The sequence below is a fragment of the Dendropsophus ebraccatus genome, chromosome 3 (genome assembly GCF_027789765.1).
Source record: "Dendropsophus ebraccatus isolate aDenEbr1 chromosome 3, aDenEbr1.pat, whole genome shotgun sequence".
NCBI lineage: Eukaryota > Metazoa > Chordata > Amphibia > Anura > Hylidae > Dendropsophus > Dendropsophus ebraccatus.
This window is the reverse complement of record NC_091456.1, coordinates 61,966,958-62,082,321: the sequence shown is the minus strand read 5'-3', so window position 1 is coordinate 62,082,321 and position 115,364 is coordinate 61,966,958. Positions and strand designations below refer to the sequence as shown.

General features: G+C 41.6%; 2 protein-coding genes across 5 annotated transcripts; one reads left to right on the top strand and one right to left on the bottom strand.

Moving 5' to 3' along the window:
* Nucleotides 1–997: 997 nt before the first annotated feature.
* Nucleotides 998–105,754, bottom strand: DOCK8 (dedicator of cytokinesis 8). Of its 3 annotated transcripts, none has more exons than XM_069961889.1 (48): nt 105,675–105,754; nt 92,987–93,083; nt 89,705–89,880; nt 88,595–88,666; nt 87,064–87,184; nt 85,216–85,425; nt 84,424–84,509; nt 83,571–83,637; nt 80,758–80,907; nt 80,009–80,089; nt 77,821–77,980; nt 77,418–77,554; nt 75,900–75,987; nt 72,285–72,447; nt 49,872–49,989; nt 47,318–47,388; nt 45,524–45,662; nt 45,346–45,447; nt 43,452–43,547; nt 42,495–42,729; nt 41,925–42,089; nt 41,341–41,501; nt 40,431–40,526; nt 39,501–39,596; nt 35,804–35,953; nt 33,741–33,854; nt 31,697–31,852; nt 31,016–31,155; nt 30,632–30,801; nt 30,045–30,184; nt 29,224–29,406; nt 28,111–28,240; nt 27,541–27,631; nt 26,177–26,273; nt 22,700–22,834; nt 22,217–22,369; nt 21,869–22,027; nt 18,991–19,091; nt 17,634–17,826; nt 16,907–17,050; nt 15,794–15,925; nt 15,489–15,623; nt 13,789–13,878; nt 13,096–13,332; nt 10,791–10,934; nt 10,117–10,223; nt 7,922–8,092; nt 998–1,966 (listed from the first exon to the last, which is right to left on the bottom strand). In XM_069961889.1, exons 3-48 carry the CDS (start codon nt 89,830–89,832, stop codon nt 1,906–1,908), a joined length of 6,075 nt encoding a protein of 2,024 aa, XP_069817990.1. In that variant the 5' UTR covers nt 89,833–89,880; nt 92,987–93,083; nt 105,675–105,754; the 3' UTR covers nt 998–1,905. The 3 variants fall into 3 exon arrangements, with proteins under 3 accessions (XP_069817990.1, XP_069817988.1, XP_069817989.1); XM_069961887.1 differs by lacking the exon at nt 105,675–105,754 and adding an exon at nt 105,177–105,659; XM_069961888.1 differs by lacking the exon at nt 105,675–105,754 and adding an exon at nt 90,686–90,755 and having other exon boundaries at nt 92,987–93,074.
* On the top strand, nt 60,333–67,905 carry LOC138787128 (angiopoietin-related protein 3-like). Of its 2 annotated transcripts, XM_069964272.1 has the most exons (5): nt 60,333–60,420; nt 61,830–62,248; nt 62,611–62,721; nt 64,111–64,211; nt 64,512–67,905. In XM_069964272.1, exons 2-4 carry the CDS (start codon nt 62,099–62,101, stop codon nt 64,177–64,179), a joined length of 330 nt encoding a protein of 109 aa, XP_069820373.1. In that variant the 5' UTR covers nt 60,333–60,420; nt 61,830–62,098; the 3' UTR covers nt 64,180–64,211; nt 64,512–67,905. The 2 variants fall into 2 exon arrangements, with proteins under 2 accessions (XP_069820373.1, XP_069820372.1); XM_069964271.1 differs by lacking the exon at nt 60,333–60,420 and having other exon boundaries at nt 61,697–62,248.
* Nucleotides 105,755–115,364: the final 9,610 nt, after the last annotated feature.

Below are 115,364 nucleotides of genomic sequence, written 5' to 3'. Positions count from 1 at the left end.
AGTATTTACACTGTGGAGGCCAACAACACACAATAATACATGTAAGCTAGCTAAAGTCCAGAAAGGAAGTCCCTATAAGATAAACGTAAGCAAATATCGGGAGTAGCGGATAAAGTTGGGTCCACTTTAGCAAAGATACGGTACTAACATTACACAACTTTCACCACGTTTTCCTTACTGGAAAGAAAATAAAGTTATTATAATTGATAATATATTATATTATATATTTCATACAATTAAATGTATAGTATTTCAAAGCATACATATAGCTATGTTTCCATTTCAGGAAAATTTGGGGGAAGGCCATTAATAATAATCATAATCATCATTATTAGCAGCCATCTATTTAACAAGACAGCCGCTTCCGCCGATAGTATTACAGAGTGCGAACATAGTCCATAGCTGACTAATGTTAAAGGGGTAGTGTGGTGTAAAAGTTTTTTTTCACTAAATAACAAACATTACAAAGTTATACAACATTGTAATGTGTATTATTTAGGTAAATGGCCCCCTTTCCCATGTTTCAACCCCCCGCCGCTTGACCCGTAAGTGTAATTCTGCATACTAACAGAATTACTGTCGACCCCTTGAGTGACGGTCGCCATCTTGGGACGAGTACGTCACTCTTCAGGAGGCCGGCCTGACTGCTCCAGCCCTCCCTCATACCTCCCATGCTTCATCAGCTGTCATGAGATATCTTCTGTTATGCTCAGCCAATCACGACTGAGCAGCTGATGACGCATGAGAGGAGGGCCGGCATGGGGGAGGGCTGGAGCAGTCAGGCCGGCCTCCTGAAGATAATGTACTCGTCCCAAGATGGCGGCCGTCACTGAAAGGGTCCACAGTAATTCTCTGAGTATGCAGGATAAAATTTGTACAATTTCATCGGTCAAGTGAATTAGGCCTAATGTTATGTTCACACAATTTTTTTTTGTGGCCTTCTTTTTAGATGTCCATCTTTTGATAATGTGTGTGAACATAGACTGCTACAAATGACTTCGTATAAATACAAAACATTTAATAATACTGAAGACACTGTCCAATGCATTCAGAAGAAAAGGCTTTGTTTTATTTTTCACATTATGATTATGGCCTTGCAGGTTTTCCAACCAAAAACATTATTAAAGAAAAATGTTAGTATCAAAACATATGACTGCTGCTTTATTCACACACAGAGTAAAATAAAAGCAAACTACGGCTGCAATTCTGGCCTGTAGATTAAAAAATAACATCACGTGTATGTTCAACCTGATCATGTGAAATGCTTGGCTTTTATAGTACAATAAAATATATTGTATCTCTATTAATTGCATTGGAAAACTACAACAAATAACACTGTATGTCCAAAGCTGTTCAAATATATACAGGTATTGGATGATACACTTGACATCCTTACAAACACTGCAGTTGTGCAACACTTTACAATAATCTATACAATCATGTATATGAAAAGACTTAAAATACGATTTTTAATAAAATACATTGTAGCTTTTACTACAGCTAACCCTGTATACAAAATGTTTAACAAAAGCATAGTCTAAAGGAATATATTTACAACTCTATAGTCTACCTGGCAGTGATGATTTACCTATACTGGTTTGGATAGATCTTCATCTAGCCTGTTTTCTGGCGAGAAATCTGTAAGTTAAGCATCAAAGTAGTCTGTAGGTACAGTACCTAGGCACAAAAAGTAGTGCTCTGCTTGTACCTATTTTAACCATAAGCATGTTTAAACAAGTATATCATGATCGACAAGTCATATGGCTTTTGAGTTAACATGAAGCCCTTGGCATTGCAATCTCCTCTGACCGCACTTATATGTGCGGTTTCAGTAGGTGAAATATGCAAGGTGGATCAGTTTGTTCTTTGATCTTCTTTGATCAATGTTTTCTGACGCTGCATAGATCAGCTGCTCTGAAAGACCTGTGAGTCATATTTTCTGAAACTGGATCTATGGAGGATTCCCCTGCAAAAGAAAAAAAATCTTATATGTTTCACAAAGTGGTGGCTCATGTATCATGCATCTTAACCAATTCATATACAAACATCTCTCCTTTCAAAGGAAACTGTATTTCTAGTGCCCCTTGTTGGTGATTCCCTTGTAAGTAAATATCTGGCCCTTGCCTATAGGTGGCACTAATGAGTTTTCCTCTTTCTAGACTTATTTTCATTCTTTTTACTTAGGTCTTGCTCTAAAAACTCACAAGCATCTACAATTCTGCAAGGAAAATCAGAGAAGTAATATTCATATGTTTAAATAACAAAATAGAATTTTGACCTAAAGGTCAACTATCAGCAGGTTAGACAAATCTAACCTGCTGATATCCCCCTATTGTGCACGGGATGCCGAGGAGGAAGGTATGTGTCTTACCTTCCTCCTCGGGGCAGTTTTCAAGCAGTTAGTAGTTGAATACAGAGCACCGTTAGGAGCACTGATTATCATTAGGAGGAGCAGGCACTATCGGGGTGGGGCAGTGCTCCTAACGGTGCTCTGGGTACTGGATTCAACTACTAACTGTGAAAGAACAGATATAGATATTTCTATATCACCGGGGCTGTTTGTACTTTTCATCAATGTAGATAATACTGTTTGACTTTGCAGTCAACAAACGGATTTTCAGTTAATGAGACACCCCTTTCTATGGCATGAACAAAACACAGAACAAGCTCACTTGCAATTCCCTGCATGCCTTGAATACTTTCACCTAGCTCCAGCCATCTGTGAAGTGAAGGATGGTCCCTGCCCACAACTCTGAGAATCCTCAGTCTGTTTACAATCCACAGAAATAATGGCCCTATTGTCACCAAGCCATTTGTTAGCCGCAAACAAATTCAAAGCATCAACAAGTTTCCCACTGAACAAACAGAGTGTGACTCACTGGCAATGACATTGATAATGGACAGAAAGGAGACCCGGCAGTCACACAAGTGTTACAGGACACACACGAAGCATTACCAAGAAATACTTCTTCGACATTTGGCTGTGATTTATATAGCCTTTTTTTTTATCAAGAATAAGGAGTGTAAGGGCAAGATATTTCAAGTATTTGTAGTGGGGAGATAAGAATGTGAACTTTTGTATACAATCCAGGTGCCAAGTACATACCTCCGCTCATAAGGAAGATGTTAAGAGAGGTGTTAAAAGATTTGGAAAGCTGTACCTGAAATGAATAGATCTGCCCAAAGCTTGTATTTAGTTATATACCTAATAACTGTGCATCAGTTGTGATACAGTATGTCACTGCTATTCAAAATCACCTTAGAGGGCTGAGCATAACTGTGCTCAGCCAATCGCGGCTGAGCAGCTGATGACGCGGCAGAGGGCGGCCGGCACTAGGGGCGGTCGGAGCGGTTCGGCCGTCCGTCCAAAGATGACGCCATGGCACAAGATGGCGGACGGGGGTCGGCTAGAGGCAGGTATGTATAGAACACTACACTTCCGAGTCTGGTGGGGGGGGGAAGGGGGCGATTTACTAACATAACATACATTACAAAAATGTATAACTTTGTATTGTGTGTTATTTAGTGAATAATTGTTTAGCGCCGCACTACCCCTTTCAGCCAATTTTGCATTATGTGGATGGCTATTCATTTTTGTGGACCCTATGTAGTACTACCTTTCCTTTGCCATGGCTTTCCACGCCAAAATTAGATGACTGCTCTGGTGTAGGCCTCCCATGACACCAGCATAGCTCTGAGCCATTGAGGCATGGATTCCTTAGGATCTGTAAAGGTGAAGTGTGGCATCTGACACTATTAGGCTGGGTTCACACGCTGTAACTGTGCGGCTGTATTTTTTATGCGGCTGTAAATGTGCGGGTGAAACTCCGGCCGTGGGAAAAAATAGACATGCGGCTCAAAACATACGGTCATTTACTTGGAAATCTGGTTCAACTAAAAATAACAAATAAAATGTTAAGAAAGTGATGGAAACACCTCTGGATGCATCTGGGAAAGCAGGGAACACAGTTTACATGAATCGCTATTACCGGGGTTTGCGATCCTCTGCACTAATGCCGATGTCTCTCATGGTTAATATATTGAATTAATAAAACACATTTTCTGTCTAATAAAGTCCCTTTTATTGTTCAATAATTAAATGTAAACGATTCCATCATTTTGCAATTAAATATACTGTTAAAATAAATATATATATAAATAAATGTATATTTATATATATATTTATTTTTTGACAGTATATTTAATTGCACAATGATGGATTCGTTAGAATTAAATTATTGAACAAAGAAACTGTATTTATTTCAACGAAAATGTGTTTTATTAATTAAATATTAATTAGTACAGGAAGCTCTATAAGCCGTTAATTCATATGCCGGCAATAGAGCATTCTGTACTAATCATCACTTTACTTTAATGAAAACATCAAATGTTTCTTCTAATTATGTTATGACAATAGCATTATTAGAAGAAACCTTTAGAATTATATGTGCGCTCAGCTGATTGGCTGTTCGGCTGAGCGCACATATAATTAGCGGGTCCGCAGCACAGTGACTTCATTGTGCTGCGGACCAGCGAAGAGGACACATCAGGGTGAGTATAGAGCTCTCCCCACCCCCTCCCCGGCACTGCACCCCTCCCAGCAAGGAAGGGGGGGTCAGTTAACCCCTTCCTTGCTGGGATGGGTGCAGTCTGACATCAGTCTGGCCCCCAGGGGGTTAAGGGGGATGCAATACATCCTCCCTTAACCCCTTGGGGGTCAGACTGTAAGCAGCGATCTGTAAAGATGCTGCATACTGTAAGGTGCACAACACCGCTCACAATGATGGGTGTTGTGCTCCTGTTTGTGTGTTTTTTGTGTGTTTCTCCCTTTTTGTTTTTCAGATATCGGTATCCTGGGGATTACGTCGGATTCCATGGACTACGTCGATGACCAGCGGTTGTTCTTTGAATTTTTATAATAAAATGGTCAATGAGGGGTGTGGGGGTGTTTTTATTTGAATAAAAAAATATTTTAAACTTGTGTCTTGTCTTTATTTCTTTACTTTATAGACTTAGTAGTGGAAGCCGTCTAATAGACGGAATCCATTACTAAGTTGGGGCCCCCATTATTACCCCAGTACCCAATGCCACCAGGGGTACTGGGAAGAGCCGGGTGCTAGTGGTCCCGGAGCGTCAATATTGGCGCTCCTGAACCGGGCGGCAGCAGGCTGGTAAGATTTAGGCTGGGGAGGGCCTAAACCAATGGCTCTTCCCACCCTGGTGTTACCAGGCTGCTGTCGTTTGGTTTTTAACCCGGCTGGTTATAAAAATAGGGGGGACCCTATGCGGTTTTTTAAAATTATTTATTTATTTAAAAAAAAACGCATAGGGTCCCCCCTATTTTTATAACCAGCCGGGTTAAAAACCAAACGACAGCAGCCTGGTAACACCAGGGTGGGAAGAGCCATTGGTTTAGGCCCTCCCCAGCCTAAATCTTACCAGCCTGCTGCCGCCCGGTCCAGGAGCGCCAATATTGACGCTCCGGGACCACTGGCACCCGGCTCTTCCCAGTACCCCTGGTGGCATTGGGTACTGGTGTAATAATGGGGGGGTTAGTGTTAGCCATTTTATACCGGCTAACACTAGGCCCCGACTTAGTAATGGATTCCGTCTATTAGACGGCTTCCACTACTAAGTCTATAAAGTAAAGAAATAAAGACAAGACACAAGTTTAAAATATTTTTTTATTCAAATAAAAACACCCCCACACCCCTCATTGACCATTTTATTATAAAAATTCAAAGAACAACCGCTGGTCATCGACGTAGTCCATGGAATCCGACGTAATCCCCAGGATACCGATATCTGAAAAACAAAAAGGGAGAAACACACAAAAAACACACAAACAGGAGCACAACACCCATCATTGTGAGCGGTGTTGTGCACCTTACAGTATGCAGCATCTTTACAGATCGCTGCTTACAGTCTGGCCCCCAAGGGGTTAAGGGAGGATGTACTGCATCCCCCTTAACCCCTTGGGGGCCAGACTGATGTCAGACTGCACCCATCCCAGCAAGGAAGGGGTTAACTGACCCCCCCTTCCTTGCTGGGAGGGGGTGGGGAGAGCTCTATACTCACCATCCGATGTCCCGATGTTGTCTCTTCGCTGGTCCGCAGCACAATGAAGTCACTGTACTGCGGACCGGGTAATTATATGTGCGCTCAGCCGAACAGCCAATCAGCTGAGCGCACATATAATTCTAAATGTTTCTTCTAATAATGCTATTGTGATAACATAATTAGAAGAAACATTTGATGTTTTCATTAAAGTAAAGTGATGATTAGTACAGAATGCTCTATTGCCGGGAATATGAATTAACGGCTTATAGAGCTTCCTGTACTAATTAATATTTAATGAATAAAACACATTTTCGTGGAAATAAATTCTGTTTCGTTGGTCAATAATTTAATTCTAACGAATCCATCATTGTGCAATTCAATATACTGTCAAAAAATAAATATATAGATAAATATACATTTATTTATATATCTATTTATTTTAACAGTATATTTAATTGCAAAATGATGGATTCGTTAGAAATAAATTATTGACCAACGAAAGTGTCTTGATTACAAAGAAAATGTGTTTTAGTAATTTAATATATTAACTATTAGAGGCATCGGCATTCGGCATCATTGCCGGCTATTTTTGAAGTACTCCGTACGGACCGCCTGTCAATCCTCGGCCGCATGTTCAGCCGCAAACAATGGTCTTGTTCATTTTTTACGGGTCCGTTTACGATAGGGCCGTAGATTCAGACATAGTGTGCACTGTGCAGCCGCATATCCTATACTTCCAAGCATACACACGAACCACCAAAAATACCGTCGCACAATTACAGCCGCAAATACAGCTGCACTGTTACAACGTGTGAATAAAAGGTCAAGTTGACAGTAAATAAGCCATGTAAGCTGTAAGGTATGATTTCCATAGATTGGTCTCCCTATCCCAAAGATGTACCATAAGGAAGATCTGGGGAATTACTTTCTTTATAGATACACTTTTGTTGAGTGCCAGCATTAAGTGGTGACATGGGCCTCTGCTGCCACCAACATTTGCGTCAGGTACTGCAAGGCTGTCTTTATATATAAAGAAAAAAATATAAATTTAATTACACATTAATATAACTTTATTAAAGCAATCGATAAGTGTTAAAATATGTTTTGCATCTCCAGAGTACCCCTTTAACTTCACCTGTCAGTGTTTTTTATGTTATGTTTTATCAATATTATCAATGTATATTTTCCATATTCACTACTCATATAACACTGCTAAACAATGCCTAAATATTAAAGGCTTTAACATTTAAGTCCATGATGGTGCAGAGAAGTAAAGGGTTACATCAACTCGGGTTGCTCCTAAAGTCCAATCCTCGATGCCTCCAAAGAAAAAAGGCCCAGGGAAAGTGGCCAAGTGGCCATTGTGTTTTTTATCAGTGGCCATTGTGTTATCCTCTGATACTAGCTCTACTATGTAACAATAGGAAACTGATCATTATGACAAATACACAGCAATAAGGGACCTTTAGATGGAGTAATACTGGTAACAGCACTAAAGCATTTGCACTAATCTGAAAGTAGGTCTGCAAAAATTGCATTTCTCTATATTGATTTGGCAGGCATACAAGATCTCTAAAGTTTCCTTTAAATTCAATAAAGCAATTCTTTTTGATCGTATCACTAGCTCTGAGGCCTAGAAATGGAACTAAACTGAAGTTTATACCTTATATAATTTAATACACTCTCTATAATAATACAACTGCTATTTAATGGATTTGTTATTGAGTATACACTGTTATTTCCGGAGTATACAGGAACCATGAGAAAATTGATTATTGGGTATATAATAAAACTTTCTATGGCTGCATCCTGCCACATTAATACTTCCTGTATGCATGTCTGACCGCGCTGTAACATTTACCTTGTATCACTTGGAGTCTTTACCAATGGTTTGTACAAGTCAGGAATCTTGCGCTCAATCATGGGTCGGAGATTCTCCTTCAACCTACTGTAATTCTTCTTTAGCTCTTGCTGATATTCCTTCTGCTCAAAAGTTATCAGTCTCTTGTTTTTCTCTACTGCCTCTCCACACCTGCAGAAGGAATAAGGTATGTCTACGTATAAATAAATACATAAATGGTTGGAGACATTTTTTTGTAAAAGTCGTAGTAAATACTTAGGGTGAGTTGAGCATTGCAATCGTCTTCAGTAATTTAATGTAGTCCTGCTGTCCTGCTCTTACCCCAACCACTAAGGCCTCCAACTAAGTGACAGTCCCTTCATTGACCAAGTGCACTGGGCTTAAAGGGAACCTGTCACCCCCCGTGCCGGGGTGACAGGCTCCCGACCCCCCGTTAGAGCCCCCTATACTTACCTAATCCCGCCGGGTCCCGCTTCTGGAGGTGGTCGGGTGATGAAGATCTCAGCCGCTGCAGCCTGGCGCACACGCTGAGAGATGAGTCCAACACCCATAGAGAATGACAGGAGAGTCCAGCGCTCCGTCATTCTCTATGGGTGTTGGACTCATCTCTCAGCGCGCGCGCCGGGCTGCAGCGGCTGAGATCTTCATCACCCGACCACCTCCAGAAGCGGGACCTGGCGGGATTAGGTAAGTATAGGGGGCTCTAACGGGGGGTCGGGAGCCTGTCACCCCGGCACGGGGGGTGACAGGTTCCCTTTAAGGGCCTATTACATGGGCTGACATTGGCCAGGAGCATTGGTAAAAATGCTCCTTCCACCGATAATCGGCCCAAGTAAAACTGACAACGATCAACTGAGAACCGGAAAAACGTCCAACCCTCAGCTGATCGTATATTTTGAACTGCTTTATTGGCTGCATATTTTCCTGTGTAAACAGAGGATGTGCGGCCTATAGCAAAGGGAAACTGACAGCACAGCCATGCATATTCCCGTAATGCCAGTTTCCAGATCACACATGCAGGGCATACATACCTAGTGTGCTGCTGTGTGATCTGGCATCCTGCTCTCCCATCCTGCTCTTTGGCCGCCGGTAGAATCTTTAGGAATGATTGACAGGCAGAGGAGGTGGGGGAGTCAGCCACAGAGCAGAACGGAAGAGCTGGAGAGCGGGATTCCGGATTACACAGCAGCGCACTAAGTATGTATGTACTGCATGTGTGATCTGGAAACCGACACCATGGGTATATGCGCAGTTGTGCTTTAAGTTTTCATGGCCACACGAAAGATGCAATGATTGTTTGTACAGCCCATACTCTTGGTTATTGTGCCGTGTAAAGGCACTACAAACTAGTCCAAAGACAGAAGTCAGAAAACAAGGCAGACTATCAAAACCAGGAGACAGTAGTAGTAGTAGTAGTAAGTAGTAGTGCAAAATCAGAGTACAAAAGCAATGTTGGTAAACAGGCAACATGTCAAATCAGGCATGTACATTAGGTCAAATTCAGCAGGCAAAAGGTATGGTCAGAAAACAAGGCAGACAGTGGATCCAGGCAAAGTAGAATCAGAGGAATGCTATTGTAAAACCAACCATGGATGGACATAGGTGAGATCCAGCTGCTGCTAGTTTAAATAGAGTACTGGGATGAGGGCACTAAGCCTGACTGGCCCAGTGTCCCTGTACTCAGATTGGACAGTCTGCCCTGCCTCCTGCTCTGACGTCCAGCCCTACTGATGTCAGAGAGGGTTCAGGTGATGCTACACAGAAGTCAGTAATACTGCTGGTGGCAGATGAGTTCATCAACAATACAACATTATGTACTCCGTGGATGGATCAGTAAGGCATGATCAGGAAATCTAAGGTTATCCAAGTTATTGGAAGACTGTCACAGATAAATCAATTGAGAAATATTCAAGTGACTCCTAAAATACATTCCTACCAAACTAAACAATTTAGAGGACACTGACTCCTTTGCCTTGAAAAATAAACAGAGTAGGACATGCCCTCCATTTTCTTGGGAACTACTGTAAAGTTTGCCTATTCATTAAAGAAATATAATAAAGACAACACAGACAACAAATCATGGCAGGCTAACTTCATTTACGTCACAAGTCTCAATAAAGAAAGGCATGCATAAATAACATGCTATATAACACAGCAGGAAACCTAGGAGAGCTCAGACATAAGGAGACACATACCGCATAATGAATTCCTTGAAACACAGTCTGAGCTTGTTGTGATGTCGATATAGTTTAGGGTCAGCAGGGATTTCAGCCAGAAACACTTGAGCTACCTCTAGTGGCCCCTGGTATACATATATAGATGACAATAAAAAAAATAGTATTACTATCACTGCTAGTAGAAAATAATTGATAATGTGGACCAAATCTTAAGGCCCTATTCCATGGAACGATTATCGTCCGTATTCGGCCGATATCGGCCGCTACGGACGATAATCGTCCCGTGGAATAGAGTGCAATGATCAGCCGACATCGTTCATCTGCTGCCGTCGCTCCGTTGAATAGGAGCATTGGCAGCAGACGCTGCTGTATCCTATGGGCTGCCCGGACGATCAGCGATCACCCGGGCAGCCCCCCCGCAGCTCCCCGCCGCCCCTCCCGCACTCACCCGCTCGCTGCAGCCACGTTGAATAGCGGCGGCAGCGAGCGGGGAACGAGGAGCAAACGAGCGCTGAGAGCGCTCATTTGCTCCTCTAAACGACCCGTGAAATAGGGCCATTACAACAAGAATACAGGACAAAAGTCTGATGCCCTAGGCTAAGCAAAGCATATGTATAAATATGAAATACCAGCGGAAGGACGTGAGTCAATTTCTTGAAATAATTATTCTGTGCTTTGATTTGCACACACACCTGATTTACTGTCGCTCCTACAGAACCTTGCAGCACCATCTGGAGCATTTTTGCATCTGGAGGTTCCTGGCTGGTAGCAACAGCTAGTTCAAGAGTTTTCTTTTGCATGTCTTCTATGGCGACTTCAATAGGAGTCAATATAAACTAGAGAAAAACAACTTGTTATGTGTAATACACAAAGGAAATGTATACTTATACATACATATGTACATGCACATACAGCAGTTACATTGTTACTGTCATTTAAAAAAAAACACTTTCCTACATGTGAAAAGCTTTGAGTGTTTAGACCCCCACTAATCTGTAGATATTGTTTTGTACATCAAGACTGAGATTGCAGGGATCCAGGGAGAGAAGTGGATAGCCACAAGCTTACCCTGACTATATGTGCTTCTCCCAGCTTTATCTAGATCGGTGCAGGTCTGAACACTCCCCAATGTATAAAAACTTTTGGCTAGTGTAGTAAGGACAGATAGCTGTTATGTACACTTAACCTCCAAGCAGAGGACTGTACTATGGTAGGTCTGCTACTGTAACGCCTGGTGTAGTGGATCCTCTGTACCGTCACTAGCGATGGCATAAACCGCACCAGGGAGTCTAAGGGGCCGCTGGTTTTCACCAGAGCCCGCCGCAAGGCGGGATGGACTTGCTGCGGCAGGCGACCCCCAGGTCGCTACCCCTGGCTTGGTTGCTAGTGACGGCAGGCGAGGTGTGGCAGGAGCAGTAGGCAGGTGATAGTGCTGGCAGTGGTCGATAGGCATCACCGCGGATGACAGGCGGAGCACAGGAACAATGGACTAGGCAGCGGACAGGAACTAAGGACGGGCACAGCGGACAGGAACTAAGGACAGGGACAGCGGACAGGAACAACAGGGAGCTGGGCCAAACGCTATGGGAAGCATGTAGAGGCTCCAACACGAGGGACAGGGCATGCTGGGATTTATAGGGAGTGACTTAGTGCAACTTCCAATTAGGGGTGGACTGGCCCTTTAAATCTGAGACAGCCGGGGACGCGCGCGCGTCGGCCGGGACTGACGGTGACAGGAGCGGGGCGAGGTAAGGCGCCCCCCGGGGCCGAACTAGTAGCAGCGCCGGGTCCCTGCACATGGACCCCGGCGGCTGCATGGGGCAGAGGGAGGTTGCGGCGGCGGCCCGGAGCACGGGCCGCCGCCACAGCTGTGACAGCTACTGCATGAATATTCATACACATACCTCCATGTTTTGATAATAAGACGAGTACTTGATGATGTGTCAGGTGACAAATTTATCCCTGCTACTCCAACAGACTCAACCTGCTGCTACTGTATGCCAAGTCAGTGCTCCCATTATTCTTTAGTAGTTTCCAAACAGCATGCCCATTAGGCTATGACATGTATATTGAGTATGTGCAATTGTTAAAATTTTCACTATTCAATACAGCTGTCAGAGCTAAATATTCCATCTCTTTCCATTATAATAGTTCTCTATTGTTTACAAAATGTTTGTCGTCACACTCCTGCCATCATACAGCGTCTGTAAGTCAACATAAGTCTATTGTCTGCTGGCAGTCTATAGTTGCCAATGTATACACCATGGAGCACACAGTGACATTGTCAGGATCAGGACTGTTCTGTCTCATTACTTCAAAGGATAAGTTCTGGAAAATCCCTGGCTATAAAAGCAAGTCTCATTTACTCCCCTGCTCCTTGCCATCTTTGTCTTGCTGTAGACCTATAGAGACCAGTTACTAGAGCGAGCCAGAGATCGCAGCGAGCTGGGGAGTTAAGAGCATATCTAATTATTCGTGGGGGTCTGAACACCCAGGTCCCAACCGTTCAATACTTTTGAACTGTCTCTAGGAGAGGGACACTAAAGCCCCTATTACACAGAGCGTCGAGAGGGAGCAAGTGAGTGCAGACCTGTCAGGTCAGCCCTCGCTTGCCCCTCAATCCCTGCTCGCTGCCGGCGCTATTACATGCCTCAGCAGCAAGCGGGTAAGCAGGGGGGGGGGGCAGTCCGGGTAATCGCTGAATTGTCTGGGCAGCCCATAGAAAATAGTGGTGGCCTGCGTCCACCGCTTCTTTTACACAAAGTGATGGCAGCATATCGCTGCTATGCTCATCGTTGAACTTTCAACATGTTGAAAGACAACGATCAGCCGACGGCTGATCCTTGTCTTCTATTACACGGAACGATTATCTTCCGTAACAGTCGTATCGACCAAATACGGCCGATAATCTCTTTGTGTAATAGGGTCTTTAGGAATTATAAATCTTTTGCTTAAAATTTTGCTTCACAAGTTTTACTCTTTCATACAGCTTTTTACCTCTTCTTTCTGGATGACATTAATGCGGGTCTTGATGTAAGGAAAAGCATGCATTGTGGTCAGAATGGTCTTCCTTTTGTACTGCTCACTAAGGTCTCCTCGAGGACGTCCATCAAGAGTAAAAGGTGTGGTATACATAAATCGGCGTAGGTTGTAGTTCTTCTCAAAATAAGTCATCCTATATTTCATTTCATACTCCTCAAAGTATGGCTCCACAAATGTAATCTGGATGTAGGCCTGAAAACCATAGTCTGGTGTCAAGTAACATAGCATCACTGGTTTATAAGCACTCATGGTTTATTAATCATTATATTACTATATTTGTGGAAAAGCAAAAGGTAATCTGGAAAGAACTTTTACAAGCATTACATTCAGCCTAAACCTTGGAACATTGAGGCTTTTGTAATCTGAGTAGTTCCAATTGATGTGCTGATTAGTTGTAATAACCCTTAATTGCTATATAGGGGATGTGTAAAGGCCAAATGAAGCCATAACCCTTACAGAGTTGAATGTAAAACTTGTGACTAACGGTAAGGGGTTGTATAGTGCATATGGATGTATACAGCTTCCAACAATCCAAATATAATAAGATTATAGTAAGAACCTAAACTCACCATAGTGGTGGCTGCAGTAGATTATGCAACAGAAACATACAATTTCACACACACACACACACACACACACACGTGCTACCTTATTGGGATCCAGTTTTGACTTATCCACAGGAGCAGAGTCTTTAATCACTTCCACCATATTTTCTCCAAAGCAATTACCATAAAATCCCTACAGAGGTAATAAAAAGTAATAGTTTATAGTCATTTACTTTATAACATGTATTATTTTTAATTTAATTGTTAGATATTGGGATCTCAAGAAATAATAAAGGGGTATTCTGGTGAACTGGTGAACATTTATCTAAAAATCTGCACAGCCTAAAGAAAAATATATATAAAAACACATACTTACCTTTCTCTCTTACCTCACCCCTGCCACCTCTGTTCTCACCAAGCCAGTCCCACTGTACAGCACTTCCTGTATTTGGGGTTGGTATGTGGAACTGTCTGTCTAGCCAATCAGTGGCCTCAAACACAGAAAGTGCTGTGCGGCTTCCTGTGTGGTGGTGGGGAAGCAAGTAAACTGAGTATGTTTTCTACCAGTTTGAGCATAATTATTGATAAAAGTTCTTCCCTGGAAGACCCCTTTAATCCTCACTGAATATTTACTGAAATTAACATACAATATACTGTAAAGTAGTGGTTATAGATGTCACCTGCTCCAGTAACTCCATAATGGAGATAACCAGTCTACACTTCATAGTCAACCTCAGCCTTATCCTAATCCCATAATCAGATATAAAGCAGCATGCTGATGACTTTATACTTATTGTCATAATATTGGGGAGGAGAACCTTACATTGAATACCCATTTGAGGAATATGCACACTGTGGAATCCCTTCGGAATGCCCCTCGCGGATTGCGTGGCTCACACTAGCTTGCGGAACTTGTTCATTCTTTGGACGGATGGCGAAATCCACCCGTGCATAGAATGGAGTCTATGGCATGGGGTCCGAGAGCGGGTGCGAGCTGCGGAATCCGCAACTGATTTTCAGTTGTCATTCTGTAGTGTGCACATACCCCTAGAGGGGAGCTATCAGCCAGTTAGATCCTCGGTCCAGAGCACTGCCACACCCCCATAGTGCCAGCACTATTAACGGTGCTCTGGAAGGAGAAAAATTAGGGACATGCCTTCCTCCACGGTGTCCTGTGCGCAATAAGGGGTTATATTCGTCTAATCTGATAGTTCCCCTTTAAGCTCACTGTTTTTACAATAGAATGCACAGACCTAGAAAATTAGTATTAAATCTATGGGACCATGCAAGGATGGAAGGCATCGCCGATCAGCGAGATCAGAGTGTATTTGCAGTGCCTTTAGAGAGCACAATTAATCGCTCTGCCGGGCCAAACAAAAGATCACTGTATCGCTCATGTGGCCATTTAAATATATTGTTGTCGGTCGCACATTTACACGGAAGATGTGTGGCTGATCTATTTTGCCATGGCATAATAGGTGCGATCAACAGAGGATCAGGATTTTTCCCACTCCTTAGCTGATCGCTGACGCTTTTGCACTTTAATACGCTCCTTCAGGCAAAGGACCGTTTCCAGCAATGCTCATTGCCAATAATCAGCGATTTAGGGTGTGTTCACACGTACAGGATCTGCAGCAGATTTGATGGCGCAGATTTGCTTTTAATCTAATCTGGGCCATCAAATATGCTGCGGATCTGCAGCAGATTCAAGTCAGCGCCATCAAATCTGTTGCAGATGCTGTACGTGTGAACGCACACTTAAAGTCAATACTGTAGAAACTAAAATTGAAGAAGGCAGTTTACCTCTAGTCGGTGGGAAATCTCCGCGAGTTTAGTGATTGTTGGTTCTTTGTAAATATACTCCTGTTCATTTAGGTCACCAAACTTTAGTCCATAAAATCCTACACGGAAATATGTGCCAAACATTCTCTTTTGCCCCTGTTGCATCAAAATAACATGTTAATTACATGGTTAACATAGAGTTTTTCTATAAAAAGCATGGCTGATCAAGCAGCTATGTAATGTGTATGGGCTTAGGCTCTAAATGACATGTCGCTGCTTCCAACAATAATTCATATATCTAATAAAAGGAACTCATGGACAGGTACCTTGGTTATTATTCGGTCATATGCCTTCTTCAGTTTCTCATGGGTGGAAGAGAGCTTACGGAAGTCTCGATGAGCCTCAAGAACAGGGATGACAATTTTGTAGACCTCATTTACAGTCTCATAGAATCCTGCCTATAGAAAATGGTGCATTTGGAGTTACAATACTAAATACATACATTTTCATTCAGTTTTGACCTTTAAGAGGTTGTAAAAAAAAAATTAACTTCCCCCCTATCTATAACTAGATTTAGGCTGGGTTCACACACAGTATATTTCAGGCAAAATTTGGTCCTCATGGCAACCAAAACCAGGAGTGGATTGAAAACACAGAAAGGATCTGTTCACACAATGTTGAAATTGAGTGGATGGCCGCCATTTAATGGCAAATATTTGCTGTTATTTTAAAACAACGGCTGTTATATTGAAATAATGGCAGTTATTTACCGTTATATGGCGGCCATCCACTCAATTTCAACATTGTGTGGACAGAGCCTTTCTGTGTTTTCAATCCACTCCTGGTTTTGGTTGCAATATGAGGACCACAATACTGACTGAAATATACGTAGTGTGAACCCAGCCTGAGGCTATGTTCACACTGCGTACGAGTCCGGCCGCATTTCATATGCCGCCGTACATGTGTGGCTGAAACTACGGGCGTGGGAAAAATAGACATGCGGCCTGATGCGTACGAACTGCGAACATACGCCCGTAGTACAGTTATGCTTCCCTAGCTTGTTTCGAAGCCATCTGAAACAGGTCATTTACGTGGAAATCTTCGCCCAGCCCCGTAAACCACACAGAACCTTTTGGATCGAAAAAATCAAGTTCAATTTGGCTGAAATAAGTACTTTGTACGGGACAGCATGGAAATCCGCGGCCGTGAGTTGGAACATTTCCGTCCTCAAACAATGGTCGTGTTCATTTTTCACGGCGCCGCATACGATCCGGCCGTAAGCTCATACGTAGTGTGCACTGTGCGGGCGTATATCGTATACTTTCAAGCAAACACATCAACCTCAAAACTATGTGCGTATATTCGCGGTTCGCACTACGGCCGGAATCATACGCAGTGTGAACATAGCCTAATGCTGTATTCAAATGCTGAACACTTACTTGACTGAAGAGCTCTGCAGCTTGTTCCAAAAGCCCCACTAGCCCAGTCTCTGAGAAGTATCGTCCAGAACACACTCCATCTTCATCTGGTGTCAACATATCATCAGACACTGCTGATTCTTCTATCACATTAGAGGAAATATTCTAAAAAGTTTATTAGGAATACTGTATGAAAAGATTGCAAGCATCTTTATTTTTCAGCTTGTATGTAGAGGAATGCATAGGCATTACGCTGATCTAAATAAGCAAAATGTCTTATTTTTTTGTGTTTTCAAAATGTGGACTTATATGGACAACTGCTTGATTGCTCATATGGATCAATGTAATACTATAGTTTTACATTGATCTATCAGATTGGCACTCAATTACTACAGCTGATTCTTGCTCATATTACATACTACACAAAATGGAATAAAAAAAGTGATTAAAAAGTCAAATCCAAGCACATGTGTTACTGAAAAAAACCTTTGGATCACTGCACGAAAAATAAGCATTAACACAAACTAATAAAGTTAGAGGGGTCAGAACATGGCAATGCACTTTTTTGTTTGTTTGTTTGTTTTGGAATCAAACTGGCCCCTAGTATAAATTTAGCATGTCAGTTTAATCGGTAAGGAGGGGAAAAACATATGAAAAAAAAAAATCTTAATCTGAGGGATAGGTAAGGGGTTAAGTAATTAAGGCATTATAAGAAAAACATAACCGTATACTATATTATTAAACTTACTTGAAAGCTGACACTACCAACAGGCAGATATATGCAGTCCTCCAGCAAGCTTAAGTATTCTGCAACCAGAGCTGCGGCATGTACCAGGCACATGGCTGCCTCTGTGTAACACTTCACCTTCACATGTTTCTCTGCCATATTCTGTAGCCAGGTCAATCTCAGGTCTGGGGAAGTCTGATAGCCTTTTGCAATTCTAATAAAAAAAAGCAACAATTAAAACAAAGTTTCTATGTATGTAACACCCTCTTATAATTTAAAAAAAAAAAAAACTTTGTGGGACATTTATCAAGCCAAAACGGTGTATTTTTGTTGGAAAACGGCCAGATGTAAATAAATTTACTTGCAAATGGCCGTTTTGCAAAAATATATTCGCATCTGGACATTTTCCGCTCAGTCCGCAAGGGGGGCAGGGAGGGGGTGGAACGGGGGGCGTAAACTCTGGGTCTGCTTCATTTAACATTTTTTCCACAGAAAAATGATCAGGAAACCTACACCAGCTCTGAGCTGGCGTAGGTTTCCTCAGCGCACACACGGGATTTATGTAGAGGCAGTTGTATAAAAATGACTAGCAAATGTCCAGAGTAAATCACAGTACTACATTGGAGGCCTCATTCTACCAGACCCTATTTACTGGTCAATGAAATGGTTTTGGTTTTCTTAATAAAACTTCTTATAGGCACTTTCTGATTCTCGTTACCATTGCTGGACCATTTGCAAATGAAGCACTTACTGCCTCTTGTGTCTCCTCCTAGTCTGTACCTAATTCTGTAATGTGTAAATGTAAATGTAACGTAGTGTATTGTGTGAGCGCTGCTGAATCTGTTGGCGCTATACCAATATGACTTGCAGCGTGTTTTAGATACTTTTTAGAGAATTATGTGGCTGGTGTGACAAATAAGTATGAATGTGCCTAAAGTGGATGTGGATTACTGGAAAGGAGTGTGGTTTTATTGAAAATGGGTGTGGCTTACTGAAAAGAAGCAATGCATTATTGAAAATAGGTGTGGCTTACTAAAAAGAATTGTGGCTTTGTTGAAAATAGGCATGGCTTACTAAGCAACTTAGACTAGACAGTCTTAAGATATGTCTGATTTCAAATAGTACGAGTCACTATGATAAATCTGGTACATTTTTAGACTGTCTAGTCTAGATTTTCACAAAAAACTAAACAATATAAAAGAGATTAGTGAAGCTGTAGTACACTAAGATTCTCTCTGTCGCTCACAGCAACCAATCAGAGTTCCGCTTTTATTTAACCAGCACAATATGAGAAATTTACAAACATGCAAGACTTGAACACTTCAGATTAAAAAACTCCCGGCAAATGAGTGTTCATAAAAAATGACCTAACACATACCTGTACATTAGATCCATTAACATCTCTGGGTCTTTCTGGAAAGCTCTCATTTTGACTGTATCTGAGAGAATACTGTTCAGATTGTTTAAGAGTTCATTCACCTTAAAAACAGATACAGAGATATTATTAGTACCTTCTGCAGTGTGTTAGGTCAATGAAGCTGATATGCCAAATACTGTTTTTTATTGTAGGCAAGATCTTCTATTTGACTGGGGTTCACATGCAGAAAAGGGTATAGTGTATCTGAAAATATAGAGACATAAGCCCTTTTGTAGACCCCCAATCAGGACAATTACTATTTTAGAAAAGTGTACTGCGCTGCAAAATTCTCTTCAATTGTATCAATTTGCACAATCGAAGCCTGAAGCAACGTCCGGTCTTTGCTTCAAGACTCCAACATTTCCTGTCTTCTTGGAGTGGCTTATTACTATTTCTATTAAGTCCCATGGGGCAGCGTGCATCATCCTCCTACCCCTTCTACAGGCCCACAACCTCTCTTGCCCCTCCTGTAATAACACACTCCCCCTGTCTCTCCATACCCGGTTACATACCTTCCAATACCCAGTCACAAGATGTCTTCTATTGGCCGAGCAAGAAACATCACAGACAGGGTCAGCTCTTGGGGGCTGGCTTAACAAAGGATGGATGCTTGGCCAGCCCCCAGATTGTCATTAGACAATGTGTTGACACAAAAACGCCACTAGACCAATGTGTTGAAGACGTGATGAAGAAAAAATTTTAACTACTGGACTTCTGGCAGGGGGCGAGAAAAGGTGGATGCTCAATAAAAGGTAATAGTACCACATGACAAAGTTATATAAGTTTGTCATGTGGTGCTAGATTAAAAAAAAAAACTTTAGAACCAAACTACCCCTTTAACCCCTTTAGGTCAAAGCCAATTTTCGTTTTTGCGCTTTTGCTTTTTCCATTTTATGTTTAAAAGTCCATAGCGCTTGCATTTTTTTCACCTAGGGACTTATATGAGCGCTTATTTTTTGCGACACCAATTGTACTTTGTAATGACAGGCATTATTTTTCCATAAAATATACTGCTAAAACCGGAAAAAAATCATTTGGGCTGTCAAATCGAAAAAAAAAAACGAATTTGTTTTGATTTCGGGGAGTTTTGCATTTACGCCGTTCGCCCTATGGTAAAACTGACTTATTATGCATGTTCCTCAAGTTGTTACGATTACAATGATATGTAACATGTATAACTTTTATATTATGTGATGGCCTGTAAAAAATTCAAACCATTGTTAACAAATATATGTTCCTTAAAATCGCTCCATTCCCAGGCTTATAGCGCTTTTATCCTTTGGTCTATGGGGCTGTGTCAAATGTCATTTTTTGAACCATGATGCGTTCTTTCTATTGGTACTGTTAGGAATGTGACTTTGCGCTCCTCAGTCTGTGCCGGGCGGCCAAGGAAGCGCTGAATTTCTGTCTGTGTTTGCACTGAATGAACTGTGTTTTACTTTCCAGCCACACCTGCCTTGCCTGTCAGACTTCTGGCAGTGCAGGGGTTACTGCAGTGCTAGATCTGTTCAGCTGAGCTTGGTGCTGGGATCAGGGCTGGTCCAATCAGCTGCTGGACCTAGTCTCTGATCCAGGATAAAAAGCAGTCAGATCCTCAGTTCCCTGCTGGCTATTAGTTGTTTCTAGTCCCAGCTCCCCTGCTCCTTTCCCAGCGTTCCCTGTCCTAATCCCCTTGCTATTGCTCTACCCGTGTTCTGACCTCTTGCCTGACATTTGACTATCCGCTTTCCTTCTGATTTTGTACTGCGTTGTCTGTTTGGTTTTGACCCTGCTAGTTGACTATCCTCTATTGTGTTTTGTTTGTCTGTCTACATTTTGTGTATTCACCTACGCAGTGTAGGGACTGACTCCGTGGTTGTCCGCGACCGTTTAGGGTCGACTGAGGCAAGTAGGCAGGTGACAGTGGGTGGGTTCAGATCTAGGGTCACTGTCTCTTGTCTTGTCTACACCTGCCCGTCATGACAGGTACCTTGATTGCGCAAATACGACTTTTTGATCGTTGATTTTGCGCTGACGCCGTTTACCGTGTGAGATCAGGAATGTGATTAATTAATAGTTCCAAATATGTTTATTTATTTCTTTATTTATTAATTTATATTTATAAAATGGGAAAAGGGGGGTGATTTGGACTTTTATTAGGGGAGGGGATTTTTTACTAATTAAAACACATTTTTACTTTTTTTTTTACATAAACTAGAAGCCCCCCTGGGGGACTTGTATATAGACAGCACTGATCTCTCATAGAGATCAATGCTGTGTATATACACAGCAAAGATCATTGTAATCGGTGATAGATTGCTATGGCCTGCTGCAGGCCATAGCAATCTATTGCCGAGCCGGGATCAGCGTCATTCCAACGCTGAGACCCGGGCCGGCCAGAAGAACGGATCCGTGCCACTAGACGCCAGGGACGTGCAGTACAAAGCACTTCAATGCAGCTGTCAGGTTTGACAGCTGCATTGAAGTGCTTAATTAGCCGGCGCGGCAACGGGACCCGCGCCGGCTAATAGAGGCACTGCCCGGCTGCAGATTGCAGCCGGGATCGGTGCCGTTCAGAGCGGGGTCCCGCCGGGACCCCGCTCTGAACACCCCCAGCGGCACCATTACGTACCAGGTACGTCATGGGACGCTAAGGGGTTAAAGTCACCATGTTCAAAACCACATTGTATATGCATTATTTCAGAACATTAAGTTAAACTATAATACCCCAATCTATGTAAACTGAACGCCATGTATAAATAATATAGCACAGATGATATATATATATATATATATATATATATATATATATATATATATATATATATATATATATATGTCTATTCTGGGTGTAAATTACCTGCGTTGGAAGCATGGTAGACTGCATGTCTTCATCTTCCTCTGCATATGCCAGTATGCTCCGTAGTGATTTCCGCAGGTACTCTTCATTAAAGTCTTGGGATTTCCCCACCAGTGAAGCCAATGACATAGTTACCTGCATTTTCACTCTTGCAAAATTCTACATTAATCAAACACAGTTTTAGAGGATAAGATATAACTAAGACTTATTGCTAAAATATTATTGGTAAAATCTACAAGGCTCAATAAATGCAAATACTCTAGGAAACCAAATAATAACGCCTATATTTCACAATAACATTATAAAATGATGTTATACTAGAGTGGAGGAAAAGAGGAGGCAACTTACACTTGTACTGCTGAAGCTATATCTCATAATTAGGTACAGGGTTGCACAGGCCTGACTCCTCGTGCTTTCCAGGGAACTACTACAATGATGTAACATTTTCTGGCACAGATCAGAGCATTGCTCCACTTCCTCTTCAAACAGGAAGTCTCCAAACTAAAGAAGACAATCAAACAATTTATACAATACGTCAAAAGACCATATCATTATGTCTATTCATCCACCAGCCATTACTTTATAGCTATCAGTGGTAATCTTGGCAGTTAGACCACCATGGATCAGTAAGTAACGGCATATGCTAGAATTATTCTGTTACTTACATGGCAAAAATTGGCTTCAGAATTTTTACACTATTTTTAGCTTCAAAACATTACTATTGCTTTTAATTTTGTGTACACTGTAGAAACGCAACATGAGCAAGTTGGGGTAAATGTAGACGTCATTGCACCAAACTATATTAAAATTGTTTAGGGAAAAATATGATACCTTGATGATGAGCAGACGGATAGAGGAGAAGCAATGACACAAGTAGGTGTTGCTCTGATTAGTGCTAAGAGAGTGTACAAGCACTTTAAGGATTCCTCCAAGAAGGTTGTCTTTGCAGTCCAAGGATAAATTGACCTAAAATACATGAAAGCCCAAATGCTGAAATTTAAGGTTTCAATATGTTTTACTTGGCTTATTTGTACCATCAAAGCAACCATAATTGACAATTTATTTTTAAAAGTCCTCATATTGCAACCAAAACCAGGAGTGGATTAAAAACACAGAAAGGCTCTGTTCACACAATGTTGAAATTGAGAGGATGGCCGCCATATAACAGTAAATAACTGCCATTATTTCAATAAAACAGCAGTTGTTTTAAAATAACAGCAAATATTTGCCATAAAATGACGGCCATCCACTCAATTTCAACATTGTGTGAACAGAGCCTTTCTGTGTTTTTAATCCACTCCTGGTTTTGGTTGCAATATGAGGACCACAATACTGACTGAAATATACGTAGTGTGAACCCAGCCTCAAAGTATGAAATTCCAAATTGATAACGATATCTTAAATTGACAGTAATAACAAATGACAGTATTGTAATATTATGTAAGAAGCCATTATTAATGTATAATTTAATATTAATATAACCTGTAATGTATTTATATATTTAAATAAGCGCTGCAGAAGCTGTTGGCGCTATACAAATAAATATTATAATATTATTATTATTATTATCAATACCACAACCAAGAGAGTGGTGCTTTTATTGCTTTTATGAGTGACTTAGGGTGGTATTACACGGGCCGAGCAGGGCCCGATAATACCTGTAAACGAGCAGCGATCTGCTAGATCGTTGCTCGTTTACTGGACCTATTACACGGCCCGATAATCGTTTGACAAGAGCTGCAAGGACATCGTTACCGATGTCCTTGCAGCCTTTGCTAAACTGGCATACATTACCCATCGACGTTCCAGGGCTGCTCCTGCGTCCGCTTCTCCCGGGGGTCCCACGCGCTCTCTAGCGTCACAGCAGCCTGTCAGCTGGTAGGCCGCTCAGCCAATCACAGGCCGGGACCGCCACGGCCTGTGATTGGCTGAGCGGCCTATCAGCTGACAGGCCTCTGTGACGCTAGAGCGCGCGCGGGACGCAGGGAGAAGCGGACGGCAGGAGCAGCCCTGGAACGTGGATGGGTAATGTATATCGTTAGTCGCCGGCCACGCACCGCTATTACACGCAGCGGTGCGCGGTTGGCGCCCGACGAAAATAGGTTCTAACCTATATCAACGATCAGCCGATGATCGTTGTCATCGGCTGATCGTTGCATTTATTACACGGAGCGATAATCGGCCGAATCGGGCCAATTCGGCCGATTATCGTTCCGTGTAATACCACCCTAAAATCTGAAGTCATCCTACAAAAACCTTATCTAGCTGCAATTATTATACTAAGTAACCACCCTCCTCACGAGTAGTTGCTGTATATATGGCCGTTCATCAGTATTTGGCACCAGTGTGACCTCTCCCGTATAGCACTGTGTACTTTTCTACATGGTGCTTGGAACTGGTGTTCGAACCTGCACAAGTATCGCTAAAGGCCCTATTCCATCAACAGATCTGATGACAGATTATCTGCCAAAGATTTGAAGCCAAACCCAGGGGTGGATCTGAAAAGAGGAGAAATCAAGTCTTTCCTTTATGACCTGTTCTCTGTTTATAGTCTGTTCCTGGGTTTGGTTTCAAATCTTTGGCAGATAATCTGTCGTCAGATCTGTTGGTGGAATAGGGCCTTAAGCAAAGCCTTTTTTCGGTGACTGTAATTCATTTGACAGGTAAGCTGCACTTGCTTAGAATAAACATAATCAAGGTCTTAACAAGCTCAATTTTTAAATGCAAATTCTCACCCAAATGTCTAACAACAACAACAACAACATACATTATACATAAAAGTACATTTCAGGAACTATTTCACACACACACACACACACACACACACACACACACACACAAAAATACCCAGAGGAAACCTTGTCATTGTTCTATTGTTGCCATATGGTAGAAGACCTAGCACTTTGTATATTAAATAGGCTGCAATAATAAATTATTAAAACAGTATTGCATGTTGTGTTTTCTTATAGTATTATATTTTTATTTTTTTTATTACATTTTTATAATACATACAAGTATACTTTAATTTTTTTTCTCCATTTAAATACTTTTCACCAAAACAGGCTCTGTTCATACTAGTGTCATGACTTGCATTCACAATGGAGCCAACATCACTAGAAACTACAGTAAGTGCTATTTTGCAAAATGCTGAACGGTCCACATTTGACTCCTGGTGGCTGGAGAGGATGAATGCAGCCCTAGGGCTTACTGGGAAACATGGATACAGACTATGGCACTTACTGTAGTTTTACTCATCTCTAATCATCACAATAAATCTCAACACATTCTAATGACTTTAAATAAATACTCCCATCTCCTTATGCCCCTATTACACGGGTCGTTAGAGGAGCAAACGAGCGCTCGTTTGCTCCTCGTTCCCCGCTCGCTGCAGCGAGCGGGTGAGTGCGGGAGGGGGCGGCGGGGAGGTGCGGGGTGGCTGCCCTGGCGTTGCACTCTATTCCATGGGACAATTATCGATCCGTAGCGGCCGATATCGGCCGAATATGGACGATAATCGTTCCGTGGAATAGGGCCTTTACTTACCTTGTATTGCCAAGGGCTTATGACTTACCCAGACCTGCTAGATTGGTACTCACTTACCGAGCCTATTATGTGGCTCAATAATTGTGTGACCAGGGCTGCATGAGCATCACTAGCGGTATTTGTGCAGTCCTTTCTCCTAATCTTCTGTCTCACATCATTTATTATGCAGAGAGTAGAGAGGCAGATTATCTGTTGAAAGAGGGCAATAAGCCCTCTGCTAATCGCTGGCTCTAATACACATGGAGATGGCTAAACATAACAATACGCACCTACCTCCCCACACTTCCCCTTTAAGACATTAAATGGACTCTATTAGGTATTAAGGCCCTATTACCATCTAGGTTAGTGCACCCTACCATCTAGAGTAACCCCTTTGTCCTTCCTACGGCCTCTGAGCACCTCTCGATTGTGTGAGGTCATCATAAACATTTTGTACACTGTGTTGTCCGTATATGTATGTTTTCTTGTGAGTACTAGTGGACCCCATTTATTTTAAGTGAAGTAATAAAGGTTATATTTTAATAATTGTCCTATGGTGGTCTTATAGTTCGAAGAGATTTCAGTAATTGCTCTGACCCCTAGGTCTTGATTATAGCTGGGTGACGGATCCCCTAACATATCCGTAAGATTCCTGCTTGCTTAAAACTTTTTACCAAAATAAATAAAAATAAATGCTGACGTAACTAATACAGTTTTATTTTTTCTTGTATTGCAGTTTCTAAGAAATTATTTAATCAGTAAGCAGTTAATATAATAATATTATACCTGTATTATAGTTTCCAGCACATCCAGAATGATCAAGTTGGCTTCTGTAGCCAGGTTTCCACACATTATGGCTTCTTGATCCATTTCTGCCTTGGTCCTGTTATACAAATCATATTTTATCAGAGCAAAGAACCTAATGGTAAGTTCAGATGCAGCAGATTTGTGATGCAGATTCTGTATCACAAGCCTCCAGCAGGTTACAGTACAATACATGTGGATGAGGTTTAAAAAAAACCATCCACAAGCAAAATTTTACACCCATAGGCTATGTTCACACAACACCAACATATAATGTCCATTATTGCCGCAAGGCCCAATGCACAAAATGTATAAAATGACGGACGTTGTTTGCGTGGACATCAAAATAATGATCATATCAATTATTTTCCGACGGCTTTTGCAAACAGCGGACGTTGTTTTTTAGTTGTTCCCACACAGCTTCTTCTTTTTCACTATTTTTACTATTAAATTCAATGGACTTTTCAATTAAAGACACATCCAAAGGCCAATCAGTCCACCCAAGCTAGAATAATGTACCAACAGCCATCACTGCACTGACGGGCAGCCAAACAGAGAAATGACTTTAGTCATTTTAAACGTCGAGGAAAAACCCTTGTGTGAACATAAACAGGCATGCTATCCAAGTCCAGATAATGCTTATTCTCTTTTGGGAAAACAGCAAATTATCATTCTGTAAATACGTGTTTTAACTGCAGTGATTCTACGGCACACATGCAGATTTTGCCGCAAAATAGGTATAGGTTTACAGGAAGATCTGCCTCAGAAAAATGATTGCAGCAGATATCATGCAATTTTATTTTTATAATAAAATAAAGATGCCATTAATCTGTCTACAGTCCCTGGGGCAGATTTACTGATGAAGAAAAGATACTGTTTGCTATATTTATAAATTATTGTGGACACTTTTTCTAACTTGCTAAACAAGGTAACATGACTTGTAAGAGGTAAGGTGTATCAGAAAAGGGGTGTAGCTGAACATTTTTGGTATGAAGTCAACAAAGAGGTGGCCTAAAGTGAGACAACATTTAACATACAGTATGAATCACTATGATATATCTGGCACATCTAGTCTAGATGAGGGCTGTCTACATATAATAATAGTAATAGACAATAGTAATACATATCCCCCATTGTCATTTCCCTTGTTGTTTAAGAATGTTAAACCACAGAAGACAGGTGACTTATCAATTATAGACAAGTAAAATATGCCATTGACCCTACTCTGCTTTGTGCTTCTAATTTGACTCTTAGAGCTCTGCACAGTACATGCTATTCCAGTTATAACCTTTTACAGTGCTCCTTAGTACAGGTAACAGTAGAAAGAAAAGAGTAAAGGTGCTCACATATTTAGTCGCTCATTAGCTTGGCGCCACTGCGTCTGCTCCTTCCTCCATCTCAAGTTTTCATTAAGTCCGGCAAATCTGTCATTCCCGGCTACAGAAGAAGACAATGTCACCTGTAATTTCTATGTACTAATGATAGCCTATGCTCAGAATATGTGACTCTTGGACATGATTTGTTGAAAGACATTCTGCTATGGAGTCAGAAGAGAATGAAACCCTATGGAGACTACAAACAAGACAATGCATTCTGAATGTTGTGAAAAAACTGCATTGCTGAACTGCATGTTTTCCTCTATAAGATTGCTTTACGCTTAATACAATCCACCATTTTTATAACTTGCCTTTGGACCCTTTTAACAGGTGAAACACATTTTTTAAATGTTTGACCAGCAAAAAAGTTATATAGATAAGATAGATATGTGCACTGTGTGAACCCAGCCTGATACTGCAGAATGTGTTAAATGAAAACAAATGTAATCTCTGATAATGATTCCCAAGTGGAAATATTAGGATAATAGAGAAAAGCAAGCGATAAAGGACAGCTGTAATTTTGCATGTACTATACTGTACCGGTTTTCCACCGCCTCATCATTTCTCCTCTGGCTCCTTCTCCACGTAACAAAGCTTCTTCCAGGCGGGCCTTGACATCTCTGGACTTTTGAAGCACCAAGGTGCTCACTTTGTCGGGTGACTGTTTACCCTAAGGGAACATCCGGAACATGACTGTCACTAGTGTCACGTATTATTACAAATAACAGAGAGCGTGCAATATCCAGCGGTTCTTATCTGAGATCCAACCATATACATTGCAGTGCTTAGTTTAAAGTAAAAGGCAACGACGTAAGGATATTTATTGAAAAGGCAAAATGGACCTTCTGCGTATCTTGTATTGTAACTCACTGGGCTGAAATTAGTTAAAATATTGTTGTAATATTACTTCAGTGCAGATTTACATTTGTATAGGGTATTTCCATCTTTAAAGGGATTGATAGGATAGCCTTGAAAGTGGAAAAGCTATGAATGTTTGATGGGACCAACACTGATTGGACTAATGGAAGTGAGCCTTACATTCACTTCATTGTTTACACAAACACAATACCAAGCACACCTGTCTATATGGACAAGCTACCAATTTCAAGGAAATGGGGGAGTATTTAAATAAAGAATTAAAAGGGTAGGATAAAACAGTGGGGAAAAAAGTAAACTTAAAAAGAAAAAAATAATATTTACTAGATGATGCCTACAAATAAACATATTCTCTATGTGAATTATTGCCTCATTTATGTGGAATGACTATGACACAATCTCCCACAATGTCCAAAAATTAAAGACATGTCAAAAGCTATTCTTTTTTGTTTCTCCTTCCTCTGTTTTGCCTTGCGGCTCAAGGGTGGGTTGGCTGGTTTAGGGGAACTTATGATAATGGGGACTTATTATAGAATGGTGATGTTTTGATGTTTTTAAAAAGAAATGGTACAAGGTGCTGCGTCACCTTAAATTTTGCATGCAATTAATTGAAAATGATTAAAAATAAAGATAAATTAAAATAAAAATCAGTTGGGTGGAGCAATGAGTGAGTGAAGCGTATAGTCTTTCTGTGTCACATGTCCCGTGTTTGTTTATATGACAGTAAAGTAAAAATAAGACATTTATAATACAAAAAAATGGTATCCAAAAATGTACCTTGTATTCAAAGCAGGAGACACACATATAGAGTAAATCTAGTATTTTGTTTAGCTGCAGAGTGGGTAGGTAGGCCAGCCACTTTTGGATGACACTCTGTTCTGTGTTTTTCATGATCCACAGGAAGCAGGTGAGAAGGTTCCGGGTAGATTCTGGACTTAGAGCTGTGTACATTTTTAGAGGCTGGAAAAGAAAAATATGTGTGTATGTTATGCTCTGTGTTATTATGTACTACACCTTCCTCTCTGGTCTACAGAATGAAGTCTGTAGAAACTAGACATTGATTATCGCAAAAAAAAAAAAGGTCACAGGTTTCTTCTTTTTTCTTACACAAATTGACCTGGTTTGTATGTGTATGACAACAGGTATCTTGGTTATAACTGTACCAGTTAGTGGCTTCTTTCATGTTACATTTTGGAATGTATTCCTATCTTGACAATTTAAGCCCTATCCACGGGATATGGTATAACTAATCTCGAGGAGAATCTGCGCGATGGGCTGCGCTTGCACACCACACTCCATTCATTTTCCATGGAGCCATAATACCCCATCTCCAGGGCACACTCTCTGCCTAATAAAATCACATATTTTGTCTAACTAAAGACTCAGAGGACATATATAAGGGTATTTGGCTATGTATTTTACTACACAATCCTGCTAAAACTGAGGCATACCAGTGGGGCAGGTTGACAACATCGCTTAATGTCCTCAGTAAACCTATGGCTCTGTATGTGTACAGAAAACTATAAAACTGTATAACTGCTAGACAATGCAAAATGAAACATAGGGTTTCTGGTGAGCTTTAGCTGAATTGTACTTACCACTGAAGATAGAGTTGTTGGAGAAGGTTTAAGACCAAACTGGTTTCCTGCAACTGCTATTGCAACATTTGGGTTTATCAGGCTTGGGGTCTCTGGCTCTTCCTCTGTACTGCGTGTTTTTCCAGTCCTTGAGTCTAAAACTATTAATCAATAAATGTAATTACTTACTATATATCCAGATCCACTGGACTTAAAAAGAAGCATTAGGCTATGTTCACACATTGTATTTTGGTCAGTCTTTCTTGAGTCAAAACTAGGAGTGGATTGAAAACACAGAAAATGTGCACATCTTTCTATTATAATTTTGCCCTGTCAGTTCCACTCCTGATTTTGGTTGAAAAAAGACTGAAAGAAATACTATTTTTTAACATAGCCATATAATGCATGAAGGATAATTAACAGAAAGCATGGAGTGCAGAAACACACACACACACACACACAAATATATATCAAATTTGTAGATTCTAATGTCAAGTCTATCCAGAAGTAATCTGTAATAAATTTGTAAAACATTAATGACTATATAGAATTCTGCTGCAATGTGGTCTTCTTTCATCCATTTGAGTTCTGTACCTAAACATATTTACCTGAAAAATCATGTAGTTGAGGAACGGCATCTAAAATGGTGTAAACCAAAGGCAAATACAGAGCAGCAATTTTGTTCTTTATCTCTGTTTTCTGACAGCGTGGGTCCAGATCATGTGAACTCAGAAGATTGTGTATAGCATTGATGGCCTTTCTTTGCACCTTCATAATTCTGGGAAAATAAAATAAAAGTAAATTATGATTTCCAGGCCATCCAGACTATCTATCCGAGACAAAGAGATACTGAACAACACTACTGACACATTGCTTTGCCCCAGGAGACAAAAATTTGGCTTTAGGCCTCGTTGGAGAAAAAGCCTGTCATTAGTATATAATCATTTATCAACAAGTGTAATGTTTTATAGATGTATACGTAATGTACCAACCCTTCGGCCTCGGAGTCTAGTGCAGCATCCAGTTCTGTGAAGAGGAGCCCAGTTAAAAAATGTTTTTGCCGGAACTCTGTAGACAATTCAAACATGCTTGCTATCCTGTACTCTTGGAAGCTGGAACAGGAGCTAGAATTCTGTGTAAAGAAAAAAAATCCACTCAAAAAAACTAAAATTTAATAAATATATGCCTTCTGTTCTAATTTGTAAAGGATTCTACAAAAGTAACTACAGTGGAAGTGTCTCTGTGGTTTCACAAAACTTTTGAAATGTCATAGAGACATGTCAAAAGTTTTGATCAGTCTGAATCTGAGTGTTCAGACCCAGACCGCGTGCTAAGTGCTGTCCTCTCCCAGCTGTGTGTCATGTGATCAGTCGGATTTATCAATTGGGCAAAAAAAATACTCAGGAAGTGGAAATAAGTGGGGATCCAGGGTCTTATGTAACAACAGCAACAAGGAATTGGTGAATATTGGCTCTTCTTTTCAAATTTCTTTGTAAATGCGATTCTCTGTGAAAATACTAATACTTGAATTAACAAAAATGTGGAATGTGTCGGAAAATAGGATTGTGAGCCACTTGAACATGACAGTATCTTTTTACAGGGCAGTGTATCCTCCTGGGGATTAAAGAACAGGATTTTTTAAATATTCTAAACTACTTCATTTTTATCAGTACCTCAGAAGAAACTGAGGGACACGGAGAAGCTGGTGCAGATGATGAAGCCACAAAAAAGAGGTTCAGGTTAAGATAATGCTCATGACTGCAGAGAATCCTTAGAAATTCTAGTCTCATGGAGATAAGGGTTGGTAGAGAATTCAACTTGCTCGACAACTGGAAAACAAGAGAACATTTTAGACAAAATTATTCAGTATTTCAGTAACTGTTACGTTTACATATCGCATTGAAATAACATTCATTTATATACCTTTTTATTTTACATACAAACTTAAAATGACTTAAATGACCTGGCTGATTGCCATAAAATACCCATAGACACTCATGTGGTCTAATCCAACTAAAAATAGCAGAATGTACAGTATAAAGAGACATCATGAATAATATTACCATGGGATATTCTTAAAGAAGCACTCCAGCAATCCAATATTTTTTTGCTTATATAGTGCAACATAGAATATTATTACAAATATAGTGGAGGGGTCTGTGTATGCTTGTGCATACTTATTTTATTGAATCCTATTATATTTGTCATCTCGATTCTTTCTTTCCATGTGATATTGCTCCTCTAATATAGTGTACACTTCTTATTATGACCTTGGCTTGCCTCACCACACTGCACTAGATCTGCTTTGACAGTAATCTCATAGGATTCACTGAAGACTCTTCACACACAGACAGTATAGAATGTTTAGTGTGAGCTGGGACTTGTATAACTCTGCAGCTAATCATTGCATGAGCTCACCTACTATATCACTGCTCTCCTGATTTTTTAACACCATCAGACGGGCGGATCTGTTATACTGTCTGCGCCCGCCACGCTCTCTGGACGCTACTTTGTCTTGATGCCGCCCCATGCATCCAAGGGAATTATTGAGAGTGGTAGTCAGAGAGGGGGGTAGGTGCAGGCAGTGTCACAGATCCCCCTCTGTGCCACTGTCAATCAAAAATAAAAAGATAATTTTCTACCAACAAACCGGATCACAGAGCCACGCTGAAGGTATATATGCGATGCTCGTGTGACAGACAACAGAAAACAGGCAGCATGTATATATGCATATCTGTGCTGTCAGTTTCATCAGAAAGTTACTGATACAAATCAAAAAAGAAGAGACCACTCTTACCATAGATGTGATCAATTTAGCATACTGCTAACTTTTAGTACATCCAGTAAAAGTTAAGTTTAAGAGGTCTTTTTCTGCAGTGAAGGCTGAATTCATACAATCTAATGTCAACATGAAAATGTACCTCCAGTGTTGTTCTCCTGTCCATTCTGCAAAGTTCATTGTGAAGAGACTCTACATATGTTGGGTGGTCAGGTTGCCAAAAGAACTGTATGATGCCAGAAACTTCTGTGCACAAATCTTATTGCTTAGAAAATTGTGTGGCTGCCTCTGCAACTGAAGTGCCCTGCCCATGCAGCGCCTATCCACATTGAACTTTGCAGAACAGGCAGGAGAGCAACGCTGGTGTTATGCTAAGTCAAAGTCAGTAGCGAATCCAAAAGGAAGGATTGATGCTTCTTCGGAATTTGTTGAGCTTTGGTCTTACCGTTTGAAATGTCCTCTAAAAATCCATTACACTGATGTCCAGCTATGCATTAATATTCTGTTACCATATCTATTGTATTACTGCAGTTGTCCCCAAATATGGATAAATTACAAAAAAAACTGTCTGAATTATGTATTTCTGAACAAGTGAAGAACGTTTCATATAAACTATGAAAATATTTCGTATTGTTGACTTTCACCTAGAACAAAAACCAGGTGTCCATGCATATGGCTTGTTTGCACAAATATTTCTAAATGTCTTTTTTTGACAGTCTTTGATCTGAAGAAAGAAACAATAGCACTTTTAGTGGCCCAATAAATAGCTCAGGAACAAGGGAAACCAGATTTCTGACTAGAGATGACAATACTGAACTTTTTGTTAAATGGAGTGATAACCCACAATAGTAATTGCAGGACTGTGTACACGTGTCACATTCCACAATATGTCTTTATGGCGCTTACAAAAATACTGTATTGCAGGGTGTTTATTGTACCTGATTGCAGTAATGCTTTATGAGATTGAAAACAAAGCCACGATCCATCAAGGAAAGTAGATCATATAGGAAGAATGCCAGGCTTATGTTCATTTTCTCTGCATGTTCAGCTTCCTGCAATAATAGATGATGACATTACTTTGGTTAGAAGGAGCGGCTTACATCTAGGAACATTTAGGGTGAGTTTATAAAAGGGTGTAAATATACACCTGGTCTAAACTGCCCACAGCAACCAATCACAGCCCCTCTTATATTTTACCAGGGCTGAAAGCTGAGCTGTGATTGGTTGATGTGGGCAGTTTACACCAGGTGTATATTTACACCCTTTCATAAATCTCCCCCTTAGTGTACAAAATTTATATATATATATATATATATATATATATATATATATATATATATATATATATATATATATATTATCCTTTTATGCAATGTCATTTTAATACATTATAACATCTAAAGAGGTATTTACAGTCAAGCGGTAATTTTTCGTATATGATTGGCTGGGCAGGCCTGCAACGTTACATCCCCAGTACCCGGAAGAAGCCGAACAGGGCACAGAGTGGTAGGATTGTGGCATCAGCGCTGGAGTCAGGTAAGTTTGTTTTATTATGTTAAAACAGCCCATCCCCTTTAAATAAACTGGGGGGAGATACGTGTAAACGATCCAGAAATCCAGTAAGTCTAAGGCTATATCCACACAACATCCAAAAAGACACCAGTTATTACATCATTTTAAGTGACTTTACTAAATTGCATTGAAGTCTATGGAATAACGGACGTCTTTTTCACACAAACTATTGAATGGCAGATGTCTTTTGAGCTGGACGTCATTTAATGCACTGTTTGACAAAGACCTCTGTTATTCCATAGACTTCAATACAATTTAGTGAGGTCACTTAAAGGGACTCTGTACCTACAATCTGACCCCCCCAAACCGCTTGTACCGTCAGATAGCTGCTTTTAAAGGGGTGATGCGGCACTAAGAAATTATTCACAAAATAACTCACAATACAAAGTTATACAACTTTGTAATGTATGTTATGTATGTGAATGGCCCCCTTCCCGTGTTCCCCAACCCCAGCCCGTGTACCCGGAAGTGTAGTGCAGTATACATACCTGATCTGTGTCAACTGACCCCATCTGTTATCTTGTCAAAGACATAATCTTTGGGAGGCCGGCCGCCCCGCTCCTGCCGTCCCTCATGCTGGACCCCCTTTGCCGCATCATAACTGTGCTCAGCCGTGATTGGCTGAGCACAGTTATGCTCAGCCAATTGCCGCTGAGCAGCTGATGATGCGGCTGCCTCCGTGCCTCCTCCCCGCCCTCCTTATCATTAGGAATGCCCTGGGCAGGATTTTTTTCTATTCATCACTTGTGTGAACACTGCACATGTGCCTTAATGATCCAGCACAGGTGCAGTGTTTCAAAAGGTGATGAATAGGAAAAATCCTGCCCAGGGCATTACTAATGATGAGGAGGGTGGGGAGGAGGGACGGAGAGGCGGTGCAAGGCTAGTGCACACACACTCTAGGCCACGCAAATTTGACACAGAGCTGCAAGTTTAAAAGTTCTTTTTTAGGACAATAACTGCATCACCTGTCGACGGACCCCAGGACAGATCTTGGATTAAAAGCAGCTATCCAAAGGTATAAGCAGTTTTGGGGGTCAGATTGTGGGTACAGTCACTTTAAAATTATGCAATAACGGATTTCTTTCTTAAAACAAAAAGCAGACGCCTTTTTGGACATTGTGTGAACATAGGAATATATTTGCTGTTATTATATAAAATATTTGCTATTATTTTAAAACAACGGCTGTTATATTGAAATAATGGCAGTTATTTACTGTTATATGGCGGCCATCCACTCAATTTCAACATTGTGTGAACAGATCCTTTCTGTGTTTTTAATCCACTCCTGGTTTTGGTTGCAATATGAGGACCACAATACTGACTGAAATATACGTAGTGTGAACCCAGCCTTACTCTTATATAAGTAAGCAGATATGAATGCAGATAATGCAAATTTAAGAGTAACTACTTTGTGTTCTTTACTTACCTTTAGTGGTTTGCTAAGAAGTGCTCCAATTTCAGATGTCACTACATTGACAATGGTATTTATGTCGTCTTTAAAACGGTTAGAGAAGCGATTTCTTCTTGGTACTTCTTGCTTGTCCATGATATTAACATACTGAGCCATACTTTTCACCTGGAACCAAGAACAGATGCATTGTATTCTGAGGGCTTTACATAGGTCTTCATACAGTAATACCATAAATATATAATAAAGACGTTGATCTATATTTTAAGGTCAGACAAATATACAGTACCTTTGTTACATTCTATGTATGTCGTACTATCTGACAGAAATATGTGACTAAAGAAGAAGGTTTATAGATGCAATATGCATGCGGCATAAGCAAGAAGCCTGATATAAAGTTAAACAAGCTAACACGCTGCAGAAGGATATAATAACTAGGACCATAAGATAGCATATAAACCTGCAAAATGTCTCATCGCTGAGAAGGCTCCCCGATGCTCATCAGCAGACTGTAGTATAAATGAAGTAATGGGAGACACTAGCAATGCTTAGAAAGTTTATATGTCACGGTATTAAAACTTGTTACATGACTACAGTGTAGAACAATAAGGGGCACATTTATTTATCAATGTGCAGTTTCCCGATGCTGGATTTATTCAGAGGCTCACACCCCTTAATAAATCCAGTGCTGCGGAAGCTGGCTTAGATTTTTAGCATGTTTTTGACCTTTTTGGGCCAAGAATTTTATAAATTTTGCACACAGGGAAGACACGCCCCCTCCCTGACCATGTGGTGCACAAGGTGCTAAATTGAAAAAAAGGACACTGTTTTTGTGCACGGGGGCCTTGTGCAAAAATTTTTACTTTTTTCTTTTTTTAAGTTTGTGCTAGGCACAGACTGTGATAAATGTCTATAAAGTCCAAAGGCTCTTTGGTATATAAAAAGGCCAGCAAGTAATATTACAAAGCACACATAGAAACGCCGGGCTGAGGTGGGAGATGATGTGTGAGCCTGTCACTGCTACGCTTCAAGAGCTATCGCCCCCTTTATCAGGTTGGACTGAGCAGCCTTTGGTCCTTATGGACTTGAAGTTCTATACTGCAGTGATGTATCAAATTATGACACATGGACATATAAAGCTTCTAAGCATTACTAGTGTCTCCCACTACTACATTTATACTGCAGGCTACATCATGTCTGTGAATATAAATTTGCATGTTTCATACTACACTCATGGGCAGGGTCCTCTCTCCCTATGTTCCAGTCTGTCATTTACTTTATTTATGTCGTTTTTTTTCTTGATTTTATGTGACGTTTTGAATGTTAACCCTTTTTATTTGTATAGCACTCTGGAATATTTAAAAATAAATATTATTGTGTTAAGTATGAAGAATACATAGTACGTATGTAGTATATAGTGACTTTTAGCTTAAAGTGTAGAAAAGAAAAACATGTTGGGAGGGCAAAAACTCTTAATTTTAAAAGGGCCAATTTTCCTGGGTTAAGGGCAGAACTTCAGGGCATAGACTGGGAGCGGCTGCTGTCACATATGGATACAGCTAATAAATGGGAAATCTTCAAATCCATATTAAATAACTGTACTGCCAAATATATTCCTATGGGTAACAAATATAAACGGTTAAAATCCAATCCCACATGGCTTACAACCGAGGTTAGAAGGGCTATAAATGAGAAAAAAGGGGCATTCAAAAAATATAAATCAGAGGGGTCAGCTGTAGCCTTTAAACATTACAAAGAAGTCAACAAAACCTGTAAAAGTGTAATAAAAGCAGCAAAAAATCACAATGAAAGGCAGGTAGCTATAGAAAGCAAAAGAAACCCCAAAAAATTCTTTAAATATATTAATGCAAAAAAACCAAGGTCAGAGCATGTAGGACCCCTAAATAATGGTGAAGGGGAATTAATAACTGGGGATCAGGAGAAAGCTGAGTTACTTAATAAGTTCTTCAGTTCTGTATATACAAAAGAGGATGGAGCTGTGGTGGGTGGGGCCAGTACTGAGGTGGGTGGGGCCAGTGCTGCTAACACATGTAATGTACTGAACTGGTTTACTATAGATATGGTCCAAGATAAATTAAACAAACTCAATGTAACAAAAGCTCCTGGGCCTGATGGATTGCACCCCAGAGTTCTTAGGGAACTCAGTTCTGTAATTTCACTACCCTTGTATGAAATATTCCGTGATTCTTTGCTTACTGGTATTGTGCCGAGGGACTGGCGTAAGGCAAATGTAATGCCGATCTTCAAAAAGGGCTCTCGAACTTCCCCAGGTAACTATAGACCCGTAAGCTTAACGTCCATTGTGGGGAAACTATTTGAGGGGCTTATAAGGGACTACATCCAGGAATATGTAGTGGTTAATAGTATTATAAGTGATAACCAGCATGGCTTTACTAAGGACAGAAGCTGTCAAACCAACCTGATATGTTTCTATGAAGAGGTAAGTAGAAGCCTGGATGGCGGCGCGGCTGTGGATATCGTGTACCTGGATTTTGCAAAAGCGTTTGACACAGTTCCTCATGGACGTCTGATGGGTAAGTTAAAGTCTATCGGTTTGGAAAATTTAATGTGTAACTGGATTGAAAACTGGCTTAATAATCGTACCCAGAGAGTGGTGGTCAATGATTCCTACTCCGAATGGTCCCCGGTAATAAGTGGTGTACCCCAAGGGTCAGTACTGGGCCCTCTTCTGTTTAACTTGTTTATTAATGATATTGAGAATGGAATTAACAGCAATGTTTCTATCTTTGCAGATGACACCAAGCTTTGTAGTACAGTACAGTCTATGGAGGATGTGCAGATGTTACAGGATGACTTAGACACACTGAGTGTTTGGGCGTCCACTTGGCAAATGAGGTTCAATGTGGATAAATGTAAAGTTATGCACCTGGGTACTAATAACCCACATGCATCATATGTCCTGGGGGGAGTTACTCTGGGAGAGTCGCTGATGGAGAAGGATCTGGGTGTACTTGTAGATAATAGACTACAGAACAGCACACAATGTCAGTCAGCTGCTTCTAAGGCCAGCAGGATATTGTCATGCATTAAAACAGGCATGGACTCACGGGACAGGGATATAATATTACCGCTTTATAAAGCTTTGGTGCGGCCTCATCTGGAGTATGCTGTCCAGTTTTGGAACCCGATTCATAAAAAGGATGTTCTAGAGCTGGAGAGGGTACAAAGACGGGCAACTAAACTAATAAGGGGAATGGAGCATCTTAGTTATGAGGAGAGATTAAAAGAATTACATTTGTTTAGTCTGGAGAAGAGACGTTTAAGGGGAGATATGATTAATTTATTTAAATATATAAATGGCCCCTACAAGACATATGGGGAAAAGATCTTCCAGGTAAAACCCCCTAAAAGGACAAGGGGGCACTGCCTCCGCCTGGAGAAAAAAAGGTTCAACCTCCGGAGGCGACAAGCCTTCTTTACCATGAGAACTGTGAATCTGTGGAACAGTCTACCACAGGATCTGGTCACAGCAACAACAGTAGAGGGCTTCAAAACAGGGCTAGACAAGTTCTTAGACCAAAATAATATAGATGCATATGTATAGAACCTATCACCCCTCCCCCTTCCCTGTATCCATCCCCTCCTTGGTTGAACTTGATGGACATGTGTCTTTTTTCAACCGTATTAACTATGTAACTATATGTAACTATGTATGTAAATGAATAGTTCTTACCAATAACTCAAAGAAGAACCAGGCATACTTGAAGACATTTTCCCTCACCATGTTGGTGCTGACCACCATCTGCAGAGCCAGTTCTTCATGAAAGTGCTTTAACAAAAAAAACAAAAAAAAACACAGACTCAAATACAAATAATGCAAACAAAGCTAAAAGTGTCCCTGTCATTTAAAAAACTTCTGACATGTCTATGGAGCCTGTCTCCTGCAACCAGACAGATTGCAGCACATTAGAAAGAGAAGCACTCACTTAGCCAAGTGCTCGTCCCAAATCATTGGTGTTCTTCTTTATTGATGACCGATAGGCAGAGAGACCGTTAGTGGCCTCTCTGCCTGCCAATCCTCCCTGCACAATTATTTGCAAATGTTATTTTGCAAACAACGGACGTTATTTCTAGTTGTTCGCACACATTTTTTTTTTCAACGTCTTTACTACTAAATTCAATGGACCTTCAAAAAAGAACCGCACCCAAAAGGGCCTGACCTAGAATAATGTACTAACAGCCATTTAGCCACTGTAATGCCTAAAAACGGGAAATGACGGACCTCATTCGGTACTCAAAATGATGGACGTCATTTTGAGAACACAAAAACAGACATAAAAAAAAAACACCATGTGAACATAGCCAAATTATGTAATGATATCTGGAGCAAAATATTTTATATAAAAGGTAATATGTTAGAATCACCGAAAAATACATGACAACTGCTGAATAAAAAAGGATCAAGCTTTTCGATTTGAAATAAGTAACTGAACCCTATCATAAAATGATAAGTATTTACTATATATTAAATAACATAATGTGAGTGCCAAATATACTTGTCAGATTATAAACTGTTATTGCTATATGTAGAATATGTAGATTATCTATATTATGATGAAAGGAAGGATCTTCATTTAGCTATGCCTGCTCACATATAATGTACCTTTTTACCAGATGGTCTGGTGCTGGCCATGCTATTCTGCAGGTCATTACTGGATTCAATAAAGAAGGACATACGATTGCTGCCACGGACAGGAGCCTTGGGAAAATTACAACGTTACCAGATTAGTAGTCCATACACCTATTTTATACATCCTATAGTTCAAAGGGCTTCATGCTTGTTGAGTCATTTTAACACTCCACAAACCTTACTCCCGTTAAGAGGAATCTGTCACCATGGCGGATATAACATACTGCCAGACCACTACCATATGGTCACACTGAAAAAAGTTGGACGATTAAACATATAATACACATTAGACTGTTAGCTAAAGTAAAGTATGGCTAGCTAAACCGGTATCACTGTTAACCTTTTTCCTGAGTAATGTTATAAAGCAGGTAAACAAAAAATGAATACCTGTCAGTCAATTACTTGTTTAACCAACAGCTATCTCTCAAGACTCCTCACCCACTAAACTTTACTCAAAGGGATAGGGCAATAAATGGGTTGGTAACAACCATATCTGTCAATTTCATGTGTTCCAATCCCCTGATGACGCTGCATATGCATTGAAACATGTGGGGCACTAGGACAGCAATCTGTTTTAATTAAGATAAGTAAGGCTAAACCGCATGGTAGTTTTGTGGGAAATTCACACTCACATTATTTGCATCAAGTGACTTACATAACACAGGAAAAGTAGTGTGAGTGCTGTAAAAATACATTCTATTGAAATGAGTGATGGCATAATCTGAAGATAGTAACTAACAAATACATAATAAAATTAATATGTAGTTTTAAAGACCTGTTAGAGTGGGGCTATGTATGTATTATCACTTATGCTTTTGGTAAATGATTTACAACCATCAAGGAATAGTAAACCTACAAAATGAGGATTTCATGATAGTCTCACCTTGGAAGACATGATACTTTTGACCTCTTCGTCTGCACTCTGTATCCCTGCAATATCTGGATTACTTGAGCTCATTGTCCTTGACTGGGCCAGCTTAGTGCCCACAGAAGCAGCAGAAGTGCGGCCAACTGTATTGTAACGTACATCAACCAGATTGCCCCCTAGGGAAATAAAATGTAGCAAAATGTATATAATTTTTGTAGCTTAAATATAGATAGACAGACAGATGTCAATTGATATCAGTAGTTTAGAAACTACTAGAATACCGGAAAACAGTGTAATGTACAGATGGATAAATAAAAATGTATAAATGAAAATGTGCAATTAACTAAATAGGATATACATGGCAATAATACAGTTTAGCCCTCGTACCTGAATGCTGACTCTGTATTTGGAGACATTATACTGTATTTCCCTGTTCTGATCTGCTCTGCTTTACATGTAACACATCACCAAAATTTGCATCAGTCATAAAACGACTGTGATCATCCAATTACACAGAAGGTTTTTAAACTGTGGAGCTAGCAACTATCCCTTAGCATAAAATTAACATCATGGCAGAGCATGCGGTAGGGAAACAATACCTGCTATATACATGTCCTTCTGAACTTCAGGAAGACGGAACACGTAATACACATATGATGCCAGTAAGCAATTTCTTCCATGCTGGTCCTTGCTGAGGTCCTTGCTGTTATGGAGGCTACTCACTATGGAAACCACTGACTCAAATGTAAATTGGGAAAAGGTAGCTGCAAAGACATGAATGATATATATATTTTTAAAACATACAGATCCTTACTGCCATCTGCTGGTACAAGGATAAACTGCATCTTGAATTTTACAGGACAAAGAATTAAATCTGAAATTGTTTGATCGCTTGAATGACCAAACATATATAAATGAGATAATAAAATAAAAAAAAGATGCTTTTTCTTAGATATACAAAGTTTGAAGTAGACACTATAAGATATCTTCCTAAAATCCACTATTGCTTCAGGTGGTTTAGAGGGGGGTTTCCAGGCAAAATGGACTGTTGAGCTATCCACAGGTCACTTTGGATGTTACCCCACCATATAATATCAGAACTTTGCAAAGGGATAATTATGGATTCTTGCAGATCACCCCCATACACCTAATAGTACTTACGATCTTACCAGTTTGCCCACCAATCACCATAGGTTGTACAGTAAGATGAAACAGTTTGTCCAAAACAAGATGGAGGAAAAGCACCAAGGGTTCTAGTCTTGAGGAGCTTAACTGAATTATACTAAGTTTAAGTTCATGTTCCAGAGAGTTTTCTGTGATCTTTTGATCTAAGACTCGAATGGGGAACGTCACGGGACCTTCCAGTGCATGGCACAGAGTAAGAAATTTCTCCAAGTGGTTGTCCTGAAAAAAACAAACAAAAAAAACCACACACACACATATATATATATATTTATGAAGGTTAATTCACAAACCACAGCTATAGCGTTTGCTCAGTGAAATAATCATCGGCTGATCATTTCTTTAGGTCCAGACCTAAAATCATCGTCCACCGACCGAACATCACTACATCTTATAGTGATGTGCGGCTGATGGCTGAGGATTGAACAAACAGTTAATACATTACTTGTCTGCGTTCCTAGTCTTTTCCTGCGCTCTGTATGCGTCCCGACACAGCGCGCTGTAGCTTCAGGCAGCTGACAGGCCACTCAGCCAATCAGTGGCCACGATGGTCCCGGCAACTGATTGTCCCAGTAATGTGTTAACTGTTTGGGCAAGAGCTGCACGGACATTGCTAACTATGCCTTTGCAGCCCTTGTTAAACGATTATCGGTCGTGTAATAGGCCCAGTAAATGAGCGCCAATCTAGCAGATTGGCGCTCGTTTAAAATATTGGTCAGGCCTTCATCGGCTTGTGTAATAGGACCCTTACTTTAGAATATGGACATATATCTACACAATAGCTTATATGAATAAGGAGAATGTGGTCAAACAACCTTACCTAACCTGCTGCTACAGTCCCAAGACATTCTTGATAACAAACACATTAATTAAATCAAGGATTACAAATTTTTGGCTATCTTCTCTATAATTTTTCTAAGCATTCACATTACAGGACACAATACCTGAGTATGCACTGAAGATATGGCCTGCACTTCCACGTTGAACACCCCCTTGTGCCCTTCAACCCATTTAATAGGCGTTGGTTGTGCTGGTAATTTCTGGAAAAAAAACCCAAATACATTTGAATTCATTCATGTACATTATCACCTAATAGTGGAACTGACTAACGTTCTGAGGCAATACATCAATATATTTGAGAGAAATTAGCTGAAAAAAAACCCTTACCTATATACAACACTTCACGTCAATGTATGTATACTATTTCCAGTATAGCCCTGATGATTATTAAGCCTCTGAGGGGCATACAACCTTTGCACAATGTTTTGGTTATAGAAGGCTTTGAGTAGTGGTACTGGGGTAGATGGCACATGCCCCAGTAGTGCACATAGGGTTCTTTTACCTAGATGTTTGAGCCACTAACAGACTCTGGGTGACCATGTATTACATAGCTGCAAATTTTTAATGGACCACAAAGCACAAACATGTATGTTGTTTGTTGGGGTCCTGGATCTGCAGAAAGAGTTTTGGCTGGGCTCACCTGAAAACAACAAGGAATTACACAGCCACAAAGAATGGGCCATGGTGGAACATTCGCAGTTGTTGGTTTGCAGGTAATGGACTTCATTCCATAGTGGCTCCTAGGTTCCCTTTTCCTTTGCCTATCTTCCCATGTTATACAGACTGGATGTCGCTGTGAAGATAGAATGGGGGGTGTCGTATAGAGCAGGGCTGGATGAATCAGAAGGCACCTCTTTTGTAGATCACTTGCACTGTACTAACATGACAATCTTTTCCAGTCAAAATTATTTGTGTAGAGTGTCATGTATAAAAGAGACACTTGTTTAAATGGGGACTGTTGCTTTAAAATACTTTTGACATGTTGTAGACACACATCAAAAGTTTCCATCTTCATATTAAGACTTTAACTGATTGCTAGAAGAGCTGGGAGAAGTGCGTGCTAAGTGGGTTCTCTCTCTAGCTCTGTGCATATGACTGAGACAAAAGCTGGCCATACACCTTCAATAACTCATGGCCAAATGACTAGGAAGTGTCGGTCGGTGATTTTTCTTCACTCTATAGTAAAATTTCTCAGTATACAGTACTGTACTCACTGTATATACTGACAGCAGCTTCCTGTGTATCTAATAGAGCTAAAATCAGACTCCCCTCCGCTAGACTGTGTTGCTCTGCTCTGTGGTGAGTCTGTCCATAAGATGGCCGTCATAGAGGAGCATGTGATCATGCCCTACCCCCCAGTGTCCACCACAGACATATGCAGGCTCAGTATTGGACACTTGGGGCTGGGCATTGTCACATGCTCCTCCATGTCGGCCATCTTATGGACAGAATCATTATAAAGCAGGGCAGCCCAGCCTGGAGAAGGGGAGTCTGATATTAGCTCTATGAGGTACACAGGGAGCTGCTGTCAGTATATACAGTGAGTACAATTACTAAAACTGTACACCGAACAATTTCACTATAAAGTAGCCAGCCCCTTTAAGATAAAGCAGCTTTAGAAAGTGAATTACAGGATACTTGTTTCCAAAAGCACAAGGAATACTGCTGAGAGTGAATGAGTGGATTTTATTTTCTAGTGGGTATGATAGGGTTAAACTATTTATTTCCTGTACAGAACATAACAGTTTAGTTGTCTGCCACAACCAGCCACTGCCAAAGGACAGTCCCATTCTGAACTCCACATTCTGACAAACCATCTGTGACTACAGTTCCATAGTTTATATCAGGTTTATCTTACTATACATCTGGCTTCTTTTGTATCCATTTCTGGCTCAAAAACTGCATGTGTGAATTCAACCTAATAAAATACTTGGGGACCTGAACCGTAGATATCACTGAAAACTCCATGTAATGAGAAACCTGAAAATGTAAGCGTACCTCTGGTGAATGCATGGAGTAGTTTGCAGGCAGTTTTTCAGTTGCCACAGGGAGGCAGTAATGTCCAGTCTGAAGTCGATCACTCATCACAATTGGCAACCACTGTAAAAGAAACATATGATATTATATGACATGTAACAATAAAATGGAATAAATTATTTTCAGGGAGTAAACTTACAGAATATCCAAGGACAGTTTCTACAGAACTTCCAAGTTTCTGCTGGCAACTAATATGGTAAAATGTAAACAGGAGGTGATGCTTTTCTGTTAGCTTTGGGGGGAGTTTAATTTTAACTTCTTCATAGAAATCAGGGGCCCTGAAACGAAGAAAGAAATTTGTGAACTTTAGTATGAACAATAAAACTCCACACAGTAAAAAGTTAGCATTTACATCAGGGATGTGGAGTTAGTCATGGAGTACGGCGGTTGTAAATAACACCCCGCCCCCAATTACCTCACCAGATTCACTAAGGCTGGGTTTATACTACGTTTTTTGCAAAAAACAGATGCAAGTGTGTGCATCCGTTTTGATCCGTTTTTCCATTGGCTTCCATTATAAAAAAACCGGATCAAAACAGATCCGTTTTTTTTTTTACGGACACAAAAATGAGGTCAACCACGTTATTGTGTCCGTCAAAAAAAAACAAAAAAACAGTCAGTTTCAGACCGGATCAAATCAGTTTTGATCCGTTTTTTTTTTTTCCCGCAAAAAAACGGATTGCAAAAACGGATTACAGAAACGTAGTGTGAACCCAACCTAAGAGATGCATGTAAGTATCTGCCCTTCTCTGTGGCATACATCACGGGCGAAAGCTTCATAAATCTGAATCTGCAGAATTGAGATGAGCTGAGGAATTGTTGACGCTATATAAAGAAATTGTATTATTATTATGTTGTAGTTCAATACCTGTCTATTCCGGATTAAAGCCATTACTTTCTACCCTAAACCTCACCCTAATCTATAGCCACACCCCAGTTAGGCCGAGTTTACATTCATCGGGCGTCGTTTTAAAGTGTTCTGCCTTACGACCTGTCCGTTAATAGAAAAAAAAAGGATAGAAAGCTGGCATCAGTTGTGGTATCAGTTATTTTCAGTTTCTGTAAAATCTGAAATGGATACAACTGATAAATGTAAGCCTGGCCTTCCAATAAATGTTTCAGTATTTTATTGGACAATATTGCATCCTGTAAAAATTTGTTGTGACAAGTCTTAAAGGGATAGTTTAGCAAAAATGTTTTTGTTTCAAATCAACTGGCGCAAGAAAGTGCCAGAGATTTGTAATTTACTTCTATTAAAAAATCTCAAGTCTTCCAGTACGTATCAGCTGCTGTATGTCCTGCAGAAAGTGGTATTCTTTCCAGTTTGGAGAGCAGGAGAGGTTTTCTATGGGGATTTGCTACTGCTCTGGACAGTTCCTGTCACAAACAGAGGTGGCAGCAGAGAGCACTGTGTCAGACTAGAAAGAATACACCACTTCCTGCAGGACATACAGCAGCTGCTTAGTACTGGAAGACTTGAGATTATTTATAGAAGTAAATTAAAATCTCTGGCACTTTCTGGCACCAGTTGATTTGAAAGAAAATAATTTTTGCTGAACAATCCCTTTTAACAGAAGAGTAATAGAAAACAACTGTAGATGTTATCTGTGAAGCTCAGAATTGCCATTGTTGAGATCTGCACTGGGTGGATTGGTATGTTGGCTCTGTTAGCATTTTAGGTACACTCATACACTTTGTATAGTGGTAACACAAGAATTTCTCCCATTAGAATAAGTATTTGCAGGGCATCCTGGCTGGTGGGAGCTACACAGTTTATTCTATTTAGTGACCTCTGTGTTTAGACAGGTGTTTTGCAGACAAGTTCTCCTATAATCGTATTCTTTAACCAGTCAAACTCTTTTCATAGCAAGGCCTCATACATGTCATGAAATGGACAATCACTACAACAATGCATTAGATAACTTCCACTTACTTGTTGTGATATGTGACAGCTGTGCACACCTCATCCAGGAATTCTGGGCCATTGGACTTCCCAAAAATAACCTATATTGTGAAATAACATTATAACACAATGAGCTGTCGTAGTCTTATTTTTGAAGACGAATATCTCAATAACACAAACATTTAGAAAATAACTATTAACATGAAGATATTACAGATACAGGGGAATTCCAGTATACAATAAAGCCCCGTCCCAAGTTTCCCAGATTGATTTACTAAGAGGCCTCCTAGTAAATCCGGCTGGCCCTGCACCTGGCACTGGCATTGCACGACAAATCTAGTCCAGCTTGGGAGCAGGTGTAGATTTGTGCCGTGATAAATCATAGTAAATCATGATAAATCACGCTTCCTCCCCGCCTTGTCATGCAATCCCTGGTCCGCCCATCAGACATGCAGATGATACAACTGGCTCACGCAATGGAAAAGGGGCAATTTTTAAAATTTGTCAGCTGGCAGTTGCAGGGGGGAACATAAAAAACAATCAATACTTACCTCTCCCTGTGCCTCTGCGGCGCTGGGTCACAGGCTCCAGGATCCCCGTTGGAAGGCATTTTCCCCTCAATTCCGATGTTGTCACGACTCTGGGGAATTGACCCATCAGCCAATCAGTGGCTGCAGTGGTTTCCCTCTCCAGTCACAGTCCATGAATCACGTCATGACGTTCCAGACAAAGAAGATCCCGGAGCCCAGCTGTAGCAGAACGGTAAGCAAGTGCCTCAGAGGCATGGGGAGAAGTCAGTAGTGATTGTTTATTATGTTCCCCCTTGCACCCCTACAAGCTGACAAATTTTAAAAATCACCAGATTTCTCCTTTAAAAGTACTTAAAGGGAAACTATCAGCAGGTTAGACAAATCTAACATGCTGATAGCTCCCTATTGCGCACAGGGCACTGAGGATGAAGGTAAGTCTCTGCACTGTTTCTGTGCAGTTTGTAGTTTAATTCAGCGCCTAGTAAGGCCAATTGGCTAGCACCCCCAAAGCACTGATCCGGCCCGCTCCACTCAATCATTAGAAGGGGTGGCCCAGCTGAGGGTGAATCAGTGCTCTGGGGGCAGTAGCCTAATGGCCTTACGAAGCACTGAATTAAACTACAAACTACACCCCGTGCACAATAGGGTGCTGTCAGCAGGTTGGCTTAATCTAATCTGTTTCTATTTTATATTTGTTTTGATTTTACTTCATTTTTTACATTGTTATAGGGTTTGGCATCTTGCCTGAGCTGTTTTTACAAGAATTTAGTGATATGCTTTACAAGTCCCATGGACATAGATGTTGGTATAAGGTGCTCTTCCAACCAACCACTGAAGATAATGTCGGTGGAGATTGGGGTCGGGCGTGAAGGAAAATCACAGCTTGACCCCTTTGTTCTGGGAGACATAAGCCGCAGTTAGAGCTCTCTTGCTGCGGCTTAGCCCTTTCCACAGAGAAGACAGGATCTCCCAGCTGTGTTTTCTGTGTATCGGAAGGCCGGGGGAAGGGGGAAGTCGGTCTGAGGAAATTGTTTGACCGTCAGTAATTAAAGGTGTATGGACACCTTTAGTGGTGAAAATGAAAACTGCAACATTTCAGGTTTATTTTAGAGATAGTAAAATGGAAACTTAGAAAAAACATCATCATAGATTCTTTAAAAAATATGTTTAACAGAAAAACTTGATGGAAACAATAGGTCATTTACTGATGACACATTCTGTTTAAAGGATACTGTCTCATAAGGGCAATGCCCTATCAGTCTTTACTCTAGTGGACTCAAGCCAAACATGTATTTAATGGTTGAGTAATCATTTGGATTGCCGCATGTTATACTATAGTTCCCCTTTGGTAAAAGAAGGTGTATAACTGACTGATCGGTGTATAACTATAAATCCCTGTATTACAAGATTTCACAGAAAATGGCAGCACATTTGTTTAAAGGGGATTTGCCGCCATGAACACGTATCACTTATTCACAGGTAAATTATGGGACCTAACCTTTATATCACTACAGTGTGAATCTAGCTTCCTGGACGGTACAAGTGTACTCCTGTCCAAGTGCCTTAGGCATCAGATATGTAACAAATTACAAAGGGCATATTTTCATAAGGAATAAGTATATGTACAGATCCTCAGAACTTATTATTATGACCATGGGAGTTACTATACTATTAATAAAGAATGCTGAGAATCTAGCAGACGTAGGGAGTTAAATTCAATTTCCATTGAAAAGTGATGATGACTAACTTCAAGCTTATCTGTTATGTTTGGTAAGCTCGACAGGGCTATAAGTACACTACACAATCTTCTGAGGGGAAATGTCCTAAGGGGAATCAAAAGTAACCTGACCGCCCTCTTATTTTTCAGAGGCCCTTTAAAAAATTTAAGTGGCAATGCAGTTGGTTGATAAGTAAGATGGCTTCATTTTTCCTTGCACTAGCTTTCATGAATCTTCTCAATGTGCTCATATTGGTAATGAATGGGTGGCTAGGTTGGAGGAGGAAAGTGAAGAGTGTCTCCTTCCTGTGTCTCTTTGTATATGAACAAGGTTTACCGGCAAAGCATTCTTGGCATCTTCTCCACACATGAACTGTATTTTGATGGCAATATTTCTTGCTGATAAAAGCCGGTTTGCAAAATTTAGTCTTTGTGGGTAGACATAGAGAATGTTTCTGGAAGAGAAAAGGAAATAAAAAGTGAGCAAATGATGCACTGCAAATAGTTCTTTGTTTCAGATGTATAAAGACTCTTGGTGCCAATATGGGGATCACTGTAACTCTATTCAGAATCAGTTTCGTGCATCTGTAGTGTAGGTTTAGCGTTTGCATCAGAATCCATAGGGACCCACTAACCGAATTGTGCCCAAAATCTATTGCTTATAGGTAGATTCACAACCATTCTATTTGACCTGTGTGTAATATGAATAACCTTATAACCATGCAATTAAATAGAGAAAGCCTAAAAGGGAATCTATCAATTAGGTTATGCCGTCCTTTCTGTAGTTATAGGGAGGAATGCCTAATGGCTTCAATAATCTGTCAAATTTATCTGACAGATTATTAAAGCCAAAGCCAGGAATGGATTTGAGAAGAGGAGAAATCTCAGTCTTTCCTTTATGACCTGTTCTCTGTTTATAGTCTATTCCTGGCTTTGGCTTCAATAATCTGTCAGATAAATCTCTCTGTGTAAACACACCCTAAGAAATCTGTCAATCGGTAGAGTTTTAAGGTTTAGGTCTACAGAACAGAGTTTGTGCCTACATTTTGCTGCCCTGGGCAACCTGACAGTTGCTCTGTGATGTGCTTTTCCTCTGTTATTCTTACTAGAAATGTACTGTATGACTAATTAACCAAGTGGGCGTTACCAGTTGGGGGCGTGTCCCTACAGTCTGGCATGGTCATCTCTAATTGGATAGTATCAAACAATACAAAGACATACCCACAACTAGCAATAATCAGTTGGTTATTGAGACATACACTTACAGTAAGAATAAGGGCCTGTTCAAACTGAGTAAAAGTGGTGGAATTTAAAGCGGAGCCCGCGCCACAGAAGCCGCTTGACATTCCGCCTGTCCCATTGTTTCAATGGGATTTCTTGCATGCCTCCGTTCTCAGACGCAAGAATCGACATGTCAATTCTTTGGGCAGAGAGCGGAGGCGCACAAGACATCCTATTGAATCAATGAGACAGGTGGAATTTCAAGTGACGTCTGCCATGTGGGCTCCGTTTGAAATTCTGCCACTTTTGTTCATTGTGAAAGGAGCGGCACCACACAGAGCTATAAAAATAGGTGATCCATAATTGTTATTTCAAGGGAATTGCATGTATTTGCTAAAACAGGCACTCCAGGAATGGTGAGAATTCCTTGTTTAAATGGAATGTACCAAATTATCCCATGCATGGTCCTCCAACATGGTTAGAAAAATGAACAATTCCAGGAGTTTGGTTTTATTATAATTTTACTATTAAAGGGGTTATCTCGGCTCAGAAAAATATGCCCGTTTTTTTCCAGAAATAGCACCACTCTTGTCCTCATCTTCGGTGTGGTTCTGCAGCTGAGTTCCATTGAAGTGAATGGAGCTGAATTGTAATTCCACACACAACCTTAGGACAGGGGTGACGCTGCTTTTGCAGGAAAGTAGCTGTGTTTTTTAAATTCTGGATAACCCCTTTTAAAGGTCCAATTACGTGTATAAAATGTATAACTGAAAAATATATAGTTAAACATTCAGGGAAATGACTGCTTAGAATGGAAAGCTATTATATTACAATACAAACCATCCCTAGGCAGTGATGTCATATCAGCAGGTTTCATTTTCATAGCTTTTATCCACAATATAAGCAGGGCTTTCTGCTGCACAGCATTTTAGTCATGCAGTGAAGGTTTACTTTCTTGCCAAGCAAGGCAAAGTTCAAGGCATGTTAGAACTCTGGTAATCCCCTCTAATCAGCATCCCCGCATCTATGTGCTGAGACTTCCCCTCCTACACAAAGCTGTCCGTGTCAGCAGCACAATGCTATCACTTCATCCTCTATTGGAGCATACTGTATGTGAATCTGAAAATTACATCTATAAAATTTAAAACATAATAATCTCATTTCTAAGGAAAAAATACTATGTAACTCATCAGTGATGATAAACTGAATGCAGCCATTCTTCCTGTCAGGCTAGTGTCATATACTAATAAACCATAGGAAGGTTCACTCACTATAAACGTTTCTGCAGCTGTGGTTCCGGGTGCACTGCTTGTTTCTAATGCCCAAGAAACCTACAAAGATATACTAGTAAAATAACCCCCACTCTCTAGACACCTTAGAGACTAGTAATGTGGATCACAAAAAACTTTTATTACACACTAAGGTATTGCATGTATGATAACTATACCAATCATGATAAAAACAGGAAATAATACAGAGTTGAACTGCATACAAACTCTGAATAATTGTGCTATTCACAATCAGATTCAGAAGACATAACTCCATCAGGGGCAGACACAGACTGCAAAGGGCCCCTGTGCAAAAAAAAATGTGTTTGGGCCCCCATAATCTATTTGCTTCTCCATCTTTCTGCCTTAAAGGCGCACACATATGTACGCCCGGGTATCTGTTACATGTGTCCTGGTTTCTCGGCAGGGTCCTACAGCACAGCACAGATGCAACTAAAGGACTGCACTGCAGTCTCTGCAGTCCCCAGTGTGGAACTGGGGTACCTGTGGCCCACCAATAGAACTCATCATGGGGGACACCCAAATAAAGAACCCATCAGAAGCGACATGCAGACCTGGTCCCATCTTGGACTGATGTATCTGTGACCACAACTCCCGCAATAACAATAACTACAACTCTCAGAATGCCTTACACTTATGAAGCTCTCAGAGAATGATGGAGGTTGTAGTTTCCGAGGGGACAACCCCTTGAGTTGTCTGCTCATTTGTACTTCAAATCCCAGCTTAGGACTTTAGACTGCAGTAAATGCTGGGAGTTGTAGTGTTTACACCTGTGTTTACAGTAGTGTTGACTAGTTCATAGTGTAGAAGTGACCCAAGAACAGCACTAATAGGAGATAGAACAAAGGGGCCCTTAATCACTGTTGGGGCACAGGTGGGAGACATATACTGTATGTGGCTGCTTAGGGAAGGAATTTAAGAGAAAAACAACCATGCTGCAGGGGGCACCGTTATTGCCAAAAAAGATATAAACTTACAATCAAACATCAGCATCCGAGGGTGGGGGGCTCTGTGCTTTCTCTTACACAGTCCACCCTCTATCCTACAACTTCCAGCAGCCTGACAGACACACTGACAATAATCACTCACTGTCAGAGCTGCTGCTGTTGCTCCTCTTCACAGTCCTGTCCCTGGCAGCCATAACCCTGCAGGATCCCTCCAGCCCGTCACCACATGCTCTCTGTTTTCTCCTCCTCACACAAGATATCCCGGACAGTGGGGTAAAGGAGGGGGTATCAACAGCAGCAGTGTGCAGGAGGAGAGGAGGAGAGAGGAGAACCAGCCCCGGCCGGGTACAGCATCCAGTCACTAAGTGGGCCCCACAGGAGCAGGGGCCCTGCACGTCCCGGGTGCTGATACTGCCTGGGGGGCCCACTACAGACATGTGCCATGCTGAGCTGACACTTTTGAGTCTGAGCCTGGTGGGTCCCTCTATAGGCCTGGGCCTTTGTGCAGATGAACAGGCTGCACAAGTGATAAGTCCACCTCTGAACTCCATCATGGGCGCCCATGATCCTTTTTCCAGTTCATCAGTCATTCTTCCTTGGACTCCACTGGCAGATAAAAACAACCTCGCATAAAAAAACCCCACAATACCTGCCATTCTGGAGATGCTCTGATAGGATTAGGATTTAGAAGTAGGTGTATTTGGGAGTTTTGTTTTTTTTATTCAATAGGAGTATTTTTTGCAACTTCAATGTATTTTCTAGCTCTATTTCCACTACTCCTGTGCTGTACAGTTCCCTCGATGCATGTCAGAATTCCTAGGTAATCACAGGGTGTCAGATCACCTGGACGCCCATTTTTTCTATCAATTCCTGAGCACTGAATGGAGAAGCAGTCTCATATTCACACTCCCACTCCATTTATGCAGGGGCTGCAATTTTCGTGATTGCCAGACCCACAGCAACCACACATTTATTACCTAAGCTTTCTGCATGGCGCTTTAACTGAATTAGCCAAGTGGAGATCCGTGAGAACACTGAACGCCCAATACAAAGCAATGGGCTATAAATTTGGCCTTGCACACGGAAAACTTTACTTAAAATGTGAATGCAACCTTAGGCTATAGCAAAAAAAATGGAGAATGGCGCTACAGGTAGATAATCAAAAGCGGTATACAACAAATATGGCGAGCTGCTGACGGAAGGGACCCACTAGGTGGTGCAAACTCCAAAAACAGTGCAAAGAAATGGGTTGCACTCACCAAAGAAGTCTTCAAAAGCTTTATTTCTTCATCTCAAACGATAAAAACTGGACATAGTGCAAACATGGACACAGCAGACACTAGACAAACAAGCTGTAACAGACTGTTTCCCACATAGCCATGCTTCTACGGGCTATGTTCACACTATGTTTGACGCTGTTAAACTGCCAGCCGCCGAGCTGCATTTAGGACGTTCCTGCAGCTGATACCTCTGTATTGGGTGCAGGAACGTACTCTTTTAACAATGACTTGTGGGTACCGTCCAGTGTGCCTGCAAATCAATTAGCCAATCACATGAATGTAACGTGCGGCCACTGCTGCACATTACATTGTGTGAACAGCTGTTATTTCCAGAAGCTGTTCAATAAACAGCATCTAGAAATAATTGGCAGGTAGATTATTTTAACACCCATTCTAAAGAACAGGCGCTAAAATAACAATGTGTGAACAGAGTGGGCGGCATTGCATTGACTTCAATGCAATGCCACTCTTGCAGTTAAGAACGGACGCTGATGCCATTGCAAACAGCGTCCGTTCTTTACTAAAAAATTACGTTTTGTGAACATAGCCTAAAGGTGACACTTGTAAATGGAAAAAAAACAACCTCTTCAAAGGTCCATTTATGTCAATAGAAGAGCTATTGTTGCCTATGCCTATGGGGCTTGCTGTTAAGTATATCTCCAAATGTTGTTAAAAACAGCTCAAGTAGGATGTCTACCCCCATAATAATGTACAAAAATTTGATTTAAAAAGTTACAATTAGAATAAAGAAACAGATAAAAATGGGACTTGTCTCTGTATCTGGCTAAGCATAGAAACAAACTCAAGAAGGAGCTAAAACGCTCTGAATGTATAGCAAACTAGCAAACTATACTGTAGAAGTATCAAGAACAGTGGTTGAAAACCCCACCACCATTGCATCTGCATTTTACTGAATTAAGAAGATACGGCAATTAATGTTGATTGTGTTCCAGAATCTCCTAGGAAACTCTGTACAGCCACAATAACACTGAACAGTGCAGAGGTCTGAATAGGCGACATCACCCATACTGTATAACTTACATTGCTACTGTCTCATGTGGCCTGAGAGCTGGTGTTGTTTCTCTAGGTTATCTATAATGTTAGAAATTGTATGGTGCTAGCCAATATCAGGATTTAAAAGAATCAAATACAATCGCTATAATGACTTCTCATGAATTAGCATGATTACCGAAAACGAATCATCAGGCGCAAACTAAAGCAACATCCTCCAGCAGCTGCTTGTTGCATTTACTTTAATAGAGAAGTGGGCACACTTGCACTCAGTTCTCCCTACTATTTGAATTACTCTTTCAGTAAAGGAGTTAGAGGGGTTTTCCAACCTTGTGCCAAAATAACTCCATGGCAAAAAAACATTCCAACTTATATTCACCCCTCTACCCACCTACCATAAATTGCCACTGCCATAATGGGTTGTTTGGCTGAAGTGCCCAGGTGACATCATCGTACACTAAGCATAGGACAGCAGCGTTTGTGCAGAACCATTTTGAAACCCTTTGGCCTCCAGCCCAACATCTCCTCTGCAAGGGACAAGCCACCCCAAAAAGACCATTCTGGTTTTTACCCCTTTCTTCACCACCATGTAGCTTTGTCTTGGGCCATCTTGCTATCTCTGGCACTTTGCCTGCATCATGTGTTTTACATCCTGGCGCTTCGTCAGGATGGATGTTTTTTGCACCCGCTCTACTACTAGCATTATACGTTTTTCTAAGTATTGGCCTATATACTGATATCCAAGTAGCCATATGCCATATGACCTCTCTTTGGTCAGTGGACATACTGGGGTATATGTGTACTTTCGCGCAAGGCTGAGAGGGGCGGCCACTAGTCACCTGGGTGGGGAGCCACTCTGCGGGTATGATTCACAAGCAGAGAAGCCACTAACGGGTCTCTCTGCCTGTCAATCAGCCCGGGCAGAGAGCTGTGACTAGTCACGGATGGCTCCCCACCCAGATGACTAGCTGCCGCACCTCACCCAGCCTCACAGCCAGAATAAAACTCCTTTTTCCCTGATGTAAAGCTACCGCCACAGTCACAGCTAGTAGCCTCAGGGAGCTGCACAGTAGATCTATACTGTGCAGCTGATACCCATATGGTCATAATCGTGCTGATTGGTTCACTTTAAGACAGCCTAAGTTTCTTCTTTTTTTACAGAACCAAATATATGAATATAATGCAGATTATGTTTAACAAAGCTGTTCTTGTAGGAGAAAATACCTTGTTTACGCACAACAGGGAATGATGAGCAATTTCTTCCTTCACTTCCGCTCTGTTCTTTTATCCTCTCATACGCTTTTCATTATAAAAAAAAAAGATAATAAAAAAAAAGAGGACAAATGCCTTCTTTCTTCTGGACTGAAAAAGGGGTTTGACAGCAAAAAAAGAAGTCGCTCGTAACCACATTTAGGGCAGGCCAGCTTCCTTGTTTCATGACCAGACACATTCATTTTTTTTTAATACAAGCTAAATAAAGGTCTTTCTTGTTCTGTAATTCAACTTATTTTGTGCCTTTTTCCTGAAACAAAGGTCTTAAATGTTATATAATTTTTATGTTAGTAGTTTTCTATCTTTGTGGGTAATAAATAACTGTAAAAGCACAAAGTGCAACAAAATACCTTTTAAAGTTTCCTTTTTCCTGTTTCCTTTTTGTTATGTAGTTTTTATATGGGGAGTATATATATATATATATATATATATATATATATATATATATATATATATATATAAAGGGTAATACCATAATCTGGGGCCGACAGTGACACTCTCACTCAATTTCAACATTGTGTGAACAGATCCTTTCTGTGTTTTTAATCCACTCCTGGTTTTGGTTGCAATATGAGGACCACAATACTGACTGAAATATACGTAGCGTGAACCCAGCCCACGGCTGGATTGAAAACACAGAAAGGATCTGTTCACACAATGTTGAAATTGAGTGGATGGCCGCTATTTAATGGAAAATATTTGCTGTTATTTTAAAACAACGGCTGTTATATTGAAATAATGGCAGTTATTTACTGTTATATGGCGGCCATCCACTCAATTTCACCATTGTGTGAACAGATCCTTTTTGTGTTTTTAATCCACTCCTGGTTTTGGTTGCAATCTGAGGACCACAATACTGACTGAAATATACATAGTGTGAACCCAGCCTAAGGCTATGTTCACAATACGTATATGTATGGCCGTAGTGCGAGCCGCGAATGTTCGTCCGTAGTTTTGAGGTTGATGCGTACGCTGGAAAGTATACGATATACGGCTGCACAGTGCACACTACGTATGAGCCTACGGCCCGATCGTAAACGGACACGTAAAAAATGAACAAGACCATTGTTTGCGGCCAGAACTGTGCAAATTCACGGCCGTGGATTCACAGGCGGTCCGTACGGAGTACTTAAAAAATAGCCGTCAATAATGCCGAATGCCGATGCCTCTAACAGTTAATATATTAAATGAATAAAACACATTTTCTTTGTAATAAAGTCCCTTTCGTTGTTCAATAATTTTATTCTAACGAATCCATCATTGTGCAATTAAATATACTGTTAAAATAAATATATATATAAATAAATGTATATTTATATATATATATATATATATATTTATTTTTTGACAGTATATTTAATTGCACAATGATGAATTCCTTTAAATTAAATTATTGAACAACGAAACTGATTTTATTACAACAAAAATGTGTTTTATTAATTAAATATTAATTAGTACAGGAAGCTCCATTAAGCTGTTAATTCATATTCCCGGTAATAGAGCATTCTGTACTAATCAACACTTTACTTTAATTAAAACATCAAATGTTTCTTCTAATTATGTTATCACAATAGCATTATTAGAAGAAACATTTTGAATTATATGTGCGCTCAGCTGATCGGCTGAGCGCACATATAAAGAGCCGGTCCGCAGCACAGTGACTTCATTGTGCTGCGGACCAGCGAAGAGGACACATCGGGACATCGGATGGTGAGTAAAAAGCTCTCCCCACCCCCACCCCAGCACTGCACCCCTCCCAGCAAGGAAGGGTGGTCACTTAACCCCTTCCTTGCTGGGATGGGTGCAGTCTGACATCAGTCTGGCCCCCAAGGGGTTAAGGGGGATGCAATACATCCTCCCTTAACCCCTTGGGGGCCAGACTGTAAGCAGCGATCTGTTTTGTGTGTTTTTTGTTTGTTTCTCCCTTTTTGTTTTTAAGATATCGGTATCCTGTGGATTACGTTAGATTCCATGGACTACGTCGATGACCATCGGTTGTTTTTTTGTTTTTTTTTTAAATAAAATGGTCAATGAGGTGTTTTTATTTGAATAAAAAAAAATTTTTCACTTGTGTCTTGTCTTTATTTCTTTACTTTATAGACTTAGTAATGGATTCCGTCTATTAGACGGCTTCCACTACTAAGTCAAGGCTTAGTGTTAGCCGGTATAAAATGGCTAACACTAACTCCCCATTATTACCCCAGTACCCAATGCCACCAGGGGTACTGGGAAGAGCCGGGTGTCGGTGGTCCCGGAGCGTCAAAATTGGCGCTCCTGGACTGGGGCGGCAGCAGGCTGGTAAGATTTAGGCTGGGGAGGGCCTAAACCAATGGCTCTTCCCACCCTGGTGTTACCAGGCTGCTGTTGCTTGGTTTTCAACCCGGCTGGTTATAAAAATAGCGGGGACCCTATGCGTTTTTTTTTTTTTTTTTAATAAATAACACTAAGGCCAACAAACACCTTCAATAACTGGTGGCCAAGCGATTAACCGATCGCCAGTTATATTTGCCACCTGCTGCCCATCCTCCCGGTACACAGGAATCTCCGGCAAGGCTGAGCTTTCCTGTGTTCTCTATGGGAAGGGATAAGCCACAGTGAGACCGCTGTTGCTGCGGTTTATCTCTTTCTGAACAAAGGGGTCGTCTGTGATTTTTCATCATGGCAAACCCTTATCACCACCAAGATCATCTGTTGGTAGTTGTTCTAGACAGCCCCATACACCTTATGGCTACGTTCACACAACAAATATTTTCTATTGATCACGGCCATTGTAGCAAATTGCAACATTGGACGTAATTAATAGAAAATGTACATTGCATTACAGTCAGAGGAACCCTGGTCAGAATCCATACACATAGGGGGACATTTATTAAGTCCAGCGTTTTTTACGCTGGGCTTATAAATGTCCCCACAGCTCTGGAGCTCAGGGGATTTATGTATAGGCGAACTGCCTCTACATAAATCCCACGCGCATGGAGCCCATCCGTGCGAATAAATTGAAACTCAGAGCTGGCGTTGGTTTCACTATCATTTTTCCCTCGGTGAGGCCATGCCCCCTCTGCGTGCTGCCGCATCCCCCTTAAAGCCCCCTCTCCGCCCCACTGGAACAGGAGGCGCAGATCGGCCCAATGTGAATAAGATATTTGCAAATAGACCATTTGTGAATATTTTTACGCTGATCGGGCCCATCTGCACCTAAAAAAGGCATTTTAGACTTTTAATGAATTTCCCCCATAGCATATACTCCGGCTGGTATTCCTTGCTCCAGCTGCACTTTCCATTGTGTGCTATGGTGAATTGGGATGCGGGCGCACCTGAATGCGCCCACATCCCAATTCAACAGAAATAAAGCTCATTCGGCCAGTACATGCAGTACCTGCTGGGATTACTTTCACTGACACCGGCTGTTCTGTGACACGGCCGGGTCACAGAACAGCCGGTGTCTTACTATGTGTGAACCCAGCCTATAATTGTGGCCAAATCTGCCACAAGTGGCGGCTTCGGCTGACATAATCAAACCAAATCAACTCCGAATATCATTGTGTCTGTTTATAATATAAGATTATCTATAGGAGTTACTTATATCAAACAACTAACTGGTTGAAACACAGAAACAACTCAGCGAACTGGTTGAAACTCAAAAACAAACTTTGTGAGGTCTTGATAAACTCAAGTGCAAATATAAATATATCAGATTCCAACACCACTGTTTATATCCCAAGTCCATTTTGAAATGTAAATTGGATCTGTACTTTGGTTTCCTAAGCAGGTGACCAGTGTATGTGGTTGGGTGCATAAGACAGACAAGCGTATGGATGGACAAGGGAGTGCCAAGCAAAGTTCCAGCTTCTGCTGACTGAAACAGAGTGAGGATTTTATACAGTATTACGTAAAGGTTTAGAATATTATGTGTGTGTTTTTTTTTCAGGTCACCATATAACATGCTGTAGGGCTCAAAACAAATATAAATAATTACATTGTCAAGAATATTACTATGTTTGGACTAGATTTCTACTTACAAAGATGCTTATTGGGGGTTGGCTGAGACTCAAGTTGTATAATAGTTTCAGGCAGTAGCCCCCAACTTCTTTGTAATGTGCAGGTTACTTTCCATTATGAAAGATGGTGCCAAACAGCACTGACTAATGAAATAGTGGGGAGTTCTAGTAATGCTCTATATTCCTGGAGCAATGGGCAATAGGAAATGACACATAACCTGCGGATTACAGAAACTGTTCATGCTAGTGAATGCTAAGTGTATCACGTCCACTATAAAGTGAGATCATGAATTTAAGGAGGGGGGATACTGAAAATGTGCTACGGGTTTAACTAACTATTTGCCACAATACAGCAAAGCCCAGGTAAGGGCCCTATTCCCCCGGACGATTATCGTTTGCATAATCGTTAACGATTAACGATCTCAAACGACCACTATTGCGAAAGACCTGAAAACGTTCACTCATTTACATGGAACGATAATCGTTACTTATGATCGTAATTGCGATCGTTTTTTTCTTCGCTATTTATTCGGTATTGCGTTCTTATCTATTGCAAATGACCGAATGATGTCTTATTCAATGCGAACGATTTGTGAACGTTTTGCGAACGAGCAACGATAAAAATAGGTCCAGGTCTTATAAAGCGATCAACGATTTCTCGTTCGGTTGTTAATCGTTAACTGCATTTCAACCGAACGATTATCGTTTAGATTCGAACGATTTAACGATAATCTGAACGATAATCGTCTGGTGGAATAGGGCCCTAACTTTAAATCTGCTTGGTTAGAAGAGATGGAGAGATAGACAAATAAATAGACTGAGAGACATATACCAGGTAGAAAAATATAAAGATAGAAAGAAAGAAAGAAAAAAATTGATTTGCTCAAACAGAAATGAACATTTTTTTTTGTGTCCTAGCTGTAAGCAAAGAACTAATATACCCTGAAAATGAAAGGGTTACTATACTTCTTGCCTCTCCCTCATTACATAAAATAGGGCATGGGACTTTCATTCTTACAAAGTGTCACGGTGACAGATGGTTTTTTTAGCTTACAGTCAGGACAGCTGCCGTTAGCTAGCAAAGAGTTAACCTGTGGAATTTAGAGAACACTGTATCTGCCTGTCTTGCTGTCTGTGGCTCATACAATAAGATCTCCAGCCTGAGGAGTAGAAGGACCAGACCGATAACGCACGTTCCTTCTTTTGTGATCTACAGTACATGCACACAATGAGAGGCACCTGCAAATTCTTTTTGTTTTACTTATTGTGTTTTTTAGCTACGCCAATTCAGGCTGCTCGTGCAGAATTAAGCTTATACCCTCAAGATGAAATCAGACTACTCTCTGAAGGTCTTCTCCAGATTGGATCAGGATTAAAAAGGGAATTCAACCATACCAAACATCAAATCAAAAGCATTTTCCAGCAACTAAATCACTTCAATGCATCTCTGGCAAAACTGTCTGGACAAGTTAATCAAGCGACAAAACTTGGAGCAGAACTGGATCAAAAAACAAGAAACTTTGAAGATCATGCTAAGCTCTATGAGATGCTTGCAGAGATCTCAGAAGAACTTGCCAAGCTGAAGGAAGAAGAAGCCTCTCTGGACAACAAGATCAAACCTTTAGAAAGCAAGATCCAAACTGTCCTGGAAATAAGGAATGAGAGGGAACCTGCTCTCAATACATCTGATATTCTGGTAGGTAACTTTGATCATTTGCCAGTTATCAAGGTAGTATAGTATCGTTATAGACAAGACTTTTATAAGATTTGTGAATACTTCTAATATCTAAAAAAATGATTCCTTTACAATGATTCTATTATATTTTATGCATATTTTACTTACTGAAGTTGTTATAAGGATATTAGATAACAAAATAAGGGGAAAAATCAAACAAAAGAATAGTACAGAGCACCTGATTTCTGTGACTTGTACGCAATGTAAATGTATGCACACATTTCTTACATCAATGTTGTTCTTGGCAACAAAGTCTGGCCCGGACAGCAATAAAAAAAAAAATGACACCTGCAGAAATTGAGTGCTAGTTTTCTTTTTGGCAGGCAACTATCGAAAGGCAAAACATGCAAATTCTCTCCCTTCAAGCAATAGTGGACAGTCACCAGGACAAAATCGATTCCCAGGAAGCTAAAATTCAAAGATTGCAAAAGAAGGTAATTGTGCAACTGAACTGAGAAAACCATTGTCTGTATGTTTACTGGTAAGAACATGACATTTTTCCTGAATCTTACCACTCAGGGTTATATTTAGATTGAGCATTACTGGGAAGAACACTGTGATGTGTTGTAATTGTCTCTTATCTTTTACGTATATAAATATTTATGTTGAATAGAACTTCCTGATTTTCTGTAAATGGTCCCTCAAAAAGTTTAGAGATAAAGCTCTGGGCCTGGCTGTATGTATGTGTGTGTATATATATATATATATATATATATATATATATATATATATATATGTGTGTGTGTGTGGGGGGGGGAATTTATCAATAAATCCTCTTTCTGAAATATGCAATTTTCTTATATGTAGATTGTATGTATGTATATATATATATGTTCTTACATATAGATTGTATCATATCATTACATCATATATTGTTATATGTTTAAATCAAATAAATTGGACACTCACCCAAACCTCAGGGGTAAGTCTGTTGGGGGTAAATCACTGCCCTAAAGTCCAGCAAAGCACCTTAGAAAGCCCACTTTCATTATTTTTTCATTCTACAACACTGTTATGGGGGGGGGGGCCTGTTTATATATATAAAGGGGACTCATGTGGAGTCTTTAATTTTAGGGGTCTGATTTGAGGTCTGTTATCTTTAGGAGGACTGATCTAGAGTCTGTACTTTTTATGAGGTCTGTACATAGAGGATCTTTACAGGTGGGGCTGGTTTAGGATCTGTATATGGGCGGTATAAATGGGGTCTATATCTCTATTTAGGAGGTCTGATGTATGACGCTTTATATTTCCCTCTTCTGGGCAAGACAGACAAACATTGTAAGAAGAATCCCATGGGCTCCTCTAGGTCATTATAGGGAAGAAACACTAAAAACAACTACTTGGCTGTAATGAAAATGTATTAGCTCACTTCCTGCAAAAAGTTTTTGGGGTTAGTGCACTTGATGATTTTTCGGGCATTTGTAAGCTAGCTAAGTATAAATCCTTAAAGGGGATATCCAGAGTCAGGTTGTATTTCACTTTTATTACCTGTCAATTAGACAGGATGCTCCTCTTTTTGTCCATTGCTCCCATTCATCTCTTTGATAACTGCCGGAACAAATCACATTCCGTAACAGGGACTTGGAGCCCCTTGTTCTTGGTGGCAGAACAGACAGATCACAAAAATGAGATATATCCATGAGGGTCAACAAACAACCTCATGTTAATGACGACTTTCAAATACCCTTGGGTGTTATCTCTTGGGGAAACATAAAACAAAACAGAACAAAGAAACAAATAAAAGGAAATATTGGGGATAACGATAGTTGATATAAACAGTCCAAGAGACATTTAAGAAAGTGTTGTTTAACATCATCACACAGGCCAAATCACGAAACGCAAAGTCCAAGAAGAGACGTAATCTAGGCGCTCAGGAAAACAGTCAAGTTTGAGAAAAGCATGTCAGATGGGCTTCCCAACTACCGTAAGTGCTCTTTAATAATAAGCATTACTGCCATTGTTCTTACGCTAAAGCAGGGATGGGGAACCTTCGGTCCTACAGCTGTTGAAAAACTACAATTCCCATCATGTCTGGACAGCCAAAGGCTGGATGGTAATCGTAGTTTTGCAACAGCTTGAGGGCCGAAGGATCCCCATCCCTGCACTAAAGCTTTATAATAAGTGTATGTATAACTATATAATACATATTGTATATATTATCCTGAAAAGGGTAGTTCAGTTGCTTACACCTCTTACTGATTCCTACTTTGTCTCTTTGTTACAGCTCAGACTTGAAGAAAGTATAGAACTACATTGACATGAAGAAGCACTGCCCCTCTTGGTCACAGAGACCTAACGTCTTGAAGGACTGAGTTATAATTTATTTCTCTGGAACTTTTTTTGAATTTAATATGCTGCCCAATTCTGGTGCTGTATTCTAACAAGATGTCCCATCAGTATTCTCTTTTCTGCATGCTTTATTTTTCCTCAGCAGTGGAATTCATTAGACCGTGAATTACTGGTGACTCTTTTCTAATATGAGAGAAGCACATTCCGATAGACACTGTCTAGATGCACAGTTCGACACCACTCCAACTGGTAGCTGCGAGGTCGGTAAAAAGAATGGGAACAGTGGACTGCAAAAAGTTGCTGCAAATAGTTTGCTTTCGGAGTAATAGACTGTCTGGCATCCATAAGCAATTTTTCAATTTCCTGATTATAGCTTCTTGAGTACAAGGGGCTCTACCAAAACCAGGTACTGAAACTTTTCAGACTATTTAGCAGTAGAAAGTACATTAAACATGTGAAATCCCATAAAATCTTATTAAATAAGGAAAAATACAGAAAGGAAACAGTATGGCAACAAGTAGTAGGTCAGCTGTACACAAAAACATCTATTAAAAAAAAGTATGTCAGTGTTCTGGCCATAATCCAGGAAGGTTGCTTGATGCTGAATTGATGGCAACATGACAGGATGCCACAGATGCTCATGATAAACATCCAATGGATGGTATTAGAAGGGATATTGGAACTTAATTTGCTAATGGTTTAATTATGTTTAATGGGGATGTGTCTGGCCAGCAAGCTCCAATTTAACTGGGTTAGGGGAGGGGGGAGTAGTATCTTGTGTATTGTCAGTGTAAATAGCAACTTCTTACTTCAAGGTTCAAATAGGTTCTTGAAGGGGCTCAGAGCATGGCAATCTACTCTATGATATCCATATACCCTAATAGTTATACGAATAGGAATTGTCAACCTGGGACAACCTGTTACAAACATTGCTGGGGTGATCATCTCTCCATATTGGTGGTGTTGGGGATGGGGAGGGAGGGCGGGCGTAGCTGCTGAATTCTTAGTTATTGCAACCCACTTAAAAAAGGACTCTTTTTCCCACTAAGAAAAATATATTTACAGTCTCATGGACCTGGATGTCCTCATGGTTCTACTAAACTCTACTCAACACTGAATCAACCTAAGCATGGGAACATGTTCTCAAATAAGGAGGTCTGATATGGAGATCTGACAGTGATCTTAATGTGTGAAGGAAATCCGATACAGTCAAACTTTTAAGATTTTAAGTTCTGTCATGTATTGTACATCCGGATCCTTTTTTTGAGAAGACCCCCCCCCCCTACAAGACCACATTTGTATTCAATGTCAAATGGTCATAGTAAAGAGGTTTCACTGTACAGTATGTTAGATGAGATGAAACCAGATGGCTTTATTTAATGGTATTGGCTATACAGATCTCTTGTGTCATCTGCAGTCTATAATCATTGACATACTGTATAAATGAATGAATATTACTAGAATTATTCTCTATACAACCAAATCTACACATCTGGAGTCATTAAAAAAATACTGGCACAATCTTAATGAAATACTATTAGATGTGATAAACCGGTGCAGAGCTATTTTACTGTAGGTAAAGCAGGAGAACATAAAGGTAAATTGTAACCTATAAATATTTATTTTGCAACAAATAAACATTTTGTGGGCTATGTACCTATTACTTGCTCTTATGTCACTGGTTTTTGGTCTAGGGAATGTAATCCTTTACTAAAATTTCAACATAAATCCTCTTTAAGCGCCAAAGAAATCGTGTGTGGATGTGGAATAGCAGTGCTGCTGCCAAGTAGGGCGAAGTTCAGAGAGCTGAATGCACTTTTCATCTTCCTCCTCAATACATGTAGTTCTCATTCAGCAGATCACTGCCGTGCAGACAAAGCACAGTATCCCGTAACAATAAACAATACTAAAAAGGCGACTTTTGGTATACATAGATTAATTGCTCTCTAGCCAGGAAATATTTACTGTATTGTGACCTCAGTCTGGGGAACAGATTTTATATCTTCCTCTACTCCTTGTAAAAGATATATTTAAACATAATGACGCTTTTCTGGTTAAAGGTTACAGAGTAGGCTATGTAACTTGCAACATTCCATGAGTATTAATTAGTAACAGTTTTTTTAAGATTTGTTCTTTCTGTGAGTAAACAGAAACAATCTTAAGGGTACGTGTACACTTACCGGATCCGCAGCGGATTTCATTTAAATAACTCAACACAGCATCAAATCTGCACCACCAAATCTGCTGCGGATCTGCTGCGGATCTACTGCGGATCCTGTAGGTGTGAACGCACCCCAAAGGGGTACTCTGGAGATGCAACTTTTTTTTTATTTTTTTCTAATATGTTGTTTTAATAAAGTAATATTAGTTTGTAATGTAACTTTATTAAAATAAATGTAAAGTTCTTTTTATGTTGACTGTCATCAGTAAGAGGCATCACGGCCCCCTGCCACCAATGGTTGTGTCAGGAACTGCAGGGCTGTCTAAGCCCTGCAGTTCCTGATCCCCTGCTCTGATCAAGCGCTACCAACAGCACTATACAAAGCAGGGTCCTGTTCCCCTGTGTACAGTATATTCTTATATACAGTACCCAGGGGTTAAGAGGCTGCCCTACATGATCAGCCTCTGCACAGCTAGTAGTGATTGCTGTCATTGCTCGCTCTGCTGATGGTTCTATCTGAGCCAGCGGTGATAGCAATTTCCTGATCAAATTTCCTTATGACTCAAATTAGGGCCTGAGTGACACCTACCAAGAATTATGAGAACAAGTTTTAGAAAGTACCAGTGCTGAGCCACCTACAGTGTTCAATACTATTTTTACTACTATGCCAACAGGAAAGGAATTTATTATCACAAAACTATGGACAAACATGCCACATTGAAATTACCAGGACAGATGAAGGTAGTAAAAGAGAAATTTAGTCACCAGGAATAAAGCAGCAGAGATGACTATTTCTATAGGGTGCTAAACGCTTACACAATTCACAACCTATCGGTGCTGACTACAAAATATTATCAAAGTAACCTCGCATTGCAACTGTGCCGTAATGACATGAGTTTGTCATAGGTGCTCTAACAAGCGCAGCACGTCTGAATGCTCTGCCTGAGATTTAGGCTATTTTCATTCTACATTAGCCTTCTGTCATATTTCCTATTAAATGTCTTGTATCTGTAACATTATACTCTGTTTATGCCATTGTTTTAAATACGTCTCACTTCTTTGTTACTGTATGTAATATTGTTTTCTGTAAGTAGTTTTTGATATGGACAATTTTTTTCATTCTCCTTTTGTGCTTATAAGGATGTGAATAAAGACATGTTCCCAAATATACAGTATATCGCTGTTATGTACAGTTCCAGAAACAATTTCATATTCTAAATTTAGCTATTCTTGAGGTTGCTAGGCCTCCACAGATGTAATGCTGTTTTCACCAAGGGAACTGTAGTAAAAGTTGCAGATTACAATGGATGCCAGTCTACCAGGGACCAGAGAAGCACTGGCTTCATATATTTGCCTAGTAAAAGAGTGGATCCATCCTGGTAATTTTCTTTGAGAAGACCAACTTCTTAAAAGGGCACTTTTCAATAAAATATGGGTTTTAAATAGAGTGGTTCCTTAAAGGGGTATTTCCCTTAAACATAACTTTTTATTTGTCGCTGCCCATAGTGAGGCTAACAATCCATTTCATTTGTTCAGTCTCCTTCCCCCAGTTCTGAGCTGCTGCTTTCTGCTGAAGTAACAAAGACTGTATGTGAGCTTTTCTCTCCATCCTCTCCTCGTCCCTCTTCCCTTCTGAGACAGCTGATGTAAACAAGTCCCTGGCAGGCTTTATCTGCAACATTGTAGTTTCTTTGTAATGCTGGGAGGGTTATTCTGAGGTCAGGTTGCTGAACCCACTGTGATATTAATACTCTCAGCATTTTAAGCCATCTTGGAAAGGAGGAGGGAGACGGAGAGAGCAGCTCGCACACAGTTTTCTTTGTCTTCAGCACAAAGAAACAGCTCAGAACTGGGGCAAGGAGACTGATAAGGTAATGACATGTCTGGAATGAATTGTTAGTCTCCAGAAGGGGGAGATGATTCAACATGTATTTTATCTGAGTGGAATACCCCTTTAATTTCAATTGCAAACACACTTTTTTCACATCTCCTGTTAATTTTAAAAAAGTTATAACGACAGTGACACTTTTTCAATATTGGGTTTTAAATAGGAAGTCCCATGAAAATGAAAAATATGCTGCAAGCAAGTATACTTACCCGTCCCCATGCATCTGCAGTGCCGCACTTCACTCTCTCTGACAGCCGCAGGAAGTCATTTTCGTTTGGCTTCTCTGTCCATCATGGGCTTGGGTCCTGCTGCTAGAATGTCATGTCCCGATGCTGGATTGCCCACTCATCCAATCAGTGACTGCAGCAGTGTCCCCCTCAGTCACTGATTGGCTGAGTGGGCAATCCATCAACAGGGTATGTGACATTACAGCACGGGGGCCCAGGGATCGGTAAGTATGATTTTTTATGTTTCTGCACCCCATGAATGCCTGTAATTTTTTTTATTTTCATGGGACTTCTCCTTTAACACTGTTTTAGAACGACAATCCTTAGGGCATACGGATGTCACAGAGAGAGGTACCTCCACTCAAGACCAGCTCTATTTGGCAGAAAGGAGCACTGCTCTGTAAGGGTCTGGCAGACACAGCGTATCCATGCCTTACATTATTATATAGATGCCAATTTACTTGAATGCCTAGCATGTACTACAATTCCTCTTCCTTTTTTGCTGTAAGGGAAATACATGACTTAACACCAAAAAAGCACCTATCACCTCCTGGGAAACCTCATCAATTAACTAAACTATATTAACTTTCTCCAGTTTACTTAATTTAGTAATAAAGCACTGGAGAAAAGAAGAGTCAGTAGGGGGGGAGGGGGGATCATTATTCTGACTACCTGCTTGGAAGCTGGAAAAGTCCATGATGTGGGGGAAGCTGGTAAACACAGGGGAGATCTTTGCTGTTCTTTTACTTCATGCTGGGAGATAATTTATGAGCAGCAATGTAAGATTAAGGAGTTCTGTGGATTATGAAGCAGCAGGAGGAGGAAAAGCTAGAAGTAACTGTAGCAGTAACAGCAGTAAACTATCCCCTCAATGTGCTTTGCTTGCTGCATGCTGTCTGAAATTGAAACTCAAATTAAAGGGGTTATCCAGGATTTAAAAAAAACACGGCCCATTTCATCCAGAAGCAGCATGACTCATCCCTTTGGTTGGGATTTTGCAGTTAGGCTCTATTCTTTTTAATGGAACTGAGATGCAAAACCACACCCAAACTGGAGATAAGAGTGGTGCTGTCCCTGGAAGAAAGCAGCCATTTAAAAGCAGCTACATACCAGCCCAACAATACACAACAAACACTGAGCTCAGGGAGACCAGCAAAAAAAAAAAAAAAAAATCCATTGGAGTACTCATTCAAAAGTCGCCATTAATGCATTGCCTTCTATAAAATTTGAATATGCAAGAAAGGGGTCTGTGGAGCCTCAATTGTGAGTCTCAAAACACAGGGAATAGTCAGATATCCCTCCAGGGAATTAAACCTGTTGCCAAAGGGTGCCTCCTAGTGGGGAAATCACCCAACCACCCTTATACATAGCCCCTTAAGTCCCATTCGGTTGCGAGTATTGGGACACAAATAGGGAAATACCAACTGAGAGGGACTTTAGGGGCTACCTGTCAGGATGGTTTGTTGATCTCCCCACTGGGAGGCACCACTTCGCAACAGGTTTCCTTCTCTGGAGGGATATCTGTCTATTTCCGTATTTTGATACTCACAACCATGGACCTCTTTCTAGCATATACATCTTAGCCTAGCAGATTAAAGGAGAAGTCAGGCGAAAATTTTTATTAAAGTATTGTATTGCCACCCAAAAGTTATACAAATCAGCAATATACACTTATTACGGGAGACGCACATAAAGTGCTTTTTTCCCTGCACTTACTACTGCATTAAGGCTTCACTTCCTGGATAACATGGTGATGTCACTTCCTGGATAAAATGGTGATGTCACGACCCGACTCCCAGAGCTATCTGGGCTGTAGCTGCTGGAGAGGATGATGGCAGAGGGATGCTCAGCGTCCCTCCAGTGCTCTGTGTCCCTCAGTGTCTCTCTGCCATCATCCTCTCCAGCAGCCACAGCCTGCACAGCTCTGGGAGTCGGGTCGTGACATCACCATTTTATCCAGGAAGTGAAGCCTTGATGCAGTATTAAGTGCAGGGAAAAAAAGCACTTTATGTGCATTTCCCGTAATAAGTGTATATTGGTGATTTGTATAACTTTTGGGGGGCAATATAATACTTTAATAAAATTTTTTGCTGGACTTCTTTAACCTCTTACAAAATCAGCTCTCCCCCTATGCTGTTGGTATCTCTATAAAAAGAGGAAAATCACCAGATTGTAAAGGTGGACAGATGGCACCAAAAAGCTGATTTGTAAATCCTTCTTCCTAAAATGGGAAAGCGCCGCTGTCCCATCTTAGTCAGTGATTGGCTGAGCGGGCTGTCAATCCAGAGACGGGTTGTCTTGGAAGTGGAGGCAACTGCTATTATTGGCAACACCGAAGACCTGTCGGAGGACACCCAGGAGTGTGGAAAGGTAAGCATAGGCTTTTTTTTTTTTTTTTTTTCTATATAACAGAAGCAGTATATTAAAAGTTGTCTAACACTGGACAACCCCTTTAACTAGATGCCCTACCCTAGATGCCAAAGATAGAAAGTATCAGCACCCAATAAAGCCATTTAGAAATACACAGCACTGGAAACAGCTGTGAACACAGTGCAGGCACGGCTCTGCTATTCCCTGCTGCTGCCCTTATACAGCAAGATTTGGGGGAACCTATTTAGTTCTAATATTCTAATAGAAGCAGGTTATTTAAAAAACACTTACATGTGTCTAAAAGTTTCAATATCGAAATGTTTCAATAAGAAAATCAGTGTTCCTATCATCTGGAAAAACGTTTAAAATATAACAGAGACTTGTGAAAAGTTTTCATAATTTGGGGTCTGGGCATTCAGACTGCTATGGATGTTAACCCAGAGCCTGGAGAAACATGTGGCTAAGCAATTCTCTCTCTGGCTTTCTGCGACTTTTGTCTTGCTGCAGAAGACTACAGAGTCTACTGCAGTGAGGCAGAGAGAATCCCCGAGAAAGAATCCCTTAGCCACAGGCTTCTCTTGGCTTTATCTAAAGACTGGTGTCTGAACACTCCGATGCCAACCAATCAAATCTTTTGACATGCCTCTATGACAAAGTGAATTTTTTCCCCCGAAAGGAACACTTTAACATAAGTCCCTTCAGTGATATCAGTTGGACTGCACTGGCACTAGGACATTGAGTCCCACTTGGTGATATTCTATTGTTCTGCATGATGAATTAGCAGGGCTCCTGTCTGGGGTAAATTCTCCATTTTACAATCTACTGACATAGGAAGGCATGCAAGTGTAAATAGAGGAACCTTTCACAACATGTGTTTCATTGCTGTTTTTCAGTAAAGTTTCCTGTGTGCACAGGAAAACGCTTTTTCCCAACGGCAACAAGGATGACACTGTACAACAGTTTTATAGCTCACAAATCGCTATTCCATCTGTTTATGTTTCTGAACTACAGGACAGCAATAATCTGTCTGGCGAAAGACAACCTTGTAATTTTAAACTTTACCTGTAGAAGGTGTGAGGAACGTAGACTTCTTTCATAGGAAACTCAAGGATCTCTTTAACTAGACGTGTCCGACCTTCAGGAAATGGCTTAACTGGAAGCAACTCAGGAGTAAGGCACCCACTCAGCCCATCATACACTGGAGAGATCTCAAGCTTCAGTATACCTTGAGAAAGCAGGCAGATTATGGCAATACTTGTATGAATATTGTTTAAAGCGAATATACCACCTCATGGCCCATAATAAGATTTACATACCTCCCTGTTGGCGCCACTGCGGTCAATCAACTGATGTGGAGTTTTTTTAAATCTGCCGTCTGGGGTGCCCCCAACTTGCCCTATTGTTTTTTAATATGGAGCCAATCTCATACCGATTCCGACCCTGTTGCTGCAAATTCCTGATTATATCCAAGATAGTAGTAGCCAGACACTGGAAGACCTCTACCCCTCCTGACCTGTCCAGAGTCATTATCTCCCTAAACAATACTTTTATTTAAGAGCATATTATCGCTCTCAGCTCTATAAGACATCCGAAATTTGCAGAGGAATGGTCTGCATGGATATCCTCATCTCACTGTGTACACCCTCTCCCTTAAAAATTGCCCTTAGCGGCTATGTATTATTCCCTCTCACTATGCCTCTACCTACACTAATGCAATATACTATATGTTATTGTTGCACGGGAGAAACAGCCGTCAGGTTCAGTATGATTTGTTAAATCTGAAAGTAGACTTGCATGGCGCTGTCTGGCTTGTTGCCAGGTTCTGTGCCTTCCTTTATTATCCTTCTTACAGGATGTTATTGACAGGTATTGTTCTTACCTGTGATTTGTCTAAATTGCCTTGCTCAACCATTTATGGACATTGGAATCTCGAGTTCTTGCTCTGTTCTAATATTTGAACATACTATTTGAGTCCTGTGAACTACTCTACTGTATGTATACTTATATATTTGTATTCAAAAATTCTTTTAATAACAACTTATTGAACTGAATCTGCCGCCTGGTGTCTGTTAAATCAGCCTGCAATCTGATATGCTAATGAGGGCCGTTATGCACTAGAGGTCAACCCGTTGTGAGCAATTCAAAGATATCTAGTTCCCAACCCCCCCATACCTCCCCAACACGCACCTCCTCTTCTCATCTAGTCTGCCTCACAGCCCTGCCTTCTGCCCGGCCTGCCACAGGGTCCTGCTCTGATGATGGCGCTCCATATCTCAGAGCAATGACAGGCCTGGCCGAGCAGGAGTCGGGTCTGTAAGAGAGACTGAAGGTGCGCATCACGGGAGGGGGGGGGGGTCTGGCATTTGGGGGGGGTGAGGCTAGGAGATTGCTCATGCAGACTGACCTTCAATGCACAATGTCCCTCATTAGCATATCGGATTACAGGCAAATATAACTGGAACTGATTAGAAAAAGCCCCACACCAGCTGATTTTACGGCAACTGATGGGTGCTATCTAAATCTTATTGCCGGCCATGGGATGCTACGTTTGCTTTGAGAAAAGTTACAATAAAACCTAAAATGTAAATTACAAATACTTTTGAATTAAAAACAAAAAAATTTAAGGCCCAGGTCACACAAGGATTTTTTTCAGAATTGACTTTAAGAGCACCTGTCAGCCGGGATGCCGTGGCGGAGCCCAGCATACTTAACCCTCCCTGGAAGTCCTGCTCCTGGACACGGTCCCTGGGTGGAGAAATCACGGCCCATATCTGAGCACGCGCATTATGCAGCCGGGCTTCACCGGGGGGGTCAGGTAGACTCCGCCACGGCATCTCGGCTGATAGGTTCCCTTTAAGTAAAAATGTGTTGTAGTTCATATAGCTCAGAATTTGTGGATATAGAATCTGCATCATATGAAAAAAAGAAGTGACATGTTACTTCTTGATGAGGAATCTCTAGGCAGCTAGATGTGGATAAGTCCCTATGAATAGGGCAATAATCCATGTCCAAATTCCCAACATGAAGCCACAACCACACAACATGCTTTCTTGGCCTTTGACGGCAGTTTTTTTGGAGGGACGTCATTTGGAGCCCAAATAAGGGCCCTTAGTTCAAAACAATGGCCGTTGTTTGTGGAATAACGGCTGTTCTTTTATAATAACAGTTGTTAAATGACGGCTGCACCAAAAAAACGCCATCAATCTCCAAGAAAAAGGTGTTGTGCGGTCATGGCCTGAAGCTTCAAATTCACAGCAAAAATCTGAGGATCTGTCTTGGATTTCTGATGGCAAAAGCCACCATGTGACCATGGCCTTAAGAAACAAAATGATTTTTATACTGCTTTCACAATGAAAGATGTTAAAAAAAAGTATAAAACGAATGTATGCTTTTTTCCCCAAAACAGCGCCAAATTGTCTATAGGGTATATGTGGCATATCAACACAGCCCTATGTACCTGAATTATTACAGGCATCTGTCAGCAGCAATTCATGGTTTAAGCTGCTGACACTGTTGGATGCTGTTATATCAGAGAGACACATGGTACCTCTCATATATCTATCTGTGCTTCCAGAATTTAGAAACATGCTTTGGTTCTACAATAAAAAGAGTGAAAGAGGCTTTCCAGAGCTTCTGAAGTGCAGCAAGCTGTAACCTCTCCCTACTCTCCCTCCCATACCTGATCCTGTTTGGGACTCAGCTTGCAAGTGTCAATCAGGCAGGAATGGGGTGAGAGGAGACATTCCAGCCTGCAGCTATTCAGGAGCTTGGGAAAGCCGCTTTGTACCAAAGGCTAAAACGCATTTTTCTACATCCTAAAAGCACAAATATATGAAAGATACTATGTGTCTCCTTGACCTAACAGCTATCTAACAGTGTCAGCAGTTTGGAACATCAATTACAGCGGACAGACTCCCTTTAAATGAATAACTAAGAAACACAGGAACATTCTTCTAATAAGGCATCACAACATCTTAGGTCTTACGTACTAAGCAGATTCAGAATGCTGTAGCCACAGAAATGTATATCCCCGGACTGTACCTCTGTGTAACTCATTTCACATCAGGGAAAAATAAAGTGGTGCACTATGAAAGAGTATTAGGCTCAGTTTCCACATCAGCTTTAAGGATCATTTTTAGTGTAGAGAAATATATATATTTTTTACTTTCCTTTTTGTATTCTTCGCAAATACAGCCCAAAACCCATCTGTTTTCAGTTGGGACATTTTTTGACCATTTATGTGCCAAAAATGTGTCCCAAATTACATACTAGAATACATATGTATTTTGGCACATATTTGGCATGTACACACCCTTCCTTGGCAATTAACTTTACAATTTTGGATGTAAAATAAATGGGTTTGCACAAGAGCTGTTTACAGGGCATTTTTTTTGAGCTGTAAGGCTATGCCCCCACACTGTCCTATTTTGGCCATATGTGCTTAAATACCATACATTATTTCAAAATGCTTAATCATGTGCAATCACAGTCACCATTTTGAAATAATGGCTGTTATTTAGACTTAAAATCATGGCCAAAATAAGATGGTGTGTGAACATAGCTTAAAGCTGATGTTTTGAGGCTTTAGAGCCCAAAGATGGTGTGCAAGCAGGGCTAATCCATCCTTAGAAGGGTACATCTTATTACTAAAGTCCCACATGGCAATACTGCCCTCACCTGGTATACATTTGGCCCGCTTTTGCAATGATCTTTTAGAATCGATTAACTGCTTGAATAAATCTTCATCACTTAGTTTGTCTCCTTCCTAGTAAAAGAAACATATACAGCCATTATATCAATGATGACCAATGATCTTATAATGTATCTATTGGGAACTCCTTTCCCCATCCTTAGTGCATACGCTGAACTTCTGTTCCCCCTGGAGATTAGCTACTGCCAGTGGTGTCTGGCAGCAGATTATTCCACTCTCCCCACTAAAATGAAGATGCATTCCTGCCTGGACTGAGCACGTGCGTTTATGGTTGAGTCAAGAATAGCTCATTTGGCTGACATCTCGCAGTAAGGGCTCGTTCCCACTGAGCAAAAGCAGCTGAATTTCTGCGCTGAATCAGCGCTGAAATTTCAGCCGTTAAAATAGGTGCAGAGCTAATTTCCATTGTGTTGAATGGAAATTCTGCTCTGCAGTTCACACAGTGGAATTTCCACACTGAACTAATCCGCTTTCCGCCAGAAGAATGAACATGTTCATTCTTCCGCTAGCGGAAGCCTATACAAATCAATGGGGCTCTGATTTTCTGTTTCAGCGCGGATTCAGCGCGGATTCAGCGCGGAATACAAGCGTAATACAAGCGGAAATTACTCGCTGAATCAGCGCGGAAATGGGGAAAAGAGGGAGGAGGAGGATTCTAGTATATGTTCTGGTATAGTCTAGTTTACTCGCCAAATACTCGCTGAATTTCAGCGCTGAATGCATGCGGATTCAGCGCGGATTCCTCGAGTATTCCGCGCTGAATTTGTCAAGAGCTGATTACGAGCTGAACACTTTCCTAGCAGAATACGCAGGGATTCTGCTTACATTCTGCTTATATTCTGCTCGGAATTCAGCATCAGTTGATTTCAGGCGGAAATATTTCCTTGCGTAATCCGCTCCTTTTGCTCTGTGTGAACGTAGCCTAAGAGTATGGTCACACTGAGCAAAACAGTCAAAATAGCACAGCAGAGCTTCCCGCCGCTTAATCCCGCCTGCCTTAGTTTCACACAGTGTCTCTATGGGATGTCTCGCGTGCCTCCACTCCCAACGTTCTCTGCTCAAAGAATTGACACTATTCATGGTAGAATATTCACTAACAAGCTATCAAAGTTATGTAACAGTAGATCTCATGTAAATGAACAAATCACAACCTTAAATTACTTGGGAGGCAGTAATTTATGTTTACCTAATGAAAACTGATCCTGTGATTCATTAGATCCTATATTAATGCATTATTGCATTTGTTATTACACAAACATGTCAAAGGTTTTGATTGATCTGGCTGTTTAGACCCCCATCGTTTATTAGGTAGAGCTGGGAGAAGCATATGGTTGTACTCTTCACTCCATGGCCCACTGTTCTATCTGACTCATTTCAGGAGTTTGCATAGAATGTCTATGAAGGCTGTATTCTGACCAATTAAAACTTCTGACATGTACAGGTGACGTGCCAAAAGAATCTGAAAGTAACAGTAATAAAATCACCTGCTTAAAGAAAGTGGTTTGTGTAATTGTTGTGGGTTTGAATGGTGACGACGGGCCTTCATCCACTGAGTATCCTCTATCAGAAAATCTCCTTGCCTGCCCCAGTGAGGACCTCCTGTCACCAGCAGCTGTCTTTCCTATACGAGAAGAAGATATAAGGTACTAAGCAGGTATAACCTTACATACAGACATAAGTACAGTGTTAGACAATTTCTACAGGACACCTTATACCACATATATGACCAACCCATACTACAGCAAATAATAGTGATCAGATGAGTGAGATAATTTCATTACAATTCTATTGCTATATGCCTAACAAGGCAAGGCCTCAAAAATGTCTCCTCCCAGCGGCAACACAATGTAACAAAATACAACCTCCTTGGTAAAATGGTTACTGTACCATTCCCATTTTCTGCTTCCGGTGTTTCTCTATCCAGAGTCATAACATTAATACAACTCTGGAGGGTAATCGGTATCCAAGCAAATGGCATGCGATATCTTCCTAGACGCTGACAGAAGTTTTCTGCTTGAGATTTAAGCTTTTCTACTTTTTCTTTGGTCTGCAATAGATGCAAATACAAGAGAATAAACATCGAGAGGAAAAACGCCATACTGCATATGTTACAGTAGATCTGTTACATAGAAGCAATTTATGGAACAGCAGTTGGTTATCTGTCAATAAGTAGTGTCATAAGGGGTTTTACACAGGGTGATTGTCCGCTGAATAGGTCGATAACCGCCCTGTATAAAAACACCCTACATTAATTCGACAAGTGAGTAATCACTCTTCACTAGCTGATCACTGGGATCACTGTGCAACCCTAAAAATCCTCAATGGTCGGCTCCACCTCTCACTGTGTAAACAGCAGGTAACTGGTCAATAAGGATGCAAGTAAAAGGCTGCATCCAGCAATCATTCCTGAAGCCCTGGCTGCACAACTGTGTTAAAGGCTCAATAAAGGGGAACGCAAAATTTCGTTTTCTTTCAAATCAGCTGCTGTCAGAAAACTATATACATTTGTAATTTACTTAAAAAAATATCTCAGGTTCTCCAGTATTAATCAGCTGCTGCATGTCCTGCAGGAAGTGGTGTATTCTTTCCAGTCTGACACAGTGCTCTCTGCAGCCACTTCAGTCCATGTCAAAAAATTTTCAAAGTCATAGCAAAACCACATAGAAAACCTTTCCTACTCTAGACATTTTCCGCCCTATAAAAGGGGGAAAACACCAACAATTCTGTGAAAGATACAGACATTTCTGTCAAAAAACGCATAACTCAGGTCCTGCTGCAATTTCACAAAACTGCAAATGCACTGAAATTTTTTTTTTAACTTTAATGAAAAACATTCCGTTGGTCTTGCGTTTTCCCCCATTCTTCCATATAACATTTGGCTGTAGTGTTTTTTTTGCACTGCAACAATTTTGCTATTTTTAGTGGCATAAATAAGAAGTCCTGACTGTGTTGGGGGAGTGTGCTGTAGGCTCTTTTCTACATACAGTAAATGTGGCCGGGATCACAGGCATGACGAGAGAGCGCCGATGCCGTCGGACCAAAAGTCCGACAGTCCGCTCATCTCTACTCAATAGATGAGTGTAATCTGATTTGGCAGATAATCTCTATGTGTAATAGGGCCTTAAAGGGGTTATCCCCCTCTGACTACAGCCGCCGCTACTTTCGCAGACGAACGCCTCTTGGGAGTGACAGCACGCTTAGCCAACCAGTGACTGAGACAGGACAGCAACATGGATTGTCATTGACTGAGCGGGCTGTCACTACTGAGATGAGTTCATCTGCGGTAGCTGCAGTGGCTGCAATCAGCCGGGTACCTGGAGAGACTGCAGGAGGACACCGGTGGAGTGTGGAGGTAAGCATAAGTTGGCAGCAACATATAAAAACTTTTTACTTGCCGGATCCCTTTTAACATTATACACAGATTAAGCTCTGTATGCATGTCCAAGGGAAGGAGCTGCACTTTATCCCTTCCTGGTGGTTGTAATAATAATAATGACATTCCTTTATCCTTGATAACTCAGCAATATAATAAAACCCCTGGCTGTATCTATATAGACATTACAGAAATAAAGCATCTACCGGCAATGTAAATGCTCCAGGGATATTTTTGAAAATAAACATTTTTACAAAAAAAGATACATTATTTCTCTTTTACATATTTAAATCTAATTAATGCAACTAAAATCAAAGTGAATGTACCATCAGGTACATTGCTTTGGGTTTTTTACCTTAACGGAGCACTGGGGACGGGCCCGCTGCCACCTGTGTGACAATTTCCCCTGCTGTCTGTGATTGATTGATTCTAATAGAGCCGCGTCACAGAGGGGAGAGTTGATTGCCACAGTGGGGGCCTGCCCTCAGTGCTCCCTGATTGGACGGTGTTCAGGAAAAGACTAGCACCGTGCACAGGAACCAGGAGGCGGTTCGAAAAAAAGGACTGCGACACCAGCATCCCCAGTGGCGATCCATTAAGGTAAAAAAAACAAAACGATTTACCTGGTTTACTTTAAACACATGAGACACTCAATTCAAGGGATCAGCAATACTATATTTATTATTAAAATGACTAACAAACCTTTCCACCATCAGACTCTTTTAACACCATGTATGGCTCAGCACAGTCAGAGATTTCTCCCTGCTGAAGAACTTTTTCAATCTGTAAGACATATTAGAAAGATTATCAAAATGCCATTTTACACTGTAGTATATTTATCTTATATCTTGTATATCTTATCTAATATCTGTAAGTTTATCAGTAATTTAGGGCACATCATTTTTTTTATTAGGCTATTCACACTGTCCATAGTTTTATGCATCCACAATCCATGATGCAAATAAATAGGACATGTCCTAGTACGGACTGTAATGAGAAATCCACAGCAGCATCCGTAATTTTTTAAAAACGTCTGAAACATAGGCAAAAATACAGATTGCCTTAATTTATCACCTTCCCATTAATCACGGACACATTTTTTGCAGATTGTTGCCACCACTGTGGACATAATATGTGCTCCTCAAAAACTACTAAACGTATGAATGTAGCATTCTCTACTGATCCCATCAACAACATCTGCAAAGAGTTTGTATAAAGGATGTATACACTTTATTATTTGACACTTTTAAAGCAAGGGTTGCGCGAAGATAGCTAACAATGTCCGTGCAGCTCTTGCTGTACGATTATAGAACCATAAACAGGAAACAGTTTACATTTCTGATCGAGCTGTGTAATACGGCCCTTAGCCAGGGAGAGCTTTAATCCCTCCCCCCTTTAGACTGGGTTCAGAGTAGACAGATAAGTGCTAGTCCTGTATTCTTTGCGCTCACCTTAACAACTAAAAAGATATCCGGGGAGGGATAGGTAATGGAGAACACTGCACTTCTTGCTTGGCTTGATGGCGCCACACTGGGTGTATGAGCCCTTAGATATTGTTTGAACCCTTCTGAGTTTAAGTCACAATGAAAATTTTCTGAAATCTGGAATAAAAATAAAGCATTTGGTTTAATTTTTATCATATTTATATCTCAACAATGACAGCAATTACCTGGAGGAAATCGAGAAATAATCTGCAATAAACAAGCACTTCATTACAATAAACTTTTAGGGGGGGGTTGTTACCTAACAAGTCTCTGCCCTGTAACTACTTCTTAAAGCAACTCTACCAACCATGAGCACAGTCTCTCAGGTAAATGTCAATAGCAAAATGGAGCCAGCATTCACCAAGGGAAAAAATAATCTTAATATTTTATTGAGTGCATCTAAGATTTACAGCATGTAGAGTTATGTAGAATAGGCAGGTAGGAGGTAACACAGCAAACAAGCGGGAATTAAAAAATGTGTTTTGGGCTGTTGGCACCCTGGTTATTCTTATGGTTATTAAGATTTGCACAGCTTCTGTGGTTTCAACCAATTTGAGGTTTTAAATGAAAAAAGACTGACCAAAAATTGACTGACTGACAGAGATACTATGGGGGACATGTATCATCCGGCGTACGGATGATTTTCGGCGGAAAGTGTCGATTTGCACATTTTTTAATTCGCAAATGGCCGATTTGCGTATAAAATATTCGCAAATCGGCACTTTCCGCCGAGTACGCCGGGGGGGGGCGGGGAGGGGGTGTGAAGGGGGCGTAGGTTTTCGGCGGTGCGCACCAGAGCGCACGGGATTTATATAGAGGCAGTCCACCTCTACATAAATCCCCGTAGCGCCGGAGATGCGGAGACATTTATAAGTCCAGCGTAAAAAAAAGCCGGACTTAATAAATATCCCCCAATGTGTGATCATAGCCTTTTGGCGGGATGCGGAATCCGCCCGGCCATAGAATGGTATCTATGGAGCCAGCGTAAATGCGCGCCGCTGTAAATGGGTACGAGTGACGAAATCCACCGGAACTTATCCGCAAGGATTCCGTAGTCTGAACCCACCCTAACTCACCTCTCCACCATCACTAAAGAACGCCTTTCCAAACTACTCTCTATATCACACCTCACCACCTGTGGAATTGACCCAATCCCGTCCCACCTTATCCCCAACCTTACCTCTGCATTTTTCCCAGAACTAACCTATCTCTTCAATCTATCACTAACTACTGGCATCCTTCCCTCTCCATATAAACATGCAACCATCACTCCTTAAAAAGCCATCCCTTGACCCTGCTCCCTTGTCTAGCTATTGCTCCATCTCACTTCTCCCCTTTGCCTTGAAACTCCTTGAACAACATGTCTACCTTGACCTGTCTCCCCACTTCTCATGCAACTCATTCTTTGACCCCCTGCAATCTAGTTTACGCCTCCAACACTCCACAGAAACTGCCATCACCAAAGTGGCCAATGACCTGCTAACTGCCAAAACCTTACGCTAATACTCTGTGCTCCTTCTCCTTCTGCCTTTGACACAGGTGACCATAACCTCCTTCTACAAACTCTCTTATCCCTTAGTGTCGCTAGCTCAGCCCTCTCCTGGATCTCCTCTTACCTCTCCAACTGCACTTTTAGCGTCTCCTACACCACCTCCTCTTTTTACCCCCTCACTGTTGGGGTTCCCCAAGGCTCCATTCTCTTCTCCATCTGTACTTTCAGCCTAAGACACATCTTAGAATCCCACAGTTTCAAGTACTATGTCGATGACACTCAAATCTACCTCTCTGTCCGGGATTTAACCTTCCCAGAAACTGCTATCCAGAAACCATAAGTGTCTACTGGCTATATCTTCTTCTCATCATCTCGCTTCACCCCTCCATCTAATCTGTCAATCTCAGTCAACGGCTGCACTTTGTCCCCCATTCTCCAAGTCTGCTAACCTTGGGGTCACCTTTGACTCTACCCGGTTTTTTTAACCACACATTCTGACCCTGACCACCTTCTGCCACCTTCACCTTTAAAAACATTTCCAGAGTTCTCTCTTTTCTCAACACTGACTCAACAAAACTGGCGGTACATGCTCTTATTATCACCCGCTTGGTTTACTGCAACATCATCCTCTCTGCCTTCTATCTAACACCCTTGCACCCATCCTGACAATCCTTTACTCTTCTGCCCGTCTAATCCACCTCTCCCCTCGCTCATCCACCTCTCCCCTCGCTCTGCCTCTTCCCTCTGCCAATCCCTTCATTGTCTCCCAACTACCCAACAAATCCATTTTAAATGACATACAAGGCCGTCCATAACCTGTCCCCTCTGTACATCTCTGACCTGATATCCCGCTACCATCAGTTAAAAAACCTCTGATGCTCCAGTGACCTCCTTTTCTGCTCCCCCATTGTTCGTACCTCACACAACCGCCTCCAAGACTTTGCCCTAGCCTCCCCTATACTCTGGAACTCAGTACCCCAACACATCCGGCTCTCATCCACACATCTCTTTATATTAAGCTACAACCCACAATAACTCTGCACCACACTTTGACTAGCTGCCCCCATTACCTTCTCCATCTCCCTCCCCTTACCTTGTAGATTGTAAGCCCTCGTGGGCAGGGTCCTCCTTCCCTATATACCAGTCTGCCATTTACCTTATTCATGTAACGTGTTTTGTTTTTGTAATGTTTTGTTTGTCACCCCCTATCGCTTGTATATTGCTCTGGGACCAAGAACGCTTTACAAATAAATAATAGTAACAATTTTGCAGAATGGCATTTGAATACCTTTTTTCTTTCTTTACAGTCATATAGTGCAATAGTTGCAAACAGTGGCTCAATCTCAATGTCAAATCTGTTTAGAAAAAAAAGGAAAGGAAGAGTTAATCTTTACGAAGTATATTAAAAGTATATCACAAGTATACAATCAGCCGATCAGCCACAACAATAAAATAAACAGCCTAACATTGTGTAAACAGCTCTGATCTATAGACGCATGGAGTCTACAAGATCTCTGAAGGTGTCCTGTCGTATCTTCCTTCATATTGTATATTTAAGGCTTTTTTTTATAACACATCCCCTAAGTGCTTAATTGGATTGAGATCTGCTAAACCAGGAGGACAAGTTAAGGCAGCATGCACATGCCTGCACACCGACTGTGTACCACAGACTGCTCTCTTGACCTCTTATGGAACTCTAAGCATCAACACAGTTTGGGAGCTCCCAGCATCATTATAAATGATGTTGCTGAGAGTTCCATAAGAGGTCAAGAGGCAGCCTGTGGTATACAGTTAGCATGCAGACTGTATATCATGGACTGCCACCTTACACTTGAACTCTTCATCATGTTCTTTCATCTATTCCTCAATAGTTTTTGCTAAGTGGCCAGGCACTATCCTGCCTAAAGAGGCCACTGCCATTACAAAATACCATCACCGTGAAGTGGAGTTCTTGGTCTGTACAATATTTAGGTAGATGAAATTTATCGAGGGAACATTCACATAAATGGCAGATAAAGCACTTTTGTTGGTAGACAGGGTACAGCATGGGTACTGTGATTAGTCTTTGCCTATGCAGCCCCACACGCACAAAGCTGTGATGCAAAAGGAAAACAATTTAATATAGAAATTTTATACTGTACTTTAGAGTATGCAGCTTGACCATAATCTTGTATCCCATATGTTCCTTTGGACATTCTGGTACAGGGCGTATTTCAACAGTGTCATCCTGAAAAATGTACAGTTAGATTTAGGGCCAAATTCTTCTGGATAATTATTACACTTTACAGCTTATTTAAGGAAAATTATATATAAAGAAAAGAAGACGTTTTGCAATTTAATAAATTCTCCAGAAAAAACAGACACCCTTATTATGCCCAGTGCAGCACCTAAGCGGCAGTGCATAACTTTAGTCTTGGGTGTTCTATAAATACCACAGGGTGTATCACTGCTCTAGGTAAACTTCAGTATGGCAGATTAACTAAATGTGTTGGTGCCTAAATCTTGTCATACTGAAGTAGTAAACTTTATTCTTGAGAGTGCCACAAGGTATGTGGAGCCTTTTTTATGCCATGCAAATGTTCCACTGGGCAAAAAATATGCCAAGCAGTCTTCCTTGAAATGGAAGGGAGCTTGCTCTCTGGTGCCATCTTGTGGATGCTGTGTAACTGCAAGTCAACCTTAAAACATGACAGTGATGGCAGAATCACTCAGAAGTAAGGGTTACCCATCTGTAAGCAGCTGTTTTAGGATTCGTGCCTCTCATCGACAGAGAGCAGGATGTTGGCTGGCTAACAGAGAGGCCTATGTTGTGTACAAGTTTCTCCTTGAGGAGACCAGCAATTGTCAGATGATTTATGGTAAGATATGGAAAACAGGAACAAAATGATAAAGAATAACACGTGGGAGAGGAAGTAAGAGTAATGCGGAGATACCTCATCCATTGGTGGACTGAGGGCAAAAATCTCAGAATGTCTGTTGGCTTTACGAGCTTCCTCAGTTTGCTTCTCTAGGTCTTCCACATTTGTGAGATGGAGAAGATTCTTTAGACGACTTTCAGGATTTAAGCCACGCAGGTCAAATTCACAGGACGTAATGGTCTTTTCAGATTCACCAGCTATCCTCATTACAAGACCTCCATCAGTCTACAAAATACAAGGAATAGTTGTCTATGGAGACCAAATCCCAAGTGACATTAAAACAATATAAAGAAATAATCAGTTAATGTCCCTGTGATAGTTCCTCACCCCACCAATCACCACCCATTGCTATGAATGTTAGTTGCCCAGTGTATCCGTTCTAAAATAGTAATGTCTCTTTTTTTTTCCAGCACTGATTTATTTTCAGGGCCATTTACAGCATTGCCAACTGAAGTCAGTTTTTTTACACCTATTTGAAGCTTTATTTTTTGTGTGTGAATGCCCCCTTAGGCTATGTTCACACAATGTATCTATTCTTTTAATCGATCAATAGAAAAGATACATTGCATTGAAGTCAGATGGAATCTCAGTGTAGACACATAGGGGGACATTTATTAAGTCTGGCGGTTTCTGCGCCAGACTTAAAAATGTATCCGCTACTCAGAGACTACAGAGATTTATGTAGAGGCGTACTGCCTCTACATAAATCCCGTGCGTGCCAGTAAGCGCGCCAGGAAACCTACGCCAGCTCAGAGCTGGAGTAGGTTTCCTGACTATTTTTCAGCAAAACAAATGCTGCACAGAGCTGTCGGTTCACACAATGGAAATTGCGGCTCCGGATGCACTTTCCATTGTGTGCAATCGTGAATTGGGATGCGGGCAGGGGCGTAACTACCACTATAGCAGCCATAGCGGCTGCTATGGGGCCCGCCGCATCAGGGCCCCATGGCCTGCTCCCGCAATACACTGGGCCCCCTGAGCCGTCATCATTTGCAGCACCGGGTGGCCCTGCTGGTCTCCTGGGTTTTGCAAATGTCCCTTTAACTGCAAGCACTCCTGACCAGAGCTAGCAGTTATGTAGTTATGACTTCACTTGACCGTTTAGTGGCCAGTCGGGGGGGGGGGGGGGCAATCAAAAGTTTGCTATGGGGCCCAGCCATTTCTAGTTACGCCCCTGGATGCGGGCACACCCAAATGTGTCCGCATCCCAATTCAACAGAAATTACGTTCATCCGGCCGGTACTGCAGTACCAACCGGGATGATCTTCACTGACAACGGCCATTCAGTGACACTGCCGGGTCACAGAACAGCCAGTGTCATCCAGAGTGTGAATCCGGCCTAGTGATGGAGACTCACCCTAAACAAAGAAGTAAGTGGAACAGGTATCAGTTAACTTTCCAAGTAGACAAAAGTGAACATCAAGGTACAAGCACAATGTGAAGGTAAGTATAGGTAAAAGAAGATAGCCCTCCCTGACTCATAGACAAAAAGCTTTTATTGAAGATTCAGGAGGTCGGGAGAACAGAAATACTCAGAGAAGCCACATGTATCATGAATCTTGTAGACTGTGAAGCAGTAGTCCTCTTGTTTGTGGCTCCTTGGAGCTTTTAGTTCTCCCAATCTGTTGGATCTTCAATAAAACCTTTTTCTCTGCGAGCTAGTGATTGCCGTCTACTCTTGTCTTTACTTACCCTGTAAATTTATCCATACAGCAAATATACAATGAACTATATAATAATAAATAATGTCAGATGTCTGAGGAAGTGCACAGGATGCAGTTCAACCATAGAATCTGCGGTATTATAAAAAAAAAACACTGTATAATTTTACTATAAAACATGCAGGTGAATAGATAACATTACCTGCTCATTTTGTCTGGACTCAGACTCATCAGATTCAAAGATCTGTTTTTGAAGAGTTTTTTGGAAGTCCTTTCTAGAACCACTCCTACTAAAGTTACTTGTACCTGAGTTTTCTTGTGTCCTAAAAGTAAGAAAAGAGAGGGCATTATAACTCTAATAATAGGAAAAAGAGTAAAATATATTGTGTGCCTCATATCTTTTTGTTTCACTGTAACTATGCCCTTTCAGGCTCTGTTTCTGCTATGATGCTGAAAAAACTAATGGACCCTTTTACACCATTCTTCATAGGCTAGTTCCCTTAAAATAACAGGATACTTCAACAATTTCATATGATGCAATGAATGGGGTAGGGGCTTTATTTGAGAGCTGTACACTACATTCCATGCCTAGGTGGGAATATGATGAAGAGCATCTGATATTCTGAGAACCCAAGACCCATGCTGCACCCTCTCCTTTAAAAATAAGAGATGCCCACATACAGTTTGTGGGCACACTCTCCGTTTCTTCAGTTCACTAAAATAGTCGGTACTTGTGCATGTGCATCCATCTCTCTCCAGAAAGAGGAGACACAAGATCTCTGATTTCAAGTGCCAATATTAACACTCCTACTGAGCAGCCATTAATGTCAGCTCCTATTGAAAAACCATTAAAGGGGTTATACATAATTAGAAAAGACACTGCAAATACGGCAGCACCCCTGTCCTCAGGTTAAGTCTGGTATAATAATTCATCGCCATTCACTTAGAAGAAACTGAACTGCAAAACCAAACCCAAACTGAGGACAACAGTGGGGCTGTTTCTGTAAGAAAGCAGCCATGTTTATATAATTATGGATAACCCTGTTAACACATATACTGGGAAACTATGTGTGTAGTGGTAATGATGCACACATTAAAAAGCCGTATTTATCATTATCTGAAAATCTGGGGCCAGGGACTCTGGTGTCTGCAGACTATATTATTGAGAAACGTACTACTTAGCCAAGCAGTCGGCACCCTGTGGCTTGGTGCTCGTGGATGTAAATACAATTCCAAATGAATAAATTCCTGGCACTCGACCAGCACTTCAATTGCAAGGTGATTTATTCATAAGACGAAGTGCACACACATACACAAGTCAGGACGCGTTTCGGCGTTACCGTCTTTCTCAACTGGCAGTTGATGGTTGGGCTGAAACATGTTGCTGCTATTCAATATATTCCTAGTATTGGTAACATTTATGTCGCATTCCTTTATTGGTCAATATTGCAGCGGTATTGGTATGTGCAGATTTGCATTTGTTCATCAGTGCTTGTTGGTCAAGAGGATACCTACCAGCTAGTTGGATCTAGCATGCAAAACAGAAGCTTCTTAGCTCTGCCTTATCGAAAGATAGTCCTTATGTGCCCTTTACTGGCTATGCTTCTATATTGTACAATAAAAAGACAACAAGTAGGTTCAGTAGTTTCCACTTGTCTAAAATTTTTGTTTCCTACCAACGCTTTCAGGGAAGTACATGACCAGTAAAAGGTTTGACAACTGCATATACTTACTTTCTGTTAACAATCAACCAGTCTCGTAGATATATCTGAATGCAGTCTCTGACATGTTGGTCCAGCTCAGCCCTGACAAGATAAATATTAACATGACATGTGAAATCAGCAACATGGTTAACCAACAAAAATTAGAGTACCTTTTTCAGGTTGCAGGTCCCCTAATCATAACAAGCTGATCGCTGGGGTATGACCACAGGGATCCCTACCAATCCTAAGACTGGGGACTCGATCTCCTTGCTATGAATAGAATGCGGCCTCCGTGCAATTCTTTCTCTATGGGGCTGCCAAACATTTCTGAGCAGAGAAGTCTTCGGTAGCTAGCAAATGCGAATTCCTCTAAATGGTGCCTTCACACATAGAAAGTTTCAAGCTGCAGGTTTCACTAAGGAATTTGCTGCGATACTCAGTACCGTTATAGCCTATGGATTTTCATTCCGCTGCAAGAATTAGCTGCCATGTCAGTACAAATAATAAACAGCCTATGCCTACCTGCCCGTGCTCCCTTGTCACGCTTCTGGTCCCTGCTCAGGTTCAGCCAATCAGTGCGCTGTCCTGCCGCAGCCAATGATTGGCTGAGTGAGCTGTCAGCAGGCTGGGGACCTGGAAACTCAAGCAGGAGAGTGACAAGGGAGCACGGGCAGGTAAGCAAGTATATTACAAACTGCTGGCACTGCAAGATAGCTGTTTAGGCAAGAAGACACATGATCCCTTTCATATATCTGTCTGTATTTCCAGAATGTAGAAAAAAAAATGTTCTATAGTACAAAGCGGCAAAGAGGCTTTCCTGAACTCCTGAAGTACAGCAAGCTGTAACGCCTCCTTCGGGTATTTCCCACTATGTAAAACATTTTTTGCAAAAAACAGGGAGTTCATAAATTCCTACTGTAAGTGTTATTTTATGTGAGCATTGCCCTACTGAAGAGATAGGAAACCTGCGACCCTCTAATTGCTGAAAAACTACAATTCCCATCATGCCTGGACAGCCAAAATCTTCGCCTTACAAACTGATAAGAATTGTAATTTTGCAACAGTCGGAGGGGTGCAGGTTCCCAATGCCTGCCCTACTGCTTAGAATTCTGTGGCAGATCTCACTGCGTTAGTACATACCCATCTTCAGGCAGAGAGGGCTGAAGTGTTTTACATTCTTTGGGTTTATATATAAGATCCAGATCATCTTCAGGGAAGTCCCCAAGTTCTTGAAGGAGCTCATGATTGTGGCTATTAATATGTGTCATTAGGTAGTTTTCAAAATCTACTGGTTCCACAGCGTCATAAAATGGAGGCTGCAAAAATAAAAAAGATAGAAGCAAGAACATGAATTACCATATTATCAATAAGGCTCTGTACACATTGCAGTTGCACTTTATGTGAGAGGTACAAGTCTGGAGGATTTCCAACTGTATACCTCTGATTGCTGGCTCCAGTGTATGCCACGTTTATAGGCATACAAATATATATATCACCCATAGCTTCCTATATTTTAAAAAAAGCAATATTTTTTGGGAGGGATGTTTCTGGGTATAAACACAGTCAATATAATTTCTATACCCTAAATAAAAGGTATCCCAAATATATCAATCAAAAGGATAATGGTGGTCTATGAATTTGATATATGTACCATTGGCATGCAATGACTACACAATGCAAACAGTGTGAACATAGCCCCCGCAAAAGTCCAAATGCGCATTTTTTGTAGACATCTGCCTACCATTGTATTGGCAACCACAAATATCTTTGTTTGAGAATAAATGATGACCTTATGTCAAATCGGTCAACAAAAAATACAAGCTTCATATGTTTAACTTACTAACCCTGGTTACCTGTACATGAGCCTATACATATGCACATATTGAAAACAAAATATTCAAAATATTAAGTATACTGAGCAACTTATGAACACAGGATTCTAATGAGGCAATGAGCACATAGGAAACAAACGTAAAACATTCTACATGAAAACACAGGAAACACACACTTTGCGTCGAGTGTCAGAATCAGCAATACACACAGAGAGAATATCCCCTGTGAAAACACATTTAGACAACTGCGTAAAGCAAGCCTTATGAACTGGCCGATATGTCGACATACCTCCCCAAGAAGCGGCTCATTGGAGTACAGACTTCTGCCAGGTGCCTTCCAAAATGGCTGCTAGAGGAAACTGATCAGAATACTATGATGCAAACAGTCGCGGTTTGACTCATATTAAAAAAAATACCACAAGCTAGCAGAGAAAGGAAACAAGCTACACCGCAGTATCTGTATAAGGAAGTGACTACAATGACAGACATGTTAAAGACATACATTTTCTATCTGTTATAGAGATGACGGCAGTCTACATTTTGAGGGTTTTTTATGCCTACTTTGTAATACAAATGAAGCTAAATCTAGGTTCACATTGCCTGTGTTTGTGTCCCCCAGATGTATACAACTCAGTTCTGAATGTATTGTCTCCAATATGGTGCAAAACTAGCCTTTTGCTGCTTTGGAAAGTTCCCGACACAGAGGTGGCAGCAGAGAGCACTGTGTCGGACTGGAAAGAATACACCACTTCCTGCAGGACATACAGAAGGTGATAAGTACTGGAAGGTTTAAAGGGGTTTGTCTGGGATAAACAGTATAGGTTGATTTTATTCACAGAAGTCATGTATCACTTCAACCTGTGAGGCACTGATGACATAATTATTGTAGTGCAAAATAAGAACAGCAGAATGAGCATTTTAACCATGTCATGATGTACATGAATATTTATAATAATGGTTGAGAATGCAACACTATAGATGTCTTATACATTAAATAATAGTATATCACACATGGGTAAAACAATTCTATTCTCCAGCATCTAAGCACAGGATACAGGATATGTGTGAGACATCTACATTTCATTGACCATGTCTATCACGACTAGCTCAATTTAGTTCAACGTACCTATTTGTACTATTGCATTAGTCTGAACTATACTTATACAGAGTGCTATTATGTATTAAGTATCTGCACCTCAGTGTGTACCATAAGTGCTTGATCTACAGTATGTTAGTAACTATTGTCCTTGTGTCTGGGTCTCCTGACAAACCTGTATTGATGCAGTTTCTTGTAAAGACAGCACTGGGCAGTGTTCAGTGGGGGACACTGTAGGAGCGTGGTGAGGTAACAATAAAGAGTACCCCTTTAATTGTGGACCACAGTGTCTTTTTTAAGGCATATCCAATAAAAGTTAGTTTTTAGTCCCATGTTCCAGTGATGGTAGTGTTACTTTGAATAGAATTTGTGTGCAGAACTGTCAAATAAGCAATGTCACTAGCATTTCTAAACATGACATGATCATCTCGATAGAGAAACAAATGCACAATGTCATCATTAAACACAGTTTGTTTTTATTTCCTAAAATGCATACAGAATACAGGCTGCATTCTATGTCCTCACATGGACTGGTGAGCTACAGGGGTCCCACCTGTCTATATCCCTGACAATTGGGCCCAAGAAGTTATCAGAAGTCAATGGTCACACACTTTATGAAAGTGACACTGCATCAACATGGGCTACTCCTACTCTCATGTGCAAGTGCCAATGTCTGTTTATTGTTCCAGTAACAAAAGTGATCATTAAGTCACCATTTTCCCATGCGTTCCACCTCCTGTGACACCAGCACCCATTCTAGGGCCGTAACCAAAACACCTAAATTGCTAAGATGTTATGACCATTATGATGTCACCACCAATGTGACATCACCATAACTACGACATTAACAAATGCAGCACAATAACTACATAAACAGTCATAGCTGTTTGAATGTGATGGGGGATGCATATTGACTTTATTTTTTTTTCCCTGTAAAGTTATTAGAAAATGGGAGAACAAGGGAGATATATCCTACAGATACCCTGGAGCTCTGAATAAAGAAGAGGTAACAAGAAAAAAGAACATCATCAGTGTACACGTGGTATTATAACAGAGAGCTGGACGAGGAGGTGGTATACAGCTATACAGAGGGTGCAGGCATAGGAGTGGCTTCATATGGATGGATATGATGGTTGCATGAAGAGAATATGAAAGTAGTGAGAGATACATCTTAGTGATGGCTTAGGGCTGATATAAACACACTAGTAATCACGGGGCTCAATTGCAAAGAGGTTGATGAGTTAAAAAATAAAAATTCATAATTTCTATGGTTTCCATGGTACTTTTAACCTTTCGACTAAGCTCTCTATTATCCCTTCTATTGTACTCTCCATTACCATCCATGATCCCTAGCTCCTGGAGGTGAGCCCCTCTTCACTGCCGCTATAACTCTGGTAGTTACAACAAATGGTCTGATGTTACATGTTGACTATGAGACATACCTAAATCAATCTTCAATACCAATAGTAAGGTAATAGAAATGGCGATACTTACTAGCTGGAGAGTAGATGTGTTGGGTGTACTGAAGCTTCGTTGTACAAACCCAGTGCTATGAAGCGTGACATTTTTTCGTATCTCTGCTGAAGAATACCTTAATAGGAACACAAGAGAACAGTTTGCAATGAATCCTAAAGCTGCACCATGTGAATAATCTTTTTTTCATTATATTAAGGCTATGTTTACACTACGTAAAACTACGGCCGTAGTTCTCGCCGCAGAACTACAGCCGGAGTTTTGAGGAGTTGAACATAGCCTAATTTGTAATGGGATCCCAGCCGGACCGTACACACATCGTATGCGCTCCGGAGGAATCCTATGCGGCGCCGGAAAAAACTGACATGTCAGTTTTCTGCGGCCGGAATTTAGTGAATTTAGAAAGACCTGTCAGTTCACACAGTGAAGCAAGCATTATACACAATCCGTGACTGCAGACGGCCCACAGGTCATACTCTGTGAGCTGCCCACAATCACAGACCATGCACTTGTGAAAGGGTCTACAGGTGACGGGAGTCCATGGGGCATGTCTTTTGTTGTTTGCATATGCAATTGTAGCTGAGGCCCCGGTACACTGAGGGCCCATAATCCACCCAGCCATATAAAAAGAAGGATTAAAAAGATGACAGACTTCTGCTAAATACATCAGAAGATAATGCTAGACAGGACTCTCACACACGTAAATGAATATTTTTCATTATGTATACAGATTCTGCAAAGAATGTTATCATAGAGATGGTGCAACATGAAACCCTACTGATTGCAACTTTCGACATGTCTATGTTGTAATGATATATCTAGTATACCCTACCATTGTAAAAGATGCAATGGCAAAATATCTTATCATCAATGTATCTAAAGGAGCTGAGAGGGAATTATGAAACGTATTTTCTCAAGGAAGTGTATCTGTCCTTATAGAGGCAGGATTAATCCCAGTGGCGGACACAGTGATGCAGAGCTGATTCAGCAGCGCTGTGTCCCATCCTTAACAGTGGCGAACTGAAAGTTTTGTACATGAAAATACCCCTTTAAGAAAAATGAATGTCTACTAGTCACAAAAAATTGTTGACAAGTCTTAGGGACCTGAAGAAATGATGAAATCCAACAGCATTTGGTTTTGAAGCAAAAATCCAAAGATTTTATTGCATGTCCATGATACAACAGTGACATTTCAATGCGCAGAAGTCTTTGTCAAGTATGCTTGATAAAGACCTCTATGGGTAAAAACTTTGCTGTTGTATCATGAACATGCAATAAAATCTTTGGACTTTTATCTCAAAACCAGACGCTGTCTATCAGCTTTCCAGCGGGTATCCACCAGAAATGTAAATTTTTTGGGTGGATGGTGGATTGAGCCTGAGAAATTCATTGAGTCAATGGGGCAGATGGAACTTCAAGCGGAGTCCGCCGTGCGACCTCTGCTTAAAATTTCCTCACGTATTTGTTAGGGTAAACATAGCCTCAATCTGATAAGTACCAGAAAGTTGCCTTTTCTGGCATATGTTGATACAAAAAATGTTTTTTGTTTTAATTGATAAAAAAACTATTAATAATTGATTCTTTTCTAAAACATTCTTATGCTGCGTTTACACGGAACGATTATCGTGCAAATTTGCACGATAACGATCGAATTTGAATGATAATTGTACGTGTACACGCAGCTAACGATTAAGCGACGAGCGAGAAATTGTTCATTTTGATCTTTGAACATGTTCTCAAATCGTCATTGGTCGTTTGCAAAAAATTCACAGATCGTTCCGTGTAAACAGTCAGTCACCGATTTAACCTATGTGCAAGATAGGCTTAAGTGATCGCTTAAGTGATCGTTATAAAAAAAAAAAAAACGTTACTTCGAAATCGTTAATCGTACGATCGGGCGAATTTTCGCTCCATGTAAACCCAGCATTACTTGCAGACCTTTTCCACACCTGCTTAAAACATTTGCACAGTACTGTGTACTGTGATGCACCACTGCCATCCAGTTCATTGGCCTAAATGCAGTCAGCTGCCCAGCAGACAACACTATTGAGTCCCAGTAAGGGTGGGTTCACACTACAGAATCTGCGCAGATAAGTTCCAGCAGATTCCATCGCCCATACCATAGAATAGTGTCTATGGCACGGGCGGAGATGCACGCCGCTGCGAGCGGGTACGAGGGATGGAATCCGCCGGAACGTATCCATGCGGATTCTGTAGTGTGAACCCACCCTAAAGCAGAAAGTGAACAGAACAGTTTGAGCCACTGACGTAGAATATGTTGTCATCCATCCCTTTTTTAATAGGATGCCAATGTACTGGTTTAACACAATGGGGGACATTTATGAAAGGTACGCCCGAGGCGTGCGCCAGGGAGAAGGTGCAGATTCGCCCCTTCTCCCTGGCGTACACCTGATGGAAGCAAGTGTAGATTTCGTACGCGTGCGCCTGAGTGAATCCTGCCGGGAAAAGGGGCCTAATTTAAGACCATCGTACTTGTATGGCGGTCTTCGTAAATCCCTCCCATAGTGTACCTAGCCTTAGGTCCCAAAGAGTATTATGCTGTTATTAAATCAAACATTATCGATTAAAAAAAAAAAAAATCAAACATTATAGTCCCACAACAAGTAATAGGGAAAAATGAAAAGAGGAAAATATCTATGCTATAAACATGCAACCATACAAAAATTCTAAATATTTTGTTCCCGGCTGTCTTTGTTACTATGAGTCTATAAAGTGTTGCTGCCATCTGCTGGGTTACTTGAGAACAGTTTACAGAATGTTTTCTACAAGAGATTTGCACACAATATGCAAAATTACTATTGATTTGAAAATCAGGATTTAGATCAGCAGCCATCCAGGGTGGAATCACATTAGACATTTTTCCAAAAGAGCCAATAAAAACTCCAAAACTGGTGCATGGCAATTGGGGCTCTAAAAAGGTGCAGCCAGAAGTCAGCTGAGAGTCAATGGAGAAAAATGAAATTCAATACCCACAGGATGTTTTTTGCTATGAAGTTTTTTCAGGGAAGTCTGGCATTTTTCAGTGCATTTGCAGTTTTGTGAAATCACAGCAGACCCTGTGTTCAGCATTTTTTTTCAGAGCAACATGGTGTTTTTACCTCACCAACTTCTATAGTGGGGTAAAAACCCTATAAAACATTGGGAGAGATTTATCAGACATGGTGTAAAGTGAAACTGGCTCAGTTGCCCCTAGCAACCAATCAGATTTCACTTTTCATTCCTCACAGACTCTTTGGAAAATGAAAGGTGGAATCTGATTGGTTGCTAGGGGCAACTGAGCCAGTTTCACTTCAAACCATGTTTGATAAATCTCCCCCATTATATCTATATGCATATTAATTACTAGTATTTTCCCCCAATTGTTTATTAGAAATCTTGGAATCCAGGCAAGGACAAAACGCCAGAGGTAAAAACACCTATACTAATTTGTACTAAACCCCAAAAAACACGGCAAAAATAGGCAAAAGTATTGATGCATGAGCTGACAGACATGCAATTCCTGCCATGGACAGTAGTGGCAGTGCAGAGCACCATATCGGCTCATTTTTCTACTGGGGGAAGCTGCAGCATATTGCACAGCAAGGGTATTATGATGATGATGATGATGGTGATGATGATTTGTTAAACAGACTTTTATTACAAATCTACATTACATTATGACCAGACCAGTTATTTAAAACTTTTCTCCATATACTGACATATTTCTGCAGGGCAGTTTAGTGTAGTTTCTGGTGCATGATTTAGTTGAAGCCATTAGTAAGTTTGAAAAGGTGGGCAATATATCAGGAACTTTTTCTGTTTTCCATTTCACATGCACAGTGTGAACCTGACCTAAACTGAGTGTTGATAAATACAATTTGCCCTAATAGTCTACCTATATCATACATCTACTTATATGAGGTTTCTATATTCTTGAAGGGAATTGGTCAGCTCCCTAAGGCTCTATTCACACGGAGTAAAACTGGCGGAATTCCATGGCGCAGAATTCCTGCCAGCCTCCATGTCATAATGACAGTCTATGGGAGGCTAACGTGCCTCCTCTCTCCGTGCTGAAAAATGTTCATTCTTCAGCGCAGAGAGAGGAGGCGCGCAAGCCTCCCATAGACTGTCACTATGGCACAGAGGCTTTAGAGTTTTACTCCGTGTGAACAGAGCCTTAGGGTTCGTAAACGCTCCCTAGCATTTTGAACGAAGCTTCCAGGACTCGATTAAAGGGGTAGTGCGGTGCTACACATTTATTCACTAAATAACACACATTACAAAGTTATACAACTTTGTAATGTGTATTATTTAAGTTAATGGCCCCCTTCTCCAGCTCCAGCCGTCCCTCATGCCGGCCCCCCTCCAGCCCGTCATCAGCTGCTCAACCCTGATTGGCTGAACATAACTGTGCTCAGCCAATCAAGGCTGAGCAGCTGATGACACGGCAGAGGGGGGCCGGCATGAGGAAGGGCTGGAGCGGTCCGGCCAGCCTCCTGAAGATTACGTCATTGTCCCAAGATGGCGGCCGGGGTCCACAGCGATTCCATAAGTATAATGCACCACACTTCCGGGGGTGGGGGGAACACAGGGAACGGGGCCATTCACTTAAATAACACACATTGCAAAGTTGTATAACTTTGTAATGTGTGTTATTTAGTGAATAAATGTGTAGCACCGCACTACCCCTTTAAATCTGAGTGGCTGGGAGGGGGATGGGGTTTAGGGTGACTACATGCCCCTGCAGCTCCACCCCCATGCCTATTTACTAGGTGCCAGAAGTGGTGATTCAAGTTGCGGCATCACTGGAGGCTTACAGGCACAGTGTCCAAACGGTGTGCATAAAATCTACAAGGTACTGAGAAGCATTTATTAGCCATAAGGGAGCTAACTAGTTTCCTTAAAAGGATCATGTACCTTTGGTTAGTATATCATGCAAGGCGTTAAGAAATGTTTTAGAGAATGCAGTTCTTCCACTTTAACAATAACAAAAAATGTAGCAGCAAAGTTTCTGGGCGCTATGTTTCTTGCAACTTCAAAGATGAAAAATGAACTTTAAGATGTTGTTCACGAAAAAATGTTTTCTTTCAAATCAACTGGTGTCAGAAAGTGCAAGAGATTTTGTAACTTACTTCTATTAAAAAAGTATTTCAGTACTTATCAGCTGCTGTATGTCCTGCAGGAAGTGGTGTATTCTTTCAAGTCTGACACAGTGCACTCTGCTGCCACCTCTGTTTGAGACAGGAACTGTCCAGAGCAGTAGCAAATTCCTATAGAAAGCCTCTCCTGCTCTCCAGACTGAAAAGAATACCACTTCCTGTAGGACATACAGCAGCTGATAAGTACCGAAAGACTTGAAGATATTTTAATAGAAGTAAATTACAAATCTCTGGCACTTTCTTGCACTAGTTGATTTGAAAGAAAAAACTTTTGGCTGAACTCCCCCTTTAATGCAGCAGAGCATGAACGCTTCTGAAGGGTTGTTTGCATCACATAAACAGGATTCCAAAATCAGGTGAGCAGGAAATCATCAACCACTGAAAACTACTGTTTAACTTGTAAGGTACGAATATGCCACGGCACGAATACTTTACTGCTCGGACAATCTTCGTCAACGCCCAAAGCACACACCCCTCCTGGAAGTCTTTAGTAATAAGTTTACACCAGTGCAGCATAGAGGCAAATTTCTTCCTGAATTTGTCATGTGTAATAAAACACGGCAATGTGGTCGTAGGGTGTGAAATGTCTGCACACATGTCTATACCTGAGCTGTCATGACAACTATGTAACCAAGTCAATAGGAAATATCTAACAGGCAGACACGAACTGAACGTAACAGGGCTGTTTGTGAAGAGTCATATTTCACATTACCACTTTACTGGATTTTACATAGGTCAAACACACAGATAAAGAATGCAGATGAAACCGACTATGAAATATAAAAAGTGTACAATCCCTCAGGCTGTGAGGCTACACAGTGATAAGCAATTTATAGGTACTGCACATTGCAATGCATTGATACTGTTCTGGATAGGTCACACTACTAATACTGCATAAAGTTGCAAATGTGATTAAAGGAGAAGTCAGGCCAAAATGACAAATCGTTTGCAGGCAAGAGAAGATAATAAAGAAGCTCTACTTACCTGTCCCTGCTCCCCTGCAGCATTGCCATTGCTTAGGAATGCCGCTCATCCAGTCAATGACTTGGGTGGAACACTGCTCCAGTCACTGACTAGCTGAGTGGACCCTTCTCGCCAAGTCGCGGCGACACCAGAACAAGGATTGCATCAGTGAGCCTGTGACGTGGCACTGTGTGGGAACAGAGACGGGTAACCATAGATTCTTAGGGGGACGTTTATCAAAAAGTCATATTTTTCGGCGGAAAATGGCCAGATGCGAATAAATTTATTTGCAAATGGCCATTTTGTGAAAAAATATTTGCATCTGGCCATTTTCCGCCCGGTACGCCGGTGAGGCAGGCAGGGGGTGTGGAGGGGGACAAACAGGGGGCACGGACTCTGGGTCCGCTTTATTCATAATTTTTCTCAGGGAAAAATGATCAGGAAACCTACGCCAGCTCTGAGCTGGCGTAGGTTTCCTCAGCGCACACACTGGTGCGCACGGGATTTATGTAGAGGCAGTGCGCCTCTACGTAAATATTCGTACTGTCAGAGCCGCGGGGACATTTTTAAGTCCGGCGCAGAAAACGCCGGACTTAGTAAATGTCCCCCTAAATTTTTTATTATGTTTTGTTAGGTTGCTGTTACATATCTTTCTATGATAGGCCATGACCACACAACGCTTTTTTTGTCTGTTTTGACGGCTGTTTTTTTTGGATCATTTTGTTACATTGTGATATCAAAATGGAGACAGGAGTGGTGCTGTCTCTTGAAGAAAGTGGCCATATTTTTGTAGCACTGGATAACCCCTTAAATGGAAATGAGTGGCAATACCACACACAAAATGAAGAGTGGTGCTGACTAGGGATGGTCCGAACCTGCCGAGGTTCGGGTTCGTATGAACCCAAACCCTCGGCAGCAGATTCCCGCTGTCTGCCCGCTCCGTGGAGTGGGCGGATACAGCGGGAGTAACGCCTGGAAAACTGGGATACAGCCTATGGCTATGGCTGTATCCCAGTTTCCCAGACGGTCCTCCCGCTGGCGGGAATCATTACCGAGGGTTCGGGTTAGTACGAACCCGAACCGAACTAGGTTCGGACCATCCTTAGTGCTGGCTATAGAACCAAGCAGCCATAGTTTTCTAATCCTGGATAAACTCAATATAGAATGTTAAAGCGACTCTGTACCCACAATCTGACCCCCCCAAACCGCTTGTACCTTCATATAGCTGCTTTTAATCCAAGATCTGTCCTGGGGTCCGTTCAGCAGGTGATGCAGTTATTGTCATAAAAAATTATTTTTAAAATTGCAGCTCCATGCCAAACGGTAGTATCTGTGCCCTAACTTTGCACCACCCCTCCGTCCCTCCTCCCCACCCTCCTCATCATTAGGAATGCTCCAGGCAGATTGTCTCCTATTCCCCACCTGTGTTACCACGGCACATGGGCTGGATCATTAAGAAACCTGTGCAATGTTTAAACAGGAGTAAATGTTCCAGTGGCATTCCTAAATATTAAGAGGGTGGGGAGTAGGGACAGAGGGGGTGGTGCAATGTTAGGGCACAGATACGCCCGTAAGGCACGGGGCTGCAATTTTAAAAGTAATTTTTTTATGACAATAACTGCATCACCTGCCAAACGGACCGCAGGACAGATCTTGGATTAAAAGCAGCTATCCGAAGGTACAAGTGGTTTGGGGGGACAGATTGTGGGTACAGAGTCCCTTTAAATCTTATCAAATCTTTGATAAACAGTAACTAACACCTCAGTGTATGCTTAAAGGGAACCAGTCAGCCCAATTGGTCTGATATGGTTCCCTGGAGCACTGTATACATCCCCCGGCCGTGGCTGCAGCAGAAGCTGTATACTGGAGAAAAAAAGGTTTTCTTACCAGGGCGTGCGACAGGCAGAGGCGGGGAGGTAGTCACCGCTCTCTGCCTGTCAGTGCACTCAGAGGGGATTATAGTTGAGGGGGCTGGTGGCTGCATACGACACTCTGGTCCCCTGGTCCCCGGCCGCTTCCTGGTCTGAGCGGCGACCAGGGTCTCGATATGTGAGGTCAGCCAGTCAGCGGTCATAGTAGGGCTGCTGACTGGCTGAGCGACCCCACACATCAGACCAGGAGGCGGCCAGGGACCCGGGGACCAGATTGGCGGTATGCAACCACCAGCACCAGAGCGGGGGCTAAAAAAATTGGTCTATCACCTTTAATCAGACAGCTTTTTAGGGCAGTTTTTTGTAAAGCTAAAGCCAGCAGTAGAATTATAAGAAAGGAGAAATGTAGAGAAGAACGTTACAGTTCTCCTACCTGTTGTATCCACTCCTAGGGGGGGGGGGCGACTGCCAGTAAGACTGCTAAAGGAGAAGGAAAAAAATACAGGGTGCTGTGTGTGTGTGTGTGTGAATCCTCCCTAAAACCTCACCAGGCAACACATATGTGATAGAAATAGCAGAGCAATTGAGGCGGATTTAGTAGAACTGTCACTGGGGGGCAGGTTTGTGATTATGCCAATTCATAAATCATTCATTTGGGTTATATCTTAATATTTCTCTACATGTGACGCAAGATCAAAACCAGCTCTGACCAGTTCTACATGTGCTCTACTGGCAACTAACAGCAGTTCTTGTTCTAGCAGACCCAGTCTGTCTATGTATATTACGTGTGCAGCCAGTTATCTGAATGGCTGCATGTAATACTACATTCCCTATAGCAGCTGGTACAGGGAAGGGAGCAGATGGCAGTAACCTCCTCAGCCTCTCATAATAAAGATGTTGTCTGTGATGAGACAAGCCCTTGGAGTAGCCCTGTACAGTCCTTACATGTGTCTGGCAGGAGGACTGATGCATACTTACTGATAACTAATACCAATTATATTTTTGTTAAAGGGGTATTTGCACCTTAGACTTTCTGAGTTCAGATGTAGAACCCACATCTACCAGATGTATATGGCAAATCCCATGACGAGAATACCCCTTAAAAAGTCTTTGCATCTAGCAAACATAATGGTACAAATAATAGGTAAGTCCACAAATAGCAGAAAAGATCCAATGCTGGAAATCCCACAGGATATCCTTCTGTGGATTCTTCTGCAGATCGAAAGTTGATACCGCTGCCACATGTCAAATTTTGGCATGGAAAAAAATGATGTTAAAATGTTGTCTTAATGTATTGTGCTGTAATTTGCAGCCCTTCCATCATGTGAGGGGTAAAGCTGCCCATACACATCAGGCATCTGTCTGACAACAATCACCACTTTACCCATGCACACTCAGCTTAGCAGATTGTGAATATCCTCTCAACTGTGAAAGGGGAGGAAGCCGCTGCCAGACTCCTCTGTTGGCAGCAAATCTCCCTGAGAAGAAACGGTTTGGGCAGTTCAACATGCCCGATTCTGATCTTCACTCGCATCTCCCTTCAAGGGGAGTCAAGAGGCCACTATACCAAATAGATGGCCTGCCACATGAAATCGCCAATCGTCACATATGGCTATGTGCACACTACAGAATTGCAACGGAAAATCCGTCACGAATTCCAGAGCCCGTTCATTTGTTGAACAGACGACGGAATCCGCCCATGCATAGAATGGAGTCTATGACACAGGCGGAGATGTGGGCGCAAAAGAGTAGCCATGTTTTTTTTTTTCTTATCCTAGATAACTCATATAATTTAGCAATAGTTACAAGATACATAAAAATAAAGTCAGCTAATGCCATGTTATCTGAAAGCTCATGTCAGAAAATACTGTGTGGAAGTACTAAATGTTACAACATACATGAACTTTCACAATCCTCATTAGTTCCTTGGGTCACCACAATGCATTACCTCAGAGGAAAATTGAGAAACACACCAGAGTGGTATATACCTTTTTTTGTGTCGTTTGACGTAATTAGGGGAACTAGAAAATGTACAAAGTGTTATTCAGAGTGTCATAGTGACATATTATATAAAGTACAATGATCCCTATTATGGCCACAGCTGATTGGAGGGGATGCCAAGGTGTTGGCTCTTCTGCACAGCCATGGCACCTGCACTTGTCAATGGAGCTGGAAAGAGTTGGTACAATACTCTGGGTAATACAAAGCCCACTGCTTCTGCTTCTGTACATTGTTCCCTTTCGGGCAACTAAAGGCCTATCCTGAGGATACACATTAGACAGTCAGCTGTATGGGGACCTCAGGTTTACACTGTATAAGTATTACAGAATATTAGTAGACATGCTCCTATATTCTTGTATTATCTGTCAATAAATGTTTTTAGTTTCTTTTTCATTTTGCAATAGAGTTGAGGAAAGTACAGTCAGTCCGCCAGTCTTGCAGTGGTAGTTGCACACATGACCATTGCCACTCTGTCCATACAAGTTTGTAACATGATGTGATAGGAAGTTGCAAAGCGGATTTAAAGGGGTAGTTCAGAAAAAAAAATTCTTTCAAATCATTTGGTGCCAGAGATTTGTCATTTACTTCTACTAAAACATATTAAGTACTTATCATCTGCTGTATGTCCTGCAGGAAGAGGTGTATTCTATCCAGTCTGACACAGTGCTCTCTAATGTCACTTCTGACAACAGCAAATCCTCATAGAAAACTTCTCCTGCTCTCCAGACTGGAAAGAATACGCCACTTCCAGCAGAACATACAGCAGCTGATAAGTACTGGAAGACTTGAGATTTTCTAATAAAAGTAAATTACAAATCTCTGGCTCTTTCTGGCACCAGTTGATTCGAGACAAAATTTTTGTTGCTGAACTACGCCTTTAAATTTAAATCAGATGCATCTAACCTGCTGTTATGCCCCGATAGTGCACAGGGTGCTAAGAATTAAGGTGATTCTTACATTGCTCCTCAGCACTGTTTAGTTTCATCCATGCTAATGAGGAGGTTTGGTGCACTGGGGGCGGGACTACTGCCCTCAGTGGAACAATCCACCCCACCCCTGCAGTCTAGTGTGCCGGAGTGACGTCACTGCAGAGCATCACTCCAATATCCGTTAGAAGGGGCGGGGCCGATCCATGCACTGAGGGCAGTAGACCCATCCCCAGTGCACCAAACTTATTATATTAGTATATGGATTAAACTATAAACTTAACGAAAATAGCACTTACCTTCATCCTCAGCGCCCCGTGCATCGGGAAATAACAGCAGATTTAATGTGTTTAACCTGCTGTTAGTTTCCCTTTAATGCCCAATAGTATATATCTGCATCATCACCACCGCCATCACAGTGACAGATGCCTTCATCTAAAGTGCCCGTCAAAAATGACGGCATACAGGAGCTGCACCACCTTCATCCCACCAGGACCACCATCACACCACTGCTATCCCACCAGGACCACCATCACACCAGGACCACCATCACACCACTGCTATCCCACCAGGACCACCATCACACCACTGCCATCCCACCAGGACCACCATCACACCACTGCCATCCCACCAGGACCACCATCACACCACCGCCATCACACCCAGACCACCATCACACCACCGCTATCATACATGACAGATGCCTTCATATGAGGTACCTGCCAGAAATGACAGCCAACAGAACTGCTGTGGAGTAGTCTCCAGGCCTGCCATGGCACTGTGCCTGATTGTGCTCTCCATGGCACAGATAAGGCGGCAATGTCAATAGGATGCCAAAGTAGCATGCACGGACAGGAAGGGGTCCCACTGATCCCTGCATAGGAGTTTTGTTTCAGGCTCAAAAGTTCAGCAAACCGCACTTTTACTGGATACAACACATATATACATATATATACTGACCTAAACATAGACACTTGCTGAACACATTCAGATCACAGAAATTCTTATCATGCCTGTCCCAGAATATGTCAGCCTCCTAATCTATTATCTGGCTAATGTGAACGATCCTCTAGTCTGGGGTGTCAGGTTATTACTGACAAGCAATGCCTCTTTGCCATACTGGGTATAACCCAATGGTCACCTATGGGACTAAATCAGTAATCCTCTATTATAGCCACAGGCGCAGGGCATGCAGCAGCTACAGGTGCTCGGGAGTTATGTGTATAACATGTAAGCACACGCCGGGACACCTCATCTCCCCTGCAGCTACAGTGCATTACATTGTACCGACCTGTTGAGCTTGTTAGCAAATGCCCTCCTCTCTGCGCTGGACAGCGACGCCATGCTCAGCCTCCTGTAAGTGGCGCTCAGCCTCCTGTAAGTGGCGCTCAGCCTCCTGCAAGTGGCGCACAGTTGGCGCACGGCGCTCCTTCATGCCCCGCCAGCTGTCACTCTGCACTTCCGTATTCCGCTCCGTGCTGCCACCCTGCCCGGTGCCACAGGAGGGGGCGGCAGCTGCAGCCTCCCGGGGCTCTCACTGCATGGTGCTCCCCAGGCTTGTCAGCAGGATGGGCTCCATTCAGACTGGCGCAGGCGATGCGGACCGCAGAGCGGTGAGGAAGCTGCTGTAATGTGATCCGGAGTGTACAGGGGGAATCGCCGCCCCGAGGCTTCCTACACCGGCGCGGCTGCGTCTCTTACTGCACGGTTTATTCTATGGGTGGAACACTGATCCCTATGCAGGTCACCTAGTGGCAACCAAAGCGTTAACTAGAGTTCTCTTTCTTACCACGTGATTCGGAGTGACTTCTGCTTTTCACAGTGGGCAGACGACTTCTTATGAAGTGTTTTCTTACAAGTGTTCAGTCCTTCCCGCCCTGTAATGTGGAGGAGCTGCTATACAGACGAGTGTCAGCTCTGTGGGTCAGATTAGGGTGAGAAGGATGATCCTATGTATACAATGGATAGGAGCTAAGGGCCACCCTATTCCATCGGACGATTATCGTTTGCATAATCGTTAACGATCTCAAACGACTGCTATTGCGAAAGACCTGAAAACGTTCACTCATTTCCATGGAACGATAATCGTTACTTATGATCGTAATTGCGTTCGTATCTATTGCAAACGACCGAACGATGTCTTATTCAATGCGAACGATTTGCGAACGAGCAACGATAAAAATAGGTCCAGGTCTTATAAAGCAATCAACGATTTCTCGTTCGGTCGTTAATCGTTATCTGCATTACAACCGAACGATTATCGTTTAGATTCGAACGATTTAACGATAATCTGAACAATAATCGTCCGGTGGAATAGGGCCCTAAGTATCAGCAGGGGGCAAGCATCCTGTGTGACATGGACAGGAGGAGAGTATATGGAAATGGGGTCAGTTGTCACCCACAGGTGGGCTGGGTTGTGTTATGGTGGTTTTACACGGAGCGATAATTCGCACGATTAATGATTTTGATTGAACGATTTTTTTTTTATAACGATCGGCGTTTAGACGGAACGATACATCGTACGGAATATTCGTTTTGCGATCGTTTTGTGATCGCTTAAGCCTATCTCACACATAGGGGAAATCGTTGAAAGACTGTTTAGACTGAACGATTTGCAAATTTTTTGCGAACGATCAACAGCGATTTGAGAACTTGTTGAAAGATCAAAATGAACGATTTCTCGCTCGTCGCTTGATCGTTCGCTGCGTTTACACGTACGATTATCGTTCGAATTCGACCGTTATCGTGCAAATTCGAACGATACATCGTTCCGTGTAAAACCACCATTAGCACCACATTGGTGTTAGCAGGACCCCATTCACTTATATCAGCTGTGATGCAGCACCATCCCTGCAGTACAACATTGCACTGCAGCGTGTATAGCGCCACAAGACTTGGAATCCATCATGTACTGTATGTCCCATCTGCCAAGACTGTCAATAAAGAAATCCCTACTGCCTAAATAGGCAAAATTGTCATTCAGACTCCTGGGAAGGCAGGGTTACACTTTCTATATGTAAGTTTTACCAGCTGCCCCAATCCTATATAGCATATATACTCACATAGAGATAAAGGTGTGATGTGTCCACTGGTATAGCAGTAAATGGTGAGCTCATACAGAGGTAACATGGAATGAAGAAGGTGTTTCTTTGGCGGGTAGGTGTCCAGCAATATGTAATAGACCCCCAACTTTGAAGCAGAATGAATAAAAAAAACAAAGAATGCAAAATAAAGACACAACACATTGTAACATTCACAATTTTATTTAAAATCACATGACACTGAAAATTGCAGCCAAAGGCCCCCCCCCCCCCCCCCCCCCCCCCCAGACACACACACAAAGAGTCACCTTCTAGCACTCAGGCGATAAAAAAAAACCCTGTGGAGGAAACCTGGAGGGAGCCATGGCTGCAGAGTTGCCCCTCCCCTGGGCTTAGAGGGTAATACCAATATAACATAGTTTAAGAATTTGTACATTGAATCTGATTTACGAAAAATAACAAAAAAATAGACTCTAAATATACTACACCTGATGTAAGAGACCTGGCTGCCATATCTGTCAGCTTAATAATGGTTAAGTTGAAGCCCCTTTTCTTCCTTACAGATCCAACTCCACCTCTCAGGAAGGTGCAGACTTAGTTAAAGGGGAAGTATAAAACAAACAACCCATTTTACCCTGCTGGAACCTCCAAGTTGTATCAAGATAAGGAGATAGTATAGTAGTCAAGCTCAAGGTCCTCTGGGGCATTCATGATTTCACTGATCCAGGAAGCGGGCCTTTGTTTTATGGTATCATCTTTATGACATAAGTGAGTGTCATGGTTGCCATGGTTACTACAGGTGCCCAAAGTGATCTGACTGATCTGATCAATAACTAGCAATATGCTTTAATACAGAGGCCACTAAACACTATTGTGAGAAAGCAAGCAGCTCATGGTTAGGGCACACTGAGAACACTAGATAGTAGATGACAGTTACAGGTAGTTGTAGATGTTATTCCCTATCAACTTTTTGGACGTTAAAAGAGGAACACATATGGTTAAGAACACTATAGTAACACAACTTGCACATGTCCTACAAGTTCTCTGTAAGGGCAAGTTCACACGGAGTAAAACTGGCGGGATTCTGTGTCATAATGCCTATGGGAGGCTCGTGCGCCTCCTCTCTCTGCACGGAAGAATTGACATGTCAATTCTTTTAAGCAGAGAGGCGCGAAAAGAGGAAGCCTGTGAGCCTCCCATAGACAGCCAGTATGACACGGAGGCTGTCGGGATTCCGCCAGTTTTACTGAGTGTGAACTGGCCCTTACTGTCAGTGGCTGTGCTGGGTATGGTGTCTGTGGTTGTCATGGTGATGCTGCCACAACTAAACATGGCCACTTTGCTGTTTTGAAGGATCTTGTGCACGGAGCGCTTCCCTTACATGGAATTGTGGAAGCACGATGGATAGATAGGAGATAGATAATTAGGTATCTAGAAATAAGAGATAGATAGATTATAGATACATATAAGATACATTAGATAAGAGATGGATAGGCGGATTGATAGACACATAGATAGATAAGGGGCAGATCCCCTTGCTCTGTGGGGTTTACTTGGTTTCAGCACTACTCTGCCACTGTAGATTACAGTGGGCTAGTTGGCAAATTCAGTAGACCAAAACCAGTATTATCAATACCATAACCACTTCTGTTACCACCATACTGAATAAATCCTTTACTGTGCTAGGACCACGATCTCTAGATAGAAAACTTACATTCTACTTCCTATTTTCCTATGAGACTCCCCACTGATCTGCAGTCACTTGTATATCTTGTATGCCACATAGCTTAGAAACACACAAGTGACTGCAGCAACACTTTCATTGTGGAGTAACAGGCGGCACAGATATCAGGACCACAGAATGTACTGCTGTAACCACAGATTTATCTCTGCTTTCCTGTCTTCCTGGGTGTGTACTTACCATCCACCAAAATATTCAAAGGAAGATACCTACAAATACTGCCTTGGCGCAGATACTTTGCTGCTAGCAGTCAGCAATTTCCAGCCGGCTTATCTCCATTTATACAACACAAGTAAACATTATGCTCTAAAGTTACCTTAGAAATAAATATTCCTCTTCTGCTGCTATTTTAGGTCTAGGTATATACTATAGAAGTTGTACATGAAAGTTTCATATTTTAACCAATTACTGAGGTTTTCCATAATTTCCTTTGGTTCCTTTTCTTTGGTTCTTTGCTGTCTATAAAATAATAGCAGCCTTGTCATTTGGTTTACAATACATATGCCGAGTATGATTAACAGGTTTAGCAAAAATAGGCAACTGGCAGATGCAGACCTGCAGTATGACATGAACAGAATACATCCGGGGATTTCCAGTTTTCTGACAGCTTATTGTAACTTTCTACATCTTAAGATTACAGGAGAAGAACTGAAACACTAAGGCCCAGTTCACACTGAGCAAAAACGTCGGAATTCTGCTGTGCTCAGTGTCCTGCAGTGAGTGAATGGGAGGGCGCAGGCGTGTCCACTCCTGCCGCTCTCTGCTCAAAGAATTGACAAGTCAGTTCTTTGAGCGGGGAGGAGAGAAAGCGGACGCGCACGCGCCCTCCCATTCACTGCAGGACACTGAGAGCGGCGCTGAATTACACCATTTTTGCTGAGTGTCAACTGGGCCTAAGGATGACATTTATCATATGTGCAATTTTTTACTGTACTTTTTACATGCTGCGCAAAAGTCTCCACACAAAATTTATCATTAGACGCACTGGCCTTGATAAGTAAGTAGGTATAAGTAAGCAATTTTTGCACAATTTTTTTGGCTAACACAGCTTGGCTAATGGACTACGACAGGGTCTGACAGGAGTACTGCCGCACAAAAACTAAAAAATCACACATGATAAATCTGGCTAATAAAGTAGCTAACATGCAACCAGCGCAACCGCCATAAACTGCTTAAAAACAGCACAAGCACCTTGATAATTTTTGCCTAAAATTTGACGCCATGCACAAAAACAACCATCAAGTAGACTACAACTGGTTTGCTTAAAGCGGTATTCCAAGTAAAACTAACTTGTCCCCTATCCACAGTATCACTGGGGTTCCTACCTCTGTATCTCACTGCAATCTCCATATCAGCTCCTTTGTTTTTAATAGAGCAGCAAGCACGGCGCGTGATCCGCGGCTCCATTCATTCCTATGGAGCCATTGGAAAGACTGTACTCGGCTTCTTCCGGAGGCTCCATTCATTCTCCATGGAGCCACTGGAGAGAGCTGAGTACAGCCCTCTGCTCTTTCTGACAGCTCCATAGGAATGAATAGAGCCGTGGGTCACGTGCCATACCTGCGGTTTTATTCAAAACAAAGGAGCTGTAAGCTGATATGGAGAAGGCTGGGAGTATGGAGGTTTTTCTTGGAGTAACCCTTTAAGTCAATGGTTGCTCTGCAGGTATGCTGTGGTATGTGGTGGATTACTGCAGCTTTTTGACAGTATCTTGGTGTATACCATACTGGACACCCAAAATTTCTTATCAAAAACTTTATTTAAACAGCAGACCATTTTTTGATGACACATTCCCTTTTAGGAATTATTTGAGGAGTAAATGTGGAACTTGGACATCATACTGGCTAGTTGGATTGGACTATAAAAAGTTATTAAAAGGGAACCCTGTTTAATCCCCAGTCATATTCTAAGCTATCTATGTAGACGGATATATACTAGGGGACATTTACAAAGGTCCCGCCTTAGGAGCACCCCAGAAGGTGCAGATTCGCCGGTGAGTGCACCTATATGCTTTTTGTGCATTTTATTTTTTATGGGATTGCTGCAGTTCCCCTTTAATTGTTCATAAATTCTTTGTTAGCCATTATAAAGCAGACATTGTGGTTTTTAATCTTAGTGGTTAGATGTATGGGCTGGATTAAAAAAAAAAAAAACTGTAGCAGAGTCACTTGGTTTCTAGTGAAACAAGAGCAAGACAGGAAGGAAACTTAAAAGTTTACAAAACACCTCCAAGAAGATGAGATGAAGAATTGGAAATGATAGAAATCTTTAAGCAGCTGCAATAGGAAGACTGAATGGCTTGAATACTGAACCACCAAAAATAAAGCCATTTCAGGAAGTAAACCAGATGTCACATTATTGTTAGGGAGCTAGAACAAAGAAAGGAACCTGAAAAGTGTCATATACAATGTAAATGAAGAGGATGTGGGGCTCGATGATTCATTACACATGAACAAATAAACTGAAATATGGATGAGGGACATTTAATTGTAGGTGCATGTCTAATATGTTAAAAGAGCTGTCTGGCATTAGAAAAAAGTTCATTTATTTAATTATTTATTTTCAAGAATCAGTGCCACTATTGTCTATTGCAGACCTGGGCATTGTACGGCCCACTGACCTTCTTTGCCTGGCCTGTGTTCCGTGTGCCTGGGGGGGGGGCTATATACATATATACAGCAGGGGGCATTATTACTGTTGGTGGGGGCTGTATACAGCAGGGATCATTATTTCATTAGTACTATGGGTGGGTCACAGCTGGAGTCATTATTACTATGGGGGGGTCACAACATAGGGTATTATTACTGTGGGTTGGGGGCTATACATAGCAGGGGTATTATTACTGTTGGTAGGGGCTGTATACAACTGGGGGCATTATTACTGTGGGGGGGGCTGTATACAGCAGGGGGCATTATTACTATGGGGCTGTACACAGCAGGGGGTATTATTGTGGGTGGGGGTCTGTATCCAACATTATTACAACAGGGGGTTTATTACTGTGGTGGGGCTGTACACAACAGGGGGCATTATTACCGTGGGTGGGAGGTTGTACTTTTTATTACTATGGGGTTAACTGGGGACATCATTACTATGGGGGCACAGCAGTGGGCATTATTACTGTGTGGAGGTGCACAGCAGGAGCATTGTCAGTGTGGGGTTGCACAGCAGGGGACATTATTACTATATGGGATGGTTATAGAAGGAGATGTTATTACTATATGGGCATCCTACATAGAGGGGCAACCCACATACCTACTCACTTTACTGCGCATGACACCAAAGATCAGAATTACTACTGTAAGGGACCCTATAGGCAAGAAAAAGGGAAGGAAGTTGAAGGAAAAGTTCAGAGCATAAGAAGTTTGGCTGTCCGGCACCTGAAGAAATGAATTGCAGATGCAAGAAATGATTACGGTGGTCTGGGCCGAATGGAGATTAAAAGGGAAAGTGACGCCTCAGATCAAAGAAGACGTCACCTGTGAGTCACTGAATGATGTTTTTTTGTAATTTTGACAACATTATTTAGTAGGTTAGACCCGAGGTGGAAAAGGTTGGGAAACACTCTCACCTCACCGCTGTCCCTAGGTACGTTAAGTATATTGGTTGAAAGCCATTTCAATTTGTCAAGTGGCTCCATGGGAAAACAAAATTGCCCACCCCTGGTCTATGGTCTATCTTTGGTATTGTTCCTCACAGCTTACTCCGGTGAAATGTTTTTTTTTCTTTTTTCTTTTTTTCAAATAAACTGGTACGAGAAAGTTAGAAAGATTTGTAAATTATTTCTATTTAAAAATAAAAATCCCCAGTCTTCCAGTACTTATCAGCTGTTGTATGCCCTGCAGGAAGTAGTGTATTCTTTCTGACAAGGTGCTCTCTGCTGGGGGTGTGGTGAAAAAAGGTTGTTCTGTCCTCAGCAGGCATTCACCTGGTATCGCAGTGCTTTCAGGTTCAGTGCACTCCCCAATGTGTTGTTCAAAAATAGACCCCCAGCATGGTGCGCACCTGCACTCCCAAATATGTTTCCCAAAAATAGACCCCCAGCAGGGTGTGTACCTGCGCTCCAAAATGTGTTTCCCAAAAATAGACCTCCAGCAGGGTGCGTATCTGCACTCCCAAATGTGTTTCCCACAAATAGACCCCCAGCAGGGTGCGTACCTGCACTCCCAAATGTGTTTCTCAAAAATATACCTCCAGCACGGTGCGTACCTGCACTCCCAAATGTGTTGCCCAACAATATACCCCCTGCAGGGTGCGTTGCTGTGCTCCCAAATGTGTAGCCCAAAAATGCACCTCCAGCAGGGTGTGTATCTGCACTCCCAAATGTGTTTCCCAAAAATAGACCCCCAGCACGGTGCGTATCTGAGTTTGTGTACCACACTGTGTGTCCTAAGCCCCTTCCTAGGGGAGTGCATAAGATGCTGGGCACTTTTCTGTCTCAATTACCATGTCAGCATAGAGCAAAAGTTGTTTATAGCTAGCCAGCCGGAAAAGTGTTCCATGATGATGTCATTAAGGCTGTGATGACATATATAACTGCCAGACAGGCAAGCAGTTTAGTTGCAGCCAGGCAGCCAACCATGTAGGTAGCAAAGGTAGGTAGTTAGCAAGGAAGATGCAGGTAGGTACAGTTCAGCTTCTCACATACCGCTATAATTGAGAGAAGTTACCATTGGTTTTTTTTATAGTTAGTTACTAATTTGTAGCTATCTATATGGATTGATGGACAAGCAGACATAGATAGATAGAGATAAATAGGCAGGCAGACAGCTGCACGCATGCATGCTATCCACGGTAAAGCATGCGCAGTGTGAAGGGGAGCGTAGTGAAAAAAAGGGGGTGGTGTTGCTAAGTAGAGGAGACGTGGGGGAGTGATAGGTATTAGATATGCAGTGAGAAGGGAGAGCTGCCCACTGCTACAAAAAAATAAACCGTGCCTGACGTGTGTTGTCTGATTTGGCTTGCGTGGCGTCTCCTCAAGAAGTTGCAGTGGGTAGAGGAGTATGGTAGTTTTTACCAGAAGCCGCTCCCTTATTGCTTCTCGGCCTTTTGGCTAGGATGAAGTGTAAAGTATAGTACAATGACCACCAGGACCGTGTTTCGTTTCATCTGGGGCTCCAAAATGGACACAGTGAAGCGCTCTGTTATGTACAAGGAACCCCGCAAGGGCGGAAAAGGTGTTCAGGATATCCCTACCTTGCTGCGGGCAGCCTTTGTATGTGACTGTGTGCGGAGGACTCTGCAACAGAAGAAAGGGTCTGCGGGCAGGTCCATGTCTCGCCTGTTCCTCCTCATCCTCTGGAGGGGTCTGAGCTGGGACAAGTGGGGCAGCTCCATCCCTTACAACTGGCACACTCCGTGGTTCTACAGAGATGTCGTCAGGTTCGTGAGGGAACACCAACTGGAGGGACTCAAGCCTGACTTGTGGAAGCCAAAGACTGTCCACAAGCTAATCAGAGCACAGGACACTACGGAGCTCGTTCCAGGACTCACTGCGGCCATCGCAGAGACTGTTTGGACTAATGTGGCTTCAGCAAAGTTGACCAACGGGCACAAGGACTTGTCATGGATGGCCATTCAGGGGGGACTGCCTTTGAGGTCATTAATGCATGCCCGCAACCTGTGCAACACGCGGTACTGCCCTCGGTGCCCCTTCACGGAGGAAACATCTTTGCACCTCTTTTGGCAGTGTCTGTTTGCTCAGGGCCTGTTGGACGCCCTGAAACTTAAACTCAGTGACAGTGTGCCCAGGAACAGGCTAACGCACTGCGAAGTGCTGTACGGCCTGTTGCCTGCGAATTTCGATGATGAGGCAACCCGGGAGGCCTAGCGCCTTATGAACTGTTTTAAGGACGCTATATGGCTTGCTAGGAACCGCCTCATTTTGAAGAAGGAGAGGATGTCCTTTCTGGACTGTTGCAGGTTGATCCACAGCCTGCTCAGAGACTATTCCATCATGGACAGATTGGACCAGGAAGAAGAGGATTGATACCCCTCTCCCCTTGTGTTGTGTTGTCCTTCAATAAAGCTTCGGGCCTGTGATTTCCCCTCCTTAGCCCCCTCTTTACCACCCCCCTTACCTCATCACTTGTCTGTATTGCTTTATTGTTTGTGGTTTAGGATTGTTAAGGTATGCAGGAATGTTAGTGTAGCGTGTGGTATGATATATAGCGTAGGGAACCTGTGTTCTATGTTGTACTAGTGCGCTGTGTGTATATTGTCTTATTTATTTGGGCTGCGCTGCGTCGCAGTTTATGTATGCTTGACGACGACTGATTGTAATAAAGATATTTTCAATAAAAAAAAAGTATAGTACAATGACTGATTGTATAAGGGGAACATGTGTTTAATGGATTTTTATAACAAAGAGATGGACGAGGAGCTTGTTCTGTCCTCAGCAGGCATTCACCTGGTATTGCAGTGCTTCCAGGTTTGGTGCACTCCCCAATGAGTTGCCCAAAAAAGACCCCAAGCAGGTTGCATATCTGCACTCCCAAATGTGTTGCCAAAAATAAACCCCCAGCTAGGTGCGTACCTGCACTACCAAATGTGTTGCCAAAAAATATACCTCCAGCTGGGTGCGTACCTGCACTACCAAATGTGTTGACAAAAAAATATACCTCCAGCAGGGTGCGTACCTGCACTACCAAATGTGTTGCCAAAAAATATGCCTCCAGCAGGGTGTGTACCTGCACTGCCA

What these genes read in the sequence shown, in the direction of transcription:
- LOC138787128 (XM_069964271.1), top strand. Translation starts at nt 61,772, where the DNA reads ATGCACACAATGAGAGGCACCTGCAAATTCTTTTTGTTTTACTTATTG. An exon ending in TCAATACATCTGATATTCTG is followed by an intron (nt 62,249 to 62,610) that starts GTAGGTAACTTT and finishes TCTTTTTGGCAG; the next exon opens with GCAACTATCGAAAGGCAAAA. An exon ending in TTCAAAGATTGCAAAAGAAG is followed by an intron (nt 62,722 to 64,110) that starts GTAATTGTGCAA and finishes ATCATCACACAG; the next exon opens with GCCAAATCACGAAACGCAAA.
- DOCK8 (XM_069961887.1), bottom strand. Translation starts at nt 105,229, where the DNA reads ATGGCGTCGCTGTCCAGCGCAGAGAGGAGGGCATTTGCTAACAAGCTC. An exon ending in GGAAGCAGAAAATGGGAATG is followed by an intron (nt 77,555 to 77,820) that starts GTACAGTAACCA and finishes CTTCTCGTATAG; the next exon opens with GAAAGACAGCTGCTGGTGAC. An exon ending in AAACTGTCCTTGGATATTCT is followed by an intron (nt 45,448 to 45,523) that starts GTAAGTTTACTC and finishes TTTCTTTTACAG; the next exon opens with TGGTTGCCAATTGTGATGAG.